The following is a 144,179-nucleotide window of genomic DNA, read 5'->3' on the forward strand; positions in this document are numbered from 1 at the left end:
AAACTCTGTGCCCCGGGCATCCCGAAGGCTCTTGGGACAAACTCACTCAAGAACATCTCTGAAATATGAGACCATGTGAGTGAAGATGTATCGGCAAGGCTACCCTCCACATAAGCCACCACTGATACGCTGGTCCCGACAACTGGAATATAGTAAAAGCAACCCTGCTCGTGTCCATAATATCCATGGTGCAGAGAATATGGTGGCACTTCTCCAGAAAACCCTGTGCATCCACTGATACAAGGGTTCGCAATTGTGAACCCATGTCACAATTGCGAGGGTTTGCAACTGAATAAAAGGTTAGAAAAGTCGGGATTTAGTCTCATTTCTCTTATTTTAGAACCCTAGACTTGGTAGGAAGCGATTTGGAGAGGAGATTTTTATCTACAAATATTGGGTAAGTAATTCTAATCAATTTTCAACTATGTTTAATGATTATATTTTAGATTTAACATCAAATTTGTATGAATCAAAGAGAAAAAATTGGGAAATTTTGTCAAATTTTTGAAAAATGAGAAGTTGAGTTTTAAGAGACGATTTTGACTCGAATTTAAAAACTAATCGTGTATATGAACTCGTGGGATTATGGGTAGTCAGAATCTACCATTGGATCCAGATTTTGACCGGGCGGGCCACGAGTTGACTTTTATTGACTTTTTGGAAAAAAATATAAAGATCATAGCGTTATCCATTGTAATTGTTTTCCATGATATTAAGTCAATTTTCATTAGATTTGAATTGTGTGGGGGCAGATTTTAGGAGAAAAGTTATTTCCGAGGATTGAGTTGGCCTAGTTTAAGTAAGTATCTTGCCTAACTTTGTATGGGAGAACTACTCCTTGGGAATTGAGATTAATTGTGTTATTTGTATTATGTGAAAGCTGTGTACGCAAGGTTACGAGTAGGGACACGGGTTATATGTAGTATTTTACCGATTTAGGTTATTTAGACTCTTTTCATGCCTTTCATTGAATTTTCATATCATGTTTTAATTCTCATTATTAATCTATTCTTACATGTGTTAGTCTATCCTTACATGCCTTATTTGACTTATTAACACTTGTTCTACCTCTTACTTGTTGTTTTGCTCTTATATGTCGAGTTGAAGTTATTGCCTTCCATATTCCCTTGTTACACCTTTAATTGTTGAATTACTTGTAATTGACGTTGTTATTTCGTGAAATGCCTTCTTGTTGAGTTATTGGTGTTGAGATTGTGAAAGCCGTTATCACATTGGCGCGAAATTATTAATTATTGAGATATCTTCCTTATAGAGCAATTCACATTTATTTTTATTGTTGATATTTTTGTACACATTGTGGTTGAGCCATGAGCTATTATTGTGGAAATATTGATATTGTTAATTTTTGGTAAGTTGTGGCATATTGGCACTTGTGGTGCGAGTTGTTATTGTGTTGTGATATTAATGCACATGCGGTGGTATAAGGATAGGGGTTAATGTGCATGCGGCAGCATAAGATGGGATTTATGTGCGTGTTGCTATGAAGCCACGCGGCGTCATAAGGTGGGCTAAAGTGCATGTAGCTATTTTGGAAAAAATATTTTTAAAACTATCTAAATGTAAGGCTCACGGGGCGGTATAAGGAAAGATTGTGATTGAATTTGAGAAATGTGAATACAAGGCGGTACCTCGGTTGTGATTTTTGTTGTCCATCTCATGTTGGAAAGAGTTATTGGTTGAACTATTCTTGTTGCTTTTATTCTTCCTTGTTTTATCAGTTTGTTCCGTATTTGACTAGTTGTAGTTCTCATTCATTGTTTCCTTATCGTTGTCTTTATGCTTACAAATTTGTCATTACTTTACATTATTAAACTGCTTCGTTATTATTCATCTCTCCGTTTTCCATTACATCTAGTTATTATATTTTTATTCTGTTTATCTTGTCCTAGTAGGTATCTTGACTTGGTCTCGTTACTACTCTACCGAGGTTAGGCTTGATACTTACTAGGTACCATTATGGTGTACACATACTATGCTTTTGCACATCTTTTTATGCAGATCCAGGTACGTTTGCCCATGCTGTACGTTAGTGATTGACTGTTAGCTGCCTTTCGGAGACTTCAAGGTATACCTGCTCGGCGTCCGTAGGCCTCGGAGTCACATTCCATATCATATCATTTTGTTGTATTCTTATTTAGACAGTGTTGTAATAGACATTCTAGATTATTTTATAGATCTTATGACTCAATTCCACCGGTTTTGGAAAGAGTGTTGTTGAGATCATATTTTGGAAGTTTTTATGAGTTTATTAGTCTTGCCTTAGTATTTCTGTTGATTATTTCTGTTAAGTTATTATTAAATATTAGGCTTACCTAGTCTTAGAAATTAGGTGTCATCACAACATCCTAAGGTGAAAAATTGGGGTCGTGACAGCCTATTACTCGTGTGTCGAATTAAATCTAATTGAAATTCTTTATAATACTTGGTGGATTGACTCTAGTTGTACTGTTCATATTTCAAATATGATGCATGAATTTCTTACAACTCAGGCCATATATAAATTTTTTTTTATGTACATGAGTAATAGAGTGAAGGCTCCAGTTGAAGCTATCTGGACTTATCATTTAATCCTTGATACTAGCATCACTTTTTGAAACTTGCTATGTACTTTCTGTTTTAATAAATTTAATTTTCTTGTCTTAGTTGGATAAAGCCGGATACCTTTTTATTTTTGACAATAGATATATTAGTTTGTCTAAAATAATCATCTTATCGGGTCTGATATTTTGTGTGATAGTTACACAAACTAAATCTTGATAATCTATTTTCTGAAACTCTTTTAACCCTGCATCATAATATTGGAATCAAATGTAGTTAGTGAATGAAAGTTCTACTTATTTGTAGCATAAACATCTATGTCACATATCCAAAGAAAGACTGAAGAGATTACTAACAATGAAATCCTTCAATATTAGGATTTTATGGACCTTAATATTTATGTGGATTATATTAGGGAAAACAAACAAAACACATAAATAAATAAATCACAAGAAGCATACAACTTATTCAAATTAGATACACTGATATATGTGGTCCTTTTGACATCTTTTCTTACAGTAAGAAATAATTTATCACCTTTACTTATGATTTTTCATGTTTTGAATATGTTTATTTGTTGCATGAAAAATCTCAAACAATAAATGTCTTAGAGGTATTTATTAATGAGGCTGAAAGGTAACTAGACAGAAAGGTATAAATAATCAGGCCAGACAGAGGTGTTGAGTATTACCCTAAACATCGTGGCATATGTGCTCAGTATGTGAAGTGTGGGACCATTTTGAATTACTAGAAGATTGCAAACGAGTCGAGTGTAAATGATCCTTAAGTTCAAACGCGACTCAAATGTCAACAATGCACGTCATAATGCCAGGCCTGTTGCTAAAGGTTCACTCAGAAAGAGGACATTGATTATAAAGAGACATTTTCACCAGTCTCTCGAAAGGATTCACTTAGAATTATAATGACTTTAGTAGCTCATTACAACTTAGAGCTACATCAAATGGATGTGAAAACTACTTTTTCTGAATGATAATTTAGATGAAAAAGTATATATGGATAAACCAAAGGGGTTGACTATTAAGGAAAGAAACAAATGGTATATAAAATTTAAAAATTATTATACGGACTTAAACAAGCTTTCAGATGATGGTATCTTAAGTTTAACAGAACTATTATCACCTTTGAATTTAAGAAAACCAATGTTAATTGGTGTATATATATATATGAAGGTTAGTAGAAATAAGTTTATTATATTAGTTATGTTGATAACATCTTTCTTGCTACGAATGATCTTTGTATGATGGATTACACCAAGAGATTTTTCTCTATCAACTTTGAAATGAAAGATATGAGAAAGGCATCCTATGTGATTGGAAAAGAAATATTCCATAATAGATCACAAGGATTGTTGGAGTTATCTCATAAGCCTATATCAGTAAAATGTTAGAGAGATTTAGAATGAAAAAAATGCTCATCAAGTCTCGTTCTAATTCAGATAGCAGACAAGCTTAGTCTCATGCAATGTCCTAAGAATGAATTGAAACGAAACCAAATGAAAGCTATTATTTATGCACCTATAGTTGGGAGCTTAATATATGCCTAGACATGTATCAAGCCAAATATCCGTTATGCTGTTAAAATGCTAAGTAGATATCAAAGTAATCTAGGAATTGACCATTGGAAACTTGCAAAGAAAGTATTAAGATACTTATAAGGAATGAAAGATTATATGCTCACTTATAAGAAATCTGCTCACCTTAATGTGGTTTGATATTTAAATTCAGATTATGTTGGTTGTGTGGATACAAGAAATCCATATTTGGTCATTTATTTATGTTAGCTAGAGGAGTAATATCATAGAAGAGTGTGAAGTCGTCAATTATTGTTGCATTCATCATGAAAGCTGAGTTTGTGGCATGCTTTGAGATTATAGTTCAGGCTAATTAGCTGTGAAACATTATTTCAGGACTTCGCTAGTCGACAGTATTTCCAGACCACTGAAAATTTATTTTGGTAATTTTACAACAGTCTTATTCTCTAAAAATTACTAGTATTCGAAAGTGCTAAGCATATATAATTGAAATACTTCATCGTTAAAGAAGAAGTCGAGAAATATAAGTGTCAGTTGAGCATAGCACAAATCTGATGATTGTTGATCCTTTGATGAAATGATTACCACCCAAAATATTTATAAAATATGTTGAAAGAATGGGTTTTATTGACATCAATAAATGACTTTATGAAAAGACTTTATGATATTTATGCAATTAGCACTTAGAACTCATTTGTGTATGCGCTTATGTTGTTCTCTTGTATACAATGTTGGGACTGAAGATGACAGGTTCTGACTTAAATAGAGATAATTTAAGAATTATTGTTGGACCAATAATGTATTTTTCACTTATGGATTATGTTAAGTAAATGACTATATTGTAGCACATAAAAGGGGCTAGATCAAATAAAGTGACGTACAACCCCCGTGACTCATACTTATTCATTACTTAATAACAACAAGTAATGGAACCAATATAAGATTTTAGCCCAGTTGTGCACATAATGTAAGAAAATTTATCAAACTCATTAAGTCAATGGCATCAGATGTGCCAACTGGGAGAGTGTAAGATTTATTTTCAACGTGATTAAGTTGGATTTAATAAATAAAAGGGATAATTAAAGTGTATTGGCTATAACTTCGGGGACATTTTTTTAAAAGCAATTAAGTGACTCCCCACTTTGATGGAAAGTGAAGGACTAGGTGGCTATTTCATGACTAGGTGGCATCCATACACAAAGGTACAGTAGGTGGCCGATGAATTTGACAACTATCTAGAGACATAACACCTATCATGTGCCTAATATGTGTCAGTCATGTGCGTCTCTAGACATGACATGTCTCACTAATATGTGACATGTGTGTATTCGGTCAAAATCGGGCTTACTTTTCGTATGACTGATCGAGACTAGAACATGATATCGCAAGGTTCAAACTCGTGTTATATCGAACCATGATGCGAAGTTAGATTACCGAGCTCGTAACCCAGAGATCGATTAAGATCGAGATCGGCCAAGATCGAGACCAAGCAAGATAGAGATCGAACGAGACCAAGGGAAGCTTACCGAGCCAAATAACAAAAAGCCAAAATATCCTCAATCGAACGAGGATCGCGGCGGAAATTCAGGCACATATCAAGGAAAGTGTCACGACCCAAACCGATGGGCTGTGACGAGTGCCCGAGTTCTACCTACCAAACACCACTATGCATATGTCTAATATATAAACATGAAATAAGTATAGGTCATGCATAACATCTACCCCTAAACTGCTGAATCATGTGAATAACATGCGTAAGGAGACATACTCAAAAGACATATATACATATACATGCAGAATACAGTAGGGCAAGCTGACAAGGCCACATACTATCCAACTATACATGACTGTCTACAGACCTCTAACAGAGTGTACAACTGTATAGAGGATGAGACTAGGCCTCGTCATACCCATATGTATACAAAAGTATCGGACCAAAACTCAATAGCAGTTCCAAATCAAATGGAGTATACCAATTCTCGCTGAGCAAGGATCTTAAGATGGGGGACCGTCAGTCTGTCTACCTACACCTGCGGCATGAATGGATCATAAATGTATACCAGCTGATCAGGTGGTGATGCGTATATAACGCCATAACCTTTCCTCATAAATCATATACATATAATATACGTGTATATAACGCCATCTGGTCATGAGTCAATGTACATGTATAAATGAATGCAATGCATAAGAAAGTAAGTCTAAAAGATCTCTCGGAATATCATAAGACCCATAAATAGACGATATGATAGTAGGACATATGGGGAATCAAGAACATACACAACCCTAGTACTTCTAGGAATAGAATTATTTGTGAAAGTTTCGTGCTTGCTCATTTCATTGCATCAATGGATCATGCCAAAAGGAAAGAAGGGATAGCCTTAACATACCAGTATGATCTCTTCCTTATTACTCAACCAAGCTCAACACAACTTCTTTCATCTACAACAAGTGAAATAATATTGCCGTTAATATATAATATCGTACCATCATATTTGGCTAGTCATATGGTTTAAGAAAGATCAGACAGTAACTCCCCTATTTTTAATACATCCCAAAGACCACTAAGGATCATCAACAGCCCAACAGTAACTCTAACCAATAATAGCAATAACAATGATATAATCCAATATGAGTTTCTCCGATTATCTTAACAAACAAATTGAGCGGCAAGCTCGTTTTTACTCACAACAAGATATAAATTGAATCCTCAATGGTGATGAAAGAGAAGAAAAACCCTCTACAAATATCCTGTAATAACCTGCCAAACCCAGGAAGCTACGAACCTCCGTCGGTGTCGTGGGTCTAAGCTAAGTCTTCACTGCATCAATCTACTGCGTATCAACCCGGATACCTTTACAAGAAATAATATGTCCAAGGAAAGCTACAAAATTCAACCAGAATTCACATTTGGAGAATTTTGCGTACAACTTCTTTTCTTGTAAAACTGTGAGCAAAGTACGCAAATGATTTGCATGCTCAGCCTCTGAACGAGAATAGGCCAAAATATCATCTATAAATACAATCACGAACAGATCTAGAAAGGGTCTGAACACACGGTTCATCAAGTCCATGAATACTATTGGGGCGTTGGTCAAACCAAACGACATAACACGAAACTTAAAGTGCCCGTATTTTATCCTGAATGTTGTCTTCAGAATATATTTCTCTCTAACCCTTACCTGATGGTACCCTGACCTCAAGTCTATCTTAGAGAAACACCTGGCACCCTGCAACTGATCAAATAAATCATCAATCCTCGGGAGCATGTACTTATTCTTGATCGTTGCCTTATTCAACTATCTGTAATCCATACACATCCACAAGGAACCATCTTTCTTTCTCACAAATTACACAAGTGCTCCCCACGATGATGTACTGGGTCTGATAAAGCCTTTTTTAAGCAAATCCCTCAGTTGTTCTTTCAACTCTCTCAGCTCTATAGGTGGCATTCTATAAGGAAGAATAGATATCGACTGAGTATCTGGTAATGTGTTAAAAACAAACTCAATCTCCCTCTCTGGCATAAGGATTGGAAGGTCATCGAGAAAAACATCAGGAAACTCATTAACAACCAGGATAGATTGAAAAGTCGGTGACTCTGCTTTCACATCCTGTACCCGAACTAAGTGATAAATATAGCCCTTTCTGATCATCTTCCTTGCCTTGATATAGGAAATAAACCTACCTCTTGGCGATGTAGTATTACCTTTCCACTCCAGAATTGGCTCCCCTGGAAACTGGAACCAAACCATCTTTGATCTACAATCAACGTTAGCATAACAAGAAGCCAACCAATCCATACCCATTATAACATCAAATTCCACCATATCTAACTCAATCAGGTCTGCTACTGTATAACGACTATGAACTACTACTATATAGTCTTTATATACCCGTCTAGCTATCACTGGATCCCCAATAGGTGTAGACATCTCAAAAGGTTCAATCAACTCAGGTTCTATCCCAAACTTACTAGCAACCAACGGAGTGACGTACAATAAGGCGGAACCTAGATCAATCAATGCAATCATACGAGGAGATTGATAATATACCTGTAACAACATCAGGTGATGACTCATGTTCCTGTCGACCCGCTAAGGCATAAATACGATTCTGAGGATCGCTCGAGCTAGATGCTCCACTTCTACCTCTACCACGACCAGCTGGTGCCTGTGAACCTTGCCCAGGGGGGCGTACTGATGATGACGAACTGGCTACAGATCTCGTTGGCTGAACTATACCTGCACCACCTCTCGTCGAAAATCTCTAATATTGTGGCCTAGATAACTACAAGTATAACAAACACCCAACCCTACAAGGAACTGCCCGGCATGCTGCTTACCACACTGAGCACATCGTGGCAAGGGTGGCCTTATCTGACTTGACTCACCCATATACTGAGAACTAGAGGCCCTGGAACTCTGACTAAGCCCTGCATATGTGGAACAATCAAATCTCTTACCGGTAAACTGAGGGGGTGCACTAGCTGATGGCTGGGCTGGATACCTCGGATACTGCTGTCTCTGACCACCTCGAAACTCACTAGAAGGACCTGAAAATCTCGCTCTCTTACTCTGGCCCCTATCATGCTCACGATCGGCACTCTGCTTCTGCTTGTGCTCCTCTACACCTTGAGCATATGCCTGAATATGAGAAATATCAATGCCTGGATGAAGTGAGGCCGACATACAGTCATTAAGCAGGTGCGGCTCCAACCCCATCATGAACCGGTGAACCCGATCCTCCATCTTAGCTACAATAGTGGGAGCATACCTAGCCAAAGAATCAAATGAACGATGTACTCCCGAACACTCATATTACCCTGCCGAAGGGTCAAGAACCTTTCAACTCTGGCCCGTCTAAGCTCTGGTGGCAAATAATGACTAAGAAAAGCCTTTGTAAACTCTTGCCATACTACTGGAGGGGTATCCTCAACTCTGGACAACTCCCAAGGCTCGTACCAATTAACTGCAACATCCCGAAGTCTATTGGAAGCTAGCTCAACTGACTCAGTTGCAGTGGCCTTCATTACCCTCAAAGTCCTCTGCATCCTATCGATAAATACCTGAGGGTCCTCGTTTGGATCTACTCCAGTGAATATCGGAGGGTCCAAATTAATGAAATCACGAACCCTCGCACAGATGGCCCTATCTGCATGACCAATACCTACCTCCTGGCACCGAGCCTGTACGGCCACTAATCGAGTCAATAGCTGAATAACATCTCTCATCTACTGAACTGGTGCATCTGACTGAGGAGCTGGGGGCAGTGGGGCGGGTGCTGGAGCTGGTGCCCCTTGGATCTCCTCCGGAGAAGGTAGGGTATGTGAAGTCTGAGATGGAGTCTCACTATGTGACTCTCCCTGATCCCTGGTAACTCGTGGCACTTGACTTGTAGTCTCATCATCCACGGACTTGCCCTTCTGGGCGGTTGTAGCCTTCTTGGGCATCGCTGAAAACATAACATATCGTTAGGAAAATGAATTCTTATATTGCACTATCTAAGATAAGAAGGGAGGGTAACATCCTATATGTCCTGCATCTGTTTATAAGTATGGTGCACAACACACTCATAAACAAGACTCTACTAGACACGGTCTGTAGACAACCCTAGGCTGGAACTGCTCTGATACCACTTTTGTCACGACCCAAACCGATGGGCTGTGACGAGTGCCCAAGTTCTACCTACCGAACACCCCTAAGCATATGTCTAAGATATAAATATGAAATAAGTGTAGGTCATGCATAACATCTGCCCCTAAACTGCTGAATCATGTGAATAACATACGTGAGGAGACATACTCAAAATACATATATACATATACATGTGGAATACAATAGGGCAAGCTGACAAGGCCACATACTATCCAACTATACATGATTGTTTACAACTGTATAGAGGACGGGACTAGGCCCCGTCATACCCATATGTATACAAAAGTATCGTACCAAAACTCAATAGCAGCTCCGAATCAAATGGAGCACACCAACTCTCGCTGAGCAAGGATCTTAAGATGGGGGACCGTTAGCCTGTCTACCTGCACCCGTGACATGAAACGCATGCCCCCAGGCAATAGGGGCGTCAGTACGAATAATGTACCGAGTATGTAAGGCATAAAAATTAGTATATAATAGACATGAAAGAAACATGGAGTATAGGATGCAGCCTGTAAGTCTTAATAGATCTGTGAATCATGAAACAGTTATAATGTCATGCATATGTGTATAAATGTCATATCATGCATAGGTATATGCATACATAACATCATCAAGCCTCTAAGGGCATCCTATCATATCATCTCAGCCTCTGTGGGCGAAATCATAAATGTATACCAGCTGATCAGGTGGTGGTGCGTATATAACGCCATATCCTTTCCTCATATCCCATATACATATAATATGCGTGTATATAATGCCATCTGGTTATGGGTCAATGTACATGTATAAATGAATGCAATGCATAAGGAAGTAAGTCTATAAGATCTCTCGGAATATCATAAGACCCATGAACAAACGATATGATAGTAGGACATTTTGGGAATCAAGAATATAGGCAACCCTAGTACTTCTAGGAATAGAATTATTTGTGAAAGTTGCGTGCTTGCTCGTTTCATTGCATCATATGGATCATGCCAAAAGTAAAGAAGGGATAGCCTTAACATGCTAGTATGATCTCTTCCTTATTACCTAACCAAGCTCAACACAACTTCTTTCATCTACAACAAGTGAAATGATATTGCCGTTAACATATAATGTCGTACCATCGTATTTGGCTAGTCGTATGGATTAAGAAAAATCAGACAGCAACTCCCCGATTTTTAATACATCCCAAAGACCACAAAGGGTCATCAACAGGCCAACAACAACTATAACCAACAATAGCAACAACAACAATATAATCCAATATGAGTTTCTCTGATTATCTTAACAACCAAATTGAGTGGCAAGCTCATTTTTACTCACAACAAGATATAAATTGAATCCTAATCTTATTCCATAAATTTGTTTATAACCTTCAGAATATCATACTTATATGTACTATATTATTTCAAGTTCAAAACATCCATAAAATACCTTCCAAAATAGCCCCATACGTCTCGCACCTTAATGCTTATCGTCAATCACTAGTTTTTCATCTTTTCTTCTTCAATCAACTTAATTAATACCTAGAAAAGCTTAACAACAGCAGCCGCAACATTATACAATTATCTTACAATTTTCAGCCACCACAAACCATCTATTTAGCCACAAAATAGTCCAACCAAAAAGACAACTACATCCCATGTTCTTTCAAGTGCTATCTTATGGTTTCTCACTCAAACAACACAACCAACGCAAGATTAACCTTAGGCACAATCAAGAAGATGTTATACATATCTTGGACATCAGCTACAACTCAAAACCCTGTCTCAACTTAGCTCACAATAGCCCTCAATCACACCACAACATCATAGAAGCATTCTCTTGTAGTCCTTAACAACTTTGATGATGATTTGAGTTGATTTCCCTTGAGTTTGGTTCTTGGGATCCTGGGATATGTTAGGGAGGGTTTTGGAGAGCTGGTAGATGAAATTTGGGTGAGAAATAACCCGAAATGAGTCTGAAACACCTTTAAAAATACGTAAGGGCAGAGGTCGTCTCAAGTGGGTCCCAACCGAGCTGCTTGCGCAGTCTCGCAAAAACGTGTATATCTCTCTACTCTAATGTTGTATCAACTAATGGGTTAATGTGTTGGAAACTATACTCCTAGACCTTCAATTTGGTAAATAATATATCCCAAAAATACCTCATATAGCGCATGAAATGTATTTTTGAAAAAGCTATGTTACAAGGCAAATCCTTAGTCGGTATTTCCGCAACTTAATTCGATTTTTCCCAAACTTTATATTTTCTATCCAAACATCGTTCATAGTCATATTATGAATTTAAAATCATTTTTATTAATAAGTCTCATATTCATTACATTACCTTGGGACGCACAGGGTGTAACAGAGAGGCCGATTAATTAGCCTATCATAGGATTCCTTACTGTATTTAGAATTGTACAAATAGTAGGACTCCCCTACTATATAAAGGGGGTCTGATCATTTGTAAGACACATGACATTTATGCAATACAAAGCAATATACTGCCTCCTTTTTGCTTTCAATATCTTGTTACTCTGTTCTTATATCATTTGAACCTTCACTTGGTTCGAGGGTGACCAAACTCAAGGGCAGAGGATATTTGATTTGTTTGGTTAGCATTCATTTCTTTCATAGTCAATTTCAATCAATATATATATATATATATATATATTCTCAATTTGTACCAAGTTATATCACGTATCCTTGAAACCACGTGTAAATTCAATTGTTACCCATTTTTTGGGTAAATAGTTTGGCGCCCATCGTGAGGCTAAGGATAATAGTGATCGCCTGGTACTAACTTTCGTAACAAACTATTTTACACTTGTTCTTGTGAGTATCTTTGATTCCAGGCTAAAAAACAAAAAATGTCAAACTCTCAATCAGCGCCTCTACATGTTGACAACGAGTCCGGTCACCAAGGTGAAAATAACAACATAGCGCCCGGTATCGAGATGCTGCCTGCTGATCCCGCTGAAATTCCGATCGCAGATCTGATCAACGCTAATTCGCATGTGTCTATCGATGAAAATTTGCCTACCGACCCCAAAAATAGCATTCGTGGTGGACCCCGGTCGATGACTCGAAACGCACAAAACATTGAAGGAGAGGGGATTAACCTACGAATGATCTTTGAAATGTTGCATGCTCAACAGACGACTATAGCTCAGTTACAGAACCAAAACCGAGCACCAAGCAAGGCTGAGCCCGATCCTTCCCGGGAAGTCACCCGCAGGGATGAATCGGTCGTAGAAAGGCCAACGAACGTGAATCAGGGGCTAGCTCCAAAGTTATAAGATGCTTGAGGAGCTGATGAAACTGATAGAATCAAGGGAGAAGAAGATCGAGGCTAACGACAAAAAGGTGGGAACTTACAATTCCAGGGTAGACCAAATCCCAGGAGCACCAGTGATATTGAAGGGCCTGGATTCTAGGAAGTTCGTACAAAAACCTTTTCCTCCGAGTGCGGCTCCGAAGTCGATCCTCAAAACATTTCGCATGCCATAGATCCCTAAGTAAAACGGAATGACTGACACAAACGAGCATGTCACCTCTTACACATGTGCAATATATTGAGGAAATACAACATGAAGCTGAACCCGGAAAAATGCACGTTCGAGGTAGGGTCAGGAAAATTTCTCGGGTTCATGGTATCCAACCGAGAAATCGAGATCAACCCCAACAAGATCAAAGATATCGAGGACATCATGGTAGTAGACAACATAAAGGCCGTACAAAGGTTAACCGGGCGCATAGCCACCCTAGGGCATTTCATCTCGGGGTCCTCCGATAAGAGCCATGGATTCTCCTCATTGCTGAAAAAGAAGAATAACTTTACATGGACCCCGGAATGCCAGTAGGCCTTGGAAGAGCTTAAATGTTACTTATCGAGCTCGCCGCTGCTTCACACGCCGAGAGAAGATGAACAACTGCACTTATATTTGGAAGTATCGGAGATAGAGGTAAATGGAGTCATAGTCCGGGAAGAACAAGGTATGCAATTACCAGTTTATTACATTAGTCGGGCCTTAGGTGAGGCCGAAACTAGGTATCCCCGCCTAGAAAAGTTGGCACTCGCTTTGATAAGCGACTCTAGGAAACTAAAACCGTACTTCCAATGTCACCCCATATGTGTTGTAACAACTTATCCACTTCGAAATATTATGCATAAGCCCGAGCATTCGAGGCGGTTGGCTAAATGGGCTATAGAAATCAGCGGGTATGATATCGAATATCGACCCCGAACAACCATTAAGTCTCAAATTTTGGCTGACTTTGTGGCTGACTTCACACCGGCCCTAGTACACGAGGTTGAAAGAGAGCTGTTGGTAAACTCGGGTACGTCCTAGGGAATCTGAACCCTCTTTACGGACGGTGCTTCGAACGCAAAAGGGTCGGTACTCGGTATTGTACTAAAACCGCCCACAGGCAGCGTGGTTAGAAAATATATTAGAGCTATGAAATTGACTAACAACGAGGCCGAATATGAGGCCATGATTGCAGGTCTCGAACTAGCCAAAGGCTTGGGAGCGGAGGTGATCGAAGCCAAATGCGACTCCCTCCTCATGGTGAATCAGGTTAATGGAACCTGCGAAGTTAGGGAGGAACGAATGCAAAGATACCTAGATAAGTTACAAGTAACTTTTCACCGATTTAGGGAGTGAACTTTGCAACATGTGCCTCAAGATCAGAATAGCGAGGCCGATGCCCTCACAAACTTAGGGTCATCGGTCTAAGACAACGAGCTCAATTTGGGGGCGGTCATGCAACTCACGAGGTCAGTAGTCGAAGAAGGCCACGGAGAAATAAATACATAGAGTATTTGAAAAACGGAAAGCTTCCCTCAGATCCAAAAGAGTCGAGGGCCCTGCGCACGAAGGCAGCACGATTCACCTTATTCGAAGATAGAACCTTGTTCAGAAGAATGTTCGATGGTCCACTAGCGATATGTCTGGGATCAAGAGACAGCGAGTATGTTCTGAGGGAAGTTCACGAGGGCACTTGCGGAAATCATTCCGGTGCCGAATCATTGGTTCAAAAGATAATCAGAGCCGGCTATTATTGGATAGACATGGAAAAAGATGCGAAGGAGTTAGTTCGAAAATGTGACAAATGCCAAAAACATGCGCCGATGATTCACCAACCCGGGGAACTACTCCATTCGATCTTGTCACCATGGCCATTCATGAAGTGGGGAATGGATATCATTGGCCCTCTTCCATGGGCACCAAGTAAAGCTCAATTTATTTTGTTTATGACTGACTAGTTTTCTAAGTGGGTTGAAGCACAGGCCTTCGAAAAAGTTAGGGAAATGGAAGTCATCGACTTTATTTGGGATCACATCATATGTCAATTCGGGATGCCGTCCGAAATTGTGTGTGATAACGGGAAACAGTTCATCGGCCGCACAGTAAGCAAATTTCTCGAAGATCATAAGATCCAAAGAATCCTATCAAGACCTTATCATCCTAGAAGGAACGGGCAAGCCAAATCAACGAACAAAACCATCATCCAAAATCATAAGAAGAGGCTAACCGACGCTAACGGAAAGTGGAAGGAAATTTTGCCCGAAGTTCTTTGGGCATACCGCACAACCTCGAAATCCAGTACCGGGGCTGCGAACTCGTGGGTTACTCATCTAAAAAATGAAACATGAAGAAGAAATTAGCTTTCTATCTTGAGCTCTATCGCACAATTTGGAGTATCAAAGAAGGGTGACATTCCTAAATGTCCAAGTTGCCTCCTAATTATAGATGTGGTCGACAACACACCGATAAAAAGGACTCTACTAGACACGGCTCTGAGACATACTAGGACACTTAAAACCTTAGTCTCTGATACCAGGTTTGTCATGCCCCGACCTCGGGGAGCGCAACCGGCGCTCAACCAAGATACCCCGGTCAAGCAAGCCAACTTGATGCCTTCTACCCAACCTTGCCCATGACGAGTGATACAACAATATAAGAATCAATAACCAGAGATATACATGAGAAGAGTAAAGCGCTTCACATTGTTTTCCATTACTCAAAGGATATTCATTTTACAATTTTCAAAATATTACAAGTTCATAATTACGAGGGAAAAACATGTTTGCCAAATACCAACACTTTTACTTTATAACCCAACATCGAACACCACCCACAACAGGTCTACGGAGCCTCTAAGTACAACAAAAGAGTAGTATGAAAGTGCCGGCGACAAGGCCCCATCTATACCTCAAAACATAAAGTACAACGTCAAGTGACATAAGGCCCGGAATAGAATAGGGCTCACGAAAACCTGCTGAATAGAGAGTAACTACTAATGAAGATCAAAGCTGCCCACAGATGAACCACCTGCATCCGTTGAAGATGCAACGCCCTCGACAAAAGGCACGTTAGTACATGTGGAATAGTACTTGTATGTTAGGCTAAATGTCCTCTTTCAAAATAGAATGCAAATATAAGAAGGGGAAAACCATTGAAGCAACAAGTAAAAATCAATGATATCCAAATGCCAAGTTAAAACATAATAATTTTCAAAATACGAAAATAATATTATTTTTGGTTGGGAGATCATTAGCACCGATACACCACTGTGGTTTTAGAATAGAGTCCGATCACGCCCGATCGGCTAGGCCATCTCTCCACGAATAATGTGTATTGACATGTTATGCGAAAGAAAGGTGTTACCAGGAGTAGGAACCACCATGCGCGTGACATGGCATCCGATCTCTACCCGATCGGCTAGGCCGCCTTTCCACATATGCCTTGTGGGTCGACATCATCATTTCCAATTCCCAGCTATCTTCAATATCATCCCAATTAAGGGGAATAATCTCATCATATCAATATTTTAATATCATCCCAAATAAGGGGAATAATCACAATCCACTCCTCAACCAGCACGTGTAGTTTCGGGTGTAGGCTGTTTCGACCCACCCTTCCTCGGTTCGCTAATAATACTCCCAATTTTTTTTTATTTTGCACACAAGGGAAACAGAAGTACAAATACATTCACCTCATAACCTTCACACCATGTATATAGCTTTATTCGTACTTTCAACCATTTACAACATTATTATTTCCTTGCCTCTCTTGGCTATACGTACGATTCTTCATTCATGGCACGTTGGCCGTATCTCATATTCCACATTTTCATTTCTTTACTTTCAAGGATCATCATCATAAACATCGACACATAGAATATTCCGGAAATCATAACTTAAATTCATTAGTAATTAAGGCCTTAAACATAATGGATTTCTTTCCAAAGTACGAAGCAAAGTGACTTGCAATAGCAACACAAGTAAAAAAATCATAAACGAGTAATACCCCATTTCCTTTTGAAGTACCTCCTTAAAAATGGCAATGCATAGTTTCTACTTATGGATTAATAAGGACTCAAAACACATTGAAAATTCTTACAAATGAGATCATGGTAATTTACGATTGAAACACAATATCAAATCAAATGAACTATTTATAACAACCCTGACCACGTTCTATATCTCACTCTCACTTCTTTCACTTTCAACATAGTCATAGTTTATCAACAATAAGGGCATTTGGAAATCGAGGTTTGATATGTATATGAACCATAAAAGTCTTAAGCACCTTGAGTCTTCTTCCATAACTTGGCATAATAACTTGCAATGAAAACATGATTGAAATCATAATATTTTGACACATTGGTCACGTTTGAATACATTTCCGAAGGAGAACACAATATGATGGGAGCATTCGGCACACATTTCTAGTACGTATACCTTTCAACACAAGCTTATTCAGAATAGTAAAATTGTAAGGAATTAGGAACTTGGACCAATACTTGAAACTTATAGGAACATCACATAATTCGATTCTAAGAGAGAAGTTTAGCCAACATACCTTGTTTGAGTATTCCTTAATTTACTACAATGTCCCAACACCTCTAGAAATATCTATCTATAGGAAGATAGCAAAAATCGGATAATAATTAGAAGGATTCTCATGGTATGACTCTCTTAGGATTCTCAATGGTAATCTCTTCCACCCTCAACTAATTTATACAAGAAACTACCCTAAATAGTTCAACAACCCCACATACTACCTGCTATTGGCACATGGATGTCCTATCTCCAACCCCACAACATACTTAAACCCATAACCTCTTGCATGAAAGATGTGGAGAAGGACTTACCCGGATAGATGATGGTCTAGTGAGTGGCTTCCATGATTCTTGAAGATTGAGGCAAGAATGGATTATTAGAATGGCTAGGTCTTCTCCCTCTCTCTCTAAAATTCTCTCAGTTCTCTCTAAACTTGTTAGGTATGTGCTCCAAAATGAGCCCCAAAGGCTTTTAATCAAGATGGGATCAGGTTATAAAAACAGAAAATGTACCCTCATAACTCTACTTTACGGTCGCAGAGTGGATCACAGATCAGATATGTACCTCACAAAATGGACCGCAAAAACTATCCCAAAAATTGGGCTGGTCCGGACAGGTCTGCAGCAGGTCTGCAGTCTGCATAACAGTTTTGTTGTCCGCAGACCAGGTCTACGGCCTCGAAATGGACCGCAGAATTTCCCTCCGAAATTCTTCATGCCAAATCTGCGACGGAAGTGCGGATCGTGAAACAAGTATGCGATTGCATAATGGACCGCATAATAATCTTCAAAATTAAACAAATTTTCTGCGGCGCATGGAACGGGTCGGCGGTCGCGAAAATGATTGCATATTTGCCTTCTTCTGCCAAAAATTTCCACCAACTCCTCAATATATTTTTCCAGCTCGCCGCAAAAATTATCTACAACCTTCGTTGACATTAGTCTACCTCGGCACCATAAATTATTAAATTCCTTGGCAAAATATTACAGGGCCTTACATAAACACTAAACCCAAAAGAATAACAAGTGTCAATGAATTAAGGGCTAAGGAGAGAATTCTACTCAAGGTCGATGCCCCCTTTGAATACCCCAACACTTCAAAGTTCCCAAGAGTCTCAAGGCCCAGGGCTATGCTTTGTGCTGGGGAGAGTAGCCCAACCTAGAGTTAAACTATACTCCCAAATACCCCTAACCACTAACGACTCATTTTTTCCTATAGGTTAAAGTGCCAATGAGGCTCTTTCAATGTAAACCAACCACCATAATACACCCTACCACAAAAGTATACTTTCCCCTTGGCAAAATAAGGACACAGAAACAATTTCACTTTATATAACTATATTTCCAATACTAAGTGAATGAAACACACATCAAACAAGTCTGAAGGCCATGTTCCAAACATACATATAGGTAGGAACTCCATAATGCTATTGCTAAAGAACCAAACACTTGGGATCACATTTAAATATAGATAAAGAGCACACAATTTAGACATGCAGCTTGAGGATACATAGAACTTAACATTGATCACAGAAGAACTTGTACTTAGGCTAATGGCATCACTTGAATCACTTGAGATTATTAACACATATTCAGATAATGATACAAGTAGGCTATTGTATTCAACCAAGTAACAATGAAAACTCTATTCTGCACTAGGTCCAATCAAGAACAACAAAGGGGAACATAAAGCCTGAATACAGTACTAAAAATATGTGAAGACATGGAGGATAAACAAAGTTCATTCCAAAACATCCACACATACAGGTACTTCAATTAAGATTATGAATTCACAAGATCAAATAAGTCCCAAACGTTGAAGAAGGGTTGATAGTATCATTAGGGGGTTAAGGAGAGGGAGATATCACACTTAACAAGCTTAAATCAGCTACACATGATTAGTGGAATGGTTAAACATGGTAGAGCCATATTCAGACTATTAACATGGCACAACTATAGTCTGGTTGACAGGAAATAGACTGATCATGACAGACCCTACTGATGTTCAAGGGAGAAACCATCCCAGTAGGACTGCCTACAAGCTGGCAATCAGATATGAATGTAAAACACTCATAATGAGGACCCATTAACATTCATGAAAGCATTTTTTATACTCAGATTCCATAAATCTTAACTTAGTGAGGCAGGGGCATCCTATGCATTTCATACATAGCCTAGTTAAACCATCTAACAACATCCCAAATTCAGAATGACAGGGTTAAGAACATGGCATGTTAAATATAGAGACTGTAATAGCAACACTAAGTATGGCATAATAGAGCTCAAAAGATATGGCATGATGAACAAAAGAAATCTATGTAAGATTGCAGGACTTTAGAAAGATGCTACAAACTACAATAGGACAGAACTCAGGAGAACAAAATAGGATGAGTCATGAAGGCTTATAACAGTGCATTCAGTAGAGCAGATCTTATGATACAGTATGATGATTAAAAATTACAACATAGAACTTAGTGAAACAAACTCAAAAGGCACCATAAAGACCATGAGAGTTGCAACAAGATATTACCAAAATTCACAATGCCACATGATGATTATAAGAGTTGCATCAATATTAACAGAGCTCAAAATGTAACGGGACATTAACGAAACTCAGAATATAATACAAAGGTTATAACAGAACATCAGAGTAAGGTATAAGGTTTTAGGCAAATGTAAGCGATCAACAAGTTAATTAGCTCAAACAAATACATAAAGGAAGTTACTAAGACTATATAACTACTTAAGTAACATTTAGCAGATACAACAGCCTATTAAAGTCATCATAATGAATAAAAAAATAATTAAAGGCTAAGTAAACATGATAGACTAAATAGTTAACCAAGAGAACAATAACATGCTTGGGATTTTAAACGAAATAATTAAAGAGAAAGTGGAGGTATACTGACCTCCTATTGAGCAACAAACCAAACAGGATTTTAAAAGTTTTAAGCTCTTGAGCAATGAAAGAACTCGGAAATAAGAGATAGCAAAATCAATTAGAAAAGAAGGACTAGGCTTCTAAATCATATAAGATTTTAATTTCTATAAGCTAGATAGGTCTGGTTAATGATTGTAGGTAATGTTAGGGGAGAGCAATCGAGGCTCTATTTATAGTGCCATTTAATGGCTTAGGGTTTCAGATGCAAACTAGGATAGTGAAAAATGACAGATGGTAGATGATGTGAGCAAGATTAGGGAAAATCTAAAGAGACAGAGGGAGAAATGATGAAACTTCTACCTGAGAGAGGAGGACTGCCTGCTGAGAACAAAATCCACCGGATAAAGGCCCAATGTCCAGTGGCCTGTGCGATTGACCTTTGAAAAAAGAATAATGATAATGATGTTGTAAAGCGGCCATGCATGCCACCATTTTTGATAGAGCACAAAGAATCCTGAGGATTTGACCTTGCACCGATTAGTCTAGGGTTTCGAATTTGAATTTCAAAATCCAATCGGTGAAAAAAAATGAAATAAAACCTCAAACTTCATAACCTAGGGACGAGGAGATTTGATTCTGCCAGTTGGATTTGAGAACAAAACAAAAATGGTGCTTCGATTTTACTGCCCATGTTCTGGTGTTTCAGTTTCGAAGAAAAAAATGGAATGTCAACGGGATTTGTGGATGAGGAAGTTGGGAAGGAAGATTTGATCAGGAATTTTACGACCTTGCACTGATTTGTGCAAGGTTTATTGATTGATGTTGATGGATAACTTGAGAGAGGAGAAAACGAAAGGGGAAATAGGGGCAGCTATTTGTGGCAAATGAATTAGGATTGGCGAGTGGGGTTTGGCCGTCTCTGAGTTAAGAGTGAGAGATGAGATTAGGGCCGTTGGATTTAATGATCAACGGACTTGATATTTCGGGCACTTAAAGGTTTTAAAAGATTTAAAAATAAAAATATGAGAGCCGTCAGATCTCCTATTTTCAATGGCTAAGATCAAATCGGGTAGGATGTTTAAAATTAAAGGGTAAACGGAGATAAAATGAGGGCGGTTAATTTGTAGGATGGACGACCCAGATTGATTGTGTTTCTTTTGTAAGTGATAGAGATGGGTGACGTGGCGTGCTCTGTCTTGTTCTCATGGAGTGGCAAGGATTGCCAACTTGGAAATGAAGGGATCTTTTGGATTGGGTCAGCTGGCGATTGGGCCTATGTGTTGGACTACTTTTATTTCAAAAATAACCCATTTGTGTTTAATTAGAGATTTGCAATTGTAGCCTTTTTATTTTCTAACCCCTTTTAAAATTAATTTAATTAAACTTAATTAATTTTTAATAAAATATAATAAAATTATAATTATCAAATATACTACTAATTATTGTGATTATTTATAAAATAATTTATCTTTTAATTATGGCACTAACTTTGAATTATTAACATAGTGACCTATTTAATTAAAATTGAGAAATGACTCATTAAATTAATTATAAAACCTATGCAGTGAATTTTATTTTAATAATATATAAAATAATAAGTATATTTGTAATTACATAATACTGATACTAAGTGATTAATTTCAAAACTAATACTTAATTAATTTGCAGAAATAGGTGTTTATTGATAGAAAATACTTTCAAAATATTTATTATAAATTATTAGGTATAAGTAAATTAATTTTAAAAGGGAGGGTCAAAATTGGCCGTCAACACCTGTAATCACTGCATCAGAAGCAACAACCTCGGTCCTCCCTAGGCTGAGCGGCTGGTGTAGCAACTAGTGCGGGAATCATAGTATGACCTTCCTGTTGCACTGGACCTATGCGAAGACGTGGGCAGTATTTTATGACATCCCACAACACTCTACACTCATAGAAATTTCTAATCAAAAATGACTACGAGGCCTGAGTCTGACCTTGTAATGACCCGATCGGTCGTTTTGAGAATTAGTGTTTCGTTCGGTGGCTTAAGGTCTCGAGTAGCTTTGTATTATGTATTATGACTTGCGTGTGTGTTCGAGCTCGGTTTTCAGATGATTCGGGATTTATTTTTAAGGATAATTCTCACTTGAGAAGCTTGAAGTTGAAAGAGTTGACCAAGTTTGACTTTTGTGTAGACGACTTCGGAATGGTGTTTTGATGATTCCAATAGTTTTGTATGGTGATTTTGGACTTAGGCGTATATCCGGATTTGGATTTGGAGGTCCGTAGGTTGATTTAGTGAATTTTGGTGAAAGTTGGAAAGTTAAAGGTTTGGAAGGTTGAGAGGTTTGACCGGGAGTTGACCTTGTTGATATCGGACTCGGATTGCGATTCCGGGAGTTAGTATAGCTCCGTTGTGTTATTTAGGACTTGCATGCTAAATTTAAGGTCATTCCGAGTTGATTTGATATAATCCGGCGCGAATTGTAGAAGTTGTAAGTTCATTAGGCTTGAATTGAGGTGTGATTGATAGTTTTGACATTGTTTGATGTGATTTACGGCTTTGAGTAGGTCCGTATTATGTTATGGGACTTGTTGGTATGTTCGAACGGGATCCCGAGGGGTTCAGGTGAGTTTCGGGGTGGTTTCAGATCATTTCGGACTGGTTTGGAGTTGCTGGTTTGTGATGTGCCTGTTGTTCTTTGCAATCGCGAAGATGAAGCCCCGATCCCAAAGTGATTCTGGGAGCTCATGTATTTTTCTCATCGCAGAAGCGACAGTAGGAACGTGATCGCAAAGCTTCAACTGGTTGTTATTTGCATTCGCGTTGAAGGCTCTGTGTTCACGTAAGGGAACTGAAGGTTGATGGAATGTTGCTCATCACATTCGCGGGATTTGGTATATGTTCGTGAAGGTTGGCCAAATTGTTTCCCTGGGCAGTGATTTTGTTCTCCGCGATCGCGAGGTTTGTTTTGCGATTGCGTAAGAGGAATACTTGGGCAGAATTATAAGTACTAAATTTCGAGGGTTTTCTTGAGTTGGGGAGCTCGGATTTGGCCGATTTTTGAGAGAATTTTCACCACATAGATTGGGGTAAGTATTTTAGACTCGGGTTTGATTATATTCCATGATTCCATCTTCGATTTTGGCATTTGATTGATCATTTTAAAAGAGAAATTGGAGGTTTTTGTCTAAACTTCCCTAAAGTGAATAATTTGATTTTGAACAATGATTTGAAGTCAGATTTTAGTGAAATTAGTATTGTTGGACTCGTAATTGAATGGGTTATCATAATTTACAAGATTTGTCAGGTTCCAAGGTGCGGGCCCGGGGTTGACTTTTAATTTTAGTTAAAGATCGTAACATTATTATCCGAAATTTGTTTCTTTTGCATTGTTTGTTAATATTAAGTCTTTTTTGGCTATATTTGAGCCGAGCAGATGTGATTTTTAAAAGGAAAAGCTATTTGAGTGATGAATCGGCCTAATTGAGGTTAAGTATGTTGTCTAACTTTATGTGGGGGAAACTACCCCTTAGGTTTTGGACGATAGTACTATTTCACTTATGTGGAAGACGAGTACACGAGGTAATGAGTGTGTATACGAGCTTATATGTGGTATTTGACTGGTGCAGACTTCTAGACTTCTTCCATGTATTTAATTGTATTTGTCACAACATGTTATATCTTTCATTGTTGAATTTGCTCTTACGTGCCTTACTTGAAGTTGTTAGTACATGTTCTATCTTTTATTGTCAAGTTCACTCTTATATATTTTATTTGGCAATTGTAATTACTTGTTGAATTCATGATTTATCTATTATATGCCTTAATTTTTAATTGATTCTTGCTATTCGTGTCTTTATTTTTAAATTACCATTACTTGCTATTTGATTTTGGGAGTTATCGTGTAACTTTATCATCCGTTTGTGAATTTTTGTGTAGCTTCGTTATTGCGTTTGGTTTTGTGATATGCCGTAGTTGGTTGTAGTTGTTTGTTTATTACCTATTTTTTGGGGATTGGGTTGCATGCCGTAACGATATTGAAATGATATGAGATTATATGATACATGCGGGATCGGGTTGCACGCCGCAAATGATATTATTTTTATTGTGTGGGATCGGGTTACATGCCGCAACGGATATTGTCATTATCGTGTGGGATCGGGTTGCACGCCGCAACAGATATTATTATTATTCTGTGAGATTGGATTGCACGCCGCAATAGATTTTTATGTTGTAATTGTTGTGAAAGTAAAGTTATCCTAAGTTGTTATTCTTATGGTGCGTTTCTATGTTGGAACGAGTTATCGGTTGGACAGGTATTGTTTTTCCTTCAATTATTTCACTGGTATTTGATCATATTTGGTTGACCGTTGTTAATCTAATATTGGAATGATAGTGACTTCTTGTGCTCGTCATGCATTCTACGTGGTTTATTGTGTTACTCTAATCTGCCAATATATATGTACCTCCGTTATTACTTGGTAAATTAAAATGTCAAGGTGAATTTACTTACGTAGGGTCATTATCTATGTGTCTCTTAAGATAGAACTCGCTATATTACTCGGTACCTTACTGTTTTTCAATGGTTATCATATTTTTACTTTAATTGGATACTCAAATTTTACTCATCACCCTAATAATGTTACTTTACTTAAAATTGTTATCGCATTTTATTTCTAACAAATTCTATATTTAACCCGTTGATTTAACAGAGGTTTTATTTTGTTTAAATACGATAGTTTTACTTTATCTTATTAATTTCTAAACTAAACCCATCTGATACTCTATTTGCACAATCTGTCCTTTATTTTACTTTATTTGAATCCAAAAATAAATATATTATCTCATTTGATGCCTTATTTTATTCAAAATTATTATTTTGCTTTATTGTGTTTAAATATATCTCTCGATCATCTTAATTGATATTGATATGGATGCGATGTAACGTATATTTTATCTATATATAAGGGCCGACGAGATCAACATAAATAGTAGACATGAATCATGAACAACCAACAATGACAGATAATGGCATCAACATACATAACATGGGCCGAAAAGGCTGTCATGAAGCTATATATAAGGTACGAGCTGACAAGCTGCCATGAGAGAATATACAACAAAAATCAGTCGATAAGGCAATCCAAACTATACATGAGTCGACACCTGTCTATGAGCCTCCAAAGGAATATAAGTGCAACAACATTGCTGGAACAGGGCCCTGACATACCCATAATGTCTATAACAAAAGTGCATACCAAGACCACGGCAAGTCCGGAGAAGGGATATCGCCAATAACCGCTGAACTGGGCAGCCTACTGTGGTGGGGAGCTATGTCTACCTGTCTATCAAGAACTGCAGCACGGCATGCAACGTCCACAAATAAAAGGGACACCAGTACGGATAAAGTACCGAGCATGTAAGGCAGGAAAGCATAAATAAGAACAGTAATGTACGCAGGGATAGAAAATATCCAACCTGTAACATCTGAGTGCCTCTGAGGGCGACTGACATGAAATGCATGATACATACATACATACATATATATATATATATATATATATATATATGGCAAAATAGCCTCCGGGCCACCTATTGTACCGGATTTTAAAGTCGGTATATGAACTTTCGATTTTTCTATTTTAGCACCTCAACTTAACCGACTGTTTATAATTGAACACCTCTGACCTTTGACTATGCTTATGTGGCAGTAGCACAACTGACGTGGTCAAAGTGCGTGCCAATCACGCAGAAAAAGTATGTCGTTTGAATTACTCTATTTAAAAATATTAAATCTGAATAAAGAAAAAGGAAAAGTAAATAAAAGACAAAAGATTAAAAATTTAAAAAATCCTAAATCCCCGTATCCCATTCTTATCTTCTTCCTTACCCATCCCCCCCCCCCCAACCAAAAAAAGCCCACCTTTTCTTTCTCCCTATAGTTTCTTCCCGTTCCCCCATCCCCACTCTTCATTGCAGCTTTAAAGTTTAAATGATCCCTTGGCCAACCTCTATTTCTTCACAAAATAATCATTTTGGCATTGGTCTATCTCATTTTTTCAGTTGACGGCAAAGGTATGGTGGTAACAACATTTCCGGCGATCTTCTTTGGCCGATTGGAACGATGAAATTGCTTGAAACTTTCAGGTGTGGGAAGTAATAGGTGATTAAGGAGGTCTGTTAATTTTGATTTTGACGGTGTCGCCAAGATGATATTTTTTTTGACGGAAACTTTATCGAAATAGTTTTGATATTTTTTTAGAAAGATCTTATAGTTTCTTTGGACTATTTTCTAGACTAAGGTTGGGTTACAATATGTAGTAGGATATGAATGGATCAGATTTGGACTTATACAATTGAAAATGGTGCTTGGGCAAGGGAAGGTTTTGGCGGAGCAATGGTGAAAAGAAAGGAAAAAGTAAAAATTAAAATTTTGATAAGTTGGTTTAAAAAAGATGGGACCCACAAATTACAAATGTCAAATAATAAATGGTCTTACCATCTTACGTGGTATTTATGTCAGGCGATTGAGATACACGCCATGAGGGAGGGGTTTATTATAAGTACTTTTATCGAGTTTAGGTGCTAAAATGGGAAAATCGAAAGTTCATATACCGGCTTTAAAATCCGGTGCAAGTTTAGGTGGCCCGGAGGCCTTTTTTCCTATATATATATATATTTATTTATTTATATATTCATATACTTTTAAAAATATACGCCTCTATGGGCATCACCATCATCATATCGTACCCGACCGTAATAGGCACGGTAAAAATATACCCGTCCATCATAAGACTCGGTAGAATCATACCCAGCCACGTGGAGCTCGGTAAAATCAAACTGATCAGTGGTTGAACAATAGGTGTTATATATATATATATATATATATATATATATATATATATATATATATATATAATGCATGTTGGACTCATTGAAATCACATTCTGAACCTTTCGGAGTGACGTAAGGTCGGTAACCTCCGTACATATTATTAGGACTAACTCTTCGTCATGGATCTTATAAGAATCAGGAAGTACCAACAACATTGATAACACAAGAATAAGAGAAGTAACATCAACATCAATCATTCCATAAGAAGGGAAACAATGTAAGTACTGCTAGCTTTTAAGAGTGGAGTATCTTTGGAAGCTCATTCATTACATTATGTACAATCGGAGTTGTGCAAAAGAAGGAAAGGGATAGCCTCATATACCTTGTATATACTGCCTAACCTCAAGCTATGCAAATGTCACGACTCCTTAGTCTACAATAAGAGAAATGATACTATCGTTATCATTTAAGCGTCGTAACTATTATATATCGATCGCAACCTATTTTACAATGAAACAGACAGCACCTCCCCTATTTATATGACTTCCCATAAGTTAAAACAATCACCAAACAGGCCAAACAACATCAATAACAATCATATTACGCCTCCCAAAACAGTCCACCAACCAACAACATTACTAACAAGTCTTTCTATAGATATCTCACAAGTTCTAGCTTCAACGACTTAGCCACAACTTGGATAATCTTAAATACATGTAGAGTAAGAGGTTCCTTACCTTTAAACATATATAACAACTCCAATTTGACCTTATTTCACAACGAAATATCCTTCCAATGTTGTCACAAGAACGAGGAAGCGAACTAGCAATCAATTCGGGTTTTTCGACACTAGAATCATTTGGAAGACTTGAAATCACCTAGGGTTGATATTAAAAACTTGATAGAGTATTTTAAAGTACATAACCGACTTAAAACAACCTCCCACACGAGCTTGAACCACACAAAAATCAGCAACAAGAACAAGAACAAGAAAGTTACTAGCGCTAGGGGATTCCCGACACTTGATTTGTGTTATTTGCCCTTTGTTTGGGTCTTGGATCATGAGATAACCTTGAGAGAGAGTTTGTAGGTGTATATGATCTAAAGAGAGTGAAAAACAATGAGTTAAAATGGGCTTAAGGCGTCTCATATATATCAGTTTATCTCAACTACCTGTGTGGGTCCCATAAAGAGCTTTTTGCGCAGTCTCGCAAAAACGCGAATATCTCTCTACTCCGATGTCGTATCGATAGACGGTTTAATGATATGGAAACTAGACTCATAGATCTTCATTTTTGTATATAAATTACTCCGTATTCCAAGTAAATTGGGAGAAAAGTGGAGTAACATTTGACCTAAAGTTTAAGTAAAATTATGAACGTGAGTTGCGACCACTTTTGTCGACTTTTGTTTCATAACTCGTTTGACTTCAAGATGTATGATATGGATAATATATGATTCAAAAAACTTAAAACAAAACCTTCTGAGCATATTAAGCACCTACAGTTTTATCCGAAAATACGGGTTACAACATCCTTGATTCGTTTTACTTCTAATACTTGTTAACCACTCTTATACACTCTTGTATCATTTAAGACCAATATGATTAACTTCTTATCATCTCAAAGATAATGTCATTTTGGATTTATGTCGACTAACTTACGGCATGATTTAACATACGCAAATGTGGGTTGTAACACACTCCCCCCAAGAATATTCGTCCTCGAATGTAAGGGTTTATAGGGAGTCTAACCCATCGTGGATTCCGAAAGAAATTTCCGGCTGAGTTTCCCCTATAAAATGGATACTAGCAAAACATTCAAATAGTTAAACCCAACCTATGTCCTCACAAGGCTATACAAAGCAGTATGGATATATACATTATCTGCATATCACCATTTTGTATTGAGGAAGAGTATTCTCAAGCTATTGCTTACCTCATAGAGCCGTTTCAGCTTCCACTGCGTCCTACATTCCCCCGACATCCTCATTATCTTCAATATGGAATAGGTAAGGGTATTTAGACTTCATCTCCTCTTCTGATTGCTATGTCATTTATTATGTATTCTTGTTCCTCCAAAATACTTTTACAGAAGCTACATCCTTTGTTCTCATCTTACGGACTTGTCGATCTAATATAGCCACTGTCACTTCTTCATATGATAGATCCTCTGTAACTTGTAAATATTTGAAAGGGACGACCCGAGAAGGGTCTCCAATACATTTCCCCAACATAGATACATGAAATAACGGGTGGAAAAATTCTAATTCGGATGGCAATTCTAACTCATAGGCAACCTATTTTAATTCATCAAAGAATCTTGTACGGCCCGATATACCGCAGAGTCGGCTTTCCCTTCTTCCCAAAATGCATAACACGCTTCATCGGCGAGATCCTCAGGAAAACCCAATCACCAACCTCAAACTCCAGATCACGATGTCGGACATCTGAATAAGACTTTTGCCTGCGTTGCGCCGTCCTCAGTCGTTCTTTTATCACTTTCACCTGCTTAATGGCTTGGTGAATCAAATCAAGCCCATATAATCCTGTTTCACCGACTTCGAACCATCCAACTGGTGATCTACATCTCCTCCCATACAGTGCCTCATATGAGGCCATTTTAATACTGGAATGGTGGCTATTATTGCAGGCAAATTCTATGAGTGGCAGATGGTCATCCCAATTCCCCTTAAAATCTAGAACACATGTTCGTAGCATATCTTCAAGTGTCTGAATGGTATATTCATCTTGTCCGTCAGTCTGTGGATGGATTGCAGTGCTGAGATTCACTTGTATGCTTGAACCCTTCTGAAAAGACCTCCAAAAGTTAGTCGTGAATTGAGCTCCTCGGTCCAATATAATAGGTACCAGCACACCATGAAGCCTAACAATCTCCTTAATATGAAACCTTGCATAATCATTAGCCGTGTAAGTTGTCTTAACTGGTAGAAAATAGGCAGATTTTGTAAGTCGATCAACTATCACCCAGATGGAGTCAAAGTTATGATAAGAGCGAGGTAATCCAATAATGAAGTCCATATTGATCACCTCCCGTATCTAGGTCGGAATCTCTATATTCCAAATCAATCCACCGGGTTTCTGATACTCGATCTTTACTTGTAGATAATAAGGTCACTGGCTACAAATTTTGCAATAGACTTCTTCATGTTATCCCACTAATACAGCTCCTTAACGTCGTGATACATTTTTGTCAAACCAGGATAGATGGAATATCGGGACTGTTGAATCTCAATCTTAATCTTCTCTCGCAACTCTACCACATTAGGCACACATAATCGGCTCTGGCATCTCAATGCCTCTTCTCCTCCGATCTTGAAAGTCATAATCTTACATTGTTGAATGCCTTCTCTCAATCATACTAAGGTAGGATCTTCATATTGCCGTGCTTTTACCTAGGCTACCAAAGATAATTCTGTTGTATTCTGTACAGTAACACCTCCTTCATCAGAGTCTAACAATCTGATTCTCATATTGGCTAGCTGATGAAGCTCTTTAGTCAACCCTTGTCTGCCTGCCTCAATCTGTACTAAGCTTCCCATTGACTTATGACTGAGAGCGTCTGCCACAACATTGGCTTTACTGGGATGGTACAATATCTCGAGATCGTAGTCTTTTAGTAATTCAAGCCACCTACGCTGCTTTAAATTCAACTCCTTCTGCTTGAAGATGTATTGTAAACTCTGGTTATCTGTGTAGATGTCAACATGAATCCAATATAAGTAGTGCCACCATATCTTCAAAGCATATATTACTGCAGCCAATTCCAAATCATGAGTCGGGTAATTCTATTCATATTTCTTCAATTGTCTCGATCCATAAGCAATCACCTTCACACATTGCATCAATGCGCTCCCCAAACATATGCCTGAGGCATCACAATATACCATATAACCTTGTATTCCTTATGGGAGAGTGAGCACTGACATGGATGTCAATCGATTCTTTAGCTCCTGAAAACTATGTTCACAAGGGTCACACCACTGGAACTTGGTAGCTTTCTGTGTTAACTTAGTCCATGGTGTTGATATAGAGGAAATCCCTTCTACAAATCGCCTATAATATCCTGCTAGTCCAGGAAGCTGCAAACTTCTAACGATGTGATAGGTCTCGGCCAATTCTTCAATGCATCAATCTTCTGAGTGTCGACACTAATACCCTCGTCAGATATCACATGGCCAAGGAATGCTATTGAGTTCAGCCAGAATCTACATTTGGAGAGCCTAGCATAGAACTTACAATCCTGAAGGGTCTGTAACACTATCCACAAGTGGCCCGCATTTTCCAACTCTGAATGAGAATAGACCAGAATGTCATCAATGAATATGATCACGAACGCGTCAAGATAGGATCTGAATACACTATTCATGAGATCCATAAAAGCTGCTGGGGTATTTGTTAGCCCATACGACATCACCAAGAACTCAAAGTGCCCATATCTTGTTCGGAAGGACGTCTTTGGAATATCCTTCTCCTTAACCCTCACTTGATGATACCCTGAATGTAAGTCAAATTTGGAGAAATACGTGGCACCCTTGAGTTGGTCAAACAGGTTGTCAATCTTTAAATGTGGATACTTGTTCTTTATAGTAACGTTATTCAACTGTCGATAATCAACACACATTCTTAACGACCCGTCTTTCTTCTGCACAAACAAGACTGGCACACCCCAACGTGAAGTGCTAGGCCTAATGAAGCCATTTTAATACTGGAATGGTGGCTATTATTGTAGCAAAATTCTATGAGTGCCATATGGTCATCCCAATTCCCCTTAAAATCTAGAACACATGCTCGTAGCATATCTTCGAGTGTCTAAATTGTATGTTAATCCCGTTCGTCAGTCTGCGGATGGATTGCAGTGCTGAGATTCACTTGTGTGCCTAAACCCTTCTGGAAAAACCTCCAAAATTTAGTCGTGAATTGAGCTCCTCGGTCTGATATAATAGATACCGGCACACCATGAAGCCTAACAATCACCTTAATATAAAACACGCATAATCATCAGCCGTGTAAGTTGTCTTAATTGTAAAAAAATAAGTAGATTTTGTAAGTCCATCAACTATCACCAGATGGAGTCAAATTTATGATAAGAGCGAGGTAATCCAATGATGAAGTCCATATTGATCACCTCCCGTATCTAGGTCAAAATCTATATATTATGAATCAATCCACCGGGTTTCTGATGCTCAATCTTTACTTGTAGATAATAAGGACACTCACTACAAATTTTGCAATAGACTTCTTCATATTATCCCATTAATACAGCTCCTTAACGTCGTGATACATTTTTGTCGAACCAGGATGGATGGAATATCGGGACTGATGAATCTCAATCCTAATCTTCTCTCGCAACTCTACCACATTAGGCACACATAATCGGCTCTAGCATCTCAGTGCCTCATCTCCTCCGATCTCGAAAGTCATAATCTGGCATTGCTGAATGCCTTCTCTCAATCATACTAAGGTAGGATCTTCAAATTGCCGTGCTTTTACCTTGGCTAACAAAGTTGATTCTATTGTATTCTATAAAGTAACACCTCCTTCATCAGAGTCTTACAATCTGATTCTCATATTGGCCAGCTGATGAAGCTCTTTAGTGAACCCTCTTCTACCTGCCTCAATCTGTACTAAGCTTCCCATTGACTTACGACCGAGATCATCTGCCATAACATTGGCTTTACCGGGATGCTACATTATCTCGACATCGTAGTCTTTGAGTAATTTAAGCCATCTACGCTACCTCAAATTCAACTATTTCTGCTTTAAGATGTATTGTAAACTCTGGTGATCTGTGTAGATGTCAACATGGATGCCATATAAGTAGTGCCGCCATATATTAAAAATATATATTACTGCAGCCAATTCCAAATCATGAGTCGGGTAATTCTTTTCATGTTTCTTCAATTGTCTCAATCCATAAGCAATCACCTTCCCACATTGCATTAATACGCACCCCAAACCAATACTTGAGGCATCACAATATACCACATAACATTCTTTTCCTTATGGGAGAGTGAGCACTGGCGCGGATATCATTCGATTCTCTAGCTCCTGAAAACTATGTTCACAAGCGTCAGACCACTGGAACTTGGTAGCTTTCTATGTTAACTTAGTCCATGGTGTTGATATAGAGGAAAAACCTTCTACAAATCGCCTATAATATCCTGCTAGTCCAGGAAGCTGTGGACTTCTAACAGTGTGATAGGTCTCGGCCATTTCTTCAATGCATCAATCTTCTGAGTGTCGACACTAATACCCTCGTCACATATCACATGGCCAAGGAATGCTATTGAGTTCAGCCAGAATCCACATTTGGAGAGCCTATCATAGAACTTACGATCCTGAAGGGTCTGTAATACTATTCGCAAATGGCCCGCATTTTCCAACTTCGAATGAGAATAGATCAGAATGTCATCAATGAATACGATCACGAACACGTCAAGATAGGGTCTGAATACACTATACATGAGATCCATAAAAGCTGCTAGGGTATTTTTTAGCCCAAACGACATCACCAAGAACTCAAAGTGCCCATATCTTGTTCGGAAGGACGTCTTCGGAATATCCTTCTCCTTAACCCTTACCTGATGATACCCTGAATATAAGTCAAACTTGGAGAAATACTTGGCACCCTGGAGTTGGTCAAACAGGTTGTCGTTCCTTGGAAGTCGATACTTGTTCTTTATAGTAATCTTATTCAACTGTCGATAATCAATACACATCCTTAACGACCCATCTTTCTTCCACACGAACAATACTGGCACACCCCAAGGTGAAGTGCTTGGCCTAGTGAAGCCATTTAAATAATGGAATGGTGGCTATTATTGTAGGCAAATTCTATGAGTGGCAGATGGTCATCCCAATTCCCCTTAAAATCTAGAACACATGGTCGTAGCATATCTTCGAGTGTCTGAATGGTATGTTCATCCCGTCTGTCAGTCTGCGGATGGATTGCAGTGCTGAGATTCACTTGTGTGCCTAAACCCTTCTGAAAAGATCTCCAAAAGTTAGTCGTGAATTGAGCTTCTCAGTCTGATATAATAGATACCGGCACACCATGAAGCCTAACAATCTCATTAATATAAAACCTTGCATTATTATCAGCCGTGTAAGTTGTCTTAACTGGTAAAAAATAGGCAGATTTTGTAAGTCCATCAACTATCACCAGATGGAGTCAAATTTATGATAAGAGCGAGGTAATCCAATAATGAAGTCCATATTGATCACCTCCCGTATCTAGGTCGGAATCTCTATATTCCAAATCAATCCACCGGGTTTCTGATACTCGATCTTTACTTGTAGATAATAAGGTCACTGGCTACAAATTTTGCAATAGACTTCTTCATGTTATCCCACTAATACAGCTCCTTAACGCCGTGATACATTTTTGTTGAACCAGGATGGATGGAATATCGGGACTGATGAATCTCAATCCTAATCTTCTCTCGCAACTCTACCACATTAGGCACACATAATCGGCTCTGGCATCACAGTGCCTCTTCTCCTCCAATCTCGAAAGTCATAATCTTACATTGTTGAATGCCTTCTCTCAATCATACTAAGGTAGAATTTTCATATTGTCGTGCTTTTACCTTGGCTACCAAAGATGATTCTGCTGTATTCTGTACAACAACACCTCCTTCATCAGAGTCTAACAATATGATTCTCATATTGGCCAGCTGATGATGCTCTTTAGTCAACCCTTGTCTACTTACCTCAATCTGTACTAAGCTTCCCATTGACTTACGACTAAGAGCGTCTGCCACAACATTGGCTTTATCGGGATGGTACAATATCTCGATATCGTAGTCTTTTAGTAAGTCAAGCCACCTACGCTACCTCAAATTCAACTCCTTCTGCTTGAAGATGTATTGTAAACTCTAGTGATTAGTGTAGATGTCAACATGGATGCCATATAAGTAGTGCCACCATATCTCCAAAGTATATATTACTGCACCCAATTACAAATCATGAGTCGGGTAATGCTTTTCATGTTTCTTCAATTGTCTCCATCCATATGCAATCACCTTCCTACATTGCATTAATACGCACCCCAAACCTATACCTAAGGCATCACAATATACCACATAACATTCTTTTCCTTATGGGAGAGTGAGCACTGGCGCGGATGTCAATCGATTCATTAGCTCCTGAAAACTATGTTCACAAGCATTAGACCACTGGAACTTGGTAGCTTTCTATGTTAACTTAGTCCATGGTGTTTATATAAAGGAAAACCCTTCTACAAATCGCCTATAATATCCTACTAGCCCCAGGAAGCTGCGAACTTCTAACGGTGTGATAGGTCTCGGCCAATTCTTCAATGCATCGATCTTCGGAGTGTCGACACTAATACCCTCGTCAGATATCACATGGCCAAGAAATGCTATTGAGTTCAGGCAGAATTCACATTTGGAGAGCCTAATATATAACTTATGATCCTGAAGGGACTGTAATACTATCCGCAAGTGGCCCGCATGTTCCATCTCCGAATGAGAATACACCAGAATGTCATCAATGAATACGATCACGAACACGTCAAGATAGGGTCTGAATACACTATACATGAGATCCATTAAAGCTGCTGGGGTATTTGTTAGCCCAAATGACATCACCAAAAACTCAAAGTGCCCATATCTTGTTCGGAAGGACGTCTTCGGAATATCCTTCTCCTTAACCCTTACCTGATGATACCCTAAACTTATTAAACTTGGAGAAATGCTTGGCACCCTGGAGTTGGTCAAACAGGTTGTCAATCCTTGGAAATGGATACTTGTTCTTTATAGTGACCTTATTCAACTGTCGATAATCAATACACATCCTTAACGACCCATCTTTCTTCCGCACGAACAAGACTGGCACACCCCAAGGTGAAGTGCTAGGCCTAATGAAGCCATTTTAATACTGGAATGGTGGCTATTATTGTAGGCAAATTCTATGAGTGACAGATGGTCATCCCAATTCCCCTTAAAATCTAGAACACATGCTCGTAGCATATCTTCGAGTGTCTGAATGGTATGTTCATCTTGTCCGTCAATCTGCGGATGGATTGTAGTGTTGAGATTCACTTGTGTGCTTAAACCCTTCTTAAAAGACCTCCAAAGGTTAGTCGTGAATTGAGCTCTTCGATCTGATATAATAGATACCGGCACATCATGAAGCCTAATAATCTCCTTAATATAAAACCTCGCATAATCAGCAGCCATGTAAGTTGTCTTAACTGGTAGAAAATAGGCAGATTTTGTAAGTCCATCAACTATCACCAGATGGAGTACAATTTATGATAAGAGCGAGGTAATCTAATAATGAAGTCCATATTGATAACCTCCCATTTCCAGGTCGGAATCTCTATATTCTGGATTAATCCAATGGGTTTTTGATGCTCGATCTTCACTTGTAGATAATCAGGACACTCGCTACAAATTTTGCAATAGACTTCTTCATGTTATCCAACCAATACAGCTCCTTAATATCATGATACATTTTTGTCGAACCAGGATGGATGGAATATCGGAACTGATGAATCTCAATCATAATCTTCTCTCGCAACTCTACCACATTAGGCACACATAATCGGCTCTGGCATCTCAATGCCTCTTCTCCTCCGATCTTGAAAGTCATAATCTTACATTGTTGAATGCCTTCTCTCAATCGTACTAAGGTAGGATCTTCATATTGCAGTGCTTTTACCTAGGCTACCAAAGATAATTCTGTTGTATTCTGTACAGTAACACCTCCTTCATCAGAGTCTAATAATCTGATTCTCATATTGGCTAGCTGATGAAGCTCTTTAGTCAACCCTTGTCTACCTGCCTCAATCTGTGCTAAGCTTCCCATTGACTTACGACTGAGAGCGTCTGCCACAACATTGGCTTTACCGGGATGGTACAATATCTCGAGATCATAGTCTTTTAGTAATTCAAGCCACCTACGCTGCTTTAAATTCAACTCCTTCTGCTTGAAGATGTATTGTAAACTTTGGTTATCTGTGTAGATGTCAACATGAATCCAATATAAGTAGTGCCACCATATCTTCAAAGCATATATTACTGCAGCCAATTCCAAATCATGAGTCGGGTAATTCTATTCATATTTCTTCAATTGTCTCGATCCATAAGCAATCACCTTCACACATTGCATCAATGCGCACCCCAAACATATGCCTGAGGCATCACAATATACCACATAACCTTGTATTCCTTATGGGAGAGTGAGCACTGACATGGATGTCAATCGATTCTTTAGCTCCTGAAAACTATGTTCACAAGGGTCACACCACTGGAACTTGGTAGCTTTCTGTGTTAACTTAGTCCATGGTGTTGATATAGAGGAAATCCCTTCTACAAATCGCCTATAATATCCTGCTAGTCTAGGAAGCTGCAAACTTCTAACGATGTGATAGGTCTCGGCCAATTCTTCAATGCATCAATCTTCTGAGTGTCGACACTAATACCCTCGTCAGATATCACATGGCCAAGGAATGCTATTGAGTTCAGCCAGAATCTACATTTGGAGAGCCTAGCATAGAACTTACGATCCTGAAGGGTCTGTAACACTATCCACAAGTGCCTCTGAATCAGAATACACCAGAATGTCATCAATGAATACGATCACAAACACGTCAAGTTAGGGTCTGAATAAACTATTCATGAGATCCATAAAAGCTGCTGGGTATTTGTTAGCCAAAACGACATCACCAAGAACGCAAAGTGCCCATATCCTGTTCGGAAGGACGTCTTCGGAATATCTTTCTCCTTAACCCTCACCTGATGATACCCTGAACGTAAGTCAAACTTGGAGAAATACTAGGCACCCTGGAGTTGGTCAAACAGGTTGTCAATCCTTAGAAGTGGATACTTGTTCTTTATAGTAATCTTATTCAACTGTCGATAATCAATACACATCCTTAACGACCAGGCTGGCACACCCCAAGGTAAAGTGCTTGGCCTAATGAAGCCATTTTAATACTGGAATGGTGGTTATTATTGTAGGCAAATTCTATGAGTGGCAGATGGTCATCCCAATTCCCCTTAAAATCTAGAACACATGCTCGTAGCATATCTTCGAGTGTATGAATGGTATGTTCATCCTGTCCATCAGTCTGCGGATGGATTGCGATGCTGAGATTCACTTGTATGCCTAAACCCTTCTGAAAAGACCTCCAAACGTTAGTCGTGAATTGAGCTCCTCGGTCTGATATAATAGATACCAGCACACCATGAAGCCTAATAATCTACTTAATATAAAACCACGAATAATCATAAGCCGTGTAAGTTGGATTAATTGGCAAAAAATGGGCAGATTTTGTAAGTCGATCAACTATCACCCTGATGGAGTCAAATTTATTATAAGAGCGAGGTAATCCAATAATGAAGTCCATATTGATCACCTCCCGTTTCCAGGTTGGAATCTCTATATTTTGAATCAATTCACCGGGTTTCTGATGCTCGATTTTTACTTGTAGATAATAAGGACACTGACTACAAATTCTGCAATAGGCTTCTTCATGTTATCCAATAAATACAGCTCCTTAACAACGTGATACATTTTTATCGAGCCAGGATGGATGGAATATCAGGACTGATGAATCTCAATCAAAATCTTCTCTCGGAACTCTACCATATTAGGCACACATATTCGGCTCTGGCATCTCAGTGCCTCATCTCCTACAATCTCGAAAGTCGTAATCTGACATTGCTGAATGCCTTCTCCCAATCATACTAAAAGGCAGGATCTTCATATTATCGTGCTTTTACCTCGGCTACCAAAGCTAATTCTGCTGTATTCTGTACAGTAACACCTCCTTCATCAGAGTCTAACAATCTGATTCTCATATTAGCCAGCTGATGAAGCTCTTTAATCAACCCTTGTCTGCCTGCCTTAATCTGTACTAAGCTTCCCATTGACTTTCGACTGAGAGCGTCTGCCACAACATTGGCTTTACCGGGATGGTACAATATCTCGAGATCATAGTCTTTCAGTAATTCAAGCCACCTACGTTTCTTTAAATTCAACTCCTTCTGCTTGAAGATGTATTGTAAACTCTAGTGATCTTTGTAGATGTCAACATATATGCCGTATAAGTAGTGCCGCCATATCTTCAAAGCATATATTACTGCAGCCAATTCCAAATCATGAGTCGGGTAATTATTTTCATGTTTCTTCAATTGTCTCGATCCATAAGAAATCACTTTCCCACATTGCATTAATACGCACCTTAAACCTATACCCGAGGCATCACAATATACCACGTAACATTCTGTTCCTTATGGGAGAGTGAGCACTGGCACGGATTTCAATCGATTCTTTAGCTCCTGAAAACTATGCTCACAAGCGTTAGATCACTGGAACTTGGTAGCTTTCTGTGTTAACTTAGTCCATTGTTTTGATATAGAGGAAAACCCATATACAAATTGCCTATAATATCCTGCTAGCCCTAGGAAGCTACGGACTTCTAACGGTGTGATAGGTCTAGACCAATTCTTCAATGCATCAATCTTCTGAGTGTCGACACTAATACCCTCATCAAATATCACATGACCAAGGAATGCTATTGAGTTCCACCAGAATTCACATTTGGAGAGCCTAGCATATAACTTGCTATCCTGAAGGGTCGTTAATACTATCTGCAAGTGGCCTGCATGTTCTGCCTCAAATATGAGAATACACCAGAATGTCATCAATGAATACGATCACGAACATGTCAAGATAGGGTCTGAATACACTATTCATGAGATCCATAAAAGCTGCTGGGGTATTTGTTAGCCAAAATGACAACACCAAGAACTCAAAGTGCCCATATCTTGTTCGGAAGGACGTCTTCGAAATATCCTTCTCCTTAACCCTCACCTGATGATACCCTGAACGTAAGTCAAACTTGGAGAAATACTTGGCACCCTGGAGTTTGGCAAACAGGTTGTCAATCCTTGGATGTGGATACTTGTTCGTAATAGTAACCTTATTCAACTGTCGATAATCAATACACATTCTTAATGACCCGTCTTTCTTCCGCACGAAGAAAACTGGCACACCCCAAGGTGAAGTGCAAGGCCTAATGAAGCCATTTTAATACTGGAATGGTGGCTATTATTGTAGGCAAATTCTATGAGTGGCAGATGGTCATCCCAATTCCCCATAAAATCTAGAACACATGCTCGTAGCATATCTTCGATTGTGTGAATGGTATGTTTATCCTCTCTGTTAGTCTGCAGATAAATTACAGTGCTGAGATTCACTTGTGTGCCTATACTTTTTTGAAAAAACCTCCAAAAGTTAGTCGTGAATTGAGATCCTCGGTCTGATATAATAGATACCGGCACACCATGAAGCCTAACAATCTCCTTAATATAAAACCTCGCATAACCATCAGCCGTGTAAGTTGTCTTAACTGGCAAAAAATGGGCAGATTTTATAAGTTGATCAACTATCACCCAGATGGAGTCAAATTTTTTATAAGAGCGAGGTAATCCAATAATGAAGTCCATATTGATCACCTCCCGTTTCTAGGTCGAAATCTCTATATTCTGAATCAATCCACTGGGTTTCTGATGCTCGATCTTTACTTATAGGTAATAAGGACACTGGCTAAAAATTCTACAATAAACTTCTTCATGTTATCCCATCAATACAGCTCCTTAACGACGTGATACATTTTTGTCGAGCCAGGATGGATGAAATATCGGGACTGAGGAATCTCAATCATAATCTTCTCTCGCAACTCTACCATATTAGGCACACATAATCATCCCTGGCATCTTAGTGCCTCATCTCCTACGATCTCGAAAGTTGTAATCTGACATTGCTGAATGCCTTCTCTCAATCGTACTAAGGTAGGATCTTCATATTGTAGTGCTTTTACCTCGGCTACCAAAAATAATTTTGTTGTACTCTGTACATTAACACCTCCTTCATCAGAGTCTAACACATTGATTCTCATATTGGCCAGCTGATGAAGCTCTTTAGTCAACCCTTGTCTGCCTTCCTTAATCTGTACTATGCTTCCCATTGACTTACCACTGAGAGCGTCTGCCACAATATTGGCTTTACCGGGATGGTACAATATCTCGACATCGTAGTCTTTCAGTAATTCAAGCCACCTACGCTGCCTCAAATTCAACTCCTTCTACTTGAAGATGTATTGTAAACTCTGGTGATCTGTGTAGATGTCAACATGGATGCCATATAAGTAGTGCCGCCATATCTTCAAAGCATATATTACTGCAGCCAATTCCAAATCATGAGTCGGGTAATTCTTTTTATGTTTCTTCAATTGTCTCGATCCATAAGCAATCACCATCCCACATGCATCAATACAAACCCCAAACATATACCTGAGGCATCACAATATATGGGAGAGTGAGCACTGGCGCAGATGTCAATCGATTCTTTAGCTCCTAAAAACTATGCTCACAAGCGTCAAACCACTGAAACTTGGTAGCTTTCTGTGTTAACTTAGTCCATGGTGTTGATATAGAGGAAAACCCATATACAAATTGCCTATAATATCCTGCTAGCTCCAGGAAGCTACGAGCTTCTAACGGTGTGATAGGTCTCGGCCAATTCTTCAATGCTTCAATCTTCTGAGTGTCGACACTAATACCCTCATCAGATATCGCATGTCCAAGGAATGTTATTGAGTTCGGCCAGAATTTACATTTGGAGAGCCTAGCATAGAACTTATGATCCTCAAGGTTCTGTAATACTATCCGCAAGTGGCCCGCATGTTCCGCCTAAAATATGAGAATACACTAGAATGTCATCAATGAATTCGTTCACGAACATGTCAAGATAGGGTCTGAATACACTATTCATGAGATCCATAAAAGCTGCTGGGGTATTTGTTAGCCAAAACAACATCACCAAGAACTCAAAGTGCCCATATCTTGTTTGAAAGGACGTCTTCGAAATATCCTTTTCGTTAACCCTCACCTGATGATACCCTGAACGTAAGTCAAACTTGGAGAAATACTTATCACCCTGGAGTTGGTCAAACTGGTTGTCAATCTTTGGAAGTGGATACTTGTTCTTTATAGTAACGTTATTCAATTGTTGATAATCAATACACATCCTTAACGACCCGTCTTTCTTCCGCACAAACAAGACTGGCACACCCCAAGGTGAAGTGCTAGGCCTAATAAAGCCCTTATCCAGCAAGTCCTTAAACTGCGCCTTCAACTCTTGCAACTCTGCTAGGGCCATCCTGTATGGAGGGATAGAGATCGGTTGAGTGTCAGGCAACACATCAATGCTTAACTCAATCTCCTTTTCAGGAGGAAGGCCTGGGAGTTCATCTAGGAAGACGTCTGGAAATTCATTGAACACAAGGATTGATTGTAGAGTAGATGGCTTCGCCTCCGCATCCCTAACGCGAACGAGATGATAAATGTAATGTTTTGAGATCATCTTCCTTTCCTTAAGATAGGAAATAAACCTACCTTTCGGCGTAGCAATGTTCCTCTTCCTTTAAATGATGGGTTCACCGAGAAACTAAAACCTAACCATCTTCGTACGACAATCAACATTTTCATAGCATGAGAGTAACCAATCCATTCTCATTATCACATCGAAATCAACCATTTCTAAGTCTAATAGATTCGCCTAGGTTTGATGACTACAAATTATCATCGTGCAACATCTATATACCCTTCTAGCAATCACAGAATCTCCTATCGGAGTGAATACCGCAAGTGGTTTACTTATCAATTCAGGTTCAACGCCACAAAGGGTGTAACATATAATAATGTAGATCCCGGATCAATCAACGCATATACATCATAAGAAAACACAGACAATATACATATAACAACATCCGGAGACGACTCAAGATCCTGTCGACCTACTAGAGCATAGGTTCAATTTTGAGTACCGCTCGAACTCGGCACTGCACCTCTACCTCTAGCACGACCTATCAACTGCTGAAAACCCCGTGCTGGAGGTCGAACTGATGAGGAAGAACCAGATATAGATCCAGTTGGCTGAGCCATACCACCACCTCATATGTTAGGAAAATCCCGCATCATATGGCCATGTTGTCGACAAGAATAGAACGCATCAAAACCTCGACGGCACAGTCCAAAGTGGGCCTTGACGCACTGATCACAATAGGGTGTTCGGGGTCTCGTCTGACTAGTATTCCTATGATATTATGAGCCTGATGCCCGCAAAATCTGACCTGGACTAAAATAGATAGATCAATCATACCGAGACATTTGAATAAGCCTGACTACGGGAAATATCCATGCCCTCCACCAAGGAGGCTGTCGTGCACTCATTTATGAGATGTGGTCCCAACCCATTCACGAACAGGTGCACCCCATCGCTCATCTCGGCCACCATAAGGGAGCATACTGTTACAACCCAAATTCGCATATCATAGATCACGCCGTAAGGTAGTCGACGTAAATCCAAGAAGAGATTATCTTTGAGATGATAATAAGTTAATCCTATTGGTCTTAAACGATACAAGGGTATATAAGAGTGGTTAACAAGTATTTGAAGTTAAGCGAATCAAGGATGTTGTAACCCGTATTTTCGGGTAACACTAGAGGTGATTAACTGTTCCAAGAGGTCTTGTTTTAATGTATTTGAATCATATAATATCCGCATCATAAGTCTTGAAGTCAAGCGAGTTATGAAACAAAAGTCAATAAAAGTTGTCGCAACTTAGGTTTATAATTTTTACTTAAACTTTAGGTCAAATGTTACTGCAATTTTCTCCCAACGTGCTTGGAATTATGGGATGATCTACCTATCAAATTGAAGATCTATGAGTCTAGTTTCCAACGCATTAAACCGTTCATCGATACGATCTCGGAATAGAGAGATATTCGCATTTTCGCGAGAGTGCGCCAAGCTGCTCTCTATGGGGCCCACAAAGGCGGTTTAAGACATTTGGACATATATAAGATAACTCAACCCCGTTTTAAGTCATTATTTTTCAGTATATTCAGACCTTATAACCCTAAAAACATTCTCTCAAGGTTCTCTCATGATCCAAGGCCCAAACAAAGGGCAAACAACACAAATCAAATGTCGGGAATCCCGTGGTGCTAGTAAGTTTCTTGTTTTTCTTGTTGTTGCTGATTTTTGTGTTGTTCCAGCTCGTGTGGGAGGTTGTTTTAAGTGCTTTATGTTCTGTAAATACACCTTCAAGTTTTTAATATCAACCCTAGGTGATTTCAAGTCTTCTAAAGTAATTCTAGTGCCGAAAAACCCGAATTAATTGCTAGTTTCGCTTCCTTGTTCTTGTGGCAGAATTGAAGGGATATTTCGTAGAAAATTAAGGTCAAATTGGAGTTGTTCTTTCTGTTTAAAGGTAAGTAACCTCTTACTCTATATATATTTAAGATTATCCAAGTTGCAGCTAAGTCGTTGAAGCTAGAACTTGTGAAATATATATCGAAAAGCTTGGTAGTAATGTTGTTGGTTGGTGGACTGTTTTGGAGGCTCAATATGATTATTAATGATGTTGTTTGGGCTGTTTGGTGATTGTATTGACTTGTGGGAAGTCATATAAATAGGGGAGGTGCTGTCCGTTTCATCGTAAAATAGGTTGTGGTCGATACATAATAGTTACGACGCTTAAACGATAATGATAGTGTCATTTGTCTTATTGTAGACTAAGGAGTCGTGATATTTGCATAGCTTGAGGTTGGGCAGTATATACAAGGTATGTGACGCTATCCCCTTCATTCTTTTGCACGACTCCGATTGTACATAATGTAATGAACGAGCTCCCAAAGATACTCTACTCTTAGAAGCTAGCAGTACTTACATTGCTGCCCTTCTTATGAAACGATTGATATTGATGTTACTTCTCTTATTCTTATATTATCAATGTTGTTGGTAGTTCCTGATTCTTATAAGATTCTTGATGAAGAGTTAATCCTAATAACGTGTACGAAGGATACCGACCTTACGTCACTCCGAAAGGTTCAAAATATGATTCCAACGAGTCCAGCATGCATCATATATATGTATCTATTTTACTCTACCGAGCCGCGCTATAGTCGGCCGGGTATGGCACCTATTGTGCAACCACTGATCAGTTGGGTTTTACCGAGCTCCACGTGGCCGGGTACGATTCTACCGAGCCCTATGATGGCCGGGTACGTTTTACCGAGCCTATTATGGCCGGGTACGATATGATGATGATGATGCCCACAAAGGCATATGTTTTAAACGTTTATGTATATATATATGTATGTATCATGTATTTCATGTCAGTAGCCCTCAGAGGTACCCAGATGTCACAGGTTGTATATTCCCTATCACTGTTTACATTATTGTTCTTACTTATGCTATTCTGCCTTACATACTCAGTACTTTATTCGTACTGACGTCCTTTTATTTGTGGACGCTGCATGTCGTGCTGCAGGTCCTGATAGACGGGTAGACGCAGCTCCCCCATCACAGTAGGCTATCCAGTTCAGCGTTATTGGCAAGATCCTTTCTCCGGACTTGCCGTGGTCTTGGTATGCATTTTTGTTATAGACATTATGGGTATGTCGGGGCCCTGTTCTGGCAATGTTGTAGCACTTATGTTCTTTTAGAGGCTCATAGACAGGTGTCGACTCATGTATGGTTTGGAATGCCTTGTCGGCTGATTTTTGTTGTATAGTCTTTCATGGCACCATGGTAGCTTGTACCTTATATATAGTTTCTTGACAGTCTTGTCGTCCCATGTTATGTATGTTCATGACATTATCTTTCATTGTTGGATGTTCATGATCCATGTCTACCATTTATATTGATCTTGTCGGCCCTTAAAGATAATAAGGAAGGTTAGATAAAATGTACGTTGGTGCTCGGCAAGTATGGCCCGGGTGCTAGTCATGACCCTCCAGTTGGGTCGTGACAAACTTGGTATCAGAGCAAGTCTGTCCTAGGGGTTGTCTATGAGCCGTGTCTAGTAGAGTTTTGATTATGGATGTGTAGCGCGCCACATTTATAATCAGGAGGCTACATGACATCTAGGGTTGTTACCTTCTTCCTGAATCTAGATCGTGCGTAGAGTTGAGTCGTATGTGTTCATATCTAATATTCACCTTGTTTTCTTTTAGCGATGCCTTCGACTAGGAAGCAAGCGATTATTAAACGGCTTGATACAGCTGTGGGAGAGGGTAACATTCAGGTGCCTCCAGCTATAGCAGGCCAAAGTGAGCCTCAGAGTGAGATGCCGTCTCATACCTCTCTGTCTCCTCCAGAGGATATTAGGAGGCACCCAGTACATCCAGTTCCTCCGTCTCGCACTACAGACCACGATATATGCAGTGCGGTGCAGTTGTTGACTAGCTTGGTAGCTGCTCAGGCTCAGAGGCAGAATACCAGTGCTGCTGATAAACCGGTTAGTGCGAGAGTTCGTGATTTTATTAATTTAGACCCTCCAGTGTTTACCGGATCAGACCCCAAGGAGGACCCACAAATATTTATTGATCAGATTCATCGTACATTGCGGGTTATGCATGCTAGTGATACGGAGGCAGTAGAGTTGGCTTCTTATCGGTTACGGGATTTAGCGGTTTTCTGGTATGATAGTTGGGAGAGATCTAGGGGTCCGAACGCTCCTCCAGCCGTGTGGAAGGAATTTTCTGAGGCCTTTCTTCATCACTACTTGCCAGTTGAGATACGACGAGCTAGAGCTGATAAGTTCTTGAACCTTCGACAGGGTAATATGAATGTACGAGAGTATAGTATACAGTTTGATTCTTTAGCAAGGTATACTCCCCATATGGTGGCCGAGATGAGTGATAGGGTGCACCTGTTCGTGAACGGGTTGGGACCACATCTGATAAATGAGTGTACAACAGCCTCCTTGGTAGAGGGCATGGATATTTCCCGTATTCAGGCTTATGCCCAGACCCTTCAGGATCATAAGTTATATGCTAAGCTCTCTAAATGTGAATTCTTGCTGAACTCAGTAGCATTCCTTGGCCATGTGATATCTGATGAGGGTATTAGTGTCAACACTCAGAAGATCGATGCAGTGAAGAATTGGCCGAGACCTACAACACCGTCAGAAGTCCGCAGCTTCCTGGGGCTAGCAGGATATTATAGGCGGTTTGTAGAAGGGTTTTCCTCTATATCAGCACCATTGACTAAGTTAACACAGAAAACTAAGTTCCAGTGGTCTGATGCTTGTGAACATAGTTTTCAGGAGCTAAAGAATCGATTGACATCCGCGCCAGTGCTCACTCTCCCAGAAGGAACAGAAGGTTATGTGGTATATTGTGATGCCTCAGGTATAGGTTTGGGGTGCGTATTGATGCAACGTGGGAAGGTGATTGCTTATGCATCAAGACAATTGAAGAAGCATGAAAAGAATTACCCGACTCATGATTTGGAATTGGCTGCAGTAATATATGCTTTGAAGATATGGCGGCACTACTTATACGGCATCCATGTTGACATCTACACAGATCACAAGAGTTTACAATACATCTTCAAGCAGAAGGAGTTGAATTTGAGGTAGCGTAGGTGTCTTGAATTACTGAAAGACTACGACATCGAGATATTGCACCATCCTGGTAAAGCCAATGTTGTGGCAGACGCTCTCAGCCGTAAGTCAATGGGAAGCTTAATACATATTGAGGCAGGTAGACAAGGGTTGACCAAAGAGCTTCACCAGCTGGCCAATATGAGAATCAAATTGTTGGACTCTGATGACAGAGGTGTTACTGTACAGAATACAGCAGAATCATCTTTGGTAGCCGAGGTAAAAGCACGGCAATATGAAGATCCTACCTTAGTAAGATTGAGAGAGGGAATTCAGCAGTGTAAGATTACAGCTTTCAAGATCGGAGGAGATGGGACACTAAGATACCAGGGCCGATTATGTGTACCTAGTGTGGCAGGGTTGCGAGAGAAGATTATGATTGAGATTCACCAGTCCCGATATTCTATCCATCCTGGCTCGACAAAGATGTATCATGACGTTAAGGAGCAGTATTGGTGGGATAACATGAAGAAGTCTATTGCAGAATTTGTAGCCCAGTGTCCTAATTATCAACAAGTAAAGATCGAGCATCAGAAACCCAGTGGATTGATTCAGAATATAGAGATTCCGACCTACAAATGGGAGGTGATTAATATGGACTTCATTATTGGATTACCTCGCTCTTATCATAAGTTTGACTCCATCTGGGTGATAGTTGATCGACTTACAAAATCTGCCCATTTTCTACCAGTTAAGACAACTTACACGGCTGAAGATTATGCGAAGTTGTATATCAAGGAGATTGTTAGGCTTCATGGTGTGCCGGTATCTATTATATCAGACCGAGGAGCTCAATTTACGGCTAACTTTTGGAGGTCTTTTCAGAAGGGTTTAGGCACACAAGTAAATCTCAGCACTGCATTCCATCCGCAGACTGACGGACAGGCTGAACGTACCATCCAGATGCTTGAAGATATGCTACGAGCATGTGTTCTAGATTTCAAGGGGAATTGGGATGACCATCTGGCACTTATAGAATTTGCCTACAATAATAGCTATCATTCCAGTATTAAAATGGCCCCGTATGAGGCACTGTACGGGAGGAGATGTAGATCACCAGTTGGATGGTTCGAAGTCGGTGAGACAGAATTATATGGGCCAGATTTGATTCACCAAGCCATTGAGAAGGTGAAAGTGATACAAGAGCGACTGAGGACGGCACAAAGCAGGAAAAAGTCTTATTCCGACGTCTGACGTCGTGATCTGGAATTTGAGGTTGGTGATTGGGTTTTCCTGAAGATCTCGCCGATGAAGGGTGTTATGCATTTTGGGAAGAAGGGTAAGTTGAGTCCACGGTATATTGGGCCGTACAAAATTCTTCGACGAATTGGACAGGTTGCTTACGAGTTAGAATTGCCATCTGAATTGGAATTTGTCCACCCGGTATTCCATGTATCTATGTTGAGGAAATGTATTGGAGACCCTTCTCGGGTCGTCCCTATCAAAGATGTACAAGTTACAAAGGATATATCATATGATGAACTGCCAGTGGCTATATTAGATCGACAAGTCCGCAAGCTGAGAACAAAGGATGTAGCTTCCGTGAAAGTATTATGGAGGAACAAGAATATAGAAGAAATGACATGGGAAGCAGAAGAGGAGATGAAGTCTAAATACCCTTACCTATTCCAGAGTGAAGATAACGAGGATGCCGGGGAAAGAAGGACGCATTATAAGGTGAAACGGCTCTATGAGATAAGCAATAGCTTGTGAATACTCTTTTTTTAATACAAAATGGTGATATGCAGATAATGTACATATCCATAATGCTTTGTATAGTCTTGTATGGCCATAGGTTGGGTTTAACTGCTTGCAAGTTTGGCTAGTGTCCATTTTATAAGGGAAACTCAGCCGGAAATCTCCGTCGGAATCCACAATGAGTTAGACACCCCATAAACCCTTACATTCGAGGACGAATGTTCCTAAGGGGGAGAGGATGTTACAACCCAAATTCGCATATCATAGATCACGCCGTAAGGTAGTCGACGTAAATCCAAGAAGAGATTATCTTTGAGATGATAATAAGTTAATCCTATTGGTCTTAAACGATACAAGGGTGTATAAGAGTGGTTAACAAGTATTTGAAGTTAAGCGAATCAAGGATGTTGTAACCCGTATTTTCGGGTAACACTAGAGGTGATTAACTGTTCCAAGAGGTCTTGTTTTAATGTATTTGAATCATATAATATCCGCATCATAAGTCTTGAAGTCAAGCGAGTTATGAAACAAAAGTCAATAAAAGTTGTCGCAACTTAGGTTTATAATTTTTACTTAAACTTTAGGTCAAATGTTACTGCATTTTTCTCCCAACGTGCTTGGAATTATGGGGTGATCTACCTATCAAATTGAAGATCTATGAGTCTAGTTTCCAACGCATTAAACCGTTCGTCGATACGATCTCGGAATAGAGAGATATTCGCGTTTTCGCGAGAGTGCGCCAAGCTGCTCTCTATGGGGCCCACAAAGGCGGTTTAAGACATTTGGACATATATAAGATAACTCAACCCCGTTTTAAGTCATTATTTTTCAGTATATTCAGACCTTATAACCCTAAAAACATTCTCTCAAGGTTCTCTCATGATCCAAGGCCCAAACAAAGGGCAAACAACACAAATCAAATGTCGGGAATCCCGTGGTGCTAGTAAGTTTCTTGTTTTTCTTGTTGTTGCTGATTTTTGTGTTGTTCCAGCTCGTGTGGGAGGTTGTTTTAAGTGCTTTATGTTCTGTAAATACACCTTCAAGTTTTTAATATCAACCCTAGGTGATTTCAAGTCTTCTAAAGTAATTCTAGTGCCGAAAAACCCGAATTAATTGCTAGTTTCGCTTCCTTGTTCTTGTGGCAGAATTGAAGGGATATTTCGTAGAAAATTAAGGTCAAATTGGAGTTGTTCTTTCTGTTTAAAGGTAAGTAACCTCTTACTCTATATATATTTAAGATTATCCAAGTTGCAGCTAAGTCGTTGAAGCTAGAACTTGTGAAATATATATCGAAAAGCTTGGTAGTAATGTTGTTGGTTGGTGGACTGTTTTGGAGGCTCAATATGATTATTAATGATGTTTTTTGGGCTGTTTGGTGATTGTATTGACTTGTTGGGAAGTCATATAAATAGGGGAGGTGCTGTCCGTTTCATCGTAAAATAGGTTGTGGTCGATACATAATAGTTACGACGCTTAAACGATAATGATAGTGTCATTTGTCTTATTGTAGACTAAGGAGTCGTGATATTTGCATAGCTTGAGGTTGGGCAGTATATACAAGGTATGTGACGCTATCCCCTTCATTCTTTTGCACGACTCCGATTGTACATAATGTAATGAACGAGCTCCCAAAGATACTCTACTCTTAGAAGCTAGCAGTACTTACATTGCTGCCCTTCTTATGAAACGATTGATATTGATGTTACTTCTCTTATTCTTATATTATCAATGTTGTTGGTAGTTCCTGATTCTTATAAGATTCTTGATGAAGAGTTAATCCTAATAATGTGTACGAAGGATACCGACCTTACGTCACTCCGAAAGGTTCAAAATATGATTCCAACGAGTCCAGCATGCATCATATATATGTATCTATTTTACTCTACCGAGCCGCGCTATAGTCGGCCGGGTATGGCACCTATTGTGCAACCACTGATCAGTTGGGTTTTACCGAGCTCCACGTGGCCGGGTACGATTCTACCGAGCCCTATGATGGCCGGGTACGTTTTACCGAGCCTATTATGGCCGGGTACGATATGATGATGATGATGCCCACAAAGGCATATGTTTTAAACGTTTATGTATATATATATGTATGTATCATGTATTTCATGTCAGTAGCCCTCAGAGGTACCCAGATGTCACAGGTTGTATATTCTCTATCACTGTTTACATTATTGTTCTTACTTATGCTATTCTGCCTTACATACTCAGTACTTTATTCGTACTGACGTCCTTTTTATTTGTGGACGCTGCATGTCATGCTGCAGGTCCTGATAGACGGGTAGACGCAGCTCCCCCATCACAGTAGGCTATCCAGTTCAGCGTTATTGGCAAGATCCTTTCTCCGGACTTGCCGTGGTCTTGGTATGCATTTTTGTTATAGACATTATGGGTATGTCGGGGCCCTGTTCCGGCAATGTTGTAGCACTTATGTTCTTTTAGAGGCTCATAGACAGGTGTCGACTCATGTATGGTTTGGAATGCCTTGTCGGCTGATTTTTGTTGTATAGTCTTTCATGGCACCATGGTAGCTTGTACCTTATATATAGTTTCTTGACAGTCTTGTCGTCCCATGTTATGTATGTTCATGACATTATCTTTCATTGTTGGATGTTCATGATCCATGTCTACCATTTATATTGATCTTGTCGGCCCTTAAAGATAATAAGGAAGGTTAGATAAAATGTACGTTGGTGCTCGGCAAGTATGGCCCGGGTGCTAGTCATGACCCTCCAGTTGGGTCGTGACACATACCTTGCTAAAGAATCAAACTGCATACTATACTCTCACACACTCATATTACCTTGTCGAAGGTGCAAGAACTTATCAGCTCTAGCTCGTCGTATCTCAACTGGGAAGAAGCGACGAAGAAAGGCCTCAGAAAATTCCTTCCACACAATTGGAGGAGTGTTTGGACCCCTGTATCTCTCCCAACTATCATACCAAAAAACTGCTAAATCCCGTAACCGATAAGAAGCCAACTCTACTGCCTCATTATCACTAGCGTGCATAACCCGTAGTGTACAATAAACCTGATCAATAAAATCTGCGGGTCCTCCTTGGGGTCTGATCTAGTAAACACTGGAGTGTCTAAATTAATAAAATCATGGACTCTCCCACTAACCGGTTTATTAGCAGCACCGGTATTCTACCTCTAAGCCTGAGTAGCTACGAATCTAGTCAACAACTGGACCACACTGCGCATGTCATGGTCTGTAGTGCCAGACGCAGGAACTAGAGGTGCTGGGTCCCTACTAATATCCTCTATAGGAGACAGAGTAGATGAGGTATGAGATGGCATCTCTTTGGCCTGCTCTGGCTGGAGGCACCTGATTGGTACCCTCTCCCGCAGCTCTATTAAGTCGTGTACTAATCACTTGCTTCCTATTCGAAGGCATCACTGAAAGAAAACAAGGTGAATATTAGAGATGAACATTATACATGAGTCGACACCTGTCTATGAGCCTCTAAAGGAACATAAGTGCTGCAACATTGCCGGAACAGGGCCCAGACATACCCATAATGTCTATAAAAAAAGTGCATACCAAGACCACGACAAGTCCAGAGAAGGGATCTCGCCAATAATCGCTGAACCGGGCAGCCTACTGTGGTGGGGGAGTTGTGTCTACCGGTCTATCAGGTCCTGCAGCACGACATGTAGCGTCCATAAATAAAAGGGATGTCAGTACAAATAAAGTACCGAGCATGTAAGGCAGGAAAGCATAAATAAGAACATTAATGTAAGCATGGATAAAGAATATCCAACATGTAACATTTGAGTGCCTCTGAGGGCGACTGACATAATATGCATGATACATACACACACACACACACACACACACACACACATATATATATATATATACACATACACACACACACACACACACACACACACACACACACACACACACACACATATATATATATATATATATATATATATATATATATATATATATATATATATATATACATACATATTTAATAGTAGTGGTTCATACTTTTTGGATTGAACAGTGAGCTGGGGAGTTGAAGGATAATATTTTGCAGCGATGGGGCATTTTTGTGGCCCATTATGCGGCCGCATAATCACTCTACGGGCCGCAGAATGGCCATAGATTGAAGCAGCTATTGAGCCATTTTTGATGTCAATTTCGCGGCAAGTTATGCGACTGCACAACCATTTCACGGGCCGCACTTTGATCACATAATCAGCCTTATGCGATAATAATCAACCTTATGCGCATTTTGATCACATGGTTTGGCCGCACTTTGATTGCATAATTGGCCTTATGCGTATTATGCGACCGTAGAACAGGTCTGCGGGCTGCATAACTACCGTAGACCTAGGTAGATTTTTCCAGTTCTTGGCACCTAATTATGCGGCTGATATGCAGATCGCATATCCATTCTGCGGTTGCATATGCGACCGCATACCCTGTTCCAGAGCTTAATTTTTGGGGTTTTTAAACCCGACCCTATTTCGTTAAAACATATGCCATAGTCTATTTTTGAGCATATTTTTGATATTTTTAGAGTGAGAAAGAGTTCTTAGAGTGGGGAAGTAACCTTCAACCTAATATCCAACAATTCTTGCTCAATCCTTGAAGATTATCATGAAAGTCTTCATCTTAGAGGTAAGAATATATGCCCTAGCTCTTAATTTCGAAAATCTACAAAAAATGGGATAATTTGAAACACAATTCTTCGATGTGGGAGTTGTTATCTTGCATGTATGTACTAACAAATAATGTAGAAAGGTTGTGAGCTAAAAATAGTAGAGAATGGGTTGTGAGATGATGGAATCCTCCATAAAAGGACCTTGAAACCTTAATGCACACCTAGTGTTTGATAAAATGCTCAAATGAGCTAGAACCATGATCATCTTCCTAATTTTGGTTCAATTTGTTATATTTCTAAAATAGATTGAAGTTGCTAAAAATTCCGGATCAATTTAGAGTTTAAGGAATCTATATTGAGGTATGTTGGCTAAACTATTCTTTAAGAATTAGAACCCCAAATATCCTTGTATGTTCCAAGATATTTACTACAAGTTGAGTATTCCGAATAAGTTTTGTGACAAAGATATATGTTTAATTTGTTTTTCAAATGCTCTCATAATATTGTATTATAAATTGAGGATGTGCTCCAAACTATGGATTGTGCATCTACGTGTTATGATTCCAAGTCGTGGTTTATGTGGAAAACTATTATGCCAAATTGTGTAGAAAATATGATTGGGGTTACACCTCCATCCACATATATTGGGGTGAGGCGGCAGGGCGGCTTTGTGTATAATTTTTGTATTTTTGTTGTACCACCACCCACATACATATATTGGGGTAAGGCAGCATGGCCGCTTTGTGTAGGTATTGGTATCATTGATGCATTTCCACCCGCATATATTGGGGTGAGGCGGCGAAGCCACTTTATGTGAAAATGTGTTTACACCTCCACCCGCATACATTGGGGTGAGGCGGTAGGGCCGCTTAAGTAGAGTTTTGGTATTGTAATTACACCTCCACCCACATACATTGGGGTAAGGCGGCGGGGCCGCTTTGTGTGGAAATTGTTACAGAGGATCTCATCTTGAATCCTATAAATGTTAATGACAACTCTTGATATGCTTGTTTTGGTTTAACCGGCTATCTATGCTATTCTATTGTCACTCTAGTTCATCACGTTCATATTGTATTTCTGAGTTCTTAAATTGGTGTTTGGTTTTCACACTAGTACTATTCGACATGTACTAATGTCCATTTTACCGGGGGCGCTACTTCTTTAATGGATGCAGGTGGTTCCACGACGGAGGATATTGACCAGTGATAGCGGTGCTCATTCTTCCCAGCTGACTTGGTGAGCCCCATCTCATTCTGGGGTTGTGTATCTTTTGTTTCATATGTGTTATCGTGTTTTGAGGTATAGCCGAAGCCTTGTTTCCAGTACTATCATTGTACTCTTTGGTATTTTAGAGGCTTCGTAGACTAAGTATGGGTTGTGTATGAATGTTAGGAGTGTTAAACTAGTTGTGTTGTGATTCACTTGTTCCACTTTGAACCATGAAGGTGTGAGTATGTGTGTTTTGAGACTTATTAATGGCGTAACTAATGAAATGGTTTAGTATTGTGTACTTGATCTCCCTACTGTCTAATTAACGAAAATATGTATTATCCTTATTCATGAATGAGGTTTGAGTAGAAGGAATTCTAATAGGATTTCTCGGCCGGGTTCACTCGGTTGAGCGCCGGTCGTGCTGCCCGAGTTTGGGGTGTGACAAACTTGGTATCAGAGCCTAAGGTTTTAAAGTATCCTAGGATGTCTCGGAGTCGTGTCTAGTATAGTCCTACTTATCAGTGTGTTGTCGACCACATCTATAAGTTGGAGGCTACTTGGACATTTAGGAATAATACCCTTCTTTGATATTCTGGATCGTGCGATAAAATGGATTGTGAAACTGTTCCTCCTCTAACTCGTGCATTCCTTTAACTTTTAGTACATGGCACCTAAGAAGAGAGCAAGAACTGGCAAGGGAGCCAATGCCACCTCAGGAGTGGCAGTTGACCCTTTATTTGATGAAGCGGGTGAATACCCGAGGGGTGGGGATAATCCCCCGACTGCTACACTACCTAATTCCACTACACCTAACCAGGCCATACCAGTTCCTGCACCTACTGAGGGTGTAGGGATTCCTCCAACTGATATTCTGGTTCTACCTCCAGCTCCATCATCTGATTCTGGTGTTTATGATATTGATCTTAGGGGAGCCATATAGATGTTGGCACAGATAGTGGCTTCACAGGCCCAGAGATCGAGTGTTGGGCCTATTTCTTCTGGTCAGCCAGGGGAATCTGCTTGTTCTAGGGTGAACAAGTTTCTTAACTTAGATCCTCTAGTGTTTACAGGTACTGATCCCGAGGAGGACCCCCAGTACTTCATTGATGAGATGCACAAGACTCTTCGGGCTATGCATACTACAGAGACGCAGGGAGTGGAGTTGGCCTCCTACCGCCTGAAAGGGGTGGCCTACTTTTGGTTTGAGTTGTGGGAGAAATCCTGTGAGGAGGGAAGCCCTCCGGCAAGGTGGGGTGAGTTCACCGATCCCTTTATGGATCATTTCTTAGCTACCGAAACTAAGGCAGCCTGTGCCGCTAAGTTGGAAATCATGAATCAGGGGAGTATGAATGTGTGGGAGTTTCATATGGAGTTTGCGCTCCTGTCCAAGTATGCTATCCACATGTTGCCCACTATGGAGGCTAGAGTGCGCCGGTTTGTACAGGGCCTTAGCCCCTTGGTTATGAATGAGGCCCCTACAGCTGCCTTTAATTCCGATATGAACTATGGTAAGATGGTGGCATTTTCTCAAGCCACAGAGAGCCGTAAATTGGAGAAAAAAATGGAGTGTCAGAGTAACAGCAAGGCCCGGTCCGCGGGCAACTTGGGTGGTGGGAGGTTGGCATTCAGGGGAGGGTCATCAAGACTGTCTCAATCATTCGCTCAGTCTTCGATGAGTGCACAATCATCTGGACCCGGTCAGGGCAACAAGGGACCCCACCAGCAGGGTCGGCCCAACAGAAGGTTTCAGCAGCGGAGTCTCCCATGCCCTAAGGGTGGGAGGATGCACTTTGGGGCCTGCTTCATAGAACTACCTCTCACGCCCCAAAATCGAGGAGCACGACCAACGCTCAACCGAGTGAACCCGACCGAGCAAGCCTGTTAGATTCCTTCTACCCAAACTCATTCATGAATAAAGAGAATATATGTTTTCCTTAATTAAACAATAAAGTGGTCGTGTCTGCAATTACCAATTTCTTACCATAAGTTTCACCATTTTGAAGTCTCAAATGGACAAGTAATACAACCACAACATAGCATAGTTTGTCTTTCCCAGCACCAATACACAACCCACACTATGTCTACAGAGCCTCTATTGATAAAGAAGAGTACAATGATAATGCTGGCAACAAGGCCCCGGCTATACCTCAAATAGAATACACAAAGTACAAAAGATTCATGACCACGGAATGAAGTGGGGCTCACCAAGTCAGATGGGAAGAAGGTGCACTGCGGTCACTGACCAATATCTCTGCTGTGGAACCACCTGCATCCATTGAAAGATGCAGCGCCCCCAACAAAAGGGACGTTAGTAATGTCGAATAGCACTAGTATATATAACTAAACACCCTTTCAATAAAATGACAAATAATACAAATAAGATTATCATAATATCAATGAAAGCCTTAATTAACATCAAACCTCAATTTAGGATCAAGACAATGTTCAAAATAATTTCCATATCTCACATTGGGAGATTATTCGTATCGATATACCATTGTCCACAATACCAGTATCATTATTCACCATACCAATACCACTATTCACAATACCATTATTCACAAGACCAGTACCATTATTCACCATACCAATACCACTATTCACAATACCATTATTCACAAAACAAGTACCACCGCACTCTTAGCACGGAGTCTGATCACGACCCGATCGGCTAGGCTATCTCAGTAGAGACATCAACCATAATTTCTCTCAATATCAATACCACCGTCTTTAACACGGAGTCCGATCACGACCCGATCGGCTAGGCTATCCATTAGGGACATTGACCACAATCACAATTTCAATTACAATTTCCAGCACAATCACCACCATGTGTGCGGCATGGTGTCCGATCACGACCCGAACGGCTAGGCTGTCTTATTTGAGACATCAACCTTTTTATATCAATCATCGCATTTCATAATACTTTCACAGCTTTTCATTTCATTGGCACTAGTGTCCATAATTATAAGATCATTCTTGGCACGTTGGCCATATTCAGTATCTCATGCTCACATTATCAATTTCAAATATCCTCCTCATCATCAACAACAAACACAATTTAAATCAAAGTGTGTAGTACACATGTGAGCAATTTAGAGTCTAATGCATATAGAGATATTTCACAAAATTTGGCATATTAGCCTTCATTTGAACTTGACTTAAAGTCGAAACATTATTAATGCACAGCCCATATGTTAACACATCCTCAATTGGTAACATAACATGAATAGAGCATTTGGGATGCTTGTTGAACATATATCTTTCAACCCAGTCTTACTCGGAATAGCCAATTTCATAATGAATTACTTGGGACTTACATAATTTACATGAATATCGTGGGATTCAATTCTAAGAGAAGCGTTTAGCCAACATACCTCACTTGAGCTTCCTTACACTCTAAATGTTCCGGAATTCTTAGCAACTTCAATCTATTGTAGAAATATAACTAATTGAATCAAAATTAGGAAGATGATCATGGTATAGCTCACTTGAGCATTTTATCAAACACTAGGTGTGCATAAGGTTTCAATGTCCTTTTTACGAAGGATTTCATCATCCCACAACCCAATCTTTACCATTTTTAGCTCAACAATCTTCCTACACCCTTTGATAACACATGCATGTAAAATAAACAACTCTCATGCCCAGAAATTTATCTTGCTAGTTACCCATTTTCAGAAAATTTCGACATTAGGGTTTAGGGTGTAGAATCTTACCTCTAGGATGAAGATCTAGTAAGCTTCCCTTCTTAATCTTTCAAAACTTGAGCAAGAATTGAAGAAAAATTATTGAAGAACACCTTCTCACTCTAGGGCACTATCTCTCACTCTAAAATATCAGATTATGTCTCAAAAATGGCCCAAAAAGTGTATTTAATGAAATAGGGTCGGGTTTTAAAAACCCAAAAATGGAGCTCCGGAACAAGGTATGCGATCGTATATTTGATCGCATAACCGATATGCGGACCGCATATCGGTCGCATAAGTGGTTACAAAATAGCCAAAGGAAATGTCTGCGTATGCGGTCCGCATAACTGTTATGCGGTCACATAATGCACCGCATAACAGTTATGCGGTCACATAGTCGACCGCATAGTTGCTTCCAACTGACCCAATTAACTGCCTCACTCTGCGGCCATTATGCTGTCCGCAGAGTGGTTCTGCGGTCACATAATGGACCGCAAAAATGCACTTTTCCGCCGAAAAGTTTCCTTTACTTTCCGGTGCATTGTTCAACCCAAATCAGGAAGATTTTTCCAGTTCTTGGCACCAAATTATGCGGCCGATATGCGGACCAAATATCCATTTTGCGGTCGCATACACGACCGCATACCCTGTTCCGGAGTTTCATTTTTGGCGTTTTTAAACCCGACCCTATTTTGTTAAAACACATGCCATAGTCCATTTTTTAGCATGTTTCTGATATTTTTAGAGTGAGAAAGAGTTCTTAGAGTGGGAATGTAACCTTCAACCTAATATCCAACAATTCTTCCTCAATCCTTGAAGATTATCAAGAAAGTCTTCATCTTAGAGGCAAGAATCTATGCCCTGGTTCTTAATTTTGAAAATCTACAAAAAATGGGATAATTTGAAAGACAATTCTTGGGTGTGGGAGTTGTTATCTTTCATGCATGTGTTATCAAATAATATAGGAAGGTTGTGAGCTAAAACTGGTAGAGAATAGGTTGTGGGATGATGGAATCCTCCATAAAAGGACCTTAAAACCTTAATGCACACCTAGTGTTTGATAAAATGCTCAAATGAGCTAGAACCATGATCATCTTCCTAATTTTGCTTCAATTTGTTATATTTCTAAAATAGATTGAAGTTGCTAAAAATTCCGGATCATTTTAGACTTAAGGAAGCTCAATTGAGGTATGTTGGCTAAATTCTTCTTTAAGTATTGGAACCCCAATATCCTTGTAAGTTCCAAGATATTAATTACAAGTTGAGTATTCCGAATAAGTTTTATGACAAAGATCTATGTTTAATTTGTGTTTGAAATGCTCTCATGATATTGTATTATAAATTGAGGATATGTTCCAAACTATGGATTGTGCATCTACGTGTTATTGATTCCAAGTTGTGATTTATGTGGAAAACTATTATGACAAATTGTGTAGAGAATGTGATTGGGGTTACATCTCCACCCGCATATATTGGGGTGACGCAGCAGGGCCGCTTTGTGTACGATTTTGGTATTGTTGTTGCACCACCACACATATACTTATATTGAGGTGAGGCGGCAGGGCCGCTTTGTGTAGGTATTGGTATCATTGATGCATTTCCACTCGAATATATTAGGGTGAGGCGGCAAGGCCACTTTGTGTGAAAATGGGTATTGTGTTTACACCTCCACCCGCATACATTAGGGTGAGGCGGCAGGGCTGCTTGAGTAGAGTTTTGGTATTGTGATTATACCTCCACGCGCATACATTGGGATGAGGTGTCGGGGCCGCTTTGTGTAGAAACTGTTACAAAGGATCTCATCTTGAATCCTATAAATGTTAATGACATCTCTTAATAACCTTGTTTTGGTTTAACCGGCTATCTATGCTATTCTATTGTCGCTCTGGTTCATCATGTTCATATTGTATTTCCGAGTTCATAAATTGGTGTTTGGTTTTCAAACTAGTACTATTCGACATGTACTAACGTCGCTTTTGTCGGGGGTGCTGCATCTTTAATGGAGGCAGGTGGTTCCACAGTGGAGGATATTGACCAGTGATAGCGGTGCTCATTCTTCCCAACTGAGTTGGTGAGTCCCATCTCATTCCGAGGTTGTGCATCTTTTGTTTCGTATGTGTTATCGTGTTTTGAGGTATAGCCGAAGCCTTGTTGCCATCACTATCATTGTACTCTTTGTTATTTTAGAGGATCTGTAGACTAAATGTGGGTTGTGCATGGGTGTTGGTAATGTTAAACTAGTTGTGTTGTGATTAAATCACTTGTTCCACTTTGAACCATGAAGGTGTGAGTATGTGTGTTTTGAGACTTATTTATGGAGTAACTAATGAAATGGTTTAGTATTGTGTACATGATCTCCCTACTGTCTAAGTAACGAAAATATGTATTATCCTTATTCATGGATGAGGTTTGGGTAGAAGAAAATCTAATAGGCTTGCTAGGTCGGGTTCGCTCGGTTGAGAGCCGGTCGCGCTCCCCGAGTTTGGAGTGTGACAATATATATATATATATACACACACACACACACACACACTTTAAAAAACATAAGCCTCTGTGGCCATCATCATCATCATATCGTGCTCGGCCGTAATAGGCTCGGTAAAAACGTACCCGACCATCAAAAGGCTCGGTAGAATCGTACCCAGCCACGTGCAGCTCGGTAAAACCCAACTGATCAGTGGTTGCACAATAGGTGCCATACCCGGCCGACTATAGCGCGGCTTAGTAGAGTAAAATAGGTACATATATATAATGCATGCTGCACTCATTTGAATCACATTCTAAACCATTTAGAGTGACGTAAGGTCGGTAACCTCCGTACATGTTATTAGGACAAACTCTTCGTCATGGATCTTATAAGAATCAGGGAGTACCAACAACATTGATATCACAAGAATAAGAGAAGTAACATCAACATCAATCGCTCCATAAGAAGGGAAACAATGTAAGTACTGCTAGCTTCTAACAGTGGAGTATCGTTGGAAGCTCGTTCGTTACATTATGTACAATCGTAATTGTGCAAAAGAAGGAAAGGGATAGCCTCACATACCTTGTATATACTGCCCAACCTCAAGCTATGCAAATGTCATGAATCATTAGTCTACAATAAGATAAATGATACTATCGTTATCGTTTAAGCGTTGTAACTATTATATATCGATCGCAACCTATTTTACGATGAAACGGATAGCACCTCCCCAATTTATATGACTTCCCACAAGTTAAAACAATCACCAAACAGCCCAAACAACATCAATAACAATCATATTAAGCCTCCCAAAACAGTCCACCAACCAACAATATTACTAACAAGCCTTTCGATAGATATCTCACAAGTTCTAGCTTCAACGACTTTGCCACAACTTGGATAATCTTAAATACATATAGAGTAAGAGGTTCCTTAACTTTAAACAGATAGAAAAACTCTAATTTGACCTTACTTCACAATGAAATATCCTTCCTATGCTGCCACAAGAACAAGGAAGCGAAACTAGCAATCAATTCGAGTTTTTCGACACTAGAATCACTTTGGAAGACTTGAAATCACCTAGGGTTGATATTAAAAACTTGAATGAGTATTTTACAGAACTTAAACCACTTAAAACAACCTCCCACATGAGCTGGAACCAGAAAAAAATCAGCAACAACAAGAAGAACAAGAAACTTACTAGCGCCACAGGATTCCTGACACTTGATTTGTGTTGTTTGCCCTTTGTTTGGGTCTTGGATCATGATAGAACCTTGTGAGAGAGTTTTTGGGTGTCTAGGATCTGAATAGAGTGAAAACTAATGAGTTAAAACTGGCTTAAGGCGTCTCATATATATCAATTTATCTCAACTGCCTATGTGGGTCCATAGAGAGCTGTTTGCGCAGTCTCGCGAAAACGTGAATATCTCTCTGCTCCAATGTCATTTCGACGAAGGTTTAATGAGTTGGAAACTAGACTCATAGATATTCAATTTTTGGGTAAATTACCCAATAATTCTAAGTAAATTGGGAGAAATGCTGTGTAACATTTGACCTAAAGTTTAAGTAAAATTATGAACGTAAGTTGCGACAACTTTTGTCGACTTTTGTTTCAAAACTCGTTTGAATTCAAGACTTATGATATGGATATTATATTATTCAAATACCTAAAACACAACCTCCTTATAATATTAAGCACCTCTAGTTTTACCCCAAAATACGGGTTACAACATCCTTGATTCGTTTAACTTCTAATACTTGTTAACCACTCTTATACACCCTTGTATTATTTAAGACCAATAGGATTAACTTATTATCATCTCAAAGATAATCTCTTCTTGAATTTATGTCGACTAACTTACGGCATGATCTAACGTACGCGAATATGGGTTGTAAAAGATACTTACTAGGTACTGTTGTGGTGTACTCATGCAGCGCTTCTGCAAATGTTTGTGTAGATCTAGGTACTTTTGATCGTGTTGTTGAGAGTTATGTCTACAAGGCTGGAGACTTCAAGGTATACCTGCTTGACGTTCGCAGGCCTCGTAGTCACCTTCAGTTATCTTCCCATTATTGTTTATCCTTTTATCAGGTTGTGTTGTATTAGAGGTTTTAGTATATTTCCGTAGAGTTTATGATTTAGTTTCACCAGGTTTTGGGAATGTTGTATTGTGATTTTGCACTGGAGTTATTGTAAGACCTTTCAGCTTTATTTCATATTTTTAGTCATTATTTATGTAATATTTCCTTGTTGATTAGGCTTACCTAGTATTAGAGTCTCGCGGATCAGTACGGAGACTTCTATACTTATCTTTGAGAGGCTACAAAACTATTAGGAAATTCCAATTCTTTCATTCCTTATGGTGCGGAATTGATTCAACTTGAAGCGTATATCTTATATTCCTTTGCATCCACTCGTGTATGATATTGTGCACTCGGTATCAGCTATACGCCGACGGTTCGTGAAGCTACTGATAGGCTACGAAGTAGACATGGATGCTCGATCATTGTCTTGAGGTGTTGTCCAGACTGAGGATTCAGATGTATTGATAGATCATTCAATTGTTCACGTGGGGGTGCAGTAGGTTCTGGAATCTAGTTGATAAATAAGAGCTTGGGAAGATTTAATTGGTTGCCTAATTGTCGCGATTATTGTAGAGGTATGAAAGGGCTTTGATCTAAGGATTATTGGTGGTTCTAGAGATTATGTGTTTTGTATGGGTCTTCTATTCAGTGAAAGGTACATATTGTCATTCAAAGCACTTACAGATATGGTCGTGACTATCGCGAGGATGGGCACGCGCTTAGTAGATGATTTGAGATATCTTTGGTGTTGCACGAGCTCTGAAGGTTGGTATTTTGGATCAGTTATTATGTCCTATGGCTTCTGCCAAGTGGGGGAGTCTGCTATCGACGATCAGATTGTAGGGTCATATGTTATATCAGCTTTTGCCTGAGATGTATATGTGGTATTGAAGGGTTACCTGGAACTTGTATATGATTAAGATATGAGATTTTTATGGGATAATGTTGGGACTTGCGGTATTTCCACGTCATTAATAATTTTACATTTTAGTATAAGAGAGGTTAGAGAAATAACTTCAGATTCACAGAAGGTCTCTTCAGAGTGGGTATTTCGGTTGCGGCATTATGGGGTGCTCTAGGAGAAATACTTTGGTTTATGAGCTTCTCGGCTACGTGGTTCATGCTAGGATCTTCTGCATTAAGCTTTGGTTATGATTGTCATGTACCGATAAGGAAAAATGTTACCCTAAAGATAAGTTGAGGAGGATTCGAAGAAATGGGCCAGCTCGATGGCATTGGGACGGCATAGCAATAAAGTACTCTTAGCTTTGACGGTTTGTGTGACTTGGTTGAGTTGGGGAAATTCAGTTCTGAGGGCTTGGTTTTGTCCGGCCAAATTTTGGAGAGTTCTCAAAGGTGTCGACTACAACTTGAGCTGGCTCATTACTACTGGCATAAATAATATGTTGTGCATTATGGTTTTCTCCTGGATGGATATCAGAAGTTAATAGAATGATGACACTATTGGATATTGCATATGAAGAGCGTGCATTTTAGGAGGGCACCTTATGTTTTGACTTGCGGATGCTTGACTGGTGTTTTGGGGTTTTCGAGATTCAGGTTTTTCTACGTGGCATGAAAGGTCTATGTGGGTATTTTCTATAAGACGATGGAGTATAAGTAATGTATCATCCATTTGAGTAACGGGGTTGAGATCGGGTATGGTGATTCTGGTATTCACTAGGTTTTGGGACTGGATATCCTCGTAGGCGAACTATTCCTTGATTGCGGAATTATGAAGAAATGTTGAGAATGGGATCACTTATGGCATATGTTATGGATAGGTTTGTATGAACTTTTGAAAGGTTATTTACCTGTTTGGGAATGATCAGAATTGGTTTGGGGGCTATTTGAAAGCCTAATGAGAATGTGTATCCTATATCATATCAGGTTTGGTTACTCTTATGTAATATCTATCATGGGTATATTACCTGGCAGAATGGATGTTATTCATTCCCCAGTCTATGCTATGTGCTTTTCTATTATGCTATGATGGGTTGTGAAGTTATATGACTATTCGCACGCATGTTATAATCCATTCAGACCTTATGGAGATATAGGCGAGATGGCCCTAATGATGTTTATTTGCTTATATCACCTTAGTTTGTGCCTACGTTTCTCCATGTTGTATTATTTATATTCATCTTTCCACATTTATAATTATGCACTCTATCATGCTTGATATTGGCATACATGTGATTAGTGAGCCCGAGCACTTTGGCTTGATGGGTATCACTATGTGGATTGATATATTTGGGATCGGTTTGCACACCGCAACGGAGTTTTGTGGGATACCCTTCCTCGTGTTTACTTCGTGTTTTATTTTTCCTTTGTGGGATGAGTTAATGAAATTATAATTTGTTGTTATGTCTGTTGTACTTGTTACGTAGTCGTCGTACCTTGGTTTCTTTCTATTTTACTTCTTATCTGAGTTATTGCTTGTTTAGTGTACGGACCGTTTTGTGTAAGAACCCATGTAGTTTGGTGTGACTTATTAGCTGGGCTAGTTGTATTGGCTGAGAGGATATTTCTAGACCTGAGATTTGCACTATCGTATCAGGATGAGTAGTATTTGGAAGAATGATACCATATTTCCGCCCAGAATTGGGCAATGAGCCTTGTCGGATGAAAGAGCTTCTTGACTTGCTGATTTCATAGGTGGATATGAGTTTCTGCATGTTTCTTTTATCATTAGCAGTGTTGCGGTGGTCCAGGATGAGGTTTTATTTGGCATGAAGTGTATTACCGGTACCGAGATTGTTATTGGGCAGCTATGGTGGTTGGAAGTTATTGCTATGGACATCTGAGATATGTAGAATAGCAGGTGATTATACCTTGGGTTAAAATTATGACTTGATCCAGCTTGTTCGGGTTTATGCAGTGTATTGATGCGAGATTCGAGTCTTATGATTAGTTTCAGATGTGGAGGATTAGGTTCTAAGGTTTATGGACTAAGGATGAGGTGAGATTTTCAATTAAGTTATGTTGTCAAGCTTATAGGGATTGGAGTGATGTGAACTCATGCAGTGATTTGATAGCTTTGGAATGACTCCTGGCACATTCGAGGACAAACGTATGTTTAAGTGGGGGAGGATGTAACGACCCGACCGGTCATTTCGAAAATTAGCATTTTGTTCGGTGGCTTAAGGTCTCGAGTAGCTTTGTATTGTGTATTATGACTTGCGTGTGTGGTCGGGCTCGGTTTTTGGATAATTCAGGATTTATTTAGAAGGATGATTCTCACTTGAGAAGCTTGAAGTTGACAAAGTTGACCAAATTTGACTTTTGTATATAAGACTCTGGGATGGCGTTTTGATGATTCCAATAGCTTTGTTTGGTGATTTTGGACTTAGGCGTATGTCCGGAATTGGATTTGGAGGTTCGTAGGTTGATTCAGTGCATTTTGGCGAAAGTTAGAAAGTTAAAGGTTTGGAAGGTTGAGAGGTTTGACCGGGAGTTGAATTTGTTGATATGGGACTCAGATTGCAATTCTAGGAGTTAGTATAGCTTCGTTGTGTCATTTGGGACTTACATGCAAAATTTGAGGTCATTCCGGGTTGACTTGATATGATTCGATGCGAGTTGTAGAAGTTGTAAGTTCATTAGTTCATTAGGCTTGAATTGAGGTGCGATTTGTAGTTTTGACGTTGTTCGATGTGATTTGAGGCCTCGAGTAGGTCCGTGTTATGTTATGGGACTTGTTGATATGTTCGAACAGGATCCTGAGGGGCTCAGGTGTGTTTCGGATCATTTCGGACTAGTTTGGAGTTGCCGGATTCTAGTGTCCCTGTTGTTCTTCGCGATGCCGAAGTGATTCTGGGAGCTCAGTGATTTTGCTCATCGCGGATGCGACAGTGAGCACGCGATCACGAAAGTTCAGCTGGTTGTTGTCCGGGTTCGTGTTGAAGGTTCCGCGTTCGCATAAGGGAATTGGAGGCTGGTGGAATGTTGCTCATCGCGTTCACGAGATTTGGTATGCGTTCGTGAAGGTTGGCCAAATTGTTCATCGCGCTCACAAGGTGTTTTCCGCGAACGCGTAGCTTATTTACCTGGGCAGTGATTTTGTGCTCCACGGTCGCAAGGTTTGTTCCGCAACCGCGTAAGAGGAATACATGGGCAGAATTATAAGTACTATATTTCGAGGGGCATTTTTATTTTATCACATTTTGAGTTGGGGAGCTTGGATTTGGGTAATATTGGAGAGGATTTTCACCATATGATTGGGGTAAGTATTTTTTACTCGATTTTGATTATATTCCATGATTCCATTTTCGATTTTGGCATTTGATTGATTATTTTAAAAGAAAAATTGGGGGGTTTTGCCTAAATTTCCCTAAAGTGAATAATTAGATTTTGAAAATTGATTCGGTGTCGGATTTGAGTAAAATTTATATGGTTGGACTCGTAATTGAATGGGTTGTTGGATTTTGTAAGATTTATCGGGTTCCGAGGTGTGGGCTTGGGGTTAACTTTTGGGTTTACTTTTGATTTTAGTTAAAGAACGTAACTTTATTATCCGAAATTTGTGTCTCTTGCATTATTTGTTAATATTATTAAGTTATTTTTGTCTAGATTTGAGCCGAGTGGAGGTGAATTTTAAAAGAAAAATCTATTTGAGTGATGAATCGGCCTAATTGAGCTAAGTATCTTACCTAACTTTGTGTGGGAGAAACTACCCCTTAGGTTTTGGGCGATAGTACTATTTGACTTATGTGGAGGACGTGTACACGAGGTCACGAGTGTGTACATGAGCTTATATGTGGTATTTGACTGGTGCATACCTCTAGACTTTTTCTTTGCATTTAATTGCATTTATCACAACATGTTATATCTTACGTGCCTTACTTGAAGTTGTTAGTACATGTTCTATCTTTTATTTTCAAGTTCACTCTTGTATGTTTTATTTGTTAATTGTAATTACTTGTTAAATTCATGCTTTATCTGTTACATGCCTTAATTGTTAATTGATTCTTGGTAATCATGTATTTATTTATAAATTGTCATTACTTGCTATTTGATTTTGGGAGTTATCGTGTAACTTTATCATCCGTTTGTGACTTCTTGTGTAGCTTCGTTATTGCATTTGGTTTTTTGATACGCCGTAGTTGGTTGTGTAATGCCTATTATTTGGGGATCAAGTTGCACGCCGCAACGGTATTGGAATGATATAAAAAGATATGATATAAAGTGATAAGGACGGATGATATGATACATGTGGGATCGGGTTGCATGCCGCAACGGATATTGTTATTATTGTGTGGGATCAGGTTGCACGCTGCTACGAATATTGTTATTATTGTGCAGGATTGGGTTGCACGCCACAATGGATTGATATGTTGTAATTGTTGTGACAGTAAAGTTATCCTAAATTGTTATTTTTATGGTGTGTTCTATGCTGGAACGGGTTATCAGTTGGACGGTTATTGTTTTTCCTTAAATAATTTCACTGGTATTTGATCATATTTGGTTGGCCGTTGGTAATCCAGTATTAGAACGATAGTGACTTCTTGTGCGAGTTATGCATTCTACGTGGTTTATTACGTTATAATCTGCCAATATATATGTGCCTCCATTATTACTTGGTAAATTGAAATGTCAAGGTGAATTAACTTACGTAGGGTCATTATCTCATATTTTGTTGAGTTGTTGGTAACATAACGGTTTGAAATAAAAGAATTATCAACATGTCTTATTCTATGTGTCTCTTAACATAGAACTCGTTATCTCACTCGATGACTTACTATTTTCATTGGTTATCACATTTTTACTTTAATTGGATTCTCAAATTTTACTCATCACCCTATTAATGTTACTTTACTTAAAATTGTTATCACATTTTATTTCTAACAAATTCTATATTTAACCCGTTAATTTAGCTGAGGTTTTATTTTGTTTAACTACGATAGTTTTACTTTATCTTATTAATTTCTAAACTAAACCCATCTGATACTCTATTTGCACAACCTATCCTTTATTTCAGTTTATTTGAATCCTAAAATAAAATATTATCTCATTTGATCCCTCATTTTATTCAAGATTGTTATTGTGTTTTATTGTGTTTAAATATATCTCTCGATCATCTTAATTGATATTGATACGGATGCGATGTACATGGTAGCATGAGGACTTTGCCATGCGAAGGTGATTGTTATTGTGGGCACGAGGTGCCATACGTGCAAGATTTGGAAATTGTGGATCATGATTTGTGATTTTGAGGAGTGGTACCTCGGGGTAAATCTTGTTCAAAGTCCATGCGTTGAGAACGATTTGATTAATTGAGTTGTTATCTATTTTCCTTACAGAGTTCGTTCATATCTCATCAGTGTTCTGATTATACTGTTGTTCTATTGCCCGTCTACTTCTTGCTGGCATTTGAGTTTCCATTTATCTTCGTCGTTAGTTGTAATTCATAATCCTTCCATTGTTAGTTTTATGTTATATCTCGTACAGGTTTCTATGTCTGATAGGTATCTTGACCTGGCCTCGTCACTATTCTACCAAGGTTAGGCTTGATAACTACTGAGTACCATTGTGGTGTACTCATGCTACGCTTCTGCACATTTTTGTGCAGATCCAGGTACTTTTGATTGTGTTGTTGAGAGATATGTCTGCGCGGCTGGAGACTTCAAGGTATACCTGCTTGACATTCGCAGGCCTCAAAGTCACCTTCAGTTATCATCCCATTACTATTTATCCTTTTATCAGATAGTGTTGTATTAGCGGTTTTAGTACATTTCTGTTGAGCTTATGACTCAGTTTCACCAGGTTTTGAGAATGTTGTATTGTGAATTTGCATTGGAGTTATTATAAGACTTTTCAACTTTATTTCATATTCTAAGTCATTATTTCTGTAATATTTCCTTGTTGATTAGGCTTACCTAGTCTTAGAGACTAGGTGGCATCACGACATCCTAAGGTGGGAAAATGGGGTCATGACAGACCCCGTGAAACTAGAAGAACCCGATACTGACAACCCTTGGACAGATGGAGTGCTCTAATAACTTTTCGCTGGTAGTGCACTGAATGAAGACTGCTTAGAAGCTCCTCTACTGGGCGACGGTGAATGACAAACGGGCTTACTAGAATGGCCTCTTCCAAATCGACCTCGACCTCCAGACGAGGCACCACTAAAGCTACTTAAATATCGGGACCTCTTGTCCCTACCATGCATCATCTCTCTAGTCTCAATGCGGATGTGCTCCACACGATGCACTATCTCTAACACCTGGTGAAAAGAAGTCTCGGTCCCAGTCTCTCTAGACATAGCAAGGTGAATACTAGGGTTAAGACCCTCAATGAATCTCCTCACTCTCTCTTGCGCAATGGGAATCAAAGCAGTAGCATGATGGGACAACTCTATAAACCTTATCCCATACTCAGTAACTGACATTTGACCCTGTTGTAGGTACTCAAACTGCCTCTTTGGCTCCTCTCACCTGGTGCGCGGCACAAACCGCTCCAAAAGGACTTTGGAGAACTAAAACCATATAAGAGGAGGTGATCCTGATGGTCGACCCATCTCATAAATGCCACCACCTCTTGGCTGGACCCTGCATCTGGAAGGTGGTGAAGTCAACTCCATTGGACTCGACTAGTCCAAAATTGTGCAGAATCTCGTGAAAATGATCCAAGAATCTCTGAGCATCCATTGAAGGTATACCACATAAGTGAGGAGGATACAACTTCCTGAACATATCTAACCACTTCAGCTCATTAGCTGACATTGCGGGCCTATCCTCAGGTTTTGCGGCAATAGTAGTATTACACCCCATGTTTTCGTACGCAAAAGTACGTTGTAAGTCAATTGATGTAAACTCGGAAATGAGATCCTCTTTGAAAGTACATAAAGTAATCTAATTATATTACATCCCGTATTTTTGTTCAGCATAGAAATGACTAGGTTGAGGACGAATGCACTTAAACGTGAGAAACGAGATTTTGGACAAATAAAAATGAGCTCCTTGCTTACCCGACGTGCCTACTTCACCAACTTACTTTCCGTCCTACTTGATTGAACTACTCGACACATGTTTCAAAATGGAAAAAGAACCAACATGTACCACCTACTTGATTAAGTAGGTGACAAGTAAGTGCATCACCTAATTAGAGTTTGTGGACCAAATTAAAAGGGAAAGGAAAAGGATAGAGATGGGTAGACCAAGCCCATTAGTAGGGCCATATATACATAGATATTTCACTTAGAAAATAATTTAGAAACCCTCTCTCTCTATTGCGATGTGAATGAGCTCCAAAATATCGTCCCAAGACCTCTCTCAACATTATCCTAGGGTTCAAGACCAAATCCATAAGTTGGTAAGGTTATTTCTCTCTTGGAAGATCAAGATCACCTAGTTATCTCCCTAGTTTGTTGTTTGGGGTAAAGATCTTGTTTGAGCTTGAAGTAAAGCTTAGTTGGACAAGTATTCTTGTTTTCAAGGTAAAGTTTAATTTCTCCTATATGTATTTAAGATCATCTATGTATATCTAGTTTATTTGATAAAGGGAACTTGTGAAGTTGGTTTAAATTCATGTTGAAGTGTTGTAGTTGCTGGACTATTTTGGAGTTGAATTCTTGATTTTTTATGGATGGAAATCGTAGAAATAACTTAAGAATACTATTTCTATAGTGGTTGATGTGTTTGGAAGAAGAGAAGGCTTGGAAAAGTGCAAGTTAGAACTTGGTTATTGGGTGAGATGGTGTGTACTATTTTGGTGATGTATTGTAATGAATATAAGGTTTATATATATATATATATATATATATATATATATATATATATATATATTTGTTGACATTCTTGACATGTTGTTCTTGTTGTTTGATTTGAGGAAAGTGAAAGGAATAAGGGGAGCTGTTGTCCAAAATTTCGTAGACGAGCTAGTCGCTCATTTGTGTTGAGTTCTAGCTCCTATAAGATTAACAATGATCCATTATTGTTTGTTGTAGATTGAAGTAAACTACAAAGGTATGTTAAGGCTATCCATTCTTTCCTTTTAGCATGATCCATATGATACAAATGAAACGAGCAAACGCGCAACTTTCATAAATGACTCTATTCATAGAAGTACTAAGGGTGCCTATGTTCTTGATTCTCCATGTGTCCTATTATTATATCGTCTGTTCATGGGTCTTAGAAAATATATAAGTTGATAAAGTTTATTTCATGATATTATCCGAAGGCATATTGATCTTATGACATTCCGAGAGATCTTATCGGCTTACTTCCTTATGAATTGCATTCATTTACACATGTACATTGACCCATGACCATATGGGGTTATATATGCGTATATTATATGTGTATAGTGTATGGGAAGAGGTTACGGTTTTATATACGCACCACCACCTGATCAGTTGGTCTACATTGATGATTTCACCCATAGAGACCGACATGATATGATGGGATGCCCTCAGAGGCTTGATGATGTTATGTACTCATATACCTATCCATAGTATGACATTTATATGCATATCCATGACATTATAAATGTTTTATGATTCACAGAGTTGTTCAGACTTATAGGTTGAGTCCTTTACTCCATGTTTCTTTCATATCTTTTATATACTGATTTTCATGCCTTTCATACTCGGTACTTTATTTGTACTGACATCCCTTTTGCCTGGGGATGCTGTATTTCATGCCCACAGGTCCCGGTAGACAGGTTGGCAGTCCTCGTAGTAGGCTATCTGCTCAGCGAAAGGTGTTGGTGTACTCCACTTGCTCCGGAGTTGTCTATTTGGTCAGTATACTTTGGACGTGTATTGATTGGTATTGCGGGGCCCTGTCCTGACCCTTATAACGCTTATGTACTCTTAGAGGCTTGTAGATAGATGTCATATACATGGATGATTGTATGGCCTTGTTGGCTTATGTTTTGAGTCTACAAATAATCATTTCGGTCTTATAAGCCTGTATGTCACATGTATATGTTTGTATGCCATGTTGGGTCATCCTATGTCATGTATTCTCTTATGTTTAATTCTGGTTATCTCATGACGGCCTTTCCGGTTAATTTACCCATAATAGTACGATAAGAAGGATACGTTAAGTTGGTACTCTGTTGAGTTAGGCACCGGGTACCCGTCGCCGCCCTTCAGTTTGGGTCATGACAAAAGTGGTATTAGAGCAGTTCTATCCTAGGGTGTCTACAAGCCGTGTCTAGTAGAGTCTTGTTTATGGGTGTGTTGTGCACCACACTTATAAGAAGGAGGCTACAAGGCATTTAGGACTGTCACACTTTCTTCTTACTCTAGATCGTGTGGTAGAGCTCAGTTGTAAGAATTCTAACTCCTTAATTCTATCTTATTCGTAATACAACGATACCTACATCTAGAAAGACCATTGGTATGAGATGGAATGTGGCTATGGAAGAGTTGAGTCAGAGGAACTCGATTTTTCATCATGCTTATGATGAGTAAATGTAAGGTCTTCAGCAGATCATGTGTGTACTAAGATGTGTAAGCTTCTTTAAAAGGATCTCTAAGGCATTAATATTTATCCACCCATGTGATAAAAAGCAATGAGAGAATCATAAGGTATCACAAGTTTCAACAAGTAAAAGAAACAAGGTGAAGAAGGGTACAAGGTGCCCAGTTAATGAAGATTATCAGTATTTATAATCCAGGCAGAGAAATTTAAGCATTTTGAGTTACCTTCAACGGTAACAGAGGTATGTACAATTGGCCACATCCATCTAAGCTATTCCCTATTGGAGCTAACAGATATAGTTTTAAGAGAAGGACATGATATCAGGATCCAACTGGGGTTAGAGTAACCCAAAATGGTGGATGGATTGTTAGCGTTAGCTGACATTTTCGAAGGATATTGCCAACATGGTAATAATTCTCCTTGTGAGACACCCAGATGGTGCACTCTAGAATAGTACAGTTAGATATGAATACTATCATATTCATAAAATTTAGAAGATAGGCACTGGAATCCTAGAAGGGATAAATATTTACCTTAGTATGGTTCCCGTACTTAGTCAAGAGAGAATGTTAGGCGACCCGAAGAGCTAGTGGATGGAGCAATGGGAGATAAAAGCGAAAGAATGTGTTGTTGAAAATTTCAAAATAAAGTGATAGACAGAAATATTAGCAAGAGAAATATAAGAGAGTAAATGAAGCATTATGAGTAAGATATGATAAATGAGTGATAGTGGTAAATCAAAATATGACAGGATGACAGAGTCTATAGTCAAGTGAAGGAAAAGACAAGAGGTGACAAGCCTTGAGGAAATACAAGAGTATAAGCCATAAAGTTATATCCCTATTTTGAGAAATGAGTTGGTGACTCCATCCAACGTGATTACCAGAAGGAAAAGTTAGACCCCCGGAGTAATAGGAATCAGTATGGGCTAGTCGGCATCGTGAGAATTTCAGAGATAGCGTTCTGACAATAATAGAATGAACAACAAAAGAATGACCTTTAAAGCTCTTTCAGGAAGACACTTCCCTAAAACAAGCACTGTGAGTAGAGTTAAGCTTAAGGGACTAAGTGTGCCAATTACACTAGGTGTCAGCCTCGTGAGTAAAACATTTCGTTATCCTTGGTACAGAATGTTTACCGCAAGGCGAGTAAGAGTCAGTGAAGATGTAAAAAGATGCCAAAAGTGAAGAGAGGGGGAAAGATGGTGTGATATGGTATTAAGTCGGGGTTATATGGTTCAGGTAACTATGGAATAGTAAAGGAAGTATGGGGTAAAAAATGTGAAGAGAATAAAATTATGTTTATTCAAATCCTGCAGATATGTTACGACTCCAGAACATTATGCAAGCATGATGTCGGGGAGAAGCAGTAAGGGTTCCCGCCCAGGATGTTATTGATAAATAAGTGTGAATGAACACTTGATACATAAGGAGTTAGTGCGAGAGGTAAGTTAAGACAAAGGAAATAACCCAAGAGAGATTACGCGGAATATAGATATGAGAATGGACCAACTAATAGTTAGCAGTTGATTCAGGAAGAGTCTAGTTATGGCTAGACAAGAGGATATAGATAAATCAACAGATCATGCAAGATGAACGTAGTGAACCCCAACATGGGGAATTCAGCTTCACAGATATGACATCATGATCCTTGAGAAATATTCATATAGGAGTTGGGTAGTTAAAGCTACCGTATAAGTGTTACAGAAATAATAGAGAGTGCCACTGGGGAGATAGTTAAAATTTATGCTCAGAAGCAACCCTACAAGAACAAGGGCGTGGAGGTAAGTAACTAAGGCTAATTATAGGCGAGGAAGAACATCAAATATTCCGTCAGGTAAATGATGTAATAATCTCGCAGCCTTACAAGAGTCAGAGGTTCTTCCCTAAGTACTACAATGAAAGACTAACTGAGGAAATAAGGAGGAAGTCTTCAACCTAAGCATAGTAATTTGAAGAAGAAATGGTCTTATAACAACAGTCTCACTACAACATTGGATGCACTCCATAAGAAAGTGGCACCTATCGTGACTAATGAACGGGAAGTAAGTGATATTCATGATCATATGGGTTGAATGGAATTACAATATGTGGGGGCACCAAGATAAGCCAAGTATCCATACAGCAAGTGGCAGAACGATCAGGAAAAGTAATTGCTTATGTTTAAAGACAACTGAGAAGGCACGAAAGAAAGTCTATGGTGCTAGCAAGTTAAAGGAAGGTTGCGAGTAGTATAAATCGATATGTGCAGGTCGCAAGCTAAAGTATGGTAGAGAGACAAGGTTTTAGGTAGATAGGAGTAAGGATATAAAAAAAGGGGAGTGAGAAGGTGACAAAAATAGGTAAGGCCTCAGGATTAAGCCCATCAAAACAAGAGAGCTGATGGTTTTCACAAGTTATAGAAAGCTCAGTATAGCATGAATGAACTCAGAGGAGTCTAAGATTATGTAACACCCCAGAAAATTACAAAGTACTTCAGTGTAAAGCCTGGTAAAATTTGCATAGAAAATAATATTTCATGGTGCCGGACTAGGCTTACGTGTTTGAGGATTGCAAAAATACTTTGCGACGAACCTGCTCACCGCGGCTCTGACTTTTTGGGTTGAACAATGCACCGGAAAGTGAAGGAAAATTTTTGGCAGAAAAGCATATTTCTGCGGTCCATTATGCAACCACAGAATCACTCTGCGGACCGCATAATGGCCGGAGAGTGAGCCAGTTAATTGGGTCAGTTGGAAGCAATTATGCGGTCGACTATGCGACCGCATAACTGTTATGCGGTGCACTATGCGATGCAGAACAGTTATGCGGACCGCATATCCGCAGACACAGACAGATTTTTGGTCATTTTGGACACCAATTATGTGACCGATATGTGGTCCACATAACCATTATGCAGTCGCATATGCGACCGCAGAACCTGTTCCGGAGCTTCATTTTTAGGTTTTTAAAACCTGACCCTACTTCGTTAAATACATATTTTGGGTCATTTTTGAGCTATAATCTGATATTTTAGAGTGAGAGAGAGTGCCCTAGAGTGAGAAGGTGTTCCTCAACAATTGATTCTTCATTTCTTGCTGAAGTTTTGGAAGATTAAGAAGGGAAACTCACTAGGTCTTTATCCTAGAGGTAAGATACTACACCCTAACCCCTAATTTCGAAGTTATCTGAAAATTTGTAATTAGAAAGATAATTTTTGGTCATGAGAGTTGTTTATTTTACATGCATATGATATCAACGGGTGTAGGAAGATTGTTGAACTAAGCATGGTAAGGATTGGGCTGTGGGATGATGAAATCCTCCATAAAAGGACCTTGAAACCTTAATGCACACCTAGTGTTTGATAAAATGCTCAAATGAGCTAGAACCATAATCATCTTCAATTTTGGTTCAATTTGTTATATTTCTAAAATAGATTGAAGTTGCTAAGAATTTCGAAACATTTTAGAGTTAAGGAAGCTCAATTGAGGTATGTTGGATAAACTATTCTCTTAGAATTGGATCCCACGATATTCATGTGAATTATGTAAGTCCCGAGTGGTTCATATAAAATTAGCTATTCCGAGTAAAATTGGGATGAAAGATATATGTTCAACAAGTATCCCAAATGCTTTATTCATGGTATGTTATCGATTGAGGATATGTTAAAATATGGGCTGTGTATTAATAATGTTTCGACTTCAAGTCAAGTTCAAATGAAGGCTATTATGCCAAATTTTGTGAAGAATTTCTATGTGCCTTATACTCTTAATTGCTCACATGTGTGCTATATGCCTTGATTTGAATTGTTGTTGTTATTGTTGATGATGTTGATGTTAGAAAGTGAAAAGGTGAGCATGAAATACTAAATACGGTCAACGTGCCAAGAATGATCTTATAAATTATGGCCATTAGTGCCAATGAAGTGAAAAGGTGTGAAAGTAATATGAAATGCGATGATTGATACAAAAAGGTTGATGTATCGAATAAGACAACCTAGCCGGTCGGGTCGTGATCGGACACCATGTCGTACACATGGTGGTGATTGTGCTAGAAATTGTAATTGAAATTGTGATTGCGGTCGATATCCCTGAAGGATAGCCTAGCCAATTAGGTCATGATCGGACTCCGTGTTAAAGACGGTGGTACTAACACTGGAAGAAATTGTGGTTGATGTCTCTAATGAGATAGCCTAGCCGATCGGGTCGTGATCGGATTCCGTGCTGAGAGTACGGTGGTACTGGTTTTGTGAATAATGATATTGTGGACAATGGTATATCAATACTAAAAATCTCCCAATGTGAGATATAGAAATTAATTGAAACACTATCTTGATCCTAAATTGAGGTTTGATGTTGATTAAAGCTTCCACTAACATTATGATAATCTTGTTTGTATTACTTGTCATTCTATTGAGAGGGAGTTTAGTTACACATACTAGTGCTATTCGACAGTACTAACGTCCCTTTTTGCCGGGGTCACTGCATCTTTAAATGGATGCAGGTGGTTCCACAGCAGGAGATATTGATTAGTGATAGCTGTACACCTTTTTCCCAGCTGACTTGGTGAGCCCCACTTTATCTTTGGGTCATGTATCTTTTGTACTTTGTGTATTCTGTTTGAGGTATAGCTGGGGGCTTGTTGGCGGCATTATCATTGTACTCTTCTTTAACTATAGAGGCTCCGTAGACATAGTGTGGGTTGTGTATTGGTGCTGGGAAAGTCAAAATATATATTATGTTGTGGTTGTATTACTTGTCCATTTAAGACTTTAAAAATGATGAACTATTGGAAATGAATTGGCTTTGTAAACGTGAACACCTTTTTGTCTAATTAATGAAAATATGTATTATCTCCATTCGTGGATAAGTTTGGGTAGAAGAAAATCAAACAGGCTTGCTCGGTCGGGTTCACTCGGTTGAGCGCCGGTCGCGCTCCTCGATTTTTGGGCGTGACAGATAAGGGTGTAGTTGTGAAAGATAAGAGGATGACATTTAGGCATTTGATTGAGTAATGATCTAAAGAAAAGGGATTTTGTGAATTGCATAGGATTAGAATACCACCATAAAATGAATCACATTGGGATGCTATGAAATACAGTTATTGAAGTATAGTATCGTCCCTAGGTAGATCAGACAAATCACTTCAAATTTTCCTCGATGCGACGTGAGCCCTAGCGACAATGTATTACGTAAGAGGTTTCAAGTTATCAGTGGTAGATTATAGATCAACATTGAGGTGAATCAACAATGGATGGATAAAAGTAACAAAGTATGAGATCAGATTAGGCCGTCATTCTTAAGATGAACAATAATGAGGAAGCATTAAAGGACATAGATTTATACATAGAGGATAAGCAGCGCGAGTAACCTGGAGTTGGGTAGCAGACCTCAGTAATAATAAACCGAAGTAAGAATTATGGTATAGTATGACCCACTTAGATGTAGTAAAGCCATAAGCATAGATAACCGAGGCTATGAAACAAGATATAGAAATAGTCGTAAGTTCGACAAAGTACCGAGCGGAGAACTTCAATACACCTATAGATGACCAGAGGGACATCTTGTCATAGTTCTGTATATGTTCCCAAAGTGAGGCCTGGATATTGGCTAAAAGATGGAGGAAAAAGTAGAGAAGAGTCTCATAGGCGCGCATACAAGGTCAGAATCGTACAAGCTGCATGACAAAAGGTAGCAACAGTTACGAGATTGGAAGAATTCCGACTACAAATCATGGTGTGAGAAAGAGGCCTAAAGTGGGGAATGCCCTGGCCTTTGGATTTATTCACAGAACAGTTTCCAAGATGGCAAGGAAAGTATTAATGTATTCGTAAGGGTTGTAGGTTATGAGACTGATAAGCGCATCAGTCAACATTCGAGGATGAATGGTCCAAAGGGAGGAATGATGTTACACTCCATATTTTCGTAAGCAAAAGTATGTCATAAGTCAATTGATGTATGCTCAGAAATGAGATCCTCTTTGTAATTATATAAAGTAATCTAATGATATTACATCCCGTATTTCCGTTCAACATACAAATGACTAGGTTGAGGATGAATTCACTTAAACGTGAGAAAGGAGATTTTGGACAAATAAAAATGAGCTGCTTGCTTACCCGACGTGCCTACTTCACCAACTTACTTTCCGTCCTACTTGCTTGAGCTACTCGACCCATGTCTAAATTATTTAACGAGGATGAGACACATGTTTTAAAATGAAAAAAGAACCAACATGTATCACCTACTTGATTAAGTAGGTGACAAGTATGTGCATCACCTACTTAGAGCTTGTGGACCAAATTAAAAGGGAAAGGGAAAGGATATAGATGGGCAGCCCAACCCATCTGCCCAAGCCCATTAGTAGGGCCATATATACATAGATATTTCACCTAGAAAATAATTTAGAATCCTTCTCTCTCTATTGCGACGTGAAGGTGCTCCAAAATATCATCCCAAAACCTCTCTCAACGTTATCCTAGGGATCAAGACCAAATTCACAAGTTGGTAAGGCGATTTTCTCTCTTGGAAGATCAAGATCACCTAGTTATCTCTCTACTTTGTTGTTTGGGGTAAAGAGATTGTTTAAGCTTGAAGTAAATCTTAGTTGGACAAGTATTCTTGCTGCCAAGGTAAGGTTTAACTTCTCCATATTTATTTAAGATCATCATGTTGAAGTATTGTAGTTGCTGGACTATTTTAGAGTTGAATTCTCGATGTTTTATGGCTGGAAATCAGTAGAAATAACTTAAGAATACGATTGCTATTGCGGTTGATGTGTTTGGAAGAAAAGAAGGCTTGGAAAAGTGCAAGTTCGAACTTGGTTGTTGGGTGAGATGGTGTGGACTGTTTCGGTGATGTATTGTAATGAATATAAGGTAAGGTATTGATATATTGATATATATATATATATATATATATATGTTTGTTGACATTCTGGACATGTTGGTCTTGTTGTTTGATTTGAGGAAAGTGAAAGGAATAAGGGGGGCTATTGTCCAAAATTTCGTAGACGAGCTAGTCGCTCATTTGTGTTGAGTTCTAGCTTCTGTAAGATTAACAATGGTATGTTATTGTTTGTTGTAGATTGAAGTAAACGAAAAATGTATGTTAAGGCTATCCATTCTTTCCTTCTGGCATGATCCATATGATACAAACGAAACGAGCAAACGCGCAACTTTCATAAATGACTCTATTCATAGAAGTACTAAGGGTGCCTATGTTCTTGATTCTCCATGTGTCCTATTATTATATCGTCTGTTCATGGGTCTCAGAAAATATATTAGTTGATAAAGATTATTTCATGATATTAACCGAAGGCATATTGATCTTATGACATTTCGAGCGATCTTATCGACTTACTTCCTTATTAATTAAATTCATTTATACATGTACATTGACCCATGACTAGATGATGTTATATACGCATATATTATATGTATATGGGGTATGGGAAAAGGTTACAGGGTTATTTACGCATCACAACCTGATCAGTTGGTATACGTTGATGATTTTGCCCACAGAGGCCGAGATGATATGATGAGATGCCCTTAGAGGCTTGATGATATTATGTACGTATATACCTATGCATGGTATGATATTTATACACATATGCATGACATTATAAATATTTCATGATTCACAGAGCTGTTCAGACTTATAGGTTGAGCCTTTACTCCATGTTTCTTTCATGTCTTTTATATACTGATTTTCATGCCTTACTACCGAGTGAACCCGGCCGAGCAAGCCGATTAGATTTCCTTCTACCCAAATTCATTCATGAATAAAGAGGAGATGCACTCCATTAATCAAAAACTGAAAAGATTTCATTAACAACTCCCATTTCATTCCATTAGCAGCTTCGTTCATAATTTCCAAAATATTACAAGTTTATAGATATAATGAAAAACATGTTTGCCAAATACCAACATTTCTAGTTCAATTGCCCACATCAAACACCACCCACAACCTGTCTACGGAGCATCTAAGTACAACAGAAGAGTAATATGGAAATGCCGACAACAAGGCCCCGACTATACTTCAAAACACAAAGTACAACATCAAATGATATCAGGCATGGAATAGAGTAGGGCTCACCAAGACTTACTGAAAAGGGAGTAACTGCTAACGAGGAACAAAGTTGCCCGCTGATGAACCACTTGCATCCATTGAAGATGCAGCGCCCCCGGCAAAAGGGTCGTTAGTACATATGGAATAGTACTAGTATGTAAAGATAAATGTCCTCTTTCAAAATGGAATGTCCATATAAGAAAAGAAAAACCATAGAAACATTAAGCCACAATCAAAAATATCCAAATGTCCAGTTAAAACAAAATAATTTTCAAAATACGAACTTCATATACAATTTTGGTTCCAATTAACCACCATCTATGTTAGCACAGAGTCCGATCACGCCCGATCGGCTAGGCCATCTCCCCACAAACAATGTTGCTTAACATGTGATGCGAAATAAAGTTGTTACCAAGAGTAGTACCACCATATGCGCAATATAGCGTCCAATCTCCACCCGATCAGCTAGGTCGCCTTCCCACATATATCATGTGGGTTGACTTTTCCAATTCACAGTTATTACCAGTTTCATCCCAATTAAGGGGAATAATCACAATTTCACCAATATTTCAATTTTATCCCAAATAAGGGGAATAATCACAATCCACCCCTACACCGGCACGTGTAGTTTCAGGTGCGGGCCTTATGACCCACCCTTCCCTGGTTTTGCTAATGATACACCCAAAACATTTTTGATTTGATTTGCACACAAAGGTAACATAAACACAATTGTACTCACCTCAACGTCTATCACTTTGTATAAATTCTCCTTAGTATTTCCAGTCACTCACAACAACAATATTCCCTTGGCTCATTTGGCCATTCACAAGATACTTTATTCCTGGCACGGTGACTGTATTTTATATTCTACATTTTCACCTCTTTCAATTTCAAATATCAACATATAGAATATTTCAGCAATCATATACCTCAAATTCATTAGTAATGGAAACTTTAAACACAAAAGGTTTCTTCCCAAAGAATGGGGCATACCGACAAGCAATAGAAACACACATCGAAATCATAAACAATCAATACACCATTTATTCTTGCAATACTCTTTCCCAGAAATGACAATATACAATTTCAACGCCTGAGTATGTGAGAACTTGTGCCACACTAGATATATTTATAAAGCAAAGCATTAGTTAAAATAGCCACTTATGGGCATTAATTGAGTACAAAAACTTTTAGGCAATTCTATTATCGAAAGCATTTTTAAACAGTTGAGTCGAGGTTCATTTCATAATCTTTATGACACCCTCTCATTTCCTTGGCACTACTAGCCACAATTATAACTTAAATTCTTGGCACGTTGGCCACACTCTATATCCCCAGTTCATTTCATTCAATTTCAAGCATCTTTATAGATTATCAACAACAAGGCATTTTCAATCAAGACTTTAGGTACACATATGAGCAATTTAGAGCCTTAAACATATCGAGTTTTTCTCACACAATTTGGCATACTAGCTTTCATTTGAAAGACGACTCAAAGCCATAACATTTTAATATGCAACCCATACTTTAAAACTTACGGGAACATTATGGAATTCGATTCTAAGAGAGAAAGTTTAGCCAACATACCTTGATGAAGCTCTTTAGCGATATTAAAACCACCCACTACTCTTACAACTTCAATCTACATCAACATAATTCAATTGGACCAATATTAGTAAATATTTCCAAGTTTTTGGTCATTTTGGCATTTTATCAAACACCTAGAGTGCATAGCATTCAACTACCTCTAGTAATGGTGTATCTTCATCCAAGAATACCTCCTTAGCACCACCAAGAGATACTACAACATTCTTTGTCCACTAACTACCTTCTTAGCACCATTATAATCATCAATGAACTCACATCTACCAAATTTTACTAATTAACTCATTACAAAATCTCTACCACACCCAATAATCTAGTTTAAGTATTTTTGGCTTCCAATCACCATCTCATAAGTGCTAGTACCTATTCCTTGCTCATTTATTCACTAACAATCCATGCATGTGGGTTTAAGGGTGAAAGATTACCTCTTGTAGACCAAATCATGAAAGTCCACTTTTGGGGTGTTCTTGAGATTTTTAAGAAATCCTATGGAATCCAATACAAAACCTTGTTGTAACTAGTGATTGAGAAGTGAAATCATCATAAAAACACACTTAAAAATTCACCTTAGGTGTGTATTGGAAGCCTTGCCCGGATGGGTGGTGGAGAGAAAGCCCTAGTCTTGAATAAATGACTTAGCCCCTCTCTCTACCTGTCCTTGGGGTTATTTAATGGGCTCCTACGTGCGCGGCCATACACCAGGGCAAGTGGTCACGCATCTGGCCGCGCACACAAGGCAGAAACTCTCAAATATATGAGGCCGCACATTTGGGCGCGCATATGACACAGGTCCAGTAAATTGGCCATAACTTTCGGTAGAAATTACCAAATGACTAACGATTTGATGCGTTGGCAACTATACTCAAAGGTCTTTAAAGTGAAAGGTAGATCACCACCTAAGCCATTATATTGAGGGAGTTATATGCATTTGAAGTAGGGTCTTGTACCAATTGAAACATCCTTTTCACTTAATGTATCCAACTTGTTCCACACAAGTTCTTGCTATTCACAAAACTCCTTAGTATGTTCCAAAACACCTTAAATATACATTATCAATTCAAAGTGATGTGGCTCTATCCCATAGGTACCCTTTAATACAAAAATACGTTATTCTCAAATACCGTTCGCGCACTTTAAAAACTTAAATCATTAGGAATGTTTTTTATGGGGCCTTACATTCTCCCCCACTTAGGATCATTCGTCCTCGAATGAGGAGTAGAGTCCATCCCCAAACACTTAACATAACTCAACTCTTCTTTTAAATATTTCAAGCCCCCATATTTGACTAACTCCAATACTTTTTAGAAATGTCGGCAGAGTCTCCCCTGTAATTGGGCCTAACCACCTGCTAGCGAATCACCAAAACCACCCTAACAACATATCCATAACTCAACAAAGCATCACAGTATTTATCAAGAACATTGATCTCAACATTAAGGGCATTACATTAACAGAAGTGGTATCTAGACATGAGTTGTACATATTTAAATCATAACATACAACTAGTACCCTTTTGAATCACAACCATTTGGTTATACAAGCAAGTGAAAATACTTCCTTTACTTTGACGGAGGTAGATCTCAATTTCCAGACTTATCTAATAGGGATGACAACTAGGTACCTCTTATAAGCCAATTACCCATTAACTTCACCTTCAATAGTTTCCACCGGAACGATAGGCATAGGAATTCCAACAACCTTCCGAAACCTAGTAACGTGATGCATCGGGTGCATGGAGGACAACGATGAGAAAATATCATACTCATAGTTCAGCCTATTTCCTTCAGTATTCCATAAGGCCGAATGTGACTACACATATTTTACCTTCGTTAACAATTCACCCAATATATTCATAGAGAAAATCTTGAGAATAACCCATTCACTTTCTTCAACTCTAAATCCCTACGCCGGACACCCAAACTAAACCTTTGGCCACCTCCAACAATTGCTCTAAGATGTGCTAGCTTGAATATTACCATAAAACTTCCTATCCAATATATTTGATCACGGGATGATGCTTATTCTTTGACATGTTTGAATCCTTCAACCCCCATAGGTTACTACCAATAGGAATAACGAGGTTCGATATTTGGCTGGAATTATTCAAGAATCCATCAATGTGCTGAGCAGGTCGTTTCAGGAGGTTATATCCTAAGATACATGAGGTCACTACCAATAGTGCTGACATGGTTAATCATTTTGATGACATCATTGATTCAACAAATGAGGCATAGAGTTGCCTAGTAGGCATTGATAATGTAGGGACCATGTACATGATTCTTAGATTTAAAAGAAATGAGTCATGAAAAGGATAACAACAATTGTTTCATTCCATATGTGCCTTATTTGGCAATAGTAGGCCTCAGAGAGAAATAGCCAAGTACGTGACACCAGTCGCCTCTTGTAATATAGGGAAAATCATTTTAACTCTAGATGAGAATAATCTAGCACCCTGAATGTGATATGGGTTTCAAAATACATGAAGTTGCATTATGCTCTTAACAGTAACTAGCACAAGGAATCTATGCCACAAGCCTATTAGTTAAAAAAAGAAGTTGAACACTTGTGAGATTATTATCATTCTGACAGCTTAACCCCTTTCTGATAGTTGATCCTATATAAGAGAACTAGAGATGCGACAAACTTGTCTTTCAAATTAATATACTCATGATATTTGCCAAAATCTAGAAGCATCTAATTTCAACCTTTCACGAGTGAAACCACATAGCTGGGACATCTAAATATTTGGGATGAAATCATGTATTGGTTAGAGAAAATGAACACTTTTCTATGAGATAGATATGTTTCTGCCATAATAACTCTCAGGTTGCAATACCAGGCCACTTCATGGAAGACTACAATACTAGGTACAAAGTGAGCTACTTAGTGTGAGACGATTTAGGTGAACATGAAAGTCATACTGAGATGGGCAAACAACAAGATCTTCCTGTGACGAATTTGTGATAAATCTCAAATTTCTCAGAAACTTTATGCGGACAAGTGGCCCCCTTTCAATTGATAGGTACACATATGATAGGTGCTGAGATATGCTCTTATGTACTAGACAGTGGAAAGGTTCCATGATATTACTCACAAAGGAGTAGAATGACTGTTCAAGCCATATGAGCCACACACACTGGAGAGAGAAAGAGTGGCTTAAGAAGGATCTCAACACTAATCTGCCTTACATTGGATTTGATACCACATAGGTAAACTTTACGATGGTGCAAGCATAAGCACAAGTTAGCATATGTTATCCATTTGAATGAAAAGGTTCTATAAGAAATTCATCAAGTGTAGTCCCTTGTTGAGAAGTTTAGGGAAGAAAGTGGGAAGTATTTCCCTAGGATTGTGACTCAATTAAAAAAAATTATTATAAAACTCAATTCCTCAAGAGGTCATAAATAAGAGAATTGTGATCGATAGGCTTCACGAATACTGCGTCTCGTTCAAAGAGTAGGTACATGCTATGTTTTGTGATTCAGCGTTTTGGTTAAGACCATATTTATGCAGCCCCTTCAATATGGATGTACATATATAATAAGGAAAATAATGTGGTGTTCACAATAAGGTAGCAAAGAGTGAGTTACTTGGTGATTTTAGATTGACACGGTAGTACCTTAATTGATGCCCCTCGACTCCATATCCATTATATCGGTACCATAGTGACATACCCCTGAATGATATCTCCCACACTTCACACAACAGGGATGAGGTCCGCTAAACTAACTCGCCCCATTGACTTGATATTCACCCTTTTTGCATAAGTCATAATAATCCCTCTTATCTTTCCTCCAGGCCTTCACATCGAGAGTAAAAATCTCTATACCGGATTTCTGTGTGGGCCTCTAAAATTTCCCAAGCCTACCACCCCTAACATATTCCTGAGCATACTCACAACACAATGCCAAATATTTCTTCCCACATATCGGGCAGACCGGGATAGTTGTACCCAACCTAGGGCATTTGTTCTTCTAGTTCCCCCTCTTTCTAAAACCATAACATATTTCAAGAGTTATTAAACATCTCCCCAAGTGGTGCTTCTTACAAATCAAACATTCTGGCTTATTGGTTCTAACAATCCTAGTTTATTTCTTAGGGGCTCTTACCACATGATCCGGTGGCACGATACATCGATATGAACAATGACAGTTCCCCTGTCAGCTAGTTCTTTCAATCTCTCCTCGATGTCTCGAACCCGTGGGTTACTCATATGGAAAATGAGACTTGACAAGGAATTTAGCTTCCTACCTTGAGCTCTATCGCACGATCTGGAGTATCAAAGAAGGGTGAAATTCCTAAATTCCCAAGTAGCCTCCTCATTATAGATGTGGTCAATAACACACTGATAAAAAGGACTCTACTAGACACGGCTCCGAGACATCCTAGGACACTTTAAAACATTAGGCTCTGATACCAAGTTTGTCATGCCCCGAAATCGGGGAGCGCGACCGGCGCTCAACCGAATGAACCCAGCCGAGCAAGCCTATTAGATTTTCTTCTACCCAAACTCATTCATGAATAAAGAGGAGATGTACTCCATTCATCAAACACTGAAAAGATTTCATTAACAACTCCCATTTCATTCTATTAGCAGCTTCGTTCATAATTTCCAAAATATTACAAGTTTATAGATATAATGAAAAACATATTTGCCAAATACCAACATTTTTAGTTAAATTCCCCACATCAAACACCACCCACAACCTGTCTACGGATCCTCTAAGTACAACATAAGAGTAATATGGAAATGCCGGCAACAAGGCCCCGACTATACTTCAAAACACAAAGTACAACATCATATGATATCAGGCCCGGAATAGAGTAGGGCTCACCAAAACCTGCTGAAAAGAGAGTAACTACTAACGAGGACCAAAGTTACCCGCTGATAAACCACCTGCATCCATTGAAGATGTAGCGCCCCCGGCAAAAAGGACGTTATTACATATGGAATAGTACTAGTATGTAAAGCTAAATGTCCTCTTTCAAAATGGAATGTCCATATAAGAAAAGAAAAACCATAGAAATTGCAAGCCACAATCAACAATATCCAAATGTCCAATTAAAGCACAATAATTTTCAAAATACGAACTTCATATACAATTATTGTTGGGAGATCATTAGCACCGATATACCATCATCTTTGTTAGCACGGAGTCTTATCATGCCCGATCGGCAAGGCCATCTCCCCACAAACAATGTGGTTTGACATGTGATGCAAAATAAAGTTGTTACCAAGAGTAGTACCACCATGTGCGCAACATGGCGTCCGATCTCCACCCGATCAGCTAGGCCACCTTCCCACATATGTCGTGTGGGTTGACTTTTCCAATTCACAGTTATTGCCAGTTTCATCCCAATTAAGGGGAATAATCACAATTTCACCAATATTTTAATTTTATCCCAAATAAGGGGAATAATCACAATCCACCCCTACACCGGCACGTGTAGTTTCAGGTGCGGGCCTTATGACCCATCTTTCCTCGGTTTTGCTAATGATACTCCCAAAAACATTTTTGATTTGATTTGCACACAAAGGTAACATAAATACCATTGTACTCACCTCAACATCTTTCACTTTGTATAAATTCTCATTAGTATTTCCAGTCACTCACAACAACAATATTCCCTTGGCTCATTTGGCCATTCACAAGATTCTTTATTCCTGGCACGGTGGTCGTATTTCATATTCCACATTTTCACCTCTTTCAATTTCAAAGATCACCATCAAATATCATCATATAGAATATTTCAGCAATCATATACCTCAAATTCATTAGTAATGGAAACTTTAAACACAAAAGGTTTTTTGCCAAAGAATGGGCATACGGACCAACAATAGAAACACACGTCAAAATCATACACGATCAATACACCATTTATTCTTGCAATACTCTTTCCCAGAAATAATAATATACAATTTCAATGCCTGAGTATGTGAGAACTCGAGCCACACTGGATATATTTATAAAGCAAAGCATTAGTTAAAATAGCCACTTATGGATATGAATTGAGTACAAAAGCTTTTAGGCAATTCTATTTTCCAAATCCTTTTTACACAGTTGAGTTGAGTTGAGGCTCAATTCTATTTTCCTTGGCACAACTAGCCACAATTATAACTTAAATTCTTGGTATGTTGGCCACACTCTATATCCCCAGTTCATTTCTTTCATTTGCAAGTATCTTTATAGATTATCAACAACAAGACATTTTCAAGCAAGACTTTAGGTACACATATCAGCAATTTAGAGCCTTAAACATATCGAATTTTTCTCACATAATTTGGCATACTTGCTTTCATTTGAAACACGACTCAAAGCCATAACATTTTAATACGCAACCCATACTTTGAAACTTACGGGAACATTATGGAATTCGATTCTAAGAGAGAAAGTTTAGCCAACAAACCTTGATGGAGCTCTTTAGCAATATTAAAACCACCCACTACTCTTACAAATGCAATCTACATCAACATAATTCAATTGGACCAATATTAGTAAATATTTCCAGGTTTTTGGTCATTATGGCATTTTATCAAACACCTAGAGTGCATAGCATTCAACTACCTCTAGTAATAGTGTTTCTTCATCCAACAATACCTCCTTACCACCAACAAGAGATACTACAACATCCTTTGTCCACTAACTACCTTCTTAGCACCATTATAATCGTCAATGAACTCACATCTACCAAATCTTACTAATTAACTCATTACAAAATCTCTACCACACCCAATAATTTAGTTTTAGTATTTATGGCTTCCAATCACCATCTCATAAGTGCTATTACTTATTCCTTGCTTATTTATTCACTAACAATCCATGCATAAAGGTTTAAGGGTGAAAGATGACCTCTTGTGGACCAAATCATGAAAGTCAACTTTTGGGGTGTTATTGAGATTTTGAAGAAATCCTATGGAATCCAATACAAAACCTTGTTGTAACTAGTGATTGAGAAGTGAAATCATCATAAAAACACTTTTAAAAACTCACCTTAGGTGTGTATTGGAAGCCTTGGCCGGTTGCTTGGTGGAGAGAAAAGCCTATTCTTGAAGAAATGACTTAGCCCATCTCTCTACCTGTCCTTGGGGCTGCGCACCTAGGCAAGTGGCCGCACATCTAGCCACGCACACAAGGCACAAACTCTCAAATATGCGTGATCGTGCATCTGGGCGCGCATATGACACAGGTCCAGTAAAATGGCTATACATTTTGGTAGAAATATCCAATTGATTAATGGTTTGATTCTTTGGAAACTAGACTCATAGGGCTTTAATTTGATAGGTAGATCACCATCTATGTCATTATATTGGGGGTGTTCTATGCATTTGAAGTCGGGTCCTGTGCCAATTGAAACATCATTTCCACTTAATGTATCCAACTTGTTCAACACAAGGTCTTGCCATTCACAAAACTCCTTAGTATGTTCCAACACACCTTAAACATACATTATAAATTCAAAATGATGTGGCTCTATCCCATAGGTATCGTTTAATACTCAAATACATTATTTTCAAATATCGTTGGTGTACTTTAAAAACTTAAATCATTAGGAATTTTGTTTACGGGGCCTTACACTTACATACTCGGTACTTTATTCGTACTGACATCCCTTTTGCCTGGGGATGTTGCGTTTCATGCCCACAGGTCCCGATAGATAGGTCGGCAGTCCTCTTAGTAGGCTATCATCTCAGTAGAAGGTGTTGGTGCACTCCACTTTCTCTAGAGTTGCCTATTTGGTCCGTATGCTCTGGACATGTATTGATTGATATAGTGGGGCCTTGTCCCGACCTTTATGACACGTATATACTCTTAGAGGCTTGTAAATAGATTCCATGTATATGGATGATTTTATGGCCTTGTCGACCTATGTTTTGTATTTACAAATAATCATTTCGGTCTTATAGGCCCTTATGTCACATGTATAAGTTTGTATAGCATGTTGGATTGTCCTATGTCAAGTGTTCTCTTATATTTAATTCTGGTTATATCATGACAGCCTTTCTGGTTCAGTTACCCATAATAGTACGATAAGAATTATATGTTACTTTGGTACTATATTGAGTTAGGCACCAAGTGCCCGTTGCGGCCCTTTGGTTTGGGTCGTGACAAGTACGCTAAATACCCCCAACGTTAACACTACGAGCATTCGATAACCATGTGCCACCTTCTCTGGGGTACGGGTATCTAGAGTCTACGCTTTTCCCCCGACCTGGGAAGTAGCTGGTGTAGTAGGAAATGCCCCAGCATGATCCAAACTCTCGAACAACTTAACCATACAAACCAAAGCCCTAAAAAATTGGTGTAACAAATAAACACTCGGGAACCTAAGCTGGTACTTTTGGCTCATCATAGTCCTGAACCTGCTCCTCGACAAGACTTATTGGTAGCTCCACAATAGCTGCACGAGCTGGGGATCAAGCTGCGGTGCGTGCTCCCCTACCTCTACCTCAACCCCGGCATCTCAAGGCCCTAGCCTGGTGTATCGGTGCATTTTCAGCTGCACCTGATGATCATATCCTCGCCATCTGTGAGAGAACAGAAAAGCAACTATAAAGATTTAGGGATAAACAAATTTGCACGATAAATAATGAATGAAGGAGAAGTTTTCCTAAAAGCCCTGTAGCCTCTTAAAGATAAGTACAAACATCTCCGTAACAATTCACAAGACTCTACTAGACTTTCTCATGACTCATGAGAACTTAGCAACCTAATGCTATGATACCAACTTGTCACGACCCAAAATTTCACCATAGTTGTGATGCCGCCTAACACCACTTGGTAGGTAAACCAATATTAAATAAATAGAAATAAACTCAAATAATAGTATTTAATAGTCTCAACAGCGGAATAATCATAAATAACTAAAGTCAATAGCAATATTGTAATGACCCGGCCGGTCGTTTTACTTTCTAGATCCCCGTTCTAATATAAAAGACTCCCCGTATGTGCTTTTACTATTTTATGACTTGTGGGGATGGCTAGTTCGGGATTTGGAAGGGTTTGGGTTGAAATCGGAATACTTGGTTCCTTAGGGTTGGCTAAAAAGGGCTAAGTTTGACTTGAGTCAATATTTTGAGTAAACGACCTCAGAACCGAGATTTGACAGTTCCAATAGGTTCCTATGATGAGTTTGGACTTGGCCGTATGTTCGGATCGGGTTTTGGATGACCCGGGAGCGTTTTATATTAGAAATTGGCACATTGAAGGTTTTAAAGTACTTTAAATTTGGTTTGAAGTAGGATTTGGCGTTATCGATGTCCAATTGGGATTTTGAGCCTGGGAATAGTTCCGTATAGTGATTTAAGACTTGCGCGCAAAATTTTGGAGTCATTCCGGGTAGTTTAGGTAAGAATTGGCGCGTTCGGAGTAAGTTGGAAGAACTTGAAGTTCATAAGTTGATTTTATTGGTTTTGGCATATGATTCTTAGTTTTAATGTTGTTATCTATGTTGTGAGAGTACGAGCAAGTCCGTTTTATGATTTCAAACTTGTTGGTACATCTGGACAGAGCCTCGGGGGCCCCGGATGCCATTCGGACGATGCGCGGAAGTCATTTGGCCTTAGTTGGATAGCAGAAGCACCCAGCTTCTGGTGCAATCGCGCATGTGGAGGGCCAGCGTAGAAGCAAGCTAGCAGCCACATAAGCGGCCTAGCGATCATAGAAGTGAGGCAAGGACCGCAGCTACGGAGGCGCGGGTGCAAAGCGGGCAATCACAGAAGCGGCATAGGGTCGCAGGTGCGACGCGCTCGCCGAAAAAGCAGGCTCGCAGATGTGAGCCGTTGGTCACAGAAGTAGAGGAGTTCGACCTGGGCTTGGTCCGCACTTGCATGGTTTTGTCCGTAGAAAAAGAACCGCAGGTGCGACAGTGTCATCGCATGTGCGAAAATTCGTTGGGCAGTGAGGTTCATTTAAGTTGGGAGTTAAACCATTTTTGACTCATTTTTTTCATTCATTGGGAGATTTTGGAGATTTTGGAGAGGGGTTTTAATCTAGCACTTTGAGGTAAGTGATTTCTATATAGTATTAGTTTAAAACAGAGATTATGGGTAGATTTTAACATATAAAATTGTGAAAATCATGGGTTCAGATGAAAAACCTAGGTTTTGATAAAAAATAGAATTTAACAACGAAAATGAATATGGAATGGGATAAAAATTATATATTTGAGTTTGTAAGGTAATGGGTAACAATTTTCTTCGAAAATTCCCGAAATCCGAGCACGTGGGCCCGGTGGTAAATTTTAGGAATCTTCCAATTTGGGTTGGGTAATTACTCTAAGAGTTAAATTATGAACTTTTGAACGTGTATTGACTAAATTATATAACATTTGACTACTTCCGAGTCGTTTGGCACCGAGTTGAGGCTTTAGAAAGAATTTGAGGATCGGAAGTGAGCTTGAGAACGAGGTAAGTGTCTTGCTTAACCTTGTAAGAGGGAACTCATTCCCTTAGGTGTATTTTTGTTGTAAATTATTTGTGTGGGGAGATACGTACACATAGGTTACGAGAGTCCGTGCGTAGCTATAGTCCATGTGATGTCTGGGTAGTCTTAGGTTCACATCATGCCTTGTTTGCACTGTTATGTTGGTTATGCTTGTTAGTTCTCTTACATAGAACCGAGATTAAGGATTTTTAGATTTAAAGTCCCCAGTTTGGATTTCTTATATTGCGAAGAATTGAAGAAAATTTATAATAACTATGAAAAATCTATGTTCACTCGTGTCGCAAGTATTTCTGCGAGCGAGGTAAATTCCTCTACTCTCATGGGAACGGGCCATTCGCCTCGGTAGGTTAATAGATGTTGTAACACCTCAAAAAATTTTGAAGTATTTTAGTGTAAAGCCCCGTAAATTTCGCAAGTGAATTCAAGGTTTCGTGGTGCCGGAGTAGGCTTATGTGTTTTGGGTTAAACAATGCACTGGAAAGTAAAGGAAAATTTTTGGCGGAAAAATGCATTTCTGCGGTCCATTATGCGATCGCAAAACCACTCTGCGGGCCACATACTGGCCGCAGAAGTGAGCAGGAGATGGGCCAGTCTGGGGGCAATTATGCGGTCGACTATGCGACCGCATAACTGTTATGCGGTGCATTATGCGACCGCATAGTGACCGCATACACAGACAGATTTTTGATCGTTTTGGTCTGTAATTATGCGACCGACATGCGGTCCGCATATCCATTATGCGGTCGCATATGCGACCGCAGAACCTGTTCCGGAGCTCCATTTTTGGGTTCTTACAACCCGACCCTACTTCATTAAATACACGCAAAGGGTCATTTTTGAGCAAAACATTTGATGTTTTAGAGAGAAGGGGGAGTGTTTTAGAGAGACAGGAAACCCTAGGCTAATTATTCATCAAGTCTTGCTCAAATCTTGGAAGATTAACAAGGAAAATCCACAAGTTATTCATCTAAGAGGTAAGGTTCCATACCCTAGTTTTCAATTTCGAATTTGGGTAGAAGATGGTTGATTAGGAGTATGATTCATGGGTAGGAGATTATTATTTATACATGCATGTACCAATAAGAATTGTGGGAAGATTGTTGAGCTGAAATAAGTAAGGATTGGGTTGTGGAGTGAAGGAAATCTTGTAGAAGAACCTTGTGGTTAAATTTGCACACCTAGTGTCTGATAAAATGCTCAAATGAGTTGAGACCATGAATATCTTCCTAATTATGGTTCAATTTTGTTATGTCTCTAAATAGATAGGGATTTCTAAGAATTTCGGATCATTCTAGAGTTAAGAAAGCTCGATTGAGGTATGTTGGCTAAACTTTCTCTCCTGTAATTGAATTCCATAATGTTTCCGTAAGTTTCAAAGTATGGGTTGCGTATTAAAAGGTTATGGCTTTGAGTCGTGTTTCAATGAAAGAGAGTATGCCAAATTGTGTGAGAAAATCTCAATATTCTTAAGACTCTTAATTACTCATATGTGTACCTAAAGTCTTGATTTGGAAATGTCTTATTGTTGATAATCTATAAAGATGGTTGGTAGTGAAATAAGTTAATTGGGGATATAGAGTGTGGCCAACGTGCCAAGAATTTAAGTTATGATTGTGTCTAGTAGTGCAAATGATTTGAGAAGATGCGATAAAGAATATGAAATGAGCCTCGACTCAATTGTTTAAAAATGACTTCGAAGATAGAATTACTTAAAAGCTTTTGTACTCAATTCATGCCCATTAGTGGTTGCTTTAACTAATGCTTTGCTTTATAAATATATCTAGTGTGATTCGAGTTCTATATACTCATGTGTTGAACTGGTACATTGGCATTGCTAGGGAAGAGCATTGTAAGAATAAGTGGTGTATTGATTGTTTATGATTTTCATGTGTGTTTCTATTATTGGATGGTATGCCTCATTCTTTGGGAAGAAACCATTTGTGTTTGAAGTTTCCATTTCAAATGGATTTGAAGTATATGATTTCTGAAATATCCTATATGTTGATACTTGATGGTGATCTTTGAAATTGAAAGAGGTTAAAGTGTGGAATATGAAATACGGTCATCGTGCCAGGAATAAAGAATCTTGTGAATGGCCTAATGAGCTAAGGAAATATTGTCGTTGTGAATGACTGGGAATACTAATGAGAATTTATACAATGTGAAAGAAGTTGAGGTGAGTACAATTATATTTATGATATTTCTGTTTACAAATCAAATCAAAAAATGTTTTTGGGAAAATCATTAGCAAAACCAAGGAAGGGTGGGTCATAAGGCCCACACCTGAAACTACATGTGTCGGTATAGGGGTGGATTGTGATTATTCCCCTTATTTGGGATGAAATTGGAACCTTTGGGAAATTGTGATATTATTCCCCTTAATTGGGATGAAATTGGAACCTTTGTGGATTGAAAAAGTCAACCCGCACGGCATTTGTGGGAAGGCGGCCTAGCAAATCGGGTGGAGATCAGACGCCATATTGCGCATATGGTGGTACTACTCTTGGTAACAACTTTTCTTTCGCATCACATGTCAAACCACATTGTTCGTGGGGAGATAGCATAGCCGATCGGGGGTGATCGGACTCTGTGCTAACAAAGACAGTGGTATATCGGTGCTAATGATCTCCCAACCAAAATTGTATATGAAGTTCGTATTTTGAAAATTATTATGTTTTAACTGAACATCTGGATATTGTTGATTATGACTTGTTGTTTCTATGTGTTGCCTTTTCTTATGTGGGCATTCTATTTTGAAAGAGGACTTTTAGCTATGCATACTAGTGCTATTCGACAGTACTAATGCCATTTTTGCCAGCGGCGCTGCATCTTTAATGGATGCAGGTGGTTCAACGGCAAGCGGCACTGATTAGTGATAGCAGTGCACTCGTTTCAGCGGATTTGGTGAGCCCCACTTCATTTCGGGGTCATGTATCTTTTGTTTCTCATGTACTGTGTTTTGAGGTATAGCCGAGGCCTTGTTGCTGGCTTTTCCATAGTACTCTTCTATTGTATTTAGAGGCTCCGTAGACAGGTTGTGGGTTGTGGTTGAAGTTGGGAATTGAACTAGAAATGTTGGTATTTGGAAATCATATTTTTCATTAATTCTATAAACTCGTAACATTTCGAAAATTATGAATGAAGCTGCTAATGAGAATGAAAAAGGAAGTTGTTAATTAAATCTCTTCAGTGAATGATTAATGGAGTACATCTCCTCTTTATTCATGGATGAGTTTGGGTAGAAGGAAATCTAATAGGCTTGCTCGGCCGGGTTCTCTCGGTTGAGCGTCCGTCGTGCTCCCCGAGTTTAGGGCGTGATAAACTTGGTATCAAAGCCTAAGGTTTTAAAGTGTCCTAGGATGTCTCGGAGCCATGTCTGGTAGAGTCCTACTTATCGGTGTGTTGCCGACCACATCTAATTGAAGAGGCTACTTGAACATTTAGGAATTTCACACTTCTTTGATACTCCAGATCGTGCGATAGACCTCAAGATAGGAAGCTAATTTTCTCGTTATGTCTAATGACCATTTTCAGATGAGTAATCCATGAGTTCAAAACAACAAGGAGGGAATGACCGCTCCATCGAATCTGGGGGAGATTACACAAGAGTTCGTTGGGAGAATGCGTCGAGCCATGGAGGGGTTGGAAGAACTTGTTGCTAAGGGAAGTGTCTTATTCCTACGACTGTCACCGCACCACCGGATCGTGTGGTGAGAGAATCTAAGAAACGAAAGAGGGTTATTGGTGCTAATGAACCGGATTGTGTGATTTGCAAGAAGCGACACTTGGGAACATGTTGGATAACCCTTGAAATATGTTATGGCTGTGGAAAGAGGGGCACAAGAAGAACAAATGCCCTAGGTTGGGCACACCCATCCAGTTATGTCCGTCATGCGGGAAGGAACATTTGGCATCGTGTTGTAAGTATGCTCAGCAACGCGTTAAAGGTGGTGTCTTTGGGTAATTCCAAAGGCCCACACAGCAATCCGGTGATGGAATTGTTAATCCCACATTGGAAGCTTGGAGGAAGGATAAGAGGTATGAATATGATGTATGCAAAAAGAGTAAATATCAGGTCAGTGAGACGAGTCAGTTCAGCGGACCTCATCCCCATTGTGTGAAGTGTGGAAGATGCCATCCGGGAGTGTGTCACTATGGTACAAAGGTATGCTACAAGTGTCGTATGACGGGCCACTTTCAAAGAGATTGTTATTTGTCTCGCCAGAGCATGGGCAAGGGTATGGAACAGCCAGCCAGTTCTGTAGCTACTACATCCACAACGCCTCCCACAGCTAGAGGCACTATAACGCCTGCAGGGCGTGGAACAACTAGGGGTGGTATTCAGAGCTCGGGAGGGCCCAACAGGTTTTATGCTATGAGGAGACATAAAAAGTTTGAGGCTTCACCAGATGTGTATTGACTGTCCGATCTCATGATGTGTATGCTCTTATTGATCCTGGTTCCACTTTGTCATATGTCACTTCTTATGTTACTATGGAAGTTGGGATAGAACCGAAACAACTTTTTGAGTCGTTCTCCGTATCTACTCTTAGAACGAGACACAAAATTCATGAAGCCTCTTTATCACAATTCATTATATTTACAACCTCTTGAGAAATTGAGTTCTATAATGGGTTCCTTGAATTGTGTTATAACCCTAGGTTAATACTTCCCATTGCTTCCCTAAATTCTCAACAAGGGACAAAACCTGATGAATTTCGTACAAAACATTTTGATTCAAATGGATAACATCTGCTCATTTGTGCTTATACATGCATCACCATAATATTTACCTATGTGGTATCATATCCAATGGAAAGCAGCCTAGTGTTGAGATCCTTCTTGAGTCACTATTTTCCTCTCCGGTATATGTGACTTCTATGGTTGGAACAATTATTCTATTCCTTTATGAATAGTATCATGAATCCTTTTCATTGTCTAGTAACATAAGAGTATATCTTAACACCTATCATGTGCGTACATGTCAATTGAAAGGGGCCACTTATCCGCATAAAGTTTCTGAGCAACTTGAGATTTATCACAAATTTTTCATAGGGAGATCTTGTTGTTTACCCATCTCAGTATGACTTTCATGTCCACCTAGATCATGCCTCAATGAGTAACTCACCTTGTTCCCAGTATTGTGGTTTCCCGTGAATTGGCCTGATATGGCAACTTGAGAGTTGTTATGGCAAAAACATGTCTAACTCACGGGAAAGTGTTCATTCTATCTAACTAATACATGATTTCATCCCAATATTAAGATGTCCTAGCTACATGATTCCACTTATTTGAGATCGAAAGTTAAGCAGCCTTATGATGAGCATATTGAATTGAAAGACAAATTCGGCGTATCTCTAGTCCTCTCACATAGGATCGAATATTAGCAAAGGTTAAGCTGTGGGAATGATAATAATCTCACAAGTGTTCAACTTCTTTTCATCCTCGTAAGCTTGTGGCATAGATTCCCTGTGCTAGTTACTGTTAAGAGTTAATGCAACTTTGTGTATCTTGAAACCCATATCATATTCAGGGTGCTAGAATATTCTCATTTCGAGTTAAACTGATTTTCCCTACATACCAAGAGGCGACTAGTGTCACATAAGTGTTAGCTATCTTTGAGGCTTACTATTTCCAAATAAGGCACGAATGGAATGAAACAATTGTTGATGTCCTTTTCATGACTCATTTCTTTTAAATCTCAGAATCATGAACATTTTCACTATGTTATCAATGCCTACTAGGCAACTCTATGACTCGTTTGTTGAACTGATGATGTCACTATAATGAATCACCATGTCAGCGCTATTTGTAGTGACCTTCATGTCTCTTAGGATATAACCTCTTGAAATGCCGTGCTCAGCGCGTTGATGGATTCTTGAATAATTCCAGCGAAATCTCGAACCTCGTTGTTCCTGTTTGTAGAAAATCTATCGAGTATTATAGGTTCAGGCATTTCAAACAAGAAGCATCATCCCGTGATCAAATATATGGGATAGGAAATTTTATGTTCATAGTCAAGCTAGCACATCTTAGAGAAATTGTTGGAGGTTGCCAAAGGTTTAGTTTGGGTGTTTGGTGTAGAGATTTATAGTTGAAGAAAGTGAATGGGTTATTCTCAATATTTTCTGCATGAGGATGCTATGTGAATTGTTAATAAAGGTAAAGTATGTGAGGTCACATTAGGCCTTATGAAATTTTGAAACGAAATAGGCTAAACTATGAGTATGATGTTTCCCAATTATTGTTCTCCGTGCAACTGGTGTTTCATGTGTCTATGTCTAATAAGGTGAAGATAAGGGATAATGGTATTGTGAGGAGCAACTATTTGCTATCCTTATTAGAAAAGTACGGGAGTTGAGATTGTCTCCATTAATGTGTTATGGCGAAGTCTGTATGTCGAGGAGACCACATGGAGGGGCAAAAGTGTTAAGAAAATAAAATGTTCCCACTTGAGTGTATAGTTAAATGATTGTGATTTGAAAGGTACTTCTGTGTGTTATGATTTAAATATGTGCAGCTCATGTCCAGATACCACCCTTGATAGTATAATGCCTGTAATGATGAGATTAGTGACATTGTTATACATGGTGATGTTTTGTCAAGTTGTGGATGTGTTATTAGGAGTTGTTTTGGTCTTACTCTGGAAGGTGGATAGGCCCAGTTACAGGGGAGACTCTGGCGAAATTTTAGGAAATTTAGGGAGTTAGCAAAATTTTGACACTACTGGTGTGTGTGAACCAACAGTTGAACCACATTGAATGCTAATGACTAATTTTGACCCTCATTCGAGGACGAATGATCCTAAGCGGGGGAGAATGTAACACCCCGGAAAATTTTGAAGTATTTCAGTGTAAAGCCCCGTAAATTTTGCAAGTGAATTGAAGGTTTCGTGGTGCCGGAGTTGGCTTACGTGTTTGAGGATGGTATAATTCAAGGTTCGGATTTTTGGGTTGAACAATGCAACGGAAAGTAAAGAAAAATTTTTGGCTGAAAAAGGCATTTCTGTAGTCCATTATGCGACCGCAGAACCACTCTGCGGGCCGCATAATGGCCACAGAAGTGAGCAGGAGAAGGGCCAGTCTGGGGGAAATTATGTGGTCGACTATGCGACCGCATAACTGTTATGCGGTGCATTATGCGACCGCATAGTGACCGCATACACAGACAGATTTTTGATCGTATTGGTCTGTAATTATGCGACCGATATGCGGTCGTATATGCGACCACAGAACCTATTTTGGAACTCCATTTTTGGGTTCTTACAACCCGACCCTACTTCGTTAAATACACGCAAAGGGTCATTTTTGAGAAAAATTCAAATATTTTAGAGAGAAGGGGGAGTGTTTTAGAGAGAGAGAAAACCCTAGGCTAATTATTCATCAAGTCTTGCTCAAATCTTGGAAGATTAACAAGGAAAACCCACAAGTTCTTTATCTAAGAGGTGAGGTTTCATACCCTAGTTTTCAATTTCGAATTTGAGTAGAAGATGGTTGATTAGGAGTATGATTCATGGGTAGGAGATTATTATTTATACATGCATGTACCAATAAGAATTGTGGGAAGGTTGTTGAGCTGAAATAAGTAAGGATTGGATTGTGGAGTGAAGGAAATCTTGTAGAAGAACCTTGTGGTTAAATTTTCACACCTAGTATCTGATAAAATGCTCAAATGAGTTGAGACCATGAATATCTTCCTAATTATGGTTCAATTTTGTTATGTCTCTAAATAGATAGGGATTGCTAAGAATTCCGGATCATTCTAGAGTTAAGGAAGATCGATTGAGGTATGTTGGCTAAACTTTCTCTCTTGTAATTGAATTCCATAATGTTTCCGTAAGTTTCAAAGTATGGGTTGCGTATTAAAAGGTTATGGCTTTGAGTCGTGTTTCAATGAAAGATAGTATGCCAAATTGTGTGAGAAAATCTCAATATTCTTAAGACTCTTAATTGCTCATATGTGTACCTAAAGTCTTGATTTGGAAATGTCTTATTGTTGATAATCTATAAAGATGGTTGGAAGTGAAATAAGTTAATTGGGGATGTAGAGTGTGGCCAACGTGCCAAGAATTTAAGTTATGATTGTGTCTAGTAGTGCAAATGATTTGAGAAGATGCGATTAAGAATATGAAATGAGCCTCGACTCAATTGTTTAAAAATGACTACGAAGATAGAATTACCTAAAAGCTTTTGTCTTCAATTCATGCCCATTAGTGGTTGCTTTAACTAATGCTTTTATTTATAAATATATCTAGTGTGATTCGACTTCTATATACTCATGTGTTGAACTGGTACATTGTCATTGCTAGGGAAGAGCATTGTAATAATAAGTGGTGTATTGATTGTTTATGATTTCCATGTGTGTTTCTATTGTTGGATAGTATGCCACATTCTTTGGGAAGAAACCATTTGTGTTTGAAGTTTCCATTTCAAATGGATTTGAAGTATATGATTTCTGAAATATCCTATATGTTAATACTTGATGGTGATCTTTGAAATTGAAAGAGGTTAAAGTGTGGAATATGAAATACGATCATCGAGCCAGGAATAAAAAATCTTGTGAATGGCCTACTGAGCCAAGGAAATATTATTGTTGTGAATGACTGGGAATACTAATGAGAATTAATACAATGTGAAAGATGTTGAGGTGCGAAAAATTGTATTTATGATATTTTTGTTTGCAAATCAAATCAAAAAATATTTTTGGGAGCATCGTTAGCAAAACCGAGAAAGGGTGGGTTATAAGGCCCACACCTGAAACTACACATGTCAGTGTAGGGGTGCATTGTGATTATTCCCCTTTTTTGGGATGAAATTGGAACATTTGGGAAATTGTGATATTATTCCCCTTAATTGGGATGAAACTAGAACCTTTGTGGATTGGAAAAGTCAACCCGCACGGCATATGTGGGAAGGCGGCCTAGCTGATTGGGTGGAGATTAGACACCATATTGAGCATATGGTGGTACTACTCTTGGTAACAACTTTTCTTTCATATCACATGTCAAACCACATAGTTCGTGGGGAGATGGCCTAGCCGATCGGGCGTGATCAGACTCCGTGCTAACAAAGACGGTTGTATATCGGTGCTAATAATCTCTCAACCAAAATTGTATATGAAGTTCGTATTTTGAAAATTATTATGTTTTAACTAAATATCTGGATATTGTTGATTATGGCTTGTTGTTTCTATGTGTTGCCTTTTCTTATGTGGCATTCTATTTTGAAAGAGGACTTTTAGCTATGCATACTAGTGCTATTCGACTGTACTAACGCCCTTTTTGCCGGGGGCGCTGCATCTTTAATGGATGCAAGTGGTTCAACAGCAAGCGGCACTGATTAGTGATAGCAGTGCACTCGTTTCAGCTGATTTGGTGAACCCCACTTCATTTCGGGGTCATGTATCTTTTGTGTCTCATGTACTGTGTTTTGAGGTATAGCCGGGGCCTTGTTGCTGGCATTTCCATATTACTCTTCTATTGTATTTAGAGGCTCCGTAGACAGGTTGTGGGTTGTAGTTGAAGTTGGGAATTGAACTAGAAATGTTGGTATTTGGAAATCATGTTTTTCATTAATTCTATAAACTCGTAATATTTTGGAAATTATGAATGAAGCTGCTAATGAGAATGAAAAAGGAAGTTGTTAATAAAATCTTTTTAGTGAATGATTAATGGAGTACATCTCTTTATTCATGAATGAATTTGGGTAGAAAGAAATCTAATAGGCTTGCTCGGCCGGGTTCTCTCGGTTGAGCACCGGTCGCGCTTCCTGAGTTTAGGGCGTGACAGATGAATCTATAGTTTGTGCTGTTAGACCCTCGGCAGTGCATACCGTATACATACATATTTTTTGGGATCGGACCGTACGACCTCGGCATAAATCGTGCGTAATGACACTTGGAGCCTAATTATACTTGATATTGTTTTTATTGGCTTAAGAGGTTACAATTAACATGACTTGAGATTTACCATTGGTGAAGGAATTATTTATTCATTGCATGTTTTGAGTTTTATTATTATTTACATAACTCATGCTTATTTAGAGTTTTCGGTATTTTTATTGTTAGCCCATACTTTCTAGGTACATATTGTTTATGTACTCACGCTACACTTCTGCACTAACCGTGCAAGATCTGAGTCGGGTGCATCTAGTTATCAGCCCGGTGCGCACTCTTGATACTCCCAGACTTAGCGGTGAGCTGCCTTCCGAGCCCGTTCTGCTGCACCAGACGTCTTTATTTTGTATTTACTTTCTGTCTTCTTTATTTCAGAGAGTAGCTTAGTGTTTTGTATATTCTACTAGTAGCTCATATACTTGTGACACCAGGTCTTGAGATTTCTTTGCTAGTAGGCACTTAATGGCTTTTGAGTATTTATTTCACCACACTTGATCTTATAATTAGTTGCGCTTTATTTTATTAAATTTCCCACCTATTCCTCATTTAATAATTTAAAATCAACTATTTCTAAAATGTCAAAAGAATAAGTACATGGTTAGTTCTCTGTTGGTTTGCCTAGCGGCGACGTTGGACACAATCACGGCCTATAGGGAAATTGGGTCGTGACAACATGGTATCAGAGCACTAGGTTCACGTAGGTCTCACGAGTTATGAGCAGGGATCCAGTGGATCCAGTGGCGGATCCTATTATTGAAGAGTAGGGTAAGGTGCCTGCAGCAAGGCCAGCCCTAGTGGATTTCATGCCCGCGCTGGGATTTCAGGAGGTCATGGGCCGTATGCTACGGTTCATGGATTCTATGACTCAGGCTTGTTTATTTCCAGCGGACCCAGCCACATCTCAGGCGGGAGGGGGAGCATAGACCCCTACCACTCAGGCTCCTAGTCATGCAACTAACGTATATCAGACACCGGGCGCACTACCCGTGGGCGGTGCCTAGACAGTGACGGCAGCTATACATGAGCCCAAACCAGCTGCGCCGATGAGCCGTAGAAGCTATTGGACATATGGACCAGGATACACCCTCCTGTCTTTGAAGTTGAGCTACATGAGGACCCCCAGAACTTTATTGATTGGTGCAGGGACAGAGTGCACAACATGAGGATATTGGAGTCCCATGGGGTGGACTTTACTACTTTCTAGCTGGAGGGCAGGGCCCGTAGGTGGTGGCAGTCATATCATCTAGGCAGACCAGCAGGTTCTCCTCCCGTGACTTGGGATCAGTTCACATGCCTCTTCTTGAACAAGTATATTTCACTCTCTCCTAGGGGAGAGTTGCGATTTCAGTGACCGACTATGAGGCGAGGTTCTCTTAGTTGTCTCCCCATACACTTATGATACTTCCTACCAATGTAGAGACAGTGCGGAGGTTTGTTGCAGGTTTGCACTCTGGTATTCAAGCCTCCATGGCCCGAGAGGTTGAGATGGGGACTTCTTATGAGCTAGTTGGGGAGATAGCTCAGAGGATCGAGGGTGTCTGTCAGCGGAGCCGAGAGCAGATGTTACGGGACAAGCGGTTCTGTTATTCTAGAGGGTTCAATGGTGCTCCATCTAGGGGCAGAGGTCAGTTTGGGAGAGGGAAGACTAGTAGGCCCACATATCCAGTATCGTCGCCTCCTCATGATCCTTTAGTGCGGCCCTATTTCAGCATTATGCCAGAGAGTTCCTACCAGCCATCAGCTATTCAGGGTTCCTCCGGTGGGTATTTAGGCCATCAGGGTCAGACTTCCGGTCAGCAGTCCGCCGATTCGAGGGGTTGTTATGAGTTTGGGGATCCTGGCCTCATGTAGAGGTTTTGTCCCAGACTTCGGGGCAAGGCGGTACAGTAGGGTCATCAGCCTATGATTACAGTACCAGCTGCCGCACCAGTCATCCAGCCGCCCAAAGGCGGAGGGCAGGTTGGTAGGGGCCGTCCTAGAGGAGGAGGCCATCCAGGTGGCGCTCCAGCTAGGTTCTATGCTTTTCCATCTAGACCAGATGCAGTGGCCTCAGATGTAGTGATCACAGGTATTATTTTTGTCTGCTATAGGGATGCTTCAATACTATTTGACCCAGGCTCTATGTATTCATATGTTTCATCTCTGTTTGCTCATTTCTTGGGTGTTTCTCGTGAGTCCCTGGGTACTTTTGTTTATGTATACACTCATGTGGGCGATTCCATTATTGTGGATCGGATCTATCGGTCTTGAATTGTTACTTTCTGTGGTTATAAGACCACAACGGATCTTCTGTTACTCGATATGACCGACTTTGAGGTCATCATAGGCATGGACTGGTTGTCTCTATATCACGCCATCCTTGATTGCCATACCAAGAGTGTTACCTTGGCAATGCCAGAGTTGCCTAGATTGGAGTGGAAGGGTTCATCTGTTAGTACATCTAGTCAGGTTATTTCTTTTTTGAAGGCTCGACACATTGTCGAGAAGGGTTCTTGGCTTATCTGGATTATGTCCGGCATACTACTACAGAGACTACGGCGATTGATTTAGTGCTCGTGGTCTGGGAGTTCTTCGATGTGTTTCCTTATGATCTTCCAGGCATGCCACCAGATCGTGATATTGATTTCTGTATTGATTTGGCTCCAGGGACCCAGCCTATTTCTATTCTGCCGTACCGCATGGCTTCGAGAGAGTTAAAGGAGTTGAAGGAATAGTGAGGAGTTGCTAGCAAAGGGGTTCATCAGGCTGAGTGTATCACCTTGGGGTGCACTAATGTTATTCGTGAAGAATAAAGATGGGACTATGCGGATGTGCATTGATTACCGTAAGTTAAACAAAGTTACCATTAAGAACAAGTACTCGTTGCCGCGTATTTATGATTTATTTGACCAGTTGTAGGGTGCCATAGTTTTCTCTAAGATCGACTTGAGATCAGGGTACCATCAGTTGAAGATTCGGGATTCGGATGTTCCGAAGACGGCTTTCCGGACTAGATATGGCCATTATGAGTTTCTAGTGATGTCCTTCGTTTAGAGTAACACCCCGATGGCGTTTATGGATTTGATAAACCGGGTGTTCAGGCCACATATTGATTCATTTTTCATTGTCTTCATTGATGACATTTTGATCTACTCGCACAGCATGGAGGAGCACGAGCAGCATTTGAGAGTGGTGCTTCAGACCTTGCAGGAACATAAGTTATATGTTAAGTTCTCCAAGTGTGAGTTCTGGTTAGACTCTGTGGCATTCTTGGGGCATGTTGTATCAGGCGAGGGTAATAAGGTTGATCCCAAGAATATTTATGCAGTTCAGTGTTGGCCTCGTCCAACCACAGCGACCGAGATCAGAAGCTTCTTGGGGTTAGCAGGTTATTATCTCCGGTTTGTGGAGGGATTCTCATCTATTGTAGCACCTTTGACTAGAGTAACCCAAAAGGGTGCTCCATTTCGATGGTCCGATGATTGTGAGGCGAGCTTTCAGAAGCTCAAGGCAGCCTTGAATTCAGCACTGGTGTTAGAGCTGCCTTCTGGTTCGGGGATGTACACTTCGTATTGCGACGCTTCATGCATTGGTTTGGGTTTTGTATTGATGCAGGAGGGGCGAGTTATTGTATATGATTCACGTCAGCTGAAGCCCCACGAGAAGAATTACCCTATACATGATTGAAAGTTGGCCACGATGGTTCATGCTCTTAAGATCTGGAGGCATTATCTTTATGGGGTGTCCTATGAGGTTCACATCGATCATCCCAGCTTGGAGCATTTGTTCAATAGAGGGATCTCAATTTGAGGCAGCGCAGGTGGCTTGAGTTACTAAAATACTATGATATCACTATCCTTTATCATCCGGGCAAGGCGAATGTAGTTACAGATGCCTTGAGAAGAAAGGCAGAGAGTATGGGTAGTTTGGCCTTCATTTCAGCAGAGAAGAGGCCACTAGCTTTGGACATTCAGTCCTTGGCTAACAGACTTGTGAGGTTGGATATTTTAGAGCCCAGCCAAGTTCTTGCATGCATCGTCGCTCAGCCATCACTATTCAAGCAGATCAAGGCTCGCCAGTTCGATGATTCGCATTTGTTGGTTCTTCAAGAGACGGTACTACAGGGTAGTGCCAAGGAAGTTACTATCGGCGAGAATGGTGTTCTACGACTCTAGGGTTGCCTATGCATTCGATATGTTGATGGCTTGAGGGAGAAGATCCGAGAGGAGGCACACAGTTCTCGGTATTCTATTCTTCCAGGTGCTACGAAGATGTATCGTGACCTGAGGCAGCATTTTTGGTGGTGGCGGATGAAGAAGGACATAGTTGGGTATGTAGCGATGTGCCTAAATTTTTTGCAGGTCAAGTATGAGCATCAGAGGCTAGGTGGCTTACTCCAGCAGATGACTATACCTGAGTGGAAATGGGAGCGCATTACTATGGACATCGTAGTTGGGTTGCTGCAGACCTTGCGAAAGTTTGATGCAGTTTGGGTCATTATCGATAGGTTGACCAAGTCGGCACACTTCATTCTGGTTGTGACCACGTATTCTTTAGAGAGGTTGGCCCAGATTTATATTTAGGAGATTGTTCGGTTGCATAGGGTGCTTGTTTCCATTATATTTGATAGAGGCCCTCAGTTTTACTTCGCATTTCTGGAGGGCAATACAGAACGAATTGGGGACCCGGGTAGAGCTTAGCATAGCCTTTCGTCTACAGACTGACGGGCAGTCGGAGCGGACAGTCTAGATCTTGGAGGATATGCTTAGGGCATGTGTGATTGACTTTGGAGGGTAGTAGGATCGATTCTTGTCTCTAGCCGAGTTAGCATACAATAACAGTTATCAGTCCAGCATCGAGATGGTTCCATTTGAGGCTTTCTATGGTCGGGGATGTCGTTCGCCCATCAGATAGTTTGAGCCCGGGGAGGCTAAGCTATATGGTACTGATTTAGTGAAGGATGCCTTGGAAAAGGTAAAGTTGATTCAGGAGCGACTTCGCACAGCACGGTCCAGGTAGAAGAGATACGCAGATCATAAGGTACGTGATTTATCATTTAGGGTGGGCGAGAAAGTTCTCTTGAATGTCTCGCTGATGAAGGGAATCATGAGGTTCGGGAAGAAGGGCTACTTAAGCCCAAGGTTTATAGGTGCATTTGATGTGTTGAGACGAGTTGGGGAGGTTGCTTATGAGCTTGCTTTGCCTCCTAGTCTATCTGGAGTTCATCTGGTGTTCCACGTGTCTATGCTCCCTAGGTATAATGTCGACAGGTCGCATGTGTTAGATTTCAGCACGGTTCAGCTAGATGAGAGCCTGGGTTATGAGGAGGAGCCAGTTGCCATTGTCGATAGGCATGTTCGCCAGTTGAGGTCCAAGAAGATTTCTGCGGTAAAGGTTCAGTGGAGGGGCCAACCAGTTGAGGAGGTGACTTGGAAGGCCGAGAAGGACATGCGGACAAGATATCCACACTTATTCGGCACTCCAGGTAATATTCTAGACCCGTTCGAGGATGAAAGTTTGTTTAAGAGGTGGAGAATGTAATGACCCGACCGGTCATTTTTCTTTCTTGATCCCCGTTCCCCTAAATAAGACTCCCCGTATGTGCTTTTACTGTTTTATGACTTGCGGGGATGGTTAGCTCGGGATTTGGAAGGGTTCGGGTTGAAATCGGAACACCTAGTTCCTTAGGGTTAGCTAAAAAGGGCTAAGTTTGACTTGAGACAACATTTTGAGTAAACAACCTCGAAACCGGGATTTGACGGTACCAATAGGTTTGTATGATAATTTTGGACTTGGGCGTATGTTCGCATCGAGTTTTGGATGACCCGGGAGCGTTTCGGCACTTAATATTGGAAGTTGGCACATTGAAGGTTCTAAGTTCTTTAAATTTGGTTTGAATTAGGATTTGGTATTATCGAAGTCCAATTGGGATTTCTAGCCTGGAAATAGTTCTGTATGGTGATTTAAGACTTGCACGCAAAATTTGGAGTCATTCCGATTAGTTTAGGTAGGATTCGGCGCATTCGGAGTAAGTTGAAAGAACTTGAAGTTCATAAATTGATTCTATTGGTTTTGGCATATGATTCTTAATTTTAATGTTGTTATCTCTGTTCTGAGACTGCAAGCTAGTCTGTTTTATGATTTAAAATTTGTTGGTACGTTTGGGCGGAGCCTCGGGAGCCCCGGATGCCATTCGGACGATGCGCGGAAGTCATTTGGCCTTAGTTGGATAGCTAAAGCACCCAGCTTCTAGTGCAATCGCACCTGTGGAGGGCCAGTGTAACACCCCGGAAAATTTTGAAGTACTTAAGTGTAAAGCCCGGTAAAATTTGCAAAGAAAATAATGTTTCATGGTGCCGGACTAGGCATACGTGTTTGAGGATTGTAGAAATTCTTCGCGGCGAACTTGCTCGCCTCGGCTCGGACTTTTTGGGTTGAAAAATGCACTGGAAAGTAAAGAAAAATTTTTGGCTGAAAAGCGCATTTATGCGGTCCATTATGCGAACGCATAATCACTCTACGGGCCGCATAATGGCCGCAGAAGTGGGTAGGAGAGGGCCATTCTGGAAGCAGCTATGCGGTCGACTATGCGACCGCATAACTATTATGCGGTGCATTATGCAACCGCATAACAGTTATGCGGACCGCATAGTGACCGCATACACAAACAGATTTTTGATCATTTTTGTCAGCAATTATCCTCCGCAGAACCGTTCCGGAGCTCCATTTTTGGGTTTTTAAAACCCGATCCTATTTCGTTAAATACACTCTTTGGGCCATTTTTTGAACTATAATCTGATATTTTAGAGTGAGAGAGAGTGCCCTAGAGTGAGAAGGTGTTCTTCAATTCTTGCCCAAGTTTTGGAAGATTAAGAAGGGAAGCTCACTAGGTCTTCATCCTAGAGGTAAGATTCTACACCCTAACCCTCACTTTCGAATTTTGTGTAGAATTGGATAATTAGCAAGATAATTTCTGGGCAGGAGGGTTGTTTATTTACATGCATGTGATATCAAGGGGTGTAGGAAGATTGTTGAACTAGGCATGGTAAATATTGGGTTGTGGGATGATGGAATTCTCCATAAAAAGGGGCTTGAAACCTTATGCACACCTTGTGTTTGATAAAATGTTCAAATGAGCTAGAACCATGATCATCTTCCTAATTTTGGTTCAATTTGTTATATTTCTAAAATAGATTGAAGTTGCTAAAAATTCTGGAACATTTAGAATGTAAGGAAACTCAAGTGAGGTATGTTGGCTAAACCCTTCTTTAAGAATTGGAATTCCCAATATCCTTGTAAGTTCCTAGATATTGATTATAAATGGAGTATTCCGATAAGTTTTGTGATGAAGATATACGTTCAATTCGTGTTTCAAATACTCTTATCATATTGCATTATAAATTGAGGATGTGTCCCAAACTATGGATTATGTATCCACATGTTATAATTTCTTGTTGTGATTTATGTGAAAGTTATTATGCCAAGTTGTGTAGATATTGTGATTGCGATACAGCTCCACCTGCATACATTGGGGTGAGGCGGCATGACAGCTTTGTGTGGGGATTATGGTATAGAGATTGTGATTGTGATACACCTCCACCCGCATCTATATTGGGGTGAGGTGGCATGACCGCTTTGTGTAGGGATTATGTTATTGTGGGACTGCACCTCCACCCGCTTACATTGGGGTGAGGCGGTATGGCCGCTTTGTGTATAATTTTGGTATTGGTGTAGCACCACCACCCGCATACATTGGGGTGAGCCGGCATAGCCGCTTTGTGTTGGTATTGATATCGTTGATGCATTTCCACCCGCATACATTGGGGTGAGGCGGCATAGCCATTTTGTGTAGGTTCTTGGTATTGTGGTTATACATCCACCTGCATACATTAGGGTGAGGCGGCAGGGCCGCTTGATTAGAGTTGTGGTATTGTAGATACACTTCCACCTGCATACATCGAGTGAGGCGGCAGGGCTGCTTTGTGTGAAGATGGTTACAGAGGATCTCATCTTAAATCCTATAAATGTTATTTATAACTTTTAATAAGCTTGCTATGGTTTAAACGGTTATCTATATTATTCTATTGCCGCACTTATTCATCATATTTATCTTGTATTTCTGAATTCATAAATTAGTGTTTAGTTTTCATACTAGTACTATTCAATGGTACTAACGTTCCTTTTGCCGGGGGCGCTGCATCTTTTAAATAGATACAGGTGGTTCCACAGTAGGAGATATTGATCAATGATAGCAGCACACCTTCTTTCCAGCTGACTTGGTGAGCCCCACTTCATCCCGGGGTCATGTATCTTTTGTTCTTTGTGTATTCTGTTTGAGGTATAGTCGGGGCCTTGTTGCCGGCATTATCATTGCACTCATCTTTCTCTATAGAGGCTCCGTAGACATAGTGTGGGTTGTATAATGGTGCTGGGGAAGTCAAACTCGTGTGTTGTGGTTGAATTACTAATTCCACTTCAGATTATGAAAAATGTGTTTGGAATTGAGACTTTAAAATAAAGTAACTGATGGTAAGAAATTGGTATTGCAACATGATCACTTTATTGGTTGATTAACGAAAACATATATATTCTATTTATTCATGAATGAGTTTGGGTAGAAGGAAATCTAATAGGGTTGCTCGGCCGGGTTCACTCGGTTGAGCGCCGGTCGCGCTCCTCGGTTTTGGGGCGTGACAATCAGCCTCAGGTGCGAGCTCGCATAAGTGAGCCAGCAGCCGCAGAAGCTGCCCAGCGTAGGTTGCCCAGTGATCGTAGAAGTGAGGCAGGGACCGCACCTGCGGAGGCGCGGGTCTGAAGCGGGCGATCGCAGAAGCGGAAGCAGAATAGGTCGCAAGTGCGACGCGCTCGCTGCAGAAGCGAGCTCGCAGATACGAGCCGTTAGTCGCAAAAGCAGAGGAGGTCAACCCGGGCTTGGTCCGCACCTGCGTGGCTTTGTCCGTAGAAGTGAAATCGCAGGTGCGGCAGTGTCATCGCAGGTGCAAAAATTCGATGGGCAGTGAGGTTCATTTAAGTCAGGAGTTAAACCATTTTTGACTCATTATTTCATTCATTTGGCGATTTTGGAGCTTTTGGAGAGGGGTTTTCACCTAGCACTTTGGGGTAAGTGATTTCTATATAGTGTGAGTTTAAAACAAAGATTATGGGCGGATTTTAACATATAAAATTGTGAAAATCATGGGTTTAGATGAAAAATCTAGGTTTTGATAAAAATGGAATTTAACCACGAAAATGATTATGGGATGGGATGAAAATTATATATTTAAGTTCTTAAGGTTATGGGTAACAATTTTCTTCAAATATTTCCGGAATCCGGTCACGTGGGCCCGTGGGTAAATTTTAGGAATCTTTCAATTTGGGTTGGGTAATTACTCTAATAGTTAAATTATGAACTTTTGAACGTGTATTAACTAAATTATATAACATTTGACTAGTTCCGAGTCGTTTGGCACCGAGTTGAGGCTTTAGAATGAATTTGGGGATCGGAAGTGAGTTTGAGAACAAGGTAAGTCTCTTGCCTAACCTTGTAAGGAGGAACTCATCCACTTAGGTGAATTTTTGTTGTAAATTATTTGTGTGGGGAGCTACGTACGCACTAGATGATGAGATTCCGTGCGTAGCTATATTCCATGTGATGTCTGGGTAGTCTTAGGTTCACATCATGCCTTGTTTGCACTGTTATGTTATTTATGCTTGTTAATTCTCTTACATGGACCCGATATTAAGGAGTTTTAGATTTAAAGTCCCCAGTTTGGATTTCTTATGTTGGGAAGAATTGAACAAAGTTTGAAATAACTTTGAGAAATCTATGTTCACTCGCGTCGCAAGTATTTTTGCGAGTGAGGTAAATTCCTCTACTCTCATGAGAGCGGGTTGTTCGCCTCGGCAGGTTAATAGATGCATCTGTGGTTCGTGTCATTCGACCCTCGGCAGTGCATATATTATACATACATATATTTTGGGATCGGGCCGTACGACCTCGGCATAAATCATGCATAATAACACTTGGATCCTAATTATACCTGATATTGTTTTTATTGGCTTGAGAGGTTACAATTATTTAACGATGGAACATGACTTGAGATTTACCATTGGTGAAGGAATTATTTATTCACTGCATGTTTTGAGTTTTATTATTATTTACATAACTTATGCTTATTTAGAGTTTTCGGTATTTATATTGTTAACCCATAGTAAGTATCGAAGTCGACCCCTCGTCACTACTTCTTCGAGGTTAGACTTCATACTTACTGGGTACATGTTGTTTATGTACTCACTCTACACTTCTGCACAAACCGTGCAGGATCTGAGGCAGGTGCATCTGGTTATCAGCCCGGCGCGCACTCTTGATACTCCGAGACTTAGAGGTGAGCTGCCTTCTGCGCTCGTTCTGCAGCACCCTAAGTCTTTCTTTTGTATTTACTTTTTGTCTTCTTTATTTCAGACAGTAGCTTAGTGTTTTGTATATTCTATTGGTAGCTCATACACTTGTGACACCAGGTCTTGGGATTGTTTAGCTAGTAGGAACTTAATGGCTTTTGAGTATTTATTTCACCACACTTGATCTTATAATTGGTTGCGCTTTATTTTATTAAATTTCCCGCCTCTTCCTTATTTAATAATTTAAAATCAACTATTTCGAAAATGTTGTACATGGTTAGTTCTCCATTGGCTTGCCTAGCGGTGACGTTGGGCGCCATCACGGCCTATAGGGAAATTGGGTCGTGACAAATAATACATCAAAAACCATTCCACGACCTACTGTCATTGAGTATGTAAGCGCTACATAATGTAAATACAAAGTCTGATCACCAAAATATAGTACTGTAACGACCCGGCCGATCAATTTGAGTATTTCAGTCGTGTTCCCCTATTTATTGCCTCCTCTATGTTACATTGTGGTTATGTGACTTGACGGGGTGGTTGGTTTTGATTTCGGGTGAGTTTCGGAGTGAATGGGATGCTTAATACTTAAGTTGAGGCTTAAGTTGAGAGTGTTGACCTGAGTTTGACTTTTGTGTAGATGACTCCAAAATGGAGTTTTGATGGTTTGGATAGCTCTGTATGTTAATTTTGGCCTTAGGAGCGTGTCCGGATATTTATTTGGAGGTCCATAGGTAGTTTTATCTTGAATTGGTGAAAGCTAGAAAGTTGAAGGTTTGGAAGGTTGAGAAGTTTGACCGGGATTGACTTTATTGATATTGGGGTCGGATTACGATTTTAGAAGTTGGAATAGGTCTGTTATGTGATTTCTGACTTATGTGCAAAATTTGAGGTCGATTGTAGTTGGTTTGGTATGAATCGCGTTAGTTTTTGAAGTCGGATGTTCATGGTTTCAATAGGCTTGAATTGGGTTGCGATTTGTATAATCGATGTTGTTTGATGTGATTTTTGGCCTCGAGTAGGTCCGTTATGTGTTTTGGAACTTGTTGGTATATTCGAACGGGGTCCCGGGGGCCCCGGGTGTGAGTCAGATTAAAATCGGATCATTTTGGGATTTTGGAAGGTGGCTGAAACTGCTGAAGTCTAGTGTTATCGCACCTGCGGTGGGTCTTGCCGCAGGTGCGGACACGCAGGTGCGGAGGGCTCATCGCAAATGCGGGCTGGAGTGGACTGGGGGAGGACCACAGAAGTGGTCAACACTCCGCAGAAGAAGGCTCGCATAAGCAAGCCAATGCGCGCAGAAGCAGATCTTCATGGATTAAGATAAAACCGCGCCTGCGATGGAAATGCCGCGGGTGCGGAGCCTCAAAAGTGAGATCACTGGATAGAAAATGGTAAGTTAGAGGGTTTTCATTCATTCTTCATCGTTTGACCTAGAGAGCTCGGTTTGTGGCGATTTTGAGAGGTATTTTCAAGGAATTCATCGGATTCTAACTTAGATTTGGCTATTATACATGAATCCATCGTTATTTTTCTCATTTAATTAGTGTTTTGAGTTGGAAAATTTGGGAAAAATTTGTGAGACTTCATAGACTATATTTTGAGGATCTGAAAGTCAATTTGAGATCGAATTGAGTAATTTTTGTATGGTTGGACTCGTTATCGAATGGGTGTTCGGATTTTTTATGTTTGGTCATGTTTCGAGATGCGGGCCCATGGTTGACTTTTTGAGTTGACTTTTTATTTTTCTTTAAAGATTGCAACTTTATTGTCCGGAATAATTTCCTATGATTTGTATTTATGGTATGATGTTATTTTGGCTAGATTTGAACCGTTCGGAGTTGGATAATCACGGAAAAGGCTTACTAGCGGATTGACTTAGCGTGTTTTGAGTTATTGTCTTACCTAACTTTGTGTGGGAGAAATACACCTTAAGATTGGTGTTGTTTTGTGTTAATTGTGGTACGTGAAGGCCGTGTTCGGAAGGTGACGAGTGGGAGTGGGTATATGGGCTAAATATGGTAATTGACCGGTTAAAGTTATATAGATTCTTTTGTCATAACATGTTATCTTCATCATCGCTAATATATCCTAACGTGATTTACTTGACATTGTAAATACTTGTCTCATCTCTTACTTGTTAATTTCCTTACATGCTTATTTGAAGTTATTCTTCTTGCATTTCCTTGTTAATTATTTAATTGTTGAGTCAACTTGCTTGAAGTTGTGATTTCTTGGAATATCTTATTTTTTAATTATGGTATTGAAGTTATAAAGGTCGTGATTCACATTGAGGGAAAAAATTGTAAATTATTGAAATAACATTCTTGTTGAGATATTCACTTTCGGTTTCTACTGTTGAGACTTTTGTACATATTTGTGGTTGAGCCATGGGCTATTTATTATAGGAACATTATTGTTGTTGACTTCATTGGCAAGTTGTGGTTTTGGGCACTTGAGGTGCAACTTATGATGGTATAGGGATTGGGGTTGATACGCATGCGGTGAGATAAGGTGGGCTTGATACGCGTGTTGCTAGTAGGGGAAACCCTTGAAGCCACATGGTGTGATAAGATGGACTAAAACGCGGGTAGCTATTTCACGAAAATGATTTTCAAAACTAAATGTAAGGCTCCCGCGGTGAAATAAGGAAAGATTGTGCTATGATTTGTGAAATGAGACTACGAGGCGGTACTTCGGTAGTGATTCTTGTTAATACCTTTCATTTACATCACTTGTGTTTTGTTTGCATCATTTCCTTGGCATTCTTATTATGTGTTTGTTCCATGATTTCTTAATTGCCTTAGTCTTAGTGTAGCTATTCTTGTTATATTTCTTCCTTGTATCATTTCCTTTGTTTTCAAAATTATACTATACTATACCTGTTCAGTTTCTTTATTTATTCCAGTAGGTGGCTTGAACTGACCTCGTCACTATTCTACCGAGTTTAGGCTTGATACTTACTGGGTACCGCTGTGGTGTACTCATACTATGCTTCTGCACATTTTTTGTGAAGATCCAGGTACTTCATACCAGGCTAGGCATCCGTGACTTGAGCTTGGATCGGAGACTTCAAGGTATACTTGCCGGCATTCGCAGGCCTCAGAGTCAACCTCTATCTAATTTCTATTTCATTCTCCTTTTATAGATACTGATGTATAGGGATGTTTCAGCATACTCATGTCGAGCTTGTGACTCGGTATCACCAGATTTTGGGTGTTATGTTCATTTGTGTTGCGGAGTCCTGTTTTTTATGTTAGTTATTGGTTAAAATGAACGTTTTATTAATATTTTCGTTAAATTCTTCATGTATGCTAGGCTTACCTAGTCTTAGAGACTAGGTGCCATCACGACATCCTACGAATGGAGATTTGGGGTTGTGACAAGTTGGTATCAGTGCTCTAGGTTCATAGGTGTTACGAGTCATAAGCAGGTTTAGTAGAGTCTCGCGGATCGGTATGGAGACATATGTACTTATCTTCAAGAGGCTATGGAACTATTAGGAAACTTCACTTCTTTGATTCCTTATCGTGCGTATTTGTTGACTTCGAAATTCTGAATCTTCTTCTTTCTATTCTATCACAGATGGTGAGGACATGCACTGCTGGATTCGCCGATCAGACACCCACGCCCCCTGCTAGAGCCGGAAGAGGTCGCGACCGGGGTAGAGGATGAGGAGGGGCACGGGGTGCAGCCAAAGGCGCATGTTGCTACCCCTGCACTTCAGTAGACCCTCGCCCAGTTCTTGAGCATGTTTGGTACTATTGCTCAGGTGGGGTTGATTCCACTTGCATCAGCCACATCTCAGGCTGGGGGAAGAGCACAGACTCTCGCAGCGTACCCCAGAGCAATGGGTCCATGTTGACCAGGTCCCATAGGTTATATCGGTGCAGCCGGTTGTCCTAGTTCATCCCGAGGTTAGAGTATCAGCATCTGAGGAGGAGGAGCTCGGACTCGAGAGGTACAAGAACTACCACCCTCCTACTTTCAGCGGCCTTGCTATAGAGAATGCATAGGGTTTTCTAGAGAAATGGCATCGTATTCTCCGTACCATGGGTATTGTGGAGACGCGCGGGGTTGCTATTACTACATTCCAGCTGTCGGGACCAGTGTATTAGTAGTGGAGGGCTTATAAGGAGGGTAGCCCAACCGAGGTAGCTTTACTCATATGGACTCAGTTTTCATAGATGTTCTTGAGGGAGTTTGTCTCCTAGATTCTTCAGGATGCATGGCGCGTAGAGTTTGAGCAGCTGCACTATGGTACTATGACCGTGTCAGAGTATGCTGTTGGATTCAGTGAGTTGTCCACATATGCACCTGCCTTAGTTTCCACAGTCAGAGAGCGAGTCCGTCAATTTATCGAGGGGCTCAACTATGGTATTAGATTCAGCATGGCTCAATAGTTAGAGACAGATACTTCATATCAGTATGTGGTAGAGATCGCATGGAGATTGGAGGGTATGCGGGGTCGGGAGAGGGACGACAGGGAGGCCAAGAGGCCTCGAGATTCTGGCAGATATAGCAGTGCATGTGCCCCAGTTGCTGCCTGTCATGGTAGAGGTTATGAGAGCCGTCAAGTTCAATCAGCACTTCCATCTTCTAATGGTACTCCAGTTACTCCAAGGCCTCAGGCTACCCATTATGCACCGCCATTGTCTAGCGTACCTCCTGCACGGGGTGCTTTCAGTGGTCAATCCAGCCGACCAGGCCCGAGCTAGTTTCAGCAACCACGTCCTCCAATATCTTTTTTTTAGTGTGGTGATACTCGTCATATGGTGAGGGACTGCCCAAGACTCAGGAGGGGTGCACCTCTACCAACTACTCAGGATCCACGTATTCCATAGGGTCTCCAGACTTCTCAGGTGGTGGTTACTACTCCACTTGTTGCTCCACCTGCACAGCCAACTATGGATGGAGGTCAGGCGGGTAGGGGTCACCCTAGAGGGGAAGACCAGGCCAGATATTATGATTTTTCGGGTAGGACATAGGTGGTTGCATTAGACGCAGTTATCATAGGTATTATTCCGATTTGTCATAGAGATGCATCAGTCTTATTTGATCTATGCTCCACTTATTCATACGTATCATCTTATTGTGCTCCGTATTTGGGTATATCTCGTGATTCTTTGAGTTATTCTATTTATGTGTCCACGCCTGTGGGAGATTCTATTGTTGTTGACCATGTGTATCGATCGTGCTTAGTTGTTATTGGTGGTTTTGATACCAGAGTTGATCTATTATTATTTAGTATGGTAGACTTTGATGTTATCTTGGGCATGGACTAGTTGTCGCCCTACCATGCTATTCTATATTGTCACGCCAAGATTGTGAGGTTGGCTATTCCTTGTTTGCTGCGGTTGGAGTGGAGGGGTACTTTGGGTTATGTTCCTAGCAGGGTTATGTCCTTCCTTACAGCACAGCGGATGGTTGGGAAGGGGTGTGATGCATATCTAGCCTTTGTGAGAGATGTCGGTGTTGATACTCTTACCGTTGAGTCAGTTCCCGTAGTGAGAGACTATCTAGATATATTTCCGGCAAAACTTCTGGGCATGCCACCCGTTAGGGATATCAATTTTGGTATTGACTTGTTTTCGAGCACTCGGTCCATTTCTATTCCACCATATCGTATGGCCCTAGCAAAGTTGAAGGAGTTAAAGGAACAATTACAGGAGTTGCTTGATAAGGGTTATTCGGCCTAGTGTGTCACCTTGGGGTGCTCCAATTTTTTTTGTGAAGAAAAATGATGGTTCTATGCACATAAGTATTGATTATCGGTAAATGAACAATGTTACAGTAAGGAACATATATCCATTGCCACGCATTTATGACTTATTTGATCAGCTACAAGGTGCGAGAGTGTTCTCAATGATTGATTTGTAGTCGGGGTATCATCAGCTGAAGCTTCGGGATCCAGATATTCTGAAGACTGCTTTCAGGACTCGGCATGGTCACTATGAGTTCCTTGTGATATCATTTGGGCTGACCAACGCCCCAGTAGCATTCATACACCCGATGAGTAGTGTGTTCTAGTCGTATCTTGATTCATTCATCAGTGTGCTTATTGACAACATCTTGGTGTACCCCGGCAGCCAGGAGGATCATGAGCAACATTTGAGGATTGTGCTCCAGACCTTGAGAGAAAAGAAGTTGTATGCAAACTTTTCAAAGTATGAATTCTGGTTTGATTCAGTGGCGTTTTAGGGTCATGTGGTGTCGAGCGAGGTGATCAAGGTAGATCCGAAGAATATTAAAGGAGTGCGGAGTTGGACCAGACCATCGTCAGCTATTGAGAACCGAAGTTTTTTTGTTTGGCCTGATATTACCGTCGTTTCATAGAAGGTTTCTCATATATTGCTGCACATATGACCAGATTGACCTAGAAGGGCGCTCCATTCAGATGGACCGAGGAGTGTAAGAAGAGCTTTCAAAAGCTCAAGACTACTCTGACTATAGCCCTAGTATTGGTGTTGCCTACGGGTTCGAGGTCTTACACTGTGTACTATGATACGTCATGTGTTTGCCTCGGTGCGGTGTTGATGCGAGATGATAGGGTGATTGCCTACGCGTCTAGACAGCTGAAGGTGCATGAGAAGAATTATCATGTCCCCGACCTGGAATTAGCAGCTATTGTTCATGCCTTGAAGATTTGGCAGCACTATTTGTACGTTATCCCTTATGATGTCTATACCGGCCACCGGAGCCTACAACATTTGTTCAAATAGAAGGACCTTAACTTGCAGCAGCGGAGATGGTTAGAGTTTCTTAAGGACTATGATATCAGCATTCTATATCATCCCGGGAAGGCCAATGTGGTGGTTGATGCCTTGAGTCGAAAGGCGGAGAGCTTGGACAGTTTAGCATATCTACAGACAACGGAGAGGCCATTAGCATTGGACGTTCAGGCCTTGGCCAACCAGTTTGTTAGATTGGATGTTTCGGAGCCCAATTAGGTTCTGGCTTGTGTGGTTTATCGGTCCTCCTTATATGATCGCATCAAAGAGCGTCACTATGATGATCCCCATTTATTTGTCCTTAAGGACACAGTACAGCATGGCGATGCCAAGGAGGCTTCTACCGGAGATGACGGTGTGTTGCGGATGCAGGGCCGATTATGTATGCCCAATGTGGATGGGTTACGAGAGTTGATTCTTCAGGAGGCCCATAGTTTGCGATACTCCATTCATCCGGGTGCCGCTAACATGCACCAGGATTTGAGGCAGCACTATTGGTAGAGGAGAATGAAGAAAGACATAGTGGAATATGTAGCTCGGTGCCTAAATTATCAGAATGTGAGGTATGAGCACCAGAAGCCAAGTGGGTTGCTTCAGAGACATGAGATTCCTGAGTGGAAATAGGAGTGAGTTACCATGGACTTTGTTGTTAGGCTCCCACAGACTCAGAAGAAATTTGACGTAGTATGGGTGATTGTGGATAAGTTGACCAAGTTGGCTCATTTCATTCCGGTGGTGACTACTTATTCTTCAGAGCAGCTGGCTCAGGTCTATATTCGTGAGATTGTCCGACATCATGGCGTGCCGATATCCATCATCTCTAACTGGGGCACGCAGTTTACATCGCACTTATGGACAACTGTACAGCATGAGTTACGCACACGGGTTGAGTTAAGCACAGTATTCCACCCTCAGACGGACGGACAGTCTGAGCATACCATTCAGATATTGGAAGACATGCTTTGTGCATATGTTATGGAGTTCGGGGGTTCTTGGGATTAGTTCTTGCCGCTTGACGAGTTTTCCTACAACAACAGCTACCAATTGAGTATTCATATGGCTCCTTATGAGGCCCTATATGGGAGACGGTATCGTTCCCCAGTTGGTTGGTTTAAGCCGGGAGAGGCTAAGTTATTAGGCACGGATTTAGTTCGATATGCCTTAGAGAAGGTCAAGTTGATCCAGGATCGGCTTTGTATAGCCCAATCTAGACAGAAGAGTTATGTGGATCGGAAGGTTCAGGATGTTGCATTCATGGTTGGAGAGCGGGTCTTGCACCGGATTTCGCCCATGAAGGGAGTTATAAGGTTCGGGAAGAAGGGAAAGTTGAGCCCTAGGTATATCGGACCTTTTGAGATTCTTGAGAGGATTGGTGAGGTATCCTACAAGCTTGCATTGCCACCTAGTCTATCTGCAGTTCATCCGGTGTTCCATGTTTCTATGCTCTGGAAGTATCAAAGTGATCTGTCCGATGTGTTAGACTTCAGTTCAGTCCAATTGGACAAGGATTTGTCTTATGTTAAGGAGTCGGTGGCCATTTTGGGTAGGCAGGTCCGAAAGTTGATGTCACGCCCCGAACCTAGGAGCGAGACAAGCACCCGGTGCCTCACCTAACCTGGCGTACCAAATTACGACTAAGGGACTCTGAACACATAATATCATACTTTGGCCATGGGGCCACCTTGCAAGACAATTTGCGAAGCAAAATATAAAACTGAATGGAAACTAGCGCTAACTAAACATCAATATAAAGCTAGGCTGAAAAGGTCGTCATAGCTACTACAGCTGACAAACCACCAAATTATACATACCAGGCCTACAAACCCAACATACTGCACTAACCAACAGGATATGTCTACAAGCCTCTACTGATAGATGTACTATGATCGGAACAGGGCCCCGACCTACCCATAACATATATACAGATATACATAAGATGTACACAACACTCTAGACCTGGCAACTCCGAAAGACGTGGAGCTTACCGATCAGGCTGAACTCGGGAAACACCTACTGAGGAGATCTACTCGTCTGTCTATCTGAACCTGCATGCATGAAATGCAGCATCCCCGAAAAAGGGACGTCAGTACGAAATAATGTACCGAGTATGTAAGGCAATAACATAACTGAAAATCGAAACTGAACTGATAATATAATAACTGGAAGTAACTGGGAGTCAAAGATGATCTGGAGATATACTTACCTGCTGATACTGACTCAACTCCTTCAATATAGTAAGTAAAATAATTGTACGGCCTTATAAGGCTCGGTATATATAACTGCTCTGCCATAGTAGGCTCGCTCATAGGCGCTCGGCCATACTAGGCTATGTATCTCGACCATGCTGGGCTCGCTCATAGGCGCTCGGCCACAGTAGGCTCGGTATATAACTTTCCATCTGATCAGAGGTTGCCCAATAGGGGCCTGCCCATCGATTATAGCTCGATGGTAATGAAAATACTGTAATACTGTATATATAGGCTTACTGCTCTCTTGACTGGAAGAAGACAATACTAAAATTGAATATAGAGTCTCGATAAGGAATAATATTGTAACTTATGAGACTAGAATAGTGTGAATAAATTCATGAATATGAACTTCTCTTTTTGTCTCATTACTAACACATGTAGCTACGAGATCATGCCAAAATGAAGGAAGGCTTAGCCTTAACATACCTTATCACAATCTTTCCAATCACCAAGTTGAACTCACCTCTTCGCACCTTAATCTACAAGAATGATAATAATACTATCGTTAAGTTACGAAAGGTACAACTATCATACAACGAACGACAAACCTATTTTGTATTAAAACGGGCAGCATCTCCCCTATAATCCTTACTTCCTCCAAATTCAAGATAACACCAACAATACAAGAACAGAACAATAACAACATATATACATCATTTTCCAGCCCTATATACACCATCAAATACTACAAAACAGCCCAACACACCCCAATCTCTTCGTACACAAAACGACCACCGTAGTAGTGTCAAACGACCCGAAAATGTTATGACGAACGACCAGCCAACCACCCTACATTCATATGGTGTTTATAAACCCCCTTCCTCCTCCAAAACTCCACAAAATAGTAGTAAAACACGCAGCCCAACAGCAACACAAAACAGTCCACAAAATAGTCCGCTACAAGTGAATAACTCGAACTCACGGCTTCCGATCACCGTCCCGTGAGTTCTTACAAGTATAGAATGACTTACCATGAATTTACAGAAGAAAAATTGGATGAAAGAGAGAAGTAAACTCACCTTATTTGTTGGATAACTCAGCTCTTATCTTGGTTCTTCAAACTCTAGGTTTTACCTCCAATTGGAACTTGAAAGGGAGAGAAAATCAATTAGGGTTTGTGGGAAATTTTTGGGAGGATTCTTTGCAGAGCTTATGTCTGGTTATTATGCTCTATTTTAAGTCTAATATATGAAGAAAATAGGCCCTTAAAAGGCCTCTTTGGACGACCCGAAATGGCCCATTTTTTGGGCTCTCATTTAAGCAAGTAGGTGACACACCTACTTGTCACCTAGCAGCTTGCGCAGTATCGCACAAATGCCCATATCTTTCTACTCCAATTTCGTATTGAAAAACGGTTTAATGCGTTGGAAAATAGACTCATAGATCTTTAATTTGATGGGTGGAACACCCCATAACTCTAAGTATATTGGGAGAAAATCGCAGTTACATTTGACCCAAAGTTTCAGTAAAACTTATGAATGTAACTTGTGATGACTTTCATCGACTTTTGTTCCACAACTCTCTTGACTTCAAAACATAACACACGGATGTCATACGACTAATATAAATCATAACATAATCTCCTTATCATGTTAAGCACCCTAGTCTCACCCCAAAGGTATATGTTATAACATTCCCAACTTGTCGACTTTCGACGAAACATTATTTTCTTCAATTGCTTTATCTTCTGAACCGTCCAACCCTCTTTGTACTTGTTGTTCATGATCTTCAATATTTGTAACCTCAGAGGTAACATGATTAAATTAATTTATATACTTTTAAATATTATCTCATTTTTGGTCCTACATTAGTTTGCTTACGATGCATTTTTACGTACGAAAATATAGGGTGTAACAGTTGAGGTCAAAGAGCATTGCTTCAGTGAAGGTTTAGTGGAGGGGTCAACCAATCGAGAAGGCGACTTGGGAGACCGAGCATGATATGCGTAGTCGTTATCCTCATCTTTTCATCACTTCAGGAATGTCTCTATCCTCGTTGAGGCTTAAGTTGAAAGAGTTGACAGGAGTTTGATTATTGTAGAAAGGAATCCAGAATGGAGTTTTGACTGTTCTGATAGCTCCGTGTGGTGATTTTGGACTTTGGAGCATGTCCAAATATTGATTTGGAGGTCCGTACATTCTTTTGGCTTAAATTGGCGAAAGTTAGAAAGTTTAAGGTTTGGAAGGTTGAGAAGCTTGACCGGGAACTTTATTTATTTCGCGATCGAATTCTTATTCCGAAAGTTAGAATAGTCTGTTGTATCATTTATCACTTATGTGCAAAATTTAAGGTCAATGGTAGTTGGTTTGGTATGAATCGGTGTTAGTTTTGGAAGTCGTATGTTCATGGTTTCAATAGGGTTGAATTGGATTATGATTCATAGAATCGATGTTGTTTGATGTGATTTTTGCCCTCGAGTAAGTATGTTATGTGTTTTGGAACTTGTTGGTATATTCGGACGGGGTCCCGGGGGCCCCTGGTGTGAGTCGGATTCAAATCAGATCATTTTTGGATTTTGGAAGATGGCTGAAACTGCTGAAGTCTGGTGTCATCGCACCTGCGGTGGGTCTGGCCGCAGGTGCGGACACGCAGGTCCGGAGGGCTCATCACAGATGCGGGATGGAGTGGACTGGGGGAGGACCGCAGAAGCAGGCTCGCAGAAATGAGCCACCACCCGTAGAAGCATGACCGCATGAGCGACTTCCTATCCGCAGAAGTGGAACTTCATGGCTTATGTTAAAGCCGCAAAGACAATGGAAATTCCGCAGGTACGGAGCCGTCGAAGCAAGATTGCTAGGTAGAAAAGGGTGAGTTCGAGGGTTTTCATTCATTCTTCATCTTTTGACCTAGAGAGCTTGGTTAGTGGCGATTTTGAGAGGGATTTTCAAGGAATTCATCGGGGTAAGTGATTCTAACTCGGATTTGGCTATTATACATGAATCCATCGTTGTTTTTGTCATTTATTTAGTGTTTTGAGTTTGAAAATTTGGGAAAAATTTGTGAAACTTCGTAGACTTTATTTTGAGGATTTGAAGGTCAATTTGAGATCGAAATTGAGTAATTTTTGTATGGTTGGACTCGTTATCGAATGGGTGTTTGGATTTTATAAGTTTGATTGGGTTCCGAGACGCGGACCAGGGGTTGACTTTTTGTTTTTCTTTAAAGAATATAACTTTATTGTCCGGAATAGTTTCCTATGGTATCAAGTTATTTTGGCTAGATTCGAGCCGTTCGGAGTTGGATAATCGCGGAAAAGGCTTACTAGCGGATTGAGTTAAGTATACTTACCTTATTTGGTGAAGATCTCAGCTCCTAACTTGGTTCTTCAACCCTTAGGTTTTCCTCCAACTAGAACTTGAAAAGAAGATAAAATCATTTAGGGTTTTGTGTTGAATTTTTTGGGAGAAGTTTGCAGGGGTTTATCTCTGATTTTTGGCTCTATATTGAGTAAAATATATGGAGTAAATCATTCCTTAAAAGGTCTCTTTGGCCGACCCCAACTAGCCCCTTTTTGGACATATTTGGCCCTTTCATTTAAGCAAGTAGGTGACACACCTACTTGTCACCTATTCAATTTGTGCAGTCTCGCAAAAATACAGATATCTCTCTACTCCGATGTTGTATTGACAAACAGTTTAATGCGTTGGAAACAAAATTCATAGATATTCCATTTTATGGGTAGATCACCCAGTAACTCTAAGTATATTTGGAGAAAATCTCATCTACATTTGACCTAATATTCAGCACATTTATGAATGTAATTTGTGATGACCTTTGCCACAACTCGCTTGACTTCAAAACATAACACACGACTATGATACGACTAAAATAACTCATAACATAACCTTCTTATCATGTTAAGCATCCTATTCTCACCCCAAAGTACATGTTATAACATTCCCAACTTGTCAACTTTTGACGAAACTTATTTTCTTAAATTCGTTTAGCAACTAAGCCTTCCAACCCTCTTGGTACATGGTATTCATGATCTTAAATATTTGCAACCTCCACCGTAACATGATTAACTTACTTTATGTACTTTCAAAGATGATCTCATTTCTAAGCTTACATCAATTGACTTACGACGTACTCTCACGTACACAAATGTGGGGTGTAACATCATTCCCCCCTTTGGAACATTCGTCCTCGAATGTTGACTGATGCGCTTATCAATCTCATAACCTATAGCTATTAGGAATACTTTAGTACTGTCCTTTCCATCTAGGCAACTGTTCTGTGAATAAATCCAAAGTCCAGGGCATTCCCCTTTTGGCCTCATTCTCACACCACGACTTGTGGCCGGAATTCTTCCAATCTCGTAACTGTTGCTACCTTCTGACATGCAGCCCGTACGACTCTTTCCTTGTATGTGCGCCTATGCGACTCTTCTCTCCCTTTTCCTCCAGCTTTTAGCCAATCTCTAGGCCTCACTTTGTGAACATATACAGTACTATGACAAGTTGTCCCTCAGGGCATCTGTAGGTGTACTAAAGTTGTTCGCTCGGTACTTTGTCGAAATTACAACTATTGCTATATTTTGTTTCATAGACTCGGTTATCTATCCTTATGGCTTTACTGCATCTAGGTAGGTCATACTATACCATAACACTTACTTCGGTTTTATTATTATCGAGGTTTGCTACCCAACTCCAGGTTACTCTCTCGCTGCTTCTCCTATATGTTTAAATCTAAGTCCTTTAATGCTTCCTCATTACTGTTCATCTTAAGAATGACAGACTAATCTCATCTCATACTTTGGAATGTTTATCCATCTATTGTTGATTCACCTTAATGTTGATCTATAATCTACCACTGATAACTTGAAACCTCTTACGTAATACATTATCACTAGGGCTCACGTCTCATGGGGGAACATCTAAAGTGATTTGTCTGATCCACCTAGGGACGATACTATACTTCAATAACCATATTTCATAGCATCCCAACATGATTCATCTTATGGGGGTATTCTAATCCTGTGCAAATCATGAAATCCCTTTTCTTTGAATCATTACTCAATAAAAGGCCTAAACGTCATCCTCTTATCTATCACAATTTTACCTTTATTTTACTATCAGGGCAGCATTCTATTTCTTCTAAATGCTCCTAGGCTTAGACTCATCCGAGTTCGTACAGTATACTGAGCTTTCTATAACTTACGGAAACCATCAGCTCTCTTGTTTTGATGGCTTAATCCCGAGGCTTTACCTATTCTTATCATCTTCTTACTCACCTTTCCTTATCCTTACTCCTATCTACCTAAAACCTTGTCGCTCTACCATACTTTAGCTTATGACCTACACATATCTATTTATACTACTCGCAACCTTCATTTAACTTGCTAGCACCATAGATTTCCTTTTGTGCCTTCTCAGTTGTCTTTAAACATAAGCAATTACTTTTCCTGGTCGTTCTGCCACTTTCTGCATGAATACATGGCTTATCTTAGTGCCCACGAATACTGGAATTTCTTGTAACCCATATGATCTCGAATATTACTTTCGATTTTACTTCCCGTTCATTAGTCACGACAGGTGCTACTTTCTCATGGAGTGCATACAATGTTGTAGTGAGACTGTTGTTACAAGATCATTTCTTTTTTAGATCATTATGCTTAGGTTGAAGCTTGTCCCTTATTTCCTCAGCTAGTCTTTCGTTGTAGTACTTAGGGAAGACCCTCTAAATTTTGTAAAGCTATGAGCTTATTACATCGTATACCCGACAGAATTTTTGATGTTCTTACTCGTCTATAATTATCCTTAGTAACTTGCCTCTGTGCCCTTGTGCTCGTAGGGTTGCTTCTGAACTAAAATTTTGATTGTCTCCCCAGTGGAACTCTCTTTTATCTTCGTAACACTTATACGGTTCCTTTAACTACCCCAACTCTTATCTGAATATTTCTGAAGGATTACGACGTCATATCTGCGAGACTGAATTCCCAATGTTGGGGTTCACTACGTTTACCTTGCACGATCTGCTGATTTATCTATATCCTCTTGTCTAGCCATAACTAGGCTCTTCCTGAATCAACTACTAACTACTCGTTGGTCCATTCTCATATCTATATTCTGCGTAATCTCTCTAGGGTTATGTCCTTTGTCTTAACTCACCCCTCACACTGGCTCCTTATGTATCAAGTTTCCATTCATACTTATTTATCAATAAAATCCTGGCCAGGAACCCTTACTGCCTCTCCCTGGCATCGTTCTTTCAAAATGTTCTGGAGTCGTAACATATATGTAGCATCTGAATAAATGCAATCTCATTCATTTCGCCTTTTTACCACATTTTTCCTTTACTAATCCATAGTTACCTGAACTACTTAACTCCGACTTAATACCATATCACACCATCTTCCTCCCTTCGGGGGAGTACTAAGCCTCTGATAACTACTCTGATACCAAGCCTCAAATCACACATAATAATATCAAAATCACGAATCATCGATCAAGATTAATCTCTTAAGTTCATAAACTTCAAATTTCTAACCAAGCATCCGATTCAAGCCTAACCTATCCGAAATGAACCCAAATTTTGCATACAAATCCCAAATGACATATTGAACCTATTCCAACTCCTGGAACAACAATCCAAACCCGATATCATCAAAGTAAGCTCCCGGTCAAACTTATGAACATTGCAAACCTTCAAATTGCTAACTTTCGCCAATTAGCGCCAAAACCTTCCAGAAATATCTAAATATAAATTCGGGCATACCACCAAGTCAAAAATCACTATCTAAATCTGACGAACCCATCAAAACATCAATCTGAGGTCAAATATACAAGAGTCAAACTTGTTCAACTCTTCCAACTTAAAGCTTCCTAGTTGAGAATCATTCTTCCAAATCAATCCCGAGTCACCTGAAAACCAAAACCGACGATTAACACAAGTCATAATATATCATATAAAATTACTCAAGACTTCAAATAGCTGTATGAAATGCAAATGCTAAAAACGGTCGATTGGGTCATTACATATATATATATATATATATATATATATATATATAAGAATCAAATTATTATAATAAATTTTGAATATTGAAATTTTGTTCTAAGGCTTATGGGCTAGGGTTAAAGGAAGTATCTTCAGTCGGGATTGTGTTAATGGCCTTATATGGGTTGTGGGGACGTGCGACCACCCATAGGTATGTGTATAATGAGTTATACAGTGATTTGAAGACTTTGGAATGACTCTTGGCATGTTCGAGGACTGATGTATGTTTAAATAGGGGAGAATGTAAGGACCCGGCCGATCGTTTTGATTTCTAGCATTTTGTTATGTGATTTGGGACTTTGAGTGGCTTCATATGGCATATTATGACTTGCGTGCATGGTTGGTTTTGGTGTTCGATAGGTTCAAGATTGATTTGATAGAGAGATTCTCAATTGGTTTCGGTTTGGAAGCTTTAAGTTGGAAGAGTTGACCTAGGTTTGATCTTTGAGTAAACGACCTCGGAATCAGAATTGATGGTTTTAGTATGTTCATATGATGATTTTAACTTGGGTGTATGTTTGGATTTGAATTTGGACATTCCTAAAAGGTTTTGGCTCTATTTCTCGAAAGTTGGCAATTTGAAAAATTGAAGATTTCATAAGTTTGACCGGGAGTTAACTTTGGTGTTATTTTACTCCTATTGTGGTTTTGAAACTTTGGATAGGTTCATTTAGTTGATTAGAATTGTGTGCAAAGTTTGGTTGTAATTCGGAACGTTTAAGTGTAGTTCAAACGCGTTCGACGAAGGTTGAATCTTTGAAAGTCAAGAGAATGGTTTGATCTTTGATTCTTGGTTTTGATATTATTTATGGTGTTTTGAGCCTTCGGATAAGTTTGGATGATGTATTTGGACTTGTTGGTATGATTGGACGGTGTCTCGAGGGACTCGGGTGTAATTCGAGGTGGTTTGAGATCATTTCGGCAGAGTTTGCACTGTTGGTTTTGCTGGTGTTAGGTACTCATCGCATTTGCGAGAGAAGGCACGTATTTTCTAAGTACATATAGGACTAAAGGAATTTTTGCATCGCGTTCAGGATGGTTTGTACACGTTCTCGAAGGTATGGCCCATTGGCTTACGCGATCGCGAAGCTGCTTACGCGTTCGCGGAGTATGTTTTGGCTAGGGGAAGGATTGCTCTACGCGTACGCAATGTAGGTACTGCAAACACAAAAAAGTAATTGGAGGGCGGTAGAGTTGTGCATCGCAAATGTGATGGTCTTGGTGTGTCAGCGAAGAAGGGTCGATTGGCAGCTATTATAGCTCGTTTCTCGGGATTTTAAGCTCATTTTCTCATATTTTGAACCCTAGGCTTGGAGACGGGAGATTTTTCATGGAGTGATTTCTACCTATTTGTGATTATATTTCATGAATATACATGGATATTTAACCCCTAAAATATGGAATTTTGGAATGACATTTGGGAGTTTTATCTACACCTTAAAAGAGTGTACTTTGGGGATTTGTGTATCGATTTGGGCTCGGTTTTGGAAACTAATTATATATTTTGACTCGGCAGGTTATGAGTCATCGGATTTTGGTATTGGTTCTAGATTTCGGGCACACAGGCCCGGGTTAACTTTTGTTGACTTTTCAAAAATTCTTCAAAGAACGAAACTTTATGGATTAAGATCGATTTATATAGTACTGTTTGACTTTATTCATTGATGATTGGCTTGGATTTGTGTGATTGGAGGTCTAGAGCAAGGTTTTTATGCGATTTGTGGTTGAAGGCTAGCCCAGATGAGGTAAGTTTCTTGGCTAATATTGTTTAAGGTATAACCCTTAGGATATGACCTTATTTGTCTAATTGGAATGTGTGAGAAGCGACGTATATGCGAGGTGACGAGAATATATACAGGTGCTATATATAATTCGGGATTAGTCTTAGGACTATATCATGCCTCGTTTTGGATACTGTGTTTCTAGGTATAATGGTTATTATGTTTGTACAATTACGTGAACATCTTGAATCATGCTAGAGATCATGTGTAGGTGTTGATTTCCTGTTTGAACATGATATTCGTTATTGTATGGTGTACTCGCCTAACCTGAATTGTAATTGTACATTTCGCGCATGCATACACTTTTGCATGCTATTTTCCTCAGTCCATTAGTATGTATTTTGATATCTGTTGATTGTATACATGTATTCTTGTATATAATTTCTGTGTGATGGATTGGATTGACAATCCTAGCAAAGTGTTATGAATCTGGCACATGAGTTATCTGTGCAGTATTATGATTATGGCACGTGATTTGTCCGTGCGGCATTATGATTATGGCACGTGAGTTTTACGTGCAACATATGAGTTGTTCGTGTAGAGTATGATAAGGATCCATCCCCGTAGGATCGTCCTCTCATGTTTCTATCTTGATGGCGTTCACGCAGGTTGTGGGAAACCGACGGGTTTATGGTTGACGTGGATTATGGAAAATTTATTAGTGGTTGGACTTTGCATATCTTATCTATTTGCAAACTCCTTGGATGTATACATAATTTTTACTGCATATCTTCTCTATATGCTAGCTTCATAATGTATACATGCCTTTTATACATATCTTCTCTATATGCTGCCTTAGTTGATGAAATGATTCATGGTACATATATTCTTTATATGTTAGTCCGTGTAACATGACTTGTTTATTCATGCATATCTTCTCTATTTGAAAATGCTGGCAGTTATTTCATATTTATGCATATCTTCTCTATATGAAACTGTTGATAATTTAATGATGGTAGAAGCATATCTTCTCTATATGGAAAGTTGTTAAACTGGTATGAAACTTGTGCATATCTTCTCTATTTGCGGATGTTGACGAACTATTTGATATCAAATACATATCTTCTCTATATGCTGAACTGTTAGTTTGGTTATAGTACTTGTGCATATCTTCTCTATGTGCACTTATGGCCTTATCTGTACTACAGGCTTAGATTTCGATATTGTTGGTGTGTGTATGTATATGGTATTGAGCTGTACAAGTTAAGTATTGTGAGTATCTTTGGACTTAAAACCTTGTTACTAACCAAGGTTAGTCGGGATACTTACTGAGTACATGGGATCGGTTGTACTAATACTGCACTTCTGCACTTGGCGTGCAGATCTTGGAGCTGAGCTGCAGTGGATGGCGAAGGCTAGCATTGGAGTTTTACCAGAAATTCATATTCAAGCTACCACTTGTTTATGATAGTTTAGGATTTATAATTTTGTTTTTGTAAAATTCAAACATATGTATTTATTCTTCGTACCATCTTTGTAAATCTTAATCTTAGTCATTCTTGACTTGTACTACCAATATTTGAATTAGTTGTATGGATTTTTCGCCATTTGATTTGTGATTGTATCGGGTTGCACGCTACAACGGTATTATATATGGATCGGGTTATACGGTCCAACAGTAATATGAGTGAATCGGGTTGCACGCTGCAACAATATTATTATCAGACACCCTGCTGCCGAAAATCCCACGGGGCGGCCAGTTGGCGACCCCGTTCCCTCTTCTTTTTCTGCAACTTTTTCAGACTACTATCGCCACTAGCCCAAGACCAGCAAGATGCCAGAAGCAGAGAACAAACAAACCCGCCGGAAAACCTTCACTGTCGACTAGGCCGAAAAATGGTGACGACTGCCAGCCTTCACTCCCATTCCAGATCTGTCACCTACTACCTTTTTTCTGATTGGAATTGTCAAAAATGAATACGGAGGGAGGCATAGGTATTTGGAACTAGGAAGAAGGGAAATAATGATGAATGCACTTAACATTGGATTCTTATAAAATCCACTATTCTTATTTTGGTTATTAGAACCTTCAAGGTTCAATCTGAATTTTTCTTTGCCCAATTTTTTGCAGATGAACTGGTGGTCATGGGTTCAACGAGTAAGGAGAAGGGTTTGGGAAAGCTTCGAAGAAGAATTAGGGATGATTTTCTACTTTTTCTGTTTTTTTTTGTCTTTTTTAAAATACACATGGCATTTCATAATTCGTTCATTTTATGCGTCAGTGCGGTTGTATTTCACGCTTGTAATGTGTTGGACTGGGGTGTTCATGAATTGCACTTGAGTCGAGAAAAGGTATCAAAATGGTAAAAGGGTCAGTTAAGGTGTCTGTCTAATTTTTTAGGACAATTTAAAGGGGTTGTTTATGTATTTTGCCTATCAATAATAATCAATATCCGCTAACAGTATTCATGGTGCCAAATTTATCATCTTTTCACAACATTCAACTCTTTAACTCATGAATATATGTATTAAAAAATATAATTAAGAGGCACCAGATCATAACAATAGAAATGTGAATAGAAGCCCATATAGCTAAAAGATGGCTATGGCTAATCATGTAATTCAATTCATCTCAACAATTCAATAATCAATTTTTATCATTCAAAAGTCTTTTCATGATATTTAACATGAATTGATTAATCCATGTTGTTACATCCCGTATTTTCGTACGTTAAAGTTTCGTCATAAGTTAATCAATGTAAACTCGGGAATGAGATTATTTTGAGGTTATAAGTATTATGCTATTTCAAATAAGTGATAAGTAAATTCGTGAAGGTGAGAGGGTAAGCAAATTAAAGAAAATGAGTTCCGTTGAAGGTTGTCATTTTGAGATAAAATACGGTCCAAGCTATAATATCCCGTATTTATGGACTAGTGCCATACAAGGTACCACATGACCATGATAGCAAGATGTATAAAGTGTGTTAAAAGTGAGTAGTAGTATAAGTAATTTGAGATAATTCTTAATTATATGAATAATTGGATAATTATTGGTCAGTGGGAGATTAATAATGTAATTGGAAATTAGTGGATAAGTTAGGTGGGGACATCACCCCCACGTGGCAGCAAATGAAAATGACTCAAAAATCTAAAATGTGACTCTTGGTTCATGAAGACTATGTGGCATATTTAGAAAAATTGTTGGCTAAGTCATCCCCAAAAGTGGGGGCCCACAAACCTCAAAGATAAGGGATTATGATACATCATTTAAGAGGTAAATACATGAGCTGCTACTAACGAATGGAATTCTCAAAGGAATTCTTAATCAAAGAAAAGGGTTAAGAGGGAAATACATGGGCTGCTAGTAACGAATGGAATTCTCAAAGGAATTCTTATTCAAAGAAAAGGGATTGTTATACATCATTTAAGAGGGAAATACATGGGCTGCTAGTAACGAATGGAATTCTCAAAGAGATTCTTAAGAATCCCTACAAGGTGCAACTTGAATTACAAATTCTAAGGGAGCATAGTACAATCTTTCTCAAGAATATCATACGGATTTTTCTCTACTTCGATCTGTTATTATGTGTTTTATCACAAAAGACGTATGTTAGAGGGATTTTCAAGAGAATAGGATCACGTATATTAAGGCTATCCCTTTTTTTTGGCATGATCCACACGATACAAACGAAACGAGCAAATGCACAACTTTCATAAATGACTCTATTCATAGAAGTACTAGGGTTGAGTAAGGTACCGGGTGCCCATCACGGCCCATCGGTTTGGGTCGTGAGAAAAGTGGTATCAAAGCAGTTCTGTCCTAGGGAGTCTAAAAGCCGTGTCTAGTAGAGTCTTGTTTATAGGTGTGTTGTGCACCACATTTATAAGCAGGAGGCTACATGGCATATAGAACTGTCACTCTTTCTTCTTATTCTAGATCGTGTGGTAGAGCTCACTTGTAAGAATTCAGACTCCTAAATTCTATTTTATTCATAATAAGACGATAGAGCTCACTTGGAAGACGATCGTGTGGTAGAGCTCACTTGGAAGACGCTTCCCTAAAGCAAGCAATGTGAGTAAAGTTAAGCTTAAGGGACTATGTGTGTCAGTTACACTAAGTGTCACCCTTGTAAGTAAGGAATTTTGTTATCCTTAGTACAGAAGGATTACCGCAAGGCGGGTAAGGGACATCAATGATGTGAAAAGATGCCAAAGAGGAAGAGGTAAAACATCTATAGGTAGATCGTCATAGCTCTAAATCGTAGTACTCCCCAAAAGGGGATAATATGGAGTGATGTGGCATTAAGTCAGAATTATATGGTCCTATTAACTATGGAATGGTAAGGGATGAATACGATAAAATGAGAAAGGGGATGAGATTGCACTTATTCAAAGCCTACGGATATGCTATGATTCCAGAACATTATTCAAACACGATGTCAAGGAGAGAAAGTAAGGGTTCCTGCCTGGGATGTTATTGATAAATAAGGAGCCAGTGTGAGACGTAAGTTAAGATAAAGGAAATAACCCAAGAAATATTACACAGAATATTGATATAAGAATGGGCCGACGAGTAGTTAATAGTTGATTCAAGAAAAGCCTAGTTATGGCTAGACAAGAAGATACAGACAAATCAACAGATCGTGCAAGATAAACATAGTGAACCCCAACATGGGGAATTCAGTCTCGCAGATATGACATCGTGACCTTTGAGAAATATTCAGATAGGAGTTGGGGTAGTTAAAGGTACCGTATGTGTGTTACGGAAATAAAGGAGAGTGCCACTGGGAAGACAGTCAAAATATCAGTTCAGAAGCAACCCTACAAGCACAAGGGCATGGAGGTAAGTAACTACGGATAATTATAGGCGAGAAAGAACATCAAAAATTCTATCGGGTATACGATGTAATAAGCTCGTAGCTTTACAAGAGTCAGAGGGTCTTCCCTAAATACTACAACAAAATACTAGCTGAGGAAATAAGGAAGAAGGCTTCAACCTAAGCACAGTGACTTAAAGAGGAAATGGTCTTGTAAAAACAGTCTCACTACAACATTGTATGCACTCCATAAGAAAGTAGCACCTACCGTGGCTAATGAACGGGAAGTAAAATCAAAAGTAATATTCGAGATCATATGAGTTGCACGAAATTTCTGGCATACGTGGGAACTAAGATAAGCTAAGTATGCATACAACAAGGGGCAGAAAGACCATGCAAAGTAATAGATTACGTTTAAAGAAAGCTGAGAAGGAACGAAAGGAATTATTTGATCAATGATCCAGAGTTAGTTACGTTATGAATGCACTTAATATTTCGGAGTATTATCCATGCAACATATATGTTGACAATCATATAGTCGTAGAAGACTCCGGTATAAGTTAAAAAAAGAATTGAGTCCAGGTCATAGACAAAGGATTGAATTGTTAAAAGATTGTATCGTGGATATTCCATAGCGTCCATGAAAGGCTAAAGTAATGACTAATACCATGAGGCACAGATCGGAAGATAGCTTAAGCCTGCATAAAGGCTGATCAGAGAGAAGAGGAAACTAAAGAGTTACATCAACTAAGTTAATTAGAAGTCTAATTATTGGATCCAAAAACATTATAGAGATCGTGATTGAAAACATTGCAGAATCACTCTTAGTATCAGAAGTACAAGAGTACAACAACCATATTCTATGAAGAGTACCAGTCTCACAAGAAGTCAGTATGTGGATATGAATTATACCTATGTGGAAGGAAGGTCATGAAAGAGATAGAAGATGTGATGTGAGATTTTAAGGTAAGTAAGGTAAAGGTGAACAACGTACGAGATACTTAGGTGAAGAAGGTTGTGAATAGTCCATACTTCAAGTAGAAGGCTAGAAGCACTGGGATTCAGTATCCATGAATGATAGCGGCATCGTCAGTGGCATATTTTCCAGCCTATGGTTTCTAGGTATCGAGAAGTCTAATTAAGAAAGTAAAGAAGAGTTAGAGACGATGTGATGTCTCGCTTGATGTTCCAAGATGACATAAGGAAATCTATGATGCAAGCAAGTTGAAGGAATATTGCGAGTAGTATAAATAGATATGTGTAGGTCGCAAGCTAAAGTATGGTAAAGTGACAAGGTTTTAGGAAGATAGGAGTAAGGATAAGAAAGGGCGAGTGAGAAGGTGACGAAAATGGATAAGTCCTCGGGATTAAGCCCATGAAAACAAGAGAGATAATGGTTTCTCTAAGTTATAGAAAGCTCAGTATAGCCTGAATAAATTCAAAGGAGTCTAAGGCTAGTAACATTTAGAAGAGATAGAATGCTGCCTTGATAGTAGAATAAGGGTGTAATTATAATAGATAAAGGATGACGTTTGGACCTTCGATTGAGTAATGATTTGAAAAAAAAAAGGGATTTCATGGATGACACGGGATTAGAATACCCCCCATAAGATGAATCACATTGGAATGCTATGAAATACAGTTATGGAAGTATAGTATCGCCCCTAAGTGGATCAGTCTAATCATTTTAAATGTTCCCCGAGGAGACGGGAGCCCTAGTAGCAGTGTTACATAAGAGGCCAAGTTATCAGTAGTAGATTGCATATCAACATTGAGGTGAGTCAACAATGGATGGATAAAAGTTACAAAGTATGAGATGAGAATAGGCCATCATTCTTAAGATGAACGGTGATGAAGAAGCATTAAAGGATTTAGATTTATACATATGGGATAAGCAACGAAAGTAACCTGGAGTTTGGTGGCAGACCTCAGTAACGATAGATCAAAGTAAGAGTTATGGTATAGTATGACCTACATAGATGCAGTAAAGTCATGCGAATAGATAACCGGGCCGATGAAATAAGATATAGAAATATTCGTAAGTTCGACAAAGTACCGAGCGAAGAACTTCAGTATACCTATAGATGCCCAGAGGGACATCTTGTCAAGCTCTGTATACGTTTACAAATTGAGGCCTAGAGATTGGCTAAAAACTGGAAGAAAAAGGAGAGAAGAATTGCATAGGCGCACTTACAAGATTAGAGTCGTACAGGCTGCATGATAAAAGGTAGCATCAGTTACAAGATTGAAAGGATTCTGACCACAAGTCGTGGTGTGAGAAAGAGGCCTAGAGGGAGGAATGCCCTGGCCTTTGGATTTATTCACAGAACAGTTGCATAGATGGCAAGGAGAGTACTAAAGTATTCGCAAGAGTTATAGGGTATGATAATGATAAGTGCATTAGTCAACATTCGAGGACGAATGTTCCAAAGGGGGAAATGATGTTATATCCCGCATTTTCGTACGTTAAAGTTTCATCGTAAGTTAATCGACGTTAGCTCGGGAATGAGATTATTTTGAGGTTATAAGTATTATGCTATTTTAAACAAGTGATAAGTATATTCGTGAAGGTGAGAGAGTAAGCGAATCAAAGAAAATGAGTTATAGACTAGTGCCATACAAGGTACCACATGACCATGATAGCAATATGAATAAAGTGTGTTAAAAGTAAGTAGTATTATAAGTAATTTGAGATAATTCTTAATTATGTAGATAATTGGGTAAATATTGGTCAGTGGGAGATTAACAATGTAATTGGAAATTAATGGATAAGTTAGGTGGGGACATCACCCCCATGTGGCAGCAAATGAAAATGACTCAAAAATATAAAATGTGACTTTTGGTTCATGAAGACTATGTGGCATATTTAGAAAATTTGTTGGCTTAGTCATCCCCAAAAGTGGGGGCCCACAAACCTCAAAGATAAGGGATTGTGATACATCATTTAAGAGGGAAATACATGGGCTGCTAGTAACGAATGGAATTCTCAAAGTAATTCTTAATCAAAGAAAAGGGATTGTTATACATCATTTAAGAGGGAAATACATGGGCTGCTAGTAACGAATGGAATTCTCAAAGGAATTCTTAATCAAAGAAAAGGGATTGTTATACATCATTTAAGAGGGAAATACATGGGCTGCTAGTAACGAATGGAATTCTCAAAGAAATTCTTAAGAATCCCTATAAGGTGCAACGTGAATTGCAAATTCTAAGGAAGCACGGTACAATCTTTCTCAAGAATATCATACGGATTTTTCCCTACTTCGATTCGTCGTTACGTGTTTTATCACAAAAGACGTATGTTAGAGGGATTTTCAAGAGATTCGGCTCAGGTATGTTAAGGCTATCTCTTCTTTCTTTTTAGCATGATCCATGCGATACAAACGAAACGAGCAAATGCACAACTTTCATAAATGACTCTATTCATAGAAGTACTAGGGGTGTCTATATTCTTAATTTCCCATGTGAATTATGATTATATCTTCTGTTCATGGGTCTCAGAAAAATACGTAGTTGATAAAGTTGATCCGAAAGGCATATTGATTTTATGACATTCCGAGAAATCTTATTAACGTATTTCATATGCACTTCATTCATTTATAGATGTACATTGACTCATGACCAGATGGAATTATATACACGTATATTATATGTATATGGGATATGGGAAAAGGTTACGGCGTTATATACGCACCACCACCTGATCAGCTAGTATACGTTGATGATTTGCCCACAGTGGCCGAGATGATATGATGGGATGCCCTCAGAGGCTTGATGATGTTATGAACGCATATACCTATGCATGGTATGATATTTATAAGCATATGCATGACATTATAAATATTAAATGATTTACATAGCTATTCATACTTACATGTTGAGTCTTTTACTCTATGTTTCTCTATGTCTTTTATTTACTGATTTTTATTCCTTACATACTCAGTACATTATTTGTACTGACGTCCTTTTTGCCCGGGGATGCTGCATTTTATGCCCGCAGGTCCCAGTAGACAGGTTGAGAGTCCTCCAAGTAGGCTATCAGCTCAGCGAAGGGTGTTGGTGCGCTCCATTACTCCGGAGTTACTTATTTGGTCAGTATGATATGGACATGTATTGTTTAGTATGGTGGGGACTTGTCCCGACCTTTATGGTGTTTATCTACTCTTAGAGGCTTGTAGACATATGTCATGTACGTGAAAGATTGTATGGCCTTATCGGCCTATATTCAGTGTACGAGTGATCATTTTGGTCTTATAGGCCCTATGTCATATGTATAAGTTTGTATTACATGTTGAGTCCTCCAATGTTGAGTATTTCCTCATGTTTTATTCTACTTATCTCACGACAGCCTCTCCGGCTTATTTACCTATGATAGTATGATGCGAAAAATACGTTACGTTGGTACTCGGTTGAGTAAGGTACCGGATGCCCGTCACGACCCATCGATTTGGGTCATGACACATGTAACCACCAAATCATGAATCAATAAGACAAGTATATGACTATGACTTAACAAAGAAGCTCAATATGGAAAAATAATTATTTATTCCAAATTCAACATGTCATAACCCTAAGCATGCTCCTAAGCCTCAATTACGAGTTATTACGTAATCGTCGAATCAATGAAGCATGGATAATAAGTTCACATCGTCCAAACAAGGCATAAACATAAGCCAAACTCTATCAGATATGGTCATAACCTAGCTACGCATATACGCTCGTCAGCTTGCATATACGTAGCTCCAAAATCAAGCAACATGTTGCAAATACATCACCTATAGGGAGAATCCTCTCTTACAAGAAACTTATCTCTACCTGGTAAGCTTCAACCTTCCAAAATAGCTTTCCCTGTCAAATCAACCTCCAAACGACTTGAATATAGTCAAATACAACCCAATAAAGTTAAACAAAGTCATAAGAATTAATTTTAAATAATAAAGCTTTAATCTATAATTAATTTTTCAAAAGTCAACAAAAGTCAGCGCGGGCCCACATGGACAAAACACAAGTCAATGGGTAGATCCCAACTACCCATAACCTCACCAGTCCAAATATATAATTAGATTCCAAAACCGAGTTCAAATCGACCCTCAAATATCCAAAATACACTCTCTTAAGTTGTAGACAAAAATCTCAAATTTTACCTCAAAATACCATATTTCAGGTGTTATTAATCCATGTAGATTCTTGAAATATAACCACAAATGAGTAGAAATTACGTAGTCTTTAGTCTTGTATGCAAAGCTCCTTTAAAAATCGCCTATCTCCAAGTCTTGGGTTCAAAATATGAGAGAATAGGCTAAAATCTTAAAATACTACTTAATAAGTCTGCCCAAGCATACCCTTCGCAAACACGGCCCACGCCTTGCATTCACGAAGTATAAAATAGCCACCGCAAGAAATACTCCTATGTGAATGCGAATTCTACCTCACTAACGCGAAGCTCAACTCCGCCAAGCCTATGCAAACGCGAGTCTAGCTCCGTGAACGCGAAGGCCAAACCTTTGCCTGACTCCACTGCATCGCGAATGTGATCACCTACATGCGAACACGATGCTCCTGCCCACAACCCTCTGTGAATGCGACACCATGCATGCGAACGCGAAGAACAAAAGTCCAATTGGCCAATCCTTCTCCGCGATTGCAAGACTTGCTACAACCATCAAATTACAAATCTGAGATCGTCTACTCAAAAGTCAAATCTTGGTCAACTCTAGCAACTAGCTCTACTTTGTGTGCTTTCTGCTTATCAACTTCTCGGCAGTGGTACATTTGATTACTTAAGTGGACTAGATCATGCTAAACTTATCTTATCCTTGCATCAATTTCCACCTGATCATTCGGATTTGGGGGTTTGTTTGATCCTGGCTCTAGTTTGCTTACTATATTCCTTAGAGTTACAAGAAATAGTGTAGTCTATTATGCTTCGAGCGACTTGGATCCTGATATGTTTATAATGTCAACCTTGTGCAATTCTTGCATTATACACTTAAAACTTCAGTTGCACAGTACTGTTGATGCATACCAATGGGTGATAACAAACTGTGTGGGCAAAAATGCTCTCAAAAAAATTATTATTGGTGGTCGTTATGATAATTATGCTATTAATGTTGGAACTCTTAGCCTTGTGATGGATATGATTTCGAGGATGGACAACTAGTGGGGGACAAGATGCTCATTAAAACACCCCAACAGAATGAAGCTGAGGAAATGGACAACCATAAGTTTGCTCTCATTTACTTTACTAGGAAATACAATGACACGGAGGTTGCATATTATTGTATATATGATATTCCTCTCACCTTGAAGCTCCAGGATGAGGCTAAGGCTTTTGTAAAATCAGATTGTATCCTTGCTTCTAGGCAACTAAATGAATCTTATGGAATCAGCTTCCCTTTTGATTCTGGTGCAGCTCTGTTCAACATGACCCATGGTGGTACGAAATTAATATTTTGAGATTTAAGAGAATCTTTGAAATTAGTATTTTGCTATACATGAACACTCAAAAGGAAGCTCATGTTGTTTGGTCCATGGAACTTCACAGGAAGTTTGTTGCATCTCCTACTCAGTTGGGCATCAAAAAGCTAACCCGAAGAGGATTCTTGACCTACTGAATGTTGAAAGGCTTGCTTATTCAGAAAAATACAGTAGTTGTAACGAAGATGCAATATTCTACAATTTTACTAGTTATCGGAATGAGTTAGTGTATTGTGCTATTAGAAATTCTTCATATTTTTCGCTTGCTACAGCTCCTGGTATCACCGGAAAGCTTTCCCAAAATATTGTATTTTCTTTCTCAAACGACCAAACACGTGAGTTGATACCTTCTCTTTTTTGCCCTCAGAAAAGGAATGGTTGGTGGGGTTTGCGTATTGCAAGTAAAAGGCATATCTCTTCCATAGAGGTATCTGAAATGATTATATATACACAAATACTTATTGCTGAAGGAACGTTTAATAGTACTTAAAGGAAAGGCTGAATTGGTGAAAGTAAGTTTCAATGTTGCGGTAATCTTTCAAATACTTGTTTACCAGATTCTTCCTATACTTAAGTTTCTTGAGATTCAGCTATATGTTTGGTTCCATATGTCGCTGTTCATTGCACATGTGGATTTCTTATTACTTGTGGCTTGGTATAATGATAAGTTGGGATTTCACTTGGGTTTTTCTACTGCTCGATTGCTGCTATCATTGACTGGTTGACCTTACTCAAAACAACCTTCCAGTTGAGTCACTAGAAATTTCTTTATACTGGTAGAGTAATACAAGTCAAATCCTATAACATAT

The 144,179-nt window shown here is 39.5% G+C and overlaps 2 protein-coding genes across 3 annotated transcripts in view; one reads left to right on the forward strand and one right to left on the reverse strand.

Annotated features, from left to right (window-relative positions):
• Nucleotides 1-56,277: 56,277 nt before the first annotated feature.
• On the forward strand, nucleotides 56,278-105,847 carry LOC138892547 (uncharacterized). The gene is made up of 2 exons (XM_070176279.1): nucleotides 56,278-57,034; nucleotides 105,414-105,847. Exons 1-2 carry the CDS (start codon nucleotides 56,278-56,280, stop codon nucleotides 105,845-105,847), a joined length of 1,191 nt encoding a protein of 396 aa, XP_070032380.1.
• A 38,271-nt stretch (nucleotides 105,848-144,118) lies between these two features.
• The window catches only part of LOC104095999 (uncharacterized), an 8,983-nt gene continuing 8,922 nt past the window's right edge, over nucleotides 144,119-144,179 (reverse strand). For both annotated transcript variants that reach the window (XM_009602274.4, XM_033656059.2), the window contains exon 3: nucleotides 144,119-144,179. This exon is cut by the window's right edge. The gene's annotated coding sequence lies outside the window, so the exon portion shown is untranslated.

This window comes from Nicotiana tomentosiformis, chromosome 5 (genome assembly GCF_000390325.3).
Source record: "Nicotiana tomentosiformis chromosome 5, ASM39032v3, whole genome shotgun sequence".
NCBI classification, from domain to species: Eukaryota; Viridiplantae; Streptophyta; class Magnoliopsida; order Solanales; family Solanaceae; genus Nicotiana; species Nicotiana tomentosiformis.

Bases quoted from the DNA above. Each gene is read 5' to 3' on its own strand.
- LOC138892547 (XM_070176279.1), top strand. From the start codon at position 56,278: ATGTTGGCACAGATAGTGGCTTCACAGGCCCAGAGATCGAGTGTTGGG. The intron at 57,035-105,413 runs GTCAGGGCAACA...CTACCAATGTAG, and splicing joins TGCACAATCATCTGGACCCG to AGACAGTGCGGAGGTTTGTT.